Below are 144,179 nucleotides of genomic sequence, written 5' to 3'. Positions count from 1 at the left end.
AAAAGTAGCTCATCAAATCTAAGCAAGGTACACAGTCATGAATGTAAATTTCATTGGCCAACCTTAATTACACACTAAGTGATGTGCACAGAAAAAAATAATTTTTGGATTTATAAATTTTTATTTTGACCACAACCAAAAAGTACACATGATGCTTGATAAATAAAAAGCATAAAGTAGTTCCTGACAACATGTAATGCAAAAATAGTGCTCAACTAAGCTATAAAGGATACACAAACAAGAAATATCAATTTCTTAACTAACCCATGAGTACATGTACAAACTAGTACACAATTATACAAAATTAGAGATATCTCATGCACTTAATTAAGGAATGCACACTTTCTATGTTTTTCCACACTGTCAAGCATGTTCTAAGTTAAGAGAGAGACATTATAATTCATGTAATCCTAAAAAAAAAATAAAACAAAACACAAAATAAAATATTTTTGTCTTTTTGAAAATTTTCAATGTTTTTGGATTTTGTTTTTGAATAAAAATATAACCTAAGAAATAAAACAACCAAACATTGAAAGAAAACATGTCCACAAATAATTAAAAGAATTAAATCAGAGACAAGTAAACAATACTCATCTTAGCAAATCTTTTATCACCCACACAGCAGGCGTCTTTGGCTTTGTAGGTGAAAAACCTTGAGAAATAGAGTGTATTTAAGGGATTACACACTTCTTCTGAGAGAGACCTAAATCCAGCAATTTCCTTTCACAAGCCAACAAGCTTAAATTTTTCAAAAGTATATGAAACAATTTATCAAGACTTGTAGCAGGAGATATATCATCACATATTGTTTGTTTGTTTAGACCCCTAAAAACACGGATTGTTTAAATTTCAATTTATGATAGTTAGGACAAATGTGACCACATACACCACAAAAGTGACAAACAGAAACAAATTTAGGAACATCAGTATTCCTAGAGGGGTTTCTGGTAACAGGCTTTGGTTCTTGCCTCAACAAACAACAATTTGGTCTAATGTGACCAAGAACACCACAAAGGTGATAGGTAGACACAAAAACAGATTTATTTTGCAATTTAGTAGTAGGTTTAGACATAAGTTTAAATACTTCAACATCTATATTAGAATTTTAACCTTTGTCTAACTTAGCAAAATAAGCCTTTCATTTCTGATTCCTCTTAAAATGAGGAATATAAACTTTGTCATCTTTAGGCTTAAGAGGAATAGAAACAGATCTATTATCAATAACAAGTTTGGTAATAGACAAATTTTCAAGTTTGGTATTATACACCAACGCAGAGCAAGGAAAAAGAGGAAAAAGAAATGGCACCAAAAATTCTAACTAACTTCCATCACTAATAAACAGGAACTAATTACATTAGGACACATGGTCAAACTCTGTAACTTTTTTTGGTATTAGCTTCTGCCTGTGCTAATTTGGTGACTTCATTAAGCTTAACTCTGTCATTTTTCTAACATCATTAAACGACATTGTTGTTTCTTCTTTATTTCCTTTCCTTTTCTTCAAAGAATAACAATTTGATCTTTTAACAGATGGAAACTCAGTCGAGCAAGTTGTTAGCTTGGATAAAAAATTTAGTTTTTACTAAGCTGTTCTCATATCCAATCAAGCCTCTTTAGTGACTCATATTGTTGGGTTATAGATTGACCCCGATTAATTAATTCAATTGCTCAAGTTGATTAATTAAGTTAAATTACATGTAAATCTTGAAAGCACCAACAAATCACCAAATAAACTAAGTGCAGCGGAAATTAAATTGACATTGTGATTTGTTGACGAATGGGGAAAATATCTTGCAAGGAAAAAACCCCACTGGGTGAATTTCATGTCACCACTCCCAGCCCAAAAATCCACTAATCAAGAACATGCGGTTACAAGTATAAGAAATCTTACTAGTACCCTGGATTATCCCAAAATAACAACCTACAGTTGAACTTTTACTCCAATCTCTAATTGGACTTGATCTTGTAGAGACTTCTTCTTTTTCACGGTTCCCAACAACTGATTAATTGTTGTTGGATGCAAAGTTTTTCACTTCAAATCACGTTGAAGATTTAAAAGCATTTGGTTACAAAACCCTAAGCACACAAAAACATAGTAGCTTCTCACAGAGTGTATGAGTTCTCTGATTGAGTCTCTCTATCTTTGATGACTTTAAAATAAAACTTTTATAAGGTCTAGAGGTTTAGTGAAAGAAACACCAGCAATCCAAGTCATTGTAGACCGAAATTCGGATCTGAGAATTCTAAAATTGCAGAGCTCGATAGATTGAGAGGTGTCAAGCTTGTGTTGAGAATCCTCTATTAAGTCTCGATAGAGAGCTTCACTGAATTAGCTTTTTTTTTTTTCGCTTATTTCTTGGTTCAATCTTCATGTCTTCAATGATACCACTTGTAAAGTAAACGTCGCATACCTATTGATACGTTAAACCCAACTTAGATCTACCCAATTACAAGTAAAGTGCACTTTGTCAAAGGATAAGTCAATACATAGAAAATATGACCCTAACATATATTCATGATGCGTCTATAGGGCTCTAAATGCCATGGTTCATTTTAAACATATACACAAATAATTTTTTTTAAAAGAAAAAAAAATGCTAAGATATGGTGGGCCTATTTTATAAATGGGGCATGAATTTTAAGTATGTAAATCATGTGGTGATTCACGTTAGTTTCAAGTATAAATTTTATTCAAAACCCTGTTTTGAAAGAAATTGAGCTTGAGGCATTGGTGGTACACAAGGTGAGTATAGCCCACGAGTCAAAATGTAAGCGAGAAGAGTTAACTAAGATCTCGGATCTAAAACTTAAAAATAAATGGGGACACATATTCATTCAAGCTATCATTCTCTAAGACAATAACACCTCAAGTCTTATAAGCACATCTCTTGTCATTTTAGAGTTCACTCGTCAAACAAGGGAGTTACCAGGAGCGAAAGGAAGGATGGTTACTGTAAAATAGCCACGAATGAGAGGTTTGCTCAAATAGTGGGGCACCTAGGGGAATATAAGTTCTAATACTATTTGTTGGGTCCCAACCTAGTATTGTGTGAATTAAGAAAATCAACTAAAACTTTTATTTAAAACCTCTTGCTTTTCATTGCGTTCATACACACAATTGTTATTCTCACTATGCTCACACTACAGCAACACCTTTTTCTTTTCTTTTATTTTTTTTATTTTTTAACTTTGCAACATTAATCATAACCCTACAAATTCTCCTTGATTTCCACTAAGAGTCCAGTTGGTTGGGGGATGGAAAAGTGGAGTGATGAAAACTAGTGTTTTTGCTTGAGGAGAAAAATGAGAGAATGAACGACGTAGTTTATATAAATGTACTTTTTATATCCTTGCTACATAATATATAGGAAATAATTTATTTATACTTATTAAATATTATTTATTATCAATTAAAATTAATAAAATGACATCTTAAAAAATTTAACAAATTACACATATTATTTTACTTTTTTTCTTTGTAATTAAATTTATTATATTTTGTTAAATAATAATTAAATGGAATCGTACAGTAAATGCTTCCATGTTGGGGGAAAAAATCATGGACCTTTGCTAATTGAAAAGGAATAGCACAAAACATGAATATACAAGCAGTGAATGTTATTGTATGATGATAGAAATGTAACGTTAAAAAAAAAAAAAAAAAAATCCAGCAAAAGACGATAAGAAGGACAGAAGAAAACAAAACAAATCAAAGGACAGATATAGCAGTTGAAGTGTTGAACATTGTAAGTGAGGATAAAAATATAATTGTAAAGACTGAAGCAAAAGAGAACAAAATTTCTTTAATTTTCTCATTAAATGGGAAATTTGATTTTTGGGCTCTTGACCCCACCAAAATCTCACCTCTTTTCCCGCTCAACCAAACGACCAAATATACCATTTTCTCTCCCCCATTTTCCATCCCTCCAATAATCACTCCAACCAAATGCAACTTAAGTCATAATTGGATTTTGAGACAATTTCCTAACACTTAGGTCATATGGAACTTAAAAGTGCTATGATGGTTGAGTTGGATAATTAATTTAGATGAGGCCGAAGTCATAACCTTAAATCTTAAATTCTATAGGGATAGGGGTAGTAATTTGAAACTCTAAGGGCTTGGTAATTGCTTCCCTAACTTAGCAAATCCCTCCTCCTGGTACAGTAACACAAGTTGAAGCAATGGCAGCAAGAAGAGCTGTTAAGTTCACTTTAGAAGTGGGTATCAGAGAAGCAATTGTTAAGGGTGGCTCAAATATTATTTTTAAAGAGAAGCTCTAAACCATCATTTACTTTGCATGGGCATTTAATTCACAATGTAAAACTTCAAGTTTCTCATTTTTCTTATATTAATTTTTCCCATGTTCACCGTCAAGAGAACACAATAGCACATTCTCTTGTAAGAAGAACAATCACATCACTCAATTTACTTGTTTGGGTGGAAGATGTGCCACTAGATATTCTTCATATTGTTCAGGCCGATTTGGCCTCTTTGATTTAATGAAATTGATGCATTTCTTCTTTAAAAAAACTGGGGACTGGGTATGGAAAGTAATCCTTCCACATGGTACTGAAAACCCTTATTTTGAAAACTGATCTCCTAATTTGGAAGGACCATACTTGATTTGTGAAGTATATAATGGATATGCATACAGGTTGATGTATATCGATAGGAATTAACATCTTAAATCGATAAATGGAGTATATATGAAACATTACAAGCCAAGTATGAATAAAATGGATCCACAACATAAGAGATCCTTGGTAGTAAAACTTATTATACAAGCCAGCTAATATTTTAAGAATAATAGTAGTAGAGGTCTTTCAACAGTAATTAAGAAAATAGTAATAAGAGTGATGAGCTGAAATCAAAGCGTGAAAAGTTAATTATAAAATGCAGCAATCAGACCAGTCCAATCAATTGAAGGTTCTTTACGAAGTTTGTCAATTTCTTGGCTTTCTTGTTGTAAAAGCTGTTCATTCCTTTGAAAAGCACTTATCTCTGACTCAATGCTACTTTGTTGTTGAGAATACACATTTTTGCAAGGGGGCATCTGCTCAATCATCAGCTTTTCATAATCTCGAAGCCCTTTCTTCAGTGCTTCATGGTTGGTAACCATCTTTTGCATCTCATCTCGACAGGGTTGAAATGCACTCCTGTAACTCTCTAGAGTTCCAACATGTTCATTTCGTGTTTTTTCAAGTGCAGCTCTCCTTTTTTCTTTTTCAGCTGCAGCCTTTAAATTATCAACTTTACTATTGATCTGATTATTGAAGTTCTTTAAACGTTCATTCTTGTCCTGTCCAAGGATACTGGTATTGTCAACCAAGCTTTCAGCAGCATTTTTGAACTGGTATAAGAAAGCATCATCCAAAAGAGCAGCATCAATCGACGTATTGAAGAAACGTTTAATCACTGCAAGGGACTCTGTTGTGGCATTAGAAGAGGAAGAGGCAGACTTGAATACTGTTTGCATTTCCTCAAGAGATTTAGAGATATTCTCTAAGAGCTTATAAAAAACCTTAACATCATCGGAATTGTCTGCAAAAGTGTAAGAAGATCAAAGCATGAAATTCAATATACAGGGGACAACAGAAAGATCAATGAAAGATAATTCACCAAACATCCCCTAACTACCTCAGAAAAGAAGGCATAAAGAATAAACCACCTCGGACATGGCTGTAACTTCATTAGTAAATGCCATATAAGTAAATAACTCTTCCACCAAGAATCGAATTACAAAAAAGAGCGTTAGTTTGGGAATTTCTTATTTACGGTAGTTTATTTGTACATAGTTTATTATTTTGGTAATATTTATGTTAAATGTGTTACAAAAAACTTAAAGTTGAAGTAGTTTATTAAAAAAAAAAAAAAAACTAAAAGCTAGAATATTTGGAAAAAAAAAAGTCAAAAAGTAAAAAACTATTTTTTGTTTCAAAATTCCCAAACGTATACTGGTATGAAGTAATCCAATAAGAACTAAGTCAAACTATAATAAATATAGTTAAATGTTAAAATTTATCACCAAACAACTTAAGTTTTTATTTATTAGGCTGGTAACTACGGCAAGGACATAAATATCCACCCCGGAGTTCTTGAGACTTGGTATATAAAATTAACACTCGTGTTTAAAGGATACTTCCCCAAATACAATGAGCTGAATCCAACGAATGAAAATAAGCAAAACCCATAGTTGTATCAATTAAAGGAAATACTTTAAGATCACAACTATTTCGCACTTATTTTTACATCTGATGTGAATGAGTGTTAGTAGTGAAAAAAAAAATGGTGGATTTAGATAAAATTGACAAACAAGTCAGTCACAGACCGCTATATAGACTGCTATATAGGATAGTTGTAAACATGGGTGTAAAATTAGTGGTCGACCTCTTATCAATGAGTCAGGTTTGGTACATGTGGTGGAGGTTTCTGGAAGCTTGGGGAGGTGGATTTTTCTGTTGAAATAAAATTACAAAAAGAAACTTACAGAGAGAGAGAGAGATATTTAGAAAATTTCTTGTATTTTTTAAATTAAAAAAATGTAAATAAAATTTCTTGTATAAAAAATTGGGAAAAAAAGAAGTCAAAACTACCTCTTTTAATGGCAAAATGGAGCTGGACAGAAGGATCAACGTTAGTAACAATTGTGAACTAGGGACTAAATGTTTATGAGCAAAATTTGACAACTCAACAAACTGAAAAGATATCATTTGTAATTTTGTCAAATGTTTATGTTCTTGTATGGCTGTGGCAAGCCTTCCATTAATTTCCCAAATGGTAGTAAACAATAATCTGTAATATAGATGGGAAGAGACTGAGACAAAAACAAATACAGGAAAAAAAATACCCTATAATTTCCGTCTGAATAATATGATGATACTTTTCCATTCTATATGCCCACTTTAGCTCGAAGTATTCAAGAAATCACCGTTATTTTAATACTTTAATCTTTTGAAAGAGCAATTGAGAAATTAAAACAACTCCGGATATTAAAATATTTATGTATAAAAATAAAAAAATTTTAATATCGCTCACTCCTTTTTCTTTTTCTTTTTTTTGCTTTTTTTTTCTTTTCTTTTCTTATCTTTGTGGGTCAAGACCTCAATTTCGGAAATTTGAAGTTCCCTTCATACACTCTTTTGTTTTTCTTTTCCCCCCTTTTTTAAGAATCCTCTTCATACATTTTAAGCAAATGCCATCAAAGATTTTCAAAGTGGGCAATAAAAAATGACAATAGCGACGTAGTTTTAAAAATATTGAAAATGAAACAAAATAAGAAAGAAAACAACAGGATGAGAAAACATACCGGCCATGTTGCTATTGTCAGACCTGTCTTAGGAATTAGTTTCTTGAAATGCCTTCTTCTTGGATAGAAAAAATGATAATTTACATTATTTATAGAGAGAAATCAAGGGTCATGTTGCTCCACGACCGTACAATAGGACTTCAAGCATCATCGAACCCGTACGTGCGATTTGTTGAAAGGAAAGAATAATTAAGGAAAGAATAATTAGGGAATGGGGATGCAAGAGACAAGAACGATTGATGCCTATATTGTTTGGAGAGAAGAGAAGAATCGAAGGAAGGTATTTTCCTTCACTATGATAAGATTATTAAAAATAAAAATACTATTATTGTGGTTATTGTGTATTGGCTCAAGTGACCCAATTTAGTGTAAAGCTCGTCTAGAGCTAAATTTAGACCTTTAGCATCTACATATCTATAAACCCAGCATAGAGTTGATTGTAAATTAGTATTCATCACTTGCATGCCTAATCCTAGGTGATAGGCCAAAAAATATATCGACCTCTTGTGATGAATTAACCAATTAATTAACTAAGTGAATTAATTAGGTTCAATTACATGCGATGAGCATGACAGCACAAACAAATAACCAAATATTTAAATATGCAGCGGAAATTAAATGACATGGTGATTTGTTTAAGAATGGGGAAAACCTACACGGCAAAAACCCCACCAAGTAATTTTAAGGTCACCATTCTTAAGAATCTACTATTATCAAAACAAGCGGTTACAAGAATCTCAATATCTTATACCAACCTACAGTTAAACCCTTACCCTAATACCTAATTGGACTTGTTCTGTAGTGACAATATCTCCTTGTATTACACGGCTTGTAGTACATGACTAACCTAAAAGATACACGGATCCCAGTACGCGACTTTATCACTATCTTGAGAAGAATGTTGGCTGCAATATTCTTCTGTTCATCAACCGATGAAGATCTTGAAGTTGCTTAGTCACAAAACCTTACGGTGTACAAACACAGCAACTTCTTCAAGATAAGGCAAACTAGGTTTCCAGTCACACCTAAAAAATTATGCTCTTGTGCAATTGTGCTCTTAACTATGCAACCTGATACGGTCCTTAAAATAACCCTTATATATGTTTAGGGTTGTGAGAAAAGAAAGTCCAAACACATACTCACGGATTGGATGAAAAACAGTCATGAAAAACTAAGTTTCATAAACCTCGATAGATAGCCATCTATCAAAATAGCTATCAAGTCACAGGCTTCAGCAGCTTTTAAACCTCGATAGATACTAGCTGTTGAGTTTTAAAATCCACCACTTTCTCACTTGATTCTTGGACAGACTTGTATGGCGTTAACACTTGAACTTGAAACCTTGTTTCTTGAAGTATTAAACACATCCTAGATCTATTCAAATACAAGTAAAGTGCGTTTTGTCAAAAGATTAACGAATACATAAAATGTTGATATATGTTCCTAACATCCAATCACATATGTCCTAACATTAGGGTATTTAAAGGAGGTTAAATCCTAGATTAAACACACATTAGTTATGGTTAATTGACTTGTATAACAAGTAGCGTTTTTAGCTTGCATATCAAGCAGGATTGGGCTTGGCCCAGGCTATTGGGCTTAACATATCTCTAACAAGGACAAAGCCTCGTTGAAGTTGAAGGGTTGATGGGACTTCAATAGTATCATAGCACTTCACACATCAAGAAACTTCACACACACAACCGTACGAGTGATTTGTTGGAAGGAAAGAATAAAGAAGGGATCCGTATGCAAGATAAAAGAAGGATCAATGCCTATTTTAATTGGAGATAAGAGAAGAATCAAAGGATGTTATTTTCTTTTGGGGTTCACAAACAAAAATTATGATAAGGCAGAGCATTTTTAAAGTTGATAGATTAACAAATTCAAATGCTTTTATGTTATCATATATAAATATATATATATATATATATATATATATATATCTTAGGTGCACAATAGTTCTACAATAAATTTTAGATGACAAACTAACACTTATTTTAATCTAGACACACCACTAACATCACTCGTTTTACCCACCATTAATAAACTTGCAATATAGAATTTGTTGTGAAAAATATTGTGGATATAGTATTTCTCTATACATATAGATTTGTCCTCCCTTCTAATAAGAAATTATTTTTAATGACTTGTCAAAAGTTCTTCTTAACTTTAAGGGAGCCCATTTGTTAAAAAAAATAAATAAATAAGAAGAAGGAAACCTAAATGTTGTGGGCCTTCTATATAAATTAAAGATATCGAAAGTAACATACAACTGGTTTTTCAATCTTTATTTTCTTTCAAACTTCTTTTGATAAAAACGCAATATTCCTTTTTCAAGTAATGTTGAATCTATAGATAGTTTCTAATTGCGTTTTTACATTGAAAGCTCAATTAGTGTAGAAACACTGATACTTGTTTAGACTCTCAATTTTAAATTACGGCTTAGTTGCTTTTACTCTAACTTAACTTAATGCGGAACAAGAGTAAAAGATGCGCAATAAACCAAAACACTACTCTTATAGAGTAAAAGATGCGCAATAAATGTAAAGCTTGAAGAGTAGGGAAAAGAGATGTAAACACAAGATAACACTAAAACGTGTTATAGAAGAGGAAACTGAAGTACTCAACGAAAAACCTCTCCACCACCCTCCAAGCCGAAATCGATCCACTAGTGAATAAGTTGGAGTACATGAACATCAAAAAGACCCTCCAAGCCTAATCTACCCAATGTACTTGAGCCCTCCAAGCTTCAACTACCAATGGACTTCTCAGAGTCTTGTCTTCGCTAGTTATTCGGATTTCGCAATTCCGCTTGACTGCATCTGCCACTCAATGGCTTCTTCCAATGCTTCCTATAGGCACCAAAACTTCTCTCAACACTCAGAATGGATGAAGTAATTGGGCTAAGAATCTCTCAAGGATGTGTAGATGGAGAGGTAGGAGTAATGGAAACTTTAGAGAAATGATGTAGAGAATTGTTTGACTAGGGTTTGGCTAGCCAATCTCTAACTCTCAAGTGTTTGGCTAGGGTTACTCCACCTTTTCCTAGTCCAAATAGCTTTCGAAGGCCTTTTTTTTTTTTCCAGCTTTTTCTCCTTTTAGATATGGGCGATTGAAGAGTTTTTTGACATAAAAGTAAATTTGAGGAGATATATAGGATCAAGTCTACGCATGTATCAAGATCAATCAAGACTATTGGCTAGAGATTCATGACAAGCTTGAAGATCTATTTACAACAATCAAACATAAATTTCTAGATTTCATTCACACCTAACATGTGCATACATAACAAGATAAATTCGTACATATACTACGCCATTAGTACGAAGGTACTAGGCCAAATTCACATGTGATATGACACAACACAAGCAATCAAACTTTTTGAGATTTTTTACTTGTTATGATTTTTTGGATTTTTACTCACTCAAAACAAAAGCAATAAAGTAATATCAACAAACAAAACAACCTATTAAACAAAAAAAAAATTAAAAGAAACATGCTAGAGAAGAAGCATTGAGGTAAGAAGAATGCATATGGCATAATGCATGATACTATAACCCTAAGACATTGGAAGTATTAATGCATGGGCATAGTGGATGAATTATGCTTAAGTACCCTTTTTCACTCCCACCGTATGGGTGCTTTGGGTGAGATCCTTATACAGAGGGGTACGACTAACATAACTCTCAAACCTTGAGGTGAAGCTAGCTAGGCATGATGAGATGTTCTTAAGCATTTCCATGACAACTCCAATAAGTTGACCATCATTTTCTCCTTTAGCTTGCTTTCCTTTTGGCATTTTTCTTTCATTTCCTTGAGCATGCAGAGAATTAGCCCTTTTGAGAGTGTGAAGCTTGAAGCAATTTGGTCTTGTGTGCCCTCGAATGCCACAATGGTGACAAAAATGCTTCACTTGAAGTCACATTTGACTCTTAGGTAGTGACTTTCCTTTTGCCTTTAATTTTGGCTCAATGTCCTTCTTCTCGATGATAGAGATCTCAATCTTGGGCTTTTCTACATCCTTTGCGGTATGAACTTCATCTCCTTTCTTGGTTCCGCACTCGAACTTCCTTCACCGATGTAGTCTAGTCCGGTTTTGTCTGAGAAAGGCTTTTGAGACAAAAGAACATTATCAAGCTTCTTGGTTTTGATGCGCTCTACTTTAGCATAAGCTTGAATCACTTCAAGTTCGAGAAAATTGATCTTTGAGTAAGCATTCAGCAGCTCTTCTTTCAAGTCTTCAACGTCACATTTGGCATCCTTGAGTTGTGCAAGAGTGGATTTATGGTCTTCTTCAATTCTCTTCATTTTCTTGACTACAATCTTAGTAACTTTAGCATTTTTGCTACAATCCTCAAGCAATGCTTCATAAAAATCTTGAAGTTTCTTATCACCTTCATTAAGGTACATTTCCTCATCATCCAAAACTTCATCTTCTTCAACATCGGAGTGTACACTGACTTCCTCAACCAATTCACTCAATTCATCTTTGGAATCAACCGAGGTAATTGCCATAAATGCAAAGTAGTTACCATCACCATCACATCCTTCTTCACAATCTGAATTTGAGCTCTCCAAATCATTAAGGGTAGTTGTTAGCACCTTACCCTTTCCTCTCAAATAGTTTGGACACTCCTTCAAATGTCCGTGTCCATTGCATTCATAGCAAACAATCCCTTAGGGTGGTGATGACTCTTTTACATCCTTCTTATTGAAGTCTTTCTTGTCATTCTTGAAGGATAAGAATTTTCCTATGCCAAATGACTTCCTATAGGCACTACATTTTGTACCCCTTACGACTCGGACCCTCGTTCCCCAATGATGCTCGAACTCTAAGGCCCAAGGCCAGTTTAGAGCCCAATCAGATATTAAATTGACTTGAGGAGTATTAAAATGGAAAATATAACCTTTTGAAATGAACAAAAATATATTTTTGGAAATAAAATGATCAAATTAGTCATTCGCTTGCATATGTGGGTCATGGCTTGCGTACGTGAGCTAAAGCATGTGTATGCAAGCACATTCTTATGTACATAGCTCGGGTTTCAAAAGCATATGAAATGCAAGTTTTTTGCAATAATGGCTGAGGTTTGGAACAAATCCCACATCGTTTGGGAGCCGTTCCAAACCCCATTTTTTCAACTATAAAAGGCCTTACACAGTACATTTTCAAAACACACAAAAATCCCACAGTAAAAACTTAAGATTCATAGAAAATGGTGAATCAAAAGGGAGTTTTTCACAAAACACCCTCAAGTCTTTTTTTATTTGATTGAGACCTTTTATGGCCCAAATCTTCTTGAGTTTAAGATTACTAATCGCTCTTTCTTTGAATTGTGATAGATTTAACTAAGAGGAACGGTTAAAAATTAAGCCTAGGAGATTTTGCATTAAGGTAAGCTTTAAAAACCTTTTTTCTCTTTTCTTCCTTAATCTTTGTTTTAATATGCTTCTTTTGTTTAGTTTATGTTTTCTTATGTTTGTCTAGGTTATTTTTAGGTTTTCTTTATATCTTTAAGCATGATAGGGTGCTAGATTTTACGTTTTAAGTTTTTGCTCTGTTTCTGTGTTGATTAGGGTTTCGGGGTAAGCATCTGTGCACGTATAATCTAGCCTACGCACTCAAGCTACACTAATGCGTACGCAGACCTGTTCTAGCATGCATGATGTTGTTACCTAGAAAACCCTAATTTTTGTTTTTTTTTATTCTATCTTCACTTGATTGTCTGCATAGCCTCCTTTTCACATGTCTTTAAGCCACATTAAATGCTTGCTCACCTTTTTAACATGCTTGTTTATTATCACATGTCTAGATTGGAGTTTAGTCTAGAGTGTCTTGATTTTAATGCCATTTATTCATATGTTCATGCATTGATGCCATAATTGTTGTGCTGCTGAGAGGTAAGTAAAAGGGTAAGTCATGCATTAGCAATGCTCATGCATTTATGTTAGGTTTTCTTAGACGTATGGTTAGGGTTTTCTAACATGTTAACTTTTTGTGTTTGATATGTTGTGTTTGATGATATGCTTGCTGCCACGTTTTGTTTTAGATAGGGTTTTTCATATGTTAGATGTATGATTATGGTTTCTTTTGTTTAGCTCTCTTTTGTTTGGGCAAATGGATAAGTATGTTTGCTTAGGGTTAAAGATGCCATGTTGTTTGTTAGATGCCTGTTAGTATGTGTGTAGGTCTAGAATACAAGTATTTAGATAGTTTTTAATGGGGTCAAGACATAGAACACAATGATGGGAGGCCAACCTTAAGGTTGGATGATCTTGGATGCCTAACACCTTCCAAAGAGCGTACCTAACTCCAAACCCAAACTCTAGTAGTAAGATTAAAGGTCCTTCCTTGCAAGGACGCTATATTCATGGTTCCTAGACCATATAACTAGGTGGCGACTCTGATTTACCCAACCTTTCCCTTGCGCCCACACTTCCCATTGTTCTTCATCTTTAGAAATTTGCAGAAGTTCTTTGCAAGATAAGCCACCTCTTTCTCAACATCATCCTCATCTGAGGAATCACTAGTTCTCTTATTTATAAGTTTGAGAGCAAGTGATTTGCTAGACTTGTGAGAGGGCAATCCGAGCTCATAAGTTTGAATAGAACCAACAAGCTCTTAGATCCTAATCTCACACAAGTCCTTACTCTCCTCAATGGCGATGACTTTGGCTTGGAAGTTTTCGAGCAAGGATCTTAAGACTTTCCTTACAACTTTGGCATCCTCCATCTTTTCTCCAAGATTGAGCTTGGCAATGACAATCTCATTGAGTCTACCATAGAATGAGTCAAATGACTCATCTTCACTCATATACACTTCCTCAAACCAGGTAGTGAGCATTTGTAATTTGTTGTCCTTGACCTTCTTGGTTTGCTCATAGGTAGTCTCAAGAATTTTCCATGCCTCTTTAGCAGTCTTCACATTAGAGATCTTGTAAAATTCATCAGTTGAAACACCGCAAAAAATTGCATTAATAGCTTGGATATTGGCATTTGCCAAAGCAAGGGCAACCTTGTCCCACTTGGCCTTAGGTGTTGTTGGTCTCACCCAACCATTCTCAACAAAATCCCAAACAGTCTCATCAATAGCACATAGAAAAGCACGCATACATACTTCCTAAAACGCATAGTTACTCCTATCAAAGAAAGGAGGTGCATTGAGGGATTAAGATCTATCCATCTCAAATAGGGTCTAGGTGTTAACACCCCATTTTACAACCCGCATTTAACCTCGCGTGAAGGATAAAAGGGTAATTTCACCTTATAAATAGGATCTTAATTTTGGCTATTAGATCCTTAATTTCATTTCATCAAAATGATCTTGATGTTGTAACAATTAAATCAACTAGTCATAAGCCCTAATCAGACCATTAGATTGAAAGTTATCATCAAATCAAGTTTTAATGGCCGAGATGCACTATCAAGAGATTGAGTCTGACTATATGTGATTGAGTTCGACTATATGTGATTATGAACAATTCATTCCAATTGGTTATAATTATAATCAATTTGAGATTAATGACATGTCATAATTTTATTGGCTAGGACAACATTTTATGGTAATGTTGTACATACTTAATTAAAAAGATAGTCAAACATTAATTATTCAATGAGTAATTTGTACAATTATCTTTTAATTAGAATAAATTTAGAACTAATTAAGTTTGAAATGGGAGTGATTGGAACCTATTAATGTTAATTGGAAACTAATTTGTGACCTATTAATGTTAATTGTGCTGAAATTATTTTTCTATAAAATGACCTCTGCTCACCATTTCGCTGATATCTCTCAGAATATTTTGAATTTGTAAATGAGGTTAATTGTTTCAGAAACTAGACATCCGGGGCTTCAATTTTAGTACCAAAACGAGACAATTCCGATTAGATTCGAGTAAGATATGATTTTTTGAATTTGGCTCTACAGGTTGTAATAGTAGCTATAGGAAAACCGAATTATACTTGCTCCTTACTCGCACCAATCTCTACATTTAATGCACTAGATTTCCCTAAATGCTAAAATAAGGTCTAGGTTCATGATTCTTTGTTAACCCTCATTAAATAACCTCCCGTTCATATTTTCTCTACTACTACTATATAAACTCCCTTCTCCTCTATTCCAGGACACAAAAAAAAACCCCATCTCATCTCCTCTCTTGAGTTCTAGTGAAGTAGAGTAGTCTTGTCATATCTTGGTCTTCCTGCGACTCAAGGTATTGAGTGAGACTAACTCTACCTCTCCTAACTCTTCTTTTCCTCCACCCTTAGGACCTCCCCCAAGAGTCTCTTATTCTACCGTATGTATCTTGCATGAAGGAATTATCCCTTTCCCTAACTTGTTTTTTATGTTGCCATGATGAGAATTTAAGATTAAAGCATGATTGCAATTATTTAAATTTCCTTGAATATGTTTGAATGCTCTTAAATGTTCTTATGTGCTCTTTACATGTTCTTGGTTGTTCATCACATGTTCATGCATAACACTAGTTTTGCTCTTAAATCCACATCAAAAAACATGAAAAAGATGTTTGTTAAATAATTCTCTCAAATCCTGGAATCTATAATATCACCATCCACACACATTCACTAAAATTTATTTTTCGATCCAAATGAAATGCTTAATAAATTGAATTAGGGTTTATCACATGCACACACATTAAATTCAACATGCAAATTTATTGATAACATATTGGATGATATGATATGATTATTGGCCATCATAATCTAGAAGACCGGTTTTACTGAGCAATGTGGGTGCCTAACACCTTTCCACCTTGTAACTTAGCCTCCGAGCTTAGATCAAGGGTTAGTAGATCAAATGCTTATCCATGTAATTTTCAATTTCTAGATTGTAACTAAGAAACAAAACCATGTACTTTATCTTAGATTGCATCTATGACTAAAGCTATGTAATTTCTTATGATCAATGTAAATTCAATTGCAAATCGATAAAATGAGGAATTTTTCAATTTTGGTTTTCTTATTTATTCCAATAATTAAATAAGTGGTGACTCCATTGCAAAACCCTTAATCTAAAGGGAAAAATATAACCAGTCGAACCTTCATTTTCAGAGGCAATAACACAACTCCACCCATTCACGTGTTTTTGGCCTAACACCTAAAAAGGGGGCCGAGGGTGCGGTGTCTGACACTAGGATCACACAAGGATAGCAAAATCCAAAAAATGTACCTACTCTGATACTAATTGAAAGCTTATTTAGTGTAAAAACACTAATGCTATTCAAACTCCCGATTTTAAATTATGGCTTAGTTGCTGTTACTCTAACTTAACTAAATGCAAAACAAGAGTAAAAGATGTGCAATAAACCGAAACACTACTCTTATGCATAAGCAAGTACAATAAGTGATAAATGTAAAGTTTAAAGAGTAGGGAAGAAAGATGAAAACACAAGATAACATAGAGACATGTTATCGAAGAGGAAACCAAAGTACTCAGCAAAAAACCTCTCTGCAGCCCTCCAAGTTGAAATCGATCCACCTGTAAATAAGTTGGAGTACACAAATATCAAAAAGACCCTCCTAGCCTAATCTACCCAATGTACTTGAGCCCAATGGACTTCTTGGTGTCTTGTCTTCACTAGTTACCTAAATCCCTCAATTCTACCAAATTGCATCTTCCACTCAATGGCTTCTTCCAATGCTTCCTATAGGCACCAAAACTTCTCTCAACACTTAGAATGGGTGAGGTAAGTATTTAGGCTAATAACCTTTCAAGGATGTGTAGATAGAGAGGTAGGAGTAATGGAAACTTTAGAGATATGATGTAAAGGATTGTTTGGCTAGCCAATCTCTAACTCTCAAGTGTTTGGCTAGGGTTTCTCTCTCAATAGTTTCTTGAAAAGGCTCCTTGTTCTTCTTACAATTTCATGGGTAGTAAGGGTTTATATAGTGTTGGTAAAGGAAGGAGAAAAGGCACACTCAAAAGTAATCAGGCAAAGAGTTTCATGGGTCACTCGCGACTTAGCCTAAGTCACGAATAACTCGTAAAATCCAACTTGTCAAAGACCCTTCAAATTCCAGCATGTGCTTCTCACATGGCCTGTTTTGTAGGTAAGCAGTTGCGAGCCAATCGCAAGCTAGTCACGAAATCCTCATCTTCACAAGTTCTTCACCAAACTCTCACACGCAACCCTTGCATTAAATCCCACAAAAATACAGGGACATAATTGAACAGAATTACAACCAAATATGACACGAAATTAAAGCCAACATAAAACATAGTTATAAATCACAACTTTACAATCTCCCCCTTTAGATATTTTGTGACAAAACTCCCAAACTGACTCTAGAATTAAAATGTGAGTATGGGAATAGAGCCAAAACTCACTCACACCTAAATTTAAAACCTATGAAGCACTTGAACCATACATGCCTATATCCTGAAACACTTGCACATAACCAATAGCTTCATTAAATACGAGACAAATAGAATACAAGGCATGTATAAAGAGAAAGTAAAATGCAATCAAGTAAAAACAAAAGATATATGAACTTATAGCATAACTTGATCAAAAATGAATAATTATTAAGAAATGACCACAATGAACATTTAACGAGTAAATGATCATCTAGACACGTAAGCAATTAAGAGCAGTGCAAAAATTAATTGCATGTCCAACAAGCACATGATGCATTAAAGAAACTATAGCAAGAAGCAATAGATAACTACAACATCAAGAAACACATAGTATTAAAGATAAATTGAGTTTTAAACTAAAGTATTAAATGCTTTAAAATAAAGCAATGTATATGAACATATTAAAGTAAATAAATTATAAAAGTAGTAAAAATGTCTCAAAATTTTGCTTCCCCTCAAGATGTACTCCCCCTCAACTAAATACTACTCCCCCTTTTTTACCGGAATGGCCAAAGATGCTAGACCATGCTCGCCAAATCTCTAATTTGAGTGGTGAGAGCAGTGATTTGCACTTGAAGATAGGTGAACTGGCATGTGGAATAGATCGAGTGCTCATCAAAAGATCGCTACAAGTGATCTTGGTGATCAAGAAGAAGATCAAGGCGGTTGGGAGCATGTGGCTGACACCTGAGGTTGAGCCTGTGGCTACTCTTGAGACTGAAAAGGTAAGGCTTCCATATCTTTAGGTCCAAGGGCGAAGTTGTTAATTTCTTCATCAACGTTGCCACCCTCATAAGCAGTGTCCTTACCTTCTGCTTTCTCTTCTCCCTCTTCAAGGCCACAAAGATGAGCTTTGCTTCTCGTCATTGTTTAAGTAGAAATTTGGTCTTCCCTCTTCATGACTAGCAAATCAGAGGGAATCTTGACTCTCTCATGTCGCATGATAGACATGATCAATCCCAAGAAAGGTAGGGTCATCTGGGACTTCTTCTTGCTGACACACTTTGTAAGGAGATGGTAGATATGAGCACAAATGTCTATGTCCTTCTTCTGGTACAAGTCATGAAGGAATAATGCTCGTGGTTGAGAGATAGTTGTCAGATTCCTTACTAGGTAGAGGTTGAAGAGCATGATATAAGCTAGTGTTCTCATAGCAGGAGAGAAGCTGGTAGTGAGTAAGGACTGTTTCTTCCATTCTCCCCCAAGATCCAGAGCTATGGCTAATACCAATGTTGTCCTCTTGTCCTAAGGAAGAGAAGACTCTGGATCACTAGTCTAATCTGTAGGAAGTTCTAGATAGACATGGTTGAGATAGTCTCCTTCCCTCTCACCCAACAGTTGAGGTGATCTCCCTCCATAATGGCATTCGAGAAGAACTCTCAAATTAGGATATGATGCACATCCATTGAGCATGTGAAAAGAGGAGCCCAAGTACGGTCTCTGAACACATCAAGAATGAAAATGCCCTCAAGAGACCCAAAAATCCACGTCTCTCTCTACAATAATGACTACATCCTTATAATACTTTGAGAAGGCCTTAAATGCATCTCTATCTCAGAAGCGATCCTTTTCATATCGTTGACGCTTAAGAGGTTTCTTGGCAGTGGTTTTCTTACGAGGAGACATCTACAAAAGAAACAAACACAAACCATACACAAAAATTGCAATAAACTTGATTAAATACAAGTTAGTTCAAAAACAAGTAAACGACTCTTAAACTAAGTAAAAGAGCATACAATAGGACACAAAGACATGAAAACAATGCTAGAAATCTAATTAGGTAAAGAACATTACAATATGCATGACATGCCACTTGTGATAGAGTGTGTGCATCAAGCATGCATCAAGTGTGCATGACCAATGCATGAACAAGTACATATGGGGAAAAGTGTGTAAAACACACAAGCAATGATGGAAAAATTTTACAATTAAGTAAACATGGCAATCCCCAAAGTTTGGAACTCATCGGAGTCCTAACAAGTGCAAAAATGCCTAAGGAGCATTTCATCAAACACTTAGCATGCACGAACTAACCCTATATGATGAACAATGCATGGACATGATGAAATATGCCTTAAATACATATTCAAATGTCACATGGGGCCAACATAATCAACAACAAACAAAATGGACTAAGCCCAATCAACAAAATTGAGAAATTTTGCAAGAAATTAAGTTTTCCCAACCCAGCACAAAAATAAACCCCAACCCTAGGTTTTACGAAATCAAAGGAATAGATAAAGGAAATGTGTTAGAAAGTACCTTTGAGAAGTCCAAGGATCAAAATTCAAGCAAGAGTGGTTGAGTTTTGAAGAAAAATTGATTTTTATTTTTATTTTTATTTATTTTTTTATTTTTTTTTGTGGGTGGGAGTTGCAGAGTGCAAAAAGACAAGAGTTTTTTAATTTTTGAGCCCTTTAAAACTGCCTTTTTGGCATTTCGCGAGTCAGTGATTCGTGAACCAGTTGCAAGCCTACTTGTGAAATATGCAAATGCACAAGTCGTATTTTCAAAAGTCAAGTCTGAGTCATGACCCACTTGCAAGGGACCCGTGAAACTCTCTGCCTAAATTTTTAAGAAATTGAAATTTCTTAAGAATTTTGCGACTTTGGACCACTCACAAAGGTAGTTGTGAAATGGCCAAACATAAAGTTTTTCAACAAAAAGAATTTGACATTTTGAGAACTACTTTCAAGACCAAAGTGGCACAAATCACTTCCAGAAACAAATAAAATACTCAACAAAATTTTTAGGTTTAATCATCAAGTAATTGAGCATACACACATCTAAACACGTACAATCATAAAAATAAAATAGATATTCATTGAACATTAGACTTGTGTGTTGTGTGTGGGTATTAAATATGAATTATTCTATAGTCTAGCATAAAGCTTCAAAGATCAATTCAATCAAGTCATACACAAATAGTACGAAATCAAAGTGACCTATCTCACTAGTAGAAATGAACATATATGACTTCTCACCAAAGTGTTTACAATAATTGAAAGCTTTTCATTGAGCTTCCATTTTTCATACTTTTTTATCAATACAACTCAAGTCTTTGGCTTTGGCATCATACATTTTGAATACATTTTTACTCCACCTTTTCCTAATCAAACTAGGTTTTCGAAGTAAGGCTTTTTCAGCTCTTTCTCCTTTAAGAGATTAACATTTGAAAAGCTTTTTGCCATAAAAAATAAATGTGAGGAGATATATAAGATCAAGTCCATGCATGTATCAAGATCAATCAAGACTACTAGCTAGACATTCATGACAAGTTTGAAGATCTATTTACAACAATCAAACATAGATTTCTAGATTTCACTCACACTTACAATGTGCATACATAACAAGCTAAGCTCGTAAATACACTATGCCATTAATACGAGGGTACTAGGCCAAACTCAACTTGTGATATGACACAACACAAGTGATCAAACTTTTTGAATTTTTTTACTTTTATGTGTTTTTTGGATTTTTACACACGTAAAACAAAAGCATAAAAGTAAGATCAACAAAGCAACCAATTAAACAAAAAAAAAATAAATAAAAGAAACATGCTTGGAAGGAAGCATTTAAGTACGAAGAGTGCATATGACATTATGCATGATACTATGACCCTAAGACATGGGAAGTATTAATGCATGGATATAGTGGATAAATCATGCACGAGTACCCTTCTTCACCCACATTGCACGGGTGCTTTGGGTGAGATCCTTAGATGGAGGGGTACAACCAACATAACTCTCTGAAAGCAATTAGTGTGAAAACACTAATGCTTGTTTAGACCTCCAATTTTAAATTATGGCTTAATTGCTTTTACTCTAACTTATCTAAGTGTGGAACAAGAGTAAATAAAGCGCAATAAACCGGAACCGCTCTAGTGCATGAACATAAGCAATAAACAATAAATGTAATGCACAAAGAGTAAGGGAAGAAAGATGCAACCACAAGATAACACGACGATGTGTTATCGAAGAGGAAACTAAAGAACTTAGTGAAAAAGCTCTATGCAACCCTCCAAGCCTAATCTACCCAATGTATTTGAGCTCTCTAAGCTCCAGCTACCAACGGACTTCTCAGAATCTTGCCTTCACTAGTTATGCGTATCCCGAAATATCGCCCGATTGCATCCACCAAGCCTCACCGACTTCTTTTAGCAAATCTCAAATGCTTCCCAAGCTCCAAAACACTCTTTACACTCTGAATAGATGTGGATTGTGTTTAGGTACAAATCTTCTCTCAAGATATGATAATGGGAGAGGGAAGTAAAAGAGATTACAAGAATTTCTCTATTGAGGATGAGTAGCTCTCTCTCTCTCTCTAAAGGATAGGTGTGTTGTATAAACCTTTCTAGGGTTTTCTTCTGAATGGCCTCCCCTTTACTTTTGTGGGTAATAAGGGTATCTATAGTATGGGTGAAGGGTAGAAGAGTCACACTTAAAATCCTCTAGGCAGAGAGTTTCGCGGGTACCTCGTGAGATGGCCTGTCTCACGAACTACTCGCGAAGTGCAGCCTGACACTAGTCTCTTCAGCTTCTAGCATGTGTTTCTCACGTAACCTTTTCGTAGGTTCCTTTACTCACAAGCTTCTCACAAGCTAGTCATAAAACTACACTGTTCTTCATTGCATGCTAGATTCCACCAAGACTCACCGGCTTTATTTGGCAAATCCTAAATGCTTCTCCCTTTTGCCTTTGATTTTCGCTTAATGTCTTTCTTCTCAACAATAGGGATCTCAATCTTGGGCTTTTCTAAATCCTTTGTCAATACAAACTTCATTTCCCTTCTTAATTCTGCACTCGAACTTCCTTCACCAGGGTAGCCTAGTCCGGTTTTATCTGGGAAAGGCTTTTGAGATGAAAGAACACTATCAAGCTTCTTGGTTGTGATGTGCTCCACTTTAACATTGGCTTGAATCACTTCAAGTTCGAAAAACTTGATCTTTAAGTAAGTATTTAGCAACTCATCTTTCAAGTCTTCAACTTCACACTTGGCATCTTTGAGTTGTGCAAGAGTGGATTTGTGGTCTTCTTCAATTCTCTTCATATTCTTGACCGCACTCTTAGCAACTTTAGCATACTTGCCACAATCCTTAAGCAATAATTCATAAAAATCTTGAAGATTCATATCACCTTCATTGAGGTACACTTCCTCATCATCCAAAACTTCATCTTCTTCAACATCGAAGTGTACACCAAGTTCCTCAATTAATTCACTCAATTCACCTTTAGAATTAACCGAGGTAATTGCCATAAATGCCGAATAGTTTCCATCACCATTGCATCCTTCTTCCAAATCTGAATTTGAGCTCTCCGAATCACTAAGGGTAGTTATTAGCACCTTACCCTTTCCTCTCAAATAGTTTGGACACTCCTTCTTCAAATTCCCATGTCTATTGCATTCATAGCAAACAATCCCTTGGGGTGGTGATGACACTTTTACATCCTTCCTCTTGAAGTCTCTTTTGTCATTCTTGGAAGATAAGAATTTTCCTTTGCTAGAAGACCTCCCATTTTTCTTCTTCTATAGAAATTTGCGAAAGTTATTTGCAAGATAAGCCACCTCTTTCTCAACATCATCCACATAGGAATCACCAGTTCTTTCATTTATGGTTTTGAGAGCAAGTGGTTTGCTATACTTGTGAAAAGGCAATCTGAGCTTATAAGTTTGAAGAGAACCGACAAGCTCTTGGATCTTGATCTCATCTAAGTCTTTACTCTCCTCAATGGCGATGACTTTAGCTTAGAAGCTTTCAGGTAGGGATCTTAAGACTTTCCTTATGACTTTGGCATCCTCAATCTTTTTCTCCAAGATTGAGCTTGGCAATGATAATCTCATTGAGTCTCCCATAAAATGAGTCAAACGATCCATCTTCACTCATCTTCACTTCCTCAAACCGGGTTGTGAGCATTTGCAATTTGGTGTCATTAACCTTCTTAGTTCCCTAATAGGTAGTCTCGAGGATTGTCCACGCCTGTTTAGCGGTCTTCACATAAGAGATCCTTTGAAATCCATCAATAGAAACACCATAGAAAATTGCATTTATAGTTTTGCTATTGGCATTTACCAAAGCAAGGGCAGCCTTATCCCACTCGGCCTTGGGTGATGTTGGCCTCACCCAACCATTCTTAACAAAGTCCCAAACAGCCTCATCAACAACACAATGAAAAGCACACATACATACTTTCCAAAACGCATAGTTACTCCCATCAAAGAAAGGAGGTGCATTGAGAGATTGAGATCCATCCATCTTAAATGGGGTCTAGGATCACACATGGTTAACAAAATCCAAAAAGTGTACCCGATCTGATACAATTGAAAGCTCAATTAGTGTGAAAACACTAATGCTTGTTTAGACCCCCAATTTTAAATTACGGCTTAATTGCTTTTACTCTAATTTATCTAAGTGCGGAACAGAGTAAATGAAGCGCAATAAACTGAAACACCACTCTAAGCCATAAACAAGTAAAATAAGCGATAAATGAAAATTTTAAAGATTAGGGAAGAGAGATATAAATACAAGATAACACCAAGATATGTTATCGAAGAGGAAACCGAAGTACTCGGCAAAAAACCTCTCTGTGGCCCTCCTAGCCAAAATCAATCCACTAGTGAATAAGTTGGAGTGCACAAATGTCAAAAAGACCCTTCAAGCTTAATCTACCTAATGTACTTATGCCTTCCAAGCGCTTGCTACAAACAGACTTCTTGGAGTCTTGTCTTCCTTAGTTATCTAAATCTCGTAATTCCGCCTAATTGCATCTGCCACTTAATGGCTCCTTCCAATGCTTCCCAAAAGCACCAAAACTTCTCTCAACAATCAGAATGGGTGAGGTAAGTGTTTGAGCTAAAAATCTCTCAAATATGTGTACATGGAGATGTAGGAGTAAATGGAAACTCTAGAGAAATGATGTAGAGGATTATGGGTAAACAATCTCTAACTCTCAAGTATTTGGCTAGGGTTTTCTCTCTCAAAAGTTTCTTAAGAATACTCCTTGTTCTTCTTACATTTCGTGGGTAATAAGGGTTTATATAATATTGGTAAAGGAATGAGAAAAGGCACACTAAAAAATAATCAAGCAGAGAGTTTCGTGGATCACTCGCAACTTGGCCTAAGTCGCGAATGACTCGCAAAATCCAACTTGTCAAAGATACTTCAAATTCCAGCATGTGCTTCTCACGTAGCCTGTTTTGCGGGCCAACAATCGCAAGCTAGTAACAAGCTAGTCATGAAATCCTTATCTTCACAAGTTTTTCACCGAACTCTCACACACAACCTTTACATTAAATCCCACAAAAATACAAGGAAATGATTGAACAGAATTATAATCAAATTTGACACGGAATTAAAGCCAACATAAAACATAGTTGTAAATCACAACTTTACAAAGTTAAAATATGCTAATGATTATATATAGAAAATTTATGTTTATTGTTAGGGTGCTATTTTTATTGTAGTGGGCATATTCTCTGACAAAATGCCTTTTACATGTATTTGAGTAGATCTAAGTGGATTCAAGAATATTTTGAAGTACCTCAAAAGGCTTTTCAATTGCTAGTATTGAAGGTATGAAGACTGCACCAAGAAACAAGTGTGAAAAGGTTGAAAACTGATGACTCAACACCTGGCTCGATACCTGCATCTATCGAGAATTAATGAGACTCGATACCTTTCGATTTATTGAGTTTCATAGATCCAGAATTCTCAAAAATGATTTTCGACCCATGTTGACTTGGATTTTCTAAGATATATATAAGAAGTAATAACTAAATGAGTTATTATTACATAATTTTAGAACTCGATTCTAACAAAATGAATGATTATTATTATATAAAATGCATAATTGCTCATATTTGTCCTTATATATAATATCTCTAGTTAAAATTATTAATAAAAACTTTTCTAATTGTTTTTTATTTTATTTTTTATAATTCCTTATTTATTAATGAGAAGGGTGATTTGGCCTTTGGGGACATGGTATGGAAAGTTATCCTTCCCTTATTTGAAAAATGATTTCCTAATTTGGAAGGACCATACTTGATTTGTTAAGTAACCGATGGAAATGCATACAAGTTGATGCATATCGATAGGAATTAACATCTTGAATCGATAAATGGAATATTTGAAACATTACAAGCCAAGTATGAATAAAATGGATCCACAACACGAGATCCTTGATAATAAAATTTATTACACAAACTAATTAATATATTAAGACTAATAGTAGTACATGTTTTTCAATAGTAATTTTAGAATATAGTTATAACAGTGATAAGCTGAAATCAAAGCTTTGAAAATTTAGTTATAAAATGCAGCAATGAGACCACTCCAAGAAATTGAAGGTTCTCTACGAAGGCTGTCAATTTCTTGGTCTTCTTGTTGTAAAAGCTGTTCATTCACTCGTAAACTACTAATCTCTGTATCGATGCTACTCTGTTGAGAATACACTTGTTGGAAAGGGGGCATCTTCTGAATCATAATCATTTCATACTCTCGAAGATTTTTCTTCATTTCTTCATGTTTGGAAGCCATCATTTGCATCTCATCTCGACAGGGTTGAAGTGCAGTCTTGTAAGTGTCTAGAGCTTCAACATATTTGCTTCGGTTTTTAAGAAGTTCAGCTCTCTTTTTCTCTTTTTCAACCGCAGTCCTAAAACGATTAACTTCCCTATCTAGATCAACATTGAAGTTCTTTAAAAGGTCACCCTTGTTCTTTCCAAGGATACTGGTTTTGTCAAACAAGAGTGCAGCAGCTTTTCTGTACTTGGATAACCAGGCATCATTCAAAAGAACATTATCAACCGATTTATTGAAGAAAGATTTAATATCTGCAAGGGACTCTGTTGTGATATTAGAAGAGGAAGAGGTAGAGTTGATTAGTGTTTCCAGTTCATCTAGAGATTTAGATATATTCTCTAAGAGCTTATAAAAAGCCTCCAAGTTTTCTGTCAATTCAGTTTGTACTGATTTCTCTTGCTGTTCTTTGGACTCGGTACTCCAAACTTCAATTTGAATTTCTCGTTCAGTCAACGATGATTGTTTTCCCTTGCTTGAGGATTCATTTGTTTCGGGAGGAATTTGTTGTAAATGCTTAGAGGATACCACACTTGAGGACGTGGAAATTGGATTCAAAACATTAGAATCGTCCCCCTTCTCTGCAATAGTGTAAGAAGATAAAGATAGCAAAGCGTGAAATTCAATATACAGGGGACAACAGAAAGATCAATGAAAGATAATTCACCAAACATCCCATGGATACCTCAGAGAAAAAAATGCATAAAGCCTAAACTACCTCGGACATGGCTGTAACTTCATTAGTAAATGCCATATAACTCTTCCACCAAAAAATTACAAAATAAAGCTTCAGTTTACGGTAGTTTATTTGAACATAGTTTATTATTTTGATAACTTTTATGTTAAATATGTTACAAAAAGCTTAGAGCTGGAGTAGTTTATCAAAAAGAAAGACTAAGAGCTATAATATTTGGGAAATAAAGAGTTTAAAAAAAATCCCACAATTCCCAAACGAATAAAGAGTCAACTCTCGTGTTATCTGGATCATCTAAGGCTGTTGTCATTGAAGTGAGAGTCCTAAATTAAATTGAGCTATATTTATTCTCTATAAAAGGGAGGAAAGAGGTTCCAACCATTTTCTAACATGATCAGAAAAGAATTCAAAGTACTTTAGAAAAGATAGGAATTGGGATTGTGCCTCCAAGATATCAAGCTTTCATCCACATGAGTGCAAGTATATGACTATATTTTTGTAGTTCTTGGTCTCCGGGGCTAATGAATGAAAATAAGAGGAAAAATTTTACAATCACAACCAGTTTTACACTTATTTTTACAATTATCTGATGTGAATAAGTGTTAGTAGTTAAAATAAAAATAAAAATTGGTTTATGTGAAAGTGACATATATCCGATTACAATTTGCTATTTAGGATAATTGTAAATATGAGTGTAAAATTAGTTGTAGACCTCTTATCAATGAGTTAGGTTGAGTATACGTAATCTAAGTGTATATGTACGTGAAGCTCCCTTTGAAGATTTGAACCCAGCCCTTACCCCTCCATACCTCATAAATATTTATACTTATACAGTGACTACCGCACCAAGAGTTCGCGATGATACTTATAAAATAACATTAAACAAATTTAATCAACATAAAAAAAATTTCCACATCAGCATTTATATGAAATTATAATTTTTTTAAAGGAAAAAATAATAAGAATCACACCTTTTCTTTTCTTTTCTTGACAACCAAACACAATACAAACATTTAAAAAAACAATCAATACAAACATTGTTCAGTGGGTTTGTTTTTCAATTGAAATTGCTGAATTTAATTTTTATTCAAACCCAAAGTCCTCTCTCTCTTGGAAGTACAGAAAGCCAAATTGAAAGGAGTATAACCCAGAAACAGCTCCCTAAAGCTAAATCACAATGACCACAAATCAAGTAAATCTGATTAGACGTGGCCAAAAAAAAAAAATTAAACAGCAATTCCCATCGTGACCAGCGATTTGGGTTAGTTGGGGCCAATCTTTTTTTTTTTTTTTTTTTTTTTTCCATTTTCTCACGATTTCTTGGAAACCAAACGATGGGGAGAGCTTGAACGCCGCAATCTAACCATCGACGAGACCAAACCTCAGTCGCGCCTATCGATCAGCCGTCGCTTGACTCAACCACCCAACAAGGACTGCAGAAGTTGTCGCCATTGAGGAGTTTCTTCAGGTCGTCGGAGATGTACCATTGGGTTGGAATCCATTGCCACTGCTACTGTTAGGATTGGTGAAGGCAGAAGTGAATGGGTTTCATTTTGGGTTAGAGATGGGTTGCGGTTACTATTAGTGATGGGTTTTGTTTTGAATTTCAATTCACAGATCTGGACGTGATTTTCTGGGTTGTTTGTGGAGTTTTCAAGGAGGATGTTGTGTTTGGTTACCCAGAAAGTGGAAGAAAGGAAAGGAAAAAAAAATGAATTACAGATTTTTTTTTTTTTTTTTTTTTTTAGGATAAACGTTAGAAAAATGAATTAGAGATTGATTGCCATTTTCCAAAAAAGTGATCTTAAAAAAAAAAAAAAGAATTAAGTTAATTAAATTAACTCTCAAGGCTTTTTATTAAAAAGAATTGAGGAATTAATTCTGTTTTTGTTTTTTTATGTTGACGCGGCAATTTTTTTGTTAATTAAAAAAATTTATTATTTTTTATAAGACATGTAAGTGTAAAGTTTGTTAATTGTGTAGATCATTTATCAATAACAGAAATCAAATTAATTGCTATCAAAATGTAATGATTAAATTAATTGTAACTTTAAGATTTAAAGACTAAAATAATATTTTCACTCCTTTTAAATTAAAAAAATGTAAATAAATTTCTTAGAATAAAAAATTGGGAAAACAGAAGTCAAAACTACCTCTTTTAATGCAAAATAGAGCTCGACAGAAAGATCACCGTTAGTAACAATTGTGAACTTTAGGGACAAAAAATAATAATAATAAACTTATGAGACAAAAATTAGAACTCAACAAACTGAAAAGATATAATTTATAATTTTGTTAAATGTTTATGTTCTTGTATGGTTGTGACAAGCCTTCCATTAATTTCCCAAATAGTAGTAAATAATAATCTGTAACATGCATTGGAAGAGAGACAAAAACAAATACAGAAAAAATAAAACCCTTTAATTTCCATCATAATAATATGATGATACTCTTCCATTCTTTATGCCCACTTTAGCTCAACGTATTCAAGAAATCACCGTTATTTTAATACTTAAATCTTTTGAAAGATTAGTTGAGAAATTAAAACAACTATGGATATTAAAATATCTAAGTATAAAAATAACATTTTTTTTTTTTAATATAGCTCGCTTTTTTTTTTTTTTTTCTTTTCCTTGTGGGTCAAGATCTCAATATATGTCGGAAATTTGAAGTTCCCTTGATATCTTCTTTTGTTTTTGTTTTTGTTTTTGTTTTTTTTTTTTTTTTCCTTTTTTGAAAATCCTCTTCATACATTTTAAGCATATGCCATCAAAGATCTCCAAAGTGGGCAATAAAAAATGACAATAATGATGTAGTTTTAAAATTATTGAAAATGAAATAAATAAAAAAGAATACAATAGGATGAGAAAACAGTAAAACATACCGAGTTCCTTGTTGATGATAGGAGCCAGGGGCGGAGGGAAGGGGGGGCAGGTGCCCCCCCTGAACTTTGAATTTTTTTTTTTTTATTGATAATGATAATGTATTGAATTGAAATGTCTTATTTACCCCCTACACAAAAGACAAAAAAAACTTTTCTATTTATTGGGAACAAACAGCTACATGGTCCAGAACTCAACAGCCTTAACTAATAAAACTCTAAAACTACTATAAATTTAATATAAAACTACTGGTCCCACTTAGTAATGAAAAAAAAAAAAAGAAAACTACAACTAATGCTATATGCCAATACGGAAAAGGAATCACATTAGCCTAATACTAATAGAACTTTTTTGTTTTTTATTGGAGTACTAATACTAATATTAATAGAACTCTGAAAAAAAAAAAAAAAAAAGTGTATATCTAATACAGTATAAAGCACGCCTCCCATAAAAAATAAAAAAAAGTTCTTTGGATTTTTTTTTTAAAATTAAGTAAGGGGAGAATAATTAATTTTTTCATAATTTGTAATTTTGTTAATATAATAAGGGTAAATTTAATAATTCATTTGGTTCAGCACTTCTAAACTCTGCCCTCCCTCAAAATCTCTCCAATTTTGGGGAATTAAAAATGAGGGGTTAGAACTCATCCAAACCCTCCCAAATCCCTCCCCCTTCTTTCTTAAAAAATATTCAAATAAGGTAATTTAACTTAGTCTCCCTCTCTCTACTCTACTTCCTTGTACTCACCTTCCATCCAAACAAGCTATTAGAGTTTCTGTTGAGTTTTTAAAAGCATTCAATAAGAGTTTTTAAAAGCATTCAAGTCATTGAGTCACATTTAAATATTCACAAGTATATTGCATACTCTTAATATTCATATTTAAATTTTTTAAGATTAGTTTTTTACTTTCAATTTTATCTTTTAATCTTGCCCCTCCTGACCTAAATTCTTGGCTCCGCCACTGATAGGAGCATTGGTGGAGTTGCTGCTATTGTCAGACGTGTCTTAGGAATTAGTTTCTTGAAATCCTTCTTCTTTGATAGGAAAAAAATAAAAAAGGAGAAGTTGCATTATTTGTCGGGAGAAATCAATGGTCACTATGCTCCACGACAGTTCTATAGCACTTTAAGCATCATGAACCCGTACATGCGAATTTGCGATTTGTTGAAAGGAAAGAACAATTAAGGAACAGGGATGCAAGAGACAAGAATGATTGATGCCTATTTTGTTTGGAGAGAAAGAGGAGAATTGAAGGAACGTATTGTCTTTACATAAGACTTTAGATATAATATTATTGTGGTTAGAAATAGCAACAAGGCAGGTATGGGGCGGTTTCCTATTTCCCACTTCACTTCATTTTCAAGGCGGGTTTTTTGCCCTGCCTTGCTCTAGCGGGTGCCGCGGGTGCCCATGGTTACCCATCCTGCTACAGCCAAATTTTTTATATAATAATTTATTAAAAGTTTATTTTGAATGCATTCAATTAAAATTCACAAAATATTTAAAAAAAAAAAAAAAACAAGTTCTAACATTACAAAAACTTTCAATACAACAATTCAAATAATAAGAAGTACAAAAACAATTCAAAAATAGCAATACAACAATTAAAAAATATACAAAACGTAAATATTTAAACATAAAAGTATAAATTCAATAATACAATATAATAAAATATCATAAATTTAAAGTTAAAAGTCTAAAAACACATATGTATGTCTTATAAAAAAACTTATAAAAATGTTTTTTAATTATTTAAATATAAATGGGACAGGTGCGGGACAAGGGCGGAGGAAAATCTTAATCCCCATCCTCACCCTATTTGTTAGACGAGGCAAGTAAAACCTTAGGGCAGGTGGGACAGATACCCACAAATGCAGATTTAAATTGCCATCCATAATTGCGGTTGTTGCATATTGTACGTGCAAATTAGATTTGAACTTATTTATGAGAGTGAAATAGGTTATATCCTAGACTAAACACATTTATTATAGTTAAGTGACTTGTAATACAAGTACTATTCTTAGCTTGCATATGAAGTAGGACTGTCTTAGCCTAGTCTATTGAACTTAACATATCTCTAACAAAGACAAAGCCTCGTTGAAGTTGATAGGACTTCAATTGTACCATAGCACTTTATACACCAATAAACTTAACACACGGAACCGTACTCGTGATTATTTGGAAGAAAAGGACAAAAAAGGAATCCATATGAAGGATAGAAGAAGAATCAATGCCTATTTTAATTAGGGATAGGAGAAGAATCAATGGACGTTATTTTCTTTTGGGGTTCACAAAAAACAATTATGATAAGATGGAGTTTCATTAAGAAAATAGTCTAGTAAAGGGGACCAATGGGTAAAAATTTATATATAATTAAGGAAGAGGTTTTTATTTTTTTATTTTTCAAAACCCAAGAAGGCCATGGCCCACCTCTACCCCCCCCCCCCCCCTCTTCTTCCTTCACCAATGTATAAAATATATATATATATATATATAAATATATATATATATATATATAAATATATATATATATATAATTTATTTAAATTCAGGCAAAAACAAACTACCGAAGCCTTTTTCTCTTTTTTTTTTTTTTTTTAAAAAAAAAAAAAAACCATTCGTACAACTTGATCAAATGCTAGTTAATATTAGTAGTTTTTAGTGGACTACAATGAGAATGGTTTTTCTTAATTCATGGTTATGAAATGCCTTTTTTATTTTCATTTTTCTTTGAGTAACTGGTTTTTCCCATATAACACGTAAACTTCAGATGATTTAAATGCTGGACAATTTTAGGATGTAGCAATCAAGCATGGGAAGTGAAGGTATGCCAAGTTTTCATTTAATTTTTCAAGATTATATCTGCATATCTTTCCTTTTTGTCCTTTTTTTCGAACAAAATTCTATTTTTAATTCATTTGTAAATTTGATTATTAGTCTTATTGTTAATTCTATTACCATTTTTTTAATTACATATTTTTCCATTCTAAAGTTGAGAGATCATTTCAAGGGATTACATTCAAGTTAACCTTGTTCCCAATATATATGAACACCTTAGATTCTAGCCGAAGTGAGTTTCTAATGAGTTTTATTATTTTCTCTATTTTTATATTTTTTCTAATGATTTGATTTACTCGAATATGAATATCATCGTTTCTTATATAAAATAAAAGAATATAAATGTTGATTTAAGTTCAAATCAAACTGAAATATAATAATTTGGTATATGGGTTTCTATAATTACTTAGTTATTTAGAGTCCAAATCTTTTGTCATATCTTTCTGCTCCATTGTATGTCCACCATTAAAAAAATTGCCATATGGACGCCTATTTAATTTAGATCTAATTTTTATATTTTTATTGATTCAATTTCCCAAAATAAATAAAAAATAGAAAAATCCAAACAATCCCCACTAGCCACCAGTGTTGGTCCTCCACCACAACCACCAACCTTTGTTAGTGCCATGGGAAATTTTTGACGCCATCAACGGCCAACCACCAACTTCGGCCAGCCAGCCACCACCGCCAATCATCATTTACCAAAAAAAAAAATAAAATGGGTTAGTTCCAATAAACTATCCTGAGGTTTGGACTAATACCAACTAGGTTCAAAACTTTCTAAAAATGACCAATTTGGTCCCTCCAATTTAACCCTAAACGTCATTTATCCCGTTACTTTATTCTCACCTTCTCTTCTCTCTCCTCTTTCTCATCTCAAAAGTTAGACCCTTCTCTACTTCCTCTCTCAGACCTTTTTGGCTCTCTCCTCTCACACTCCCTCTCTCATGGCTGAAACTCATTCTTTGCCACTACCATCTTGCACTCACTATTTGAATTAGTGCAATGGAGATAGTTGGTGTTCCACAGCCATGGAAGAGAACTTTTCTTTTGTTTTTGGGTTTAGGTCTCCATTTGTATTTGGGTTTGTGTGCTAAACATCAAGGGAACATTTGACAAAGACCCACCAGCTCCACCACCACCACTAGTGGTTGCCGATCTTTCTCCTCTTTCTTTGTTCTATTATGTTTTTTTTCTCTCTCTTTTGTTTTGGTTCTTGTTGGTTTGGGTCTTTGTCAGTTTAAGGATTGAGTTTTCTTATGGTCATAATGATCTTGTGATTTTTTATTTGGGTTTGAAAGGTGGGTTTAGGTATGGTCATTTGCAAATCTCCAGGTACTTTTTTATTTAAAGTTTGTCTCAAAATAGGTCTAATATGGTGTTTTTATTGGTGTCTGCATATGAATCCATGTGTATGTTTGGTAATCTGGGAATTTTGGGGTTTTAGGTTTTAGAATTTGTATGGCTATGTGTGTAAGTTTTTGTTTTATGACATGTGCAGCTGTGTAGTGTGATTTGTGCACAAAATGCATGCTCATATTAGTGTAATCACAGTGAATAGAATTCAAAGAAAATATGAGAGTGGAAAAAGAGAAGGTTCTAGGATGAGAAAGAGTAGAGAGAAGAGAAGGTAGTAATGGAATAAACAGCGTTCAGGGCCTAAATTGGGTTTAGGGATGAATTTGGTCATTTTTTAAAGGTATTAACCCAAACCTCAGGGTAGTTTCTCAAGATAGTTTACTGGAATTTATTCAAATAAAAAATAAAAAGGACCCACAATATCACCCCCTACTGCTCAACATGGTAGTTTCTCAGGATAGTTTGCTGAAATTTTTCCAAATAAAAAATAAAAAGAACCCACAATGTCGCCCTTGCTGCTCATGGGTTTGAAGAAGAAAGGCACTGTTGACGACTAAATTTCTTAGTTCGAAATAAATCAAACAAGTAAAATAGTTTCACAAATACGAATTTGTATTGATAAATGTGTGGTACAATTCTCTGTAATTACAAAAGAGTGATCCTCTGATTCGATCTCCTTGAAAGATTTATTGATTGGAATTGTGGTAATGTGATTTTGATTCGAACATAAGATATTCTTCAATTTAGCTGAGGAATGGATCGAAGATCTTTGAAATGGAATTACAATGAATCTCTGGCTATGAGCTTGTTAGAAATTCTTTGTTCTTCGTGTTCTTCGTGTGTTCTTCGTGTTTGAAGGTTTGTGGTGGAAATTCTTCGGTGCTTTAGAGGCTTGAATCCGTAGAGCTTCACCAATTTGTGGTTTGTTAAGGCTTCTGGAGGCTTTTGAGCTTGATTCCAGTAAACTTTGAGATCTGAACGAGTAGTTTGGATGATTTTGCTTCGAATGTTGTTTGTATTCGAGGTTGAAATTCTTGAAATTCTTGAAGGCTTTGGGGTTTGATTCCGGCAGAGCTTCTGGGTTTCTGAACTCAAGATATCTTCTTCCTTTTCTCTCTGTTTTGTGTTCTCCTAAATGTCTTAGGAAGGCTTCTATTTATAGGAGTTTAGGGGTGGGTGAGCGACACGTGGCGGAGTCTGATTGGTGACACTTGTCACAGCTTGATTGGTCCGCTTATGTCATCGCTTACACGTGCTGGATTGCTTGTGTCATCGCTTACACGTGCAGGGCTGCTTGTGTCATCGCTTACACGTGCAGGGCTGCTTGTGTCATCGCTTACGCATGCTGATGCAGTTTCATGCCTTTATTTCAATGACACTTGGCAAATTTCTATTGGAATCTGAATAGTGATGGCAAAACCTAGCAGCAGTACGTGACGCTTTGTAATTGGTTGTATTTTGTGGACTTGGTAGTATGATGTGTCAACTTGTGATAGGTTGGGAATTTTCCCTCTCTACAAATGCCCCCTCGAGACTCGTTCATGCACACAGTTTTGGAGTGTGGTGAATGAATGAGTCTTGAAAGAAAATGGGTTTTTTTATACTTGACTCTTCTAGTGAAATAGTTGAAGGTGGTGGAGCTTTTAACAGGATGAAGTAATTGTAGAAGAGTAGACCCACCCATATGAAAGGCTTTGATGAGATCGAGAAGGGGTCTGCCAGTATTTGAATGTGCTCGTGTGACCGAGCTTTCTCAGTAGAGGTTAAGTCAAAGTAATTTCAGAAAAATATTTTGGATCGTTGGTGGCGATCACAGGGTGTTGAAGATGGAGAAGAGGTGAGAATGTTGGCTGGGTATAGCATGCAGAGCTCTAGAGCTAGCCTCTTATTTTTAAGGACTTCTGGTGAAGTTATATCTGAAGGGTATACTTCAGATTACAGAGAGAACATTTGGGACTATGGTTGAATGTGCTTGTGTTATCGCATCACTCTGGTTAAGTTGAGGTAATTTCAGAAGGGATTCTGGGCATGTTGTTGTTGATGGTGAAAAAGATGGTAATGAAGCAAAGTGAATGGGTGAGGCATACGACACCATGGCCCTGACCCTGCATGTTGGGGTGTCTCTGGCGTAGACGTCTCTGGGAAGTACACCTTCAGATGTGGGACTGGCTGCATGCTGAATGAAGTCCGACTGCAAGTCATTGAATGCGCATGTGTGACTGGACCATACTGACGGACATTAAGTTGAAGTAATTTCAGAAGCATATTTTCTGAAATTCTTCAAGCTGATCTTAAGTTGGAGTAATTCCAGAAAGTGTGCTTTGTGGTACCAGCAATGATGACCTTTGGACCCCATGCTGGTGGAAACATGGAATGAGGCTTTGGTGACCATTCACCGACACCAAAGGCTAATTTCTGATGAGCTGGTACCTTGGAGGCCATAACAAGTGTTGGATGGGAGACAATTTGTAGGATACCCCAACACTTTTTACCATCTTCACCTAATGCAACTTTGTTGGGAAAGCACAACAAATGAAAGATGGAGCCAACTTGTGATCCTGGTTTTAGAAACCAGCCAAGCTGCTGTTTGTTCCGAACCACTGCTTCTAATAGGAGACCAAACAGTTGAAGAGAGACTACGGAAGCCCTGTTTTTAGGAACAGGTGTCTCTGCTGGACTTGGATTTCCTGGCCAACCAATTCCACGGAAGCATAGAAGGTCGATGCAGACCTTGTTATGAGTAACTTTATGAACAAATGTGGTCATTATGTGAGGAAACAAAATTTGTTTGAATCCTAAAACAGTGATGATGTTGTGAGAAGGGTTACTACTGAACCATGAAGGGGTTGATTTCAAACTGATTATGAAGCGATCTTGGTTGCTAGGTATTGAGCATGACGAGGCCATAGTGAGAACTGGCTGTGAGAAGGAGGATTTGAAAATTTGAAAGAAGCAAATCTTCATTTCATGACTCAGTGTATGTGTTTTTTTTTTCTTGATGGATTTTGCAGATCCGGCCCTTCTATTTATAGCGAGGAGATGAAGAATGGTAGCTGGGTAGTTAAGAATGGCGGATGAGACTATTTGGTGGGAATGGTGGATAAGAATGGTAGGCGCCGAATGGGAACGTTAGGTTGGAGACTGGTAGGCACCGACGAAAATAATAAGCTGAAGTAGTGACCCAATGTAATTTCAATTTTGAGACATACTTGTGAGAGTTCGTTTGTTTTTTAAAGGGGAGCCTTGATCAAGTTTGGAGGATAATTTTGAGGGAATCCAGACCGAATGGATGGATCTCAAATTATGATCTTGAGAGCTTAAATTTTGGACATCGCTAGTACTTTGGAGAAGCGGGTGTAGTTTCTAAGTCTAAAACAAATACCTAGATTTCAAAATCAAAATCTTTGCGAAAACCTGATAGGACAAGTTTTGCTTGAACGTCTTGATCTTCGGTCAAAGTTTACATCAAAGCCAATAGTTGTAGAATCACACTATTTTGAGCAATTTTGGATTCTCAAATGAATAAATAGTCTCCAAAATTGGAAAGTACATGAAAAATTGAGCAAGACAGGTCAATCTTAAAAATTTTGACTATTGGTCAAAATTTATGCAAAAGTCAATTTTTTAGAAATTGGACTGTTGTGCAATTTTCGAGTCTCGGTTGAAGAAACAGACCCCAAAATTGGAAAGTACGCGAAAAATTGAGTGGGACAGGTCCGTTTTGAAAATTTTGATTTTTTGGTCAAAGTCAAAGTTAAAGTCTTAATTTGCCAAAGTTTTGTTTTTTTTTTTTTTTTTTTTTTTTCAGGCGGTCCGGATCCGGGTCGGATTTCTGGGTCGAACCGGGCCGAGGAGGATGACGTCATCCGTGACGTCATCAACCTGGAACGCGTGTGACGCGTGGCGCGTGTGACGCGTGGAGCGTGTGACGCGTGTTGCGTGTGGCGCGTGTGGGAAGATTGCCGGCGCGTGGGAGCGCGTGGACTCATCTAGCAGCGCGTGGGGGCGCGTGCAACTGAAGCTGGGATTGCCAGACCTTCTGGCGGCGCGTGGCTCATCGTTTGGGCTTGAAAATTTCACATCTTGTAGTTATAAGGCCGTAGAAGACTGCTATACGGTCGGTTTTGTGAAATTGTGCACAGATTTGTACAGTTTTGATGGACTAAACCAGTGGTCATCGCGAGCTTGTGGCGGCGCGTGGTGGCGCGTGGTTGATCGTTTGGACCTAAAAATTTCAAGTTTTGTAGATCGAAGGCCGATAGCTCTAATGGTGGTATCAGTTTTGTGAAATAAGTTCTGGATTTTCACAAATTTGGATGAGAAAGTCGTGGGTCTTTGTTGGACTTATGGCTTTTTTTGGTCTAATTTTGTGGTGGCCGCCCTAACAGGATGCAGAAATTCTGGTGGCCGCCTTGACAGGATGCAGAAATTCTGGTGGCCGCTGAATGTTGATTCTTTGGGTCATCTTTGTCAGAGAATTTTGAAAATTTGGAAGAGAAGCAAACATTGTTGGACTTCTCCTTATTTGTTTGAAGTCCTCCGAAGATTGCATGCATTGTTGGACTTCTCTGATTTTAAGTGCATTTGAGTTTGCAAAATCTAACTTTGAGTTCCAATTGTTTTCACATTTTTGAAATGTGAATGTAAGTTTTTTTTTATTTATTGGTCGGTTGGGTTTGCTGACTTTCTTCATTTTTTTTTGTCTGCTAGTTTAGCAGAAATTCTATATATAAGATGTGAGATTGGCTTCGTTCATTTGGGCATTCTTAGCCTTCAGTCTTCTTCTCCAGCTTTTAAGAATTTTTTTTTCCTTTTTTCTTTTTTCCTTTGTTTAGACATGCAATGAGATTTTCTTCTGACATTTTTTTTTTGTTGTTGCTTGTTTTTGTTTTGCAGCTCAGTTTCCTTGATCTTTGGGTTTTGACATCAAACTTCACGCTGACGTTCTCATAGAAGTGTTTGCCTTTATTTGGTGACTTTGTATTTCATTGATAGTAACGTTGCAAGAACGTATGCCTTCATGTTGTTACATTCTTTTCTTGCATCAACAATCTTTTAGTGATATTCGTCTTTGCAACGAAGTTTCCATAAGGATATTCAGCAGGCAATAATGCTATCGCCCATGAAGCTACGTCAACACTTCATTTGTACAGAAGCCATGCCAACATTCATCTTTGCCATGAAGCTACATCAACACTTCATTCGCATCGAAGTTGGGCCAACATTTATCTTTGCCATGAAGCTACGTCAACACTTCATTTGCATCGAAGCTGGGCCAACATTTATCTACATTGAAGTCGTGCCAACATCCATCTTTGTCATGCAATCGTGTCAACACTCCATTTGCACAAAAGCCATGCCAACATTCATCTTTGCCATGAAGCTACGTCAACACTTCATTCACATCGAAGTTGCACTAATATTGAAGCTTGAAGTTTCAAGAAGCTCCCATCAAGACTTTGAGGATGCAAAGAGATGCCAATAAAACCTTGAAGATGTGAGAAGAATGCCGCCATGATTTTGACATTGCATGAACATGCCCTTAGAGAAGAGATGATGCAACATCAACTTCAGATGTTGGGGAAGGTGACGTTGTCCAGATTTTAGAGACATGATGTGAAACAACACCACTCAGAAGGGAGATGATGTGGTTCAAATTTCAGAGTTGTGAAGTGGCACAACCTAGAAGAGAGACAATATAGCCTAGACTTGAAAGGTACAAAAAAAATGCCCCCAAGAGATAAGTGATGCAAAGTATACTTCAGAGACATGGGAATATGTCCACAAAAAATGAGCAATGCCATGCAGACTCCATTCCTTGCAACAGAGGTTGAAGATTTTATTTTACTCCACAACCGAGAATCAACTTATCATTATTTCAAGGAAAGCTAAGTAACACCAATTCTTTGCAGCTATCACTTTCTACCATAATGATCTTTGAACATCATATAGTGAGCAATTGATTGATCTTAAGCGACGCCTTTCCAATCAAAGGGTTTTTGAAAGCATGTTGACGACCTTTGGACAAACTCTTCAAGCTAGACTGGCAGCCCTTCTTCTTTTTATGTGACTGAACTTAGTGAAAAGTACTAAGCTGCCTACGTACCCCGGAGAGGGATCAAGTCATTACATAGTTCAACGAAAATTTTTTTTTTTGATGATTTTTTTTTCATGGTTTTGATGATTTTTTTTTCTTTGTTTTTCTTTTGTTTTTTTTTTTTTTGTTTTTTTTTGTTTCTTGTTTTTTTTTTGTTTCTTGTTTTTTTTTTTTGTTTCTTGTTTTTTTTGTTTCTTTTTACAAAAAGGGAGGGCTCACGTGTGTAATCCTCGCCCTACACCCCACGGCATTTCATGGGTACCAATTGCGCAATAGTGGGTATCACCTCTAATCGAACCCGAGACCTTGGCCTCAAGGGCGACATGGGCATCCAATCACTACGCCACACTCACAAATGGTGACATAGAGTGGGATTAATTTCTCCTTATTTGTGCACTTTCAAAGGTAATGGGAAAACATCATGTACCCTTGTAGTGCTACAGTGGGTAGTTTAAGCTCTTACCGAGGAGCAATTCTTGATTTTCAAGCATAGAAGCGTTTGAGGAACTTCCCATTGATGGGGCCGATCCTTACACCCTCCTGATCAATCAACTTGTAAGCTCCATTAGTGTAGACTTCTTATACAACATAAGGTCCATCCCATTTTGAGGTGAACTTACCGCCTGTACGATGAGTCATGATGATAGATCTTCGAACAGCGAGGACTAAGTCACCAACTTGGAATGATCGTGGTTTAACTCTTTTATTGAATGCGCTTGACAAACGAGCTTGATAGCACTCAAGGCGTTGTTGGGCCTCGAGCCTTTTCACATCCAGTGCTTCCAACTCTTGTAACCTAAGCTTGGCATTTTCCTCTTTAGTTAACCCTTCTTGAATGGCGATCCGTAGTGATGGGATCTGGCGTTCTAAGGGAAGGATAGCTTCTACTCCATAAACGAGAGAATACGGGGTCGCTTGAGTAGGCGTTCGAAATGTTGTTCGATATGCCCATAATGCTTCTCCTATTCTTTCATGCCAGTCTCGCTTAGTTTTGGATACCACTTTCTTTAACAAACTGCCAAGAGTTTTGTTAAAGGCTTCGGCTAATCCATTCGCTGGAGCATTGTACATAGAAGAATTATACTGTTTGAATGCAAATTTCTCGCACAGCTCTGTCATCAACCTATTCTGAAATGGTTTGCCATTATTGGTTATGATATATCGAGGGACACCATACCGATAGATCAAGTGAGTTCAGATAAAATTGACCACCGTCTCTTTCTTTACTTCCCTAAGAGGCACAGCTTCTGCCCATTTTGAGAAGTAATCAGTTGCAGCCAAGATGTACAAATGGCCACCAGATGATTTTGGTAATGGTCCTATTGCGTCAAGCCCCCATGCATCAAAAGGCCAAGAAGCTACAGTTGGGTGTAGAGGTTCTGGTGGCTGATGGATGAAGTTTGCATGATATTGACAAGCTTCGCACTTCTTAGCATACTCCATGGAATCTTGCACCATCGTAGGCCAATAGTAACCCATTCGCTTGATCCTGTAGTGTAACTTAGGACCTGATTGGTGTGCACCGCATATTCCGGAATGAGCTTCTTCTAAGGCTTGTTTAGCCTCTTCCTCTCCTAAGCAACGGAGAAACAAACCATCAAATGAACGTCGGAAGAGAGTTTCTTTATAATAGATGAATCGAGCAGCCCTTCGCCGAACTTCGGTCTTGTGGCGTACATCATCTGGGAGTCTTCCATGTTGAAGGTACTCAATGATTATTTGTCGCCAATCTTCCTTTTCGACAAGGCATACAGAAATGACGTTGGCTTGCTTTTCTTCTTTTTCTTCTTCAACCACGGAAGGCACCACCCACCTTTGGGAAACAGCAACTTTGGCTGTCTCTTCTTGGGATAATGCTAAGGTGGTAGCCAAATTAGCTAAAGCATCAGCCTGTCTATTCTCCTTCCTCGGTATATGCTCCAATGTAATTGCCTCAAAATTTGTGAGCAACTTCTTCGCATATTTGCAATAAGGGACAAGGTCCTCTTTCTTGACATCATATGGCTCCAAGATTTGGTTGATAATTAATTTGGAATCCCCAAAGATCTCGAGTTGCGATATGCCGATTTCAATGGGCATTTGTAGACCAATGATCAATGCTTGATATTCGGCTACATTGTTAGAGCAAAGTTTGCTTAATGAGAACGAATATAGAAGTATTTGTCATTTTGGAGAAACAAACACTACCCCTGCCCCCGCTCCTTCTTGACGTGCAGCCCCATCGAAAAACATCATCCATGGTGGCATTACTTCAATGTAAAACACATCTTCGTCTAGGAAATCATCAGAGAACTCCCAATCAGATGGAACTGGGTGATCAGCTAATAAATCTGCCAATACTTGTCCTTTGATAGCTTTTTGCGGAACATATGCAAGGTCATATTGTTGCAGCAAGACTGCCCATCGAGCTATGCGACCCGAAACCACTGGCCTGGAGAGGACATATTTAATCGGGTCCACCTTTGCTATCAAACGGACCGTATGTGCTTGCATGTAGTGCTCCAGTTTGTCTATGGCAAAGAAAAGAGTGAGGCACATCTTTTCAATAGGAGAATAATTTAATTCAGCTCCATTGAGAGTCCGACTCAAATAATAAAGGGCTCTTTCTTTCCCTTCTTTATTTTCTTGTGCCATAAGAGCACCCAGAGACCTTTCTTGTGCCGCGATGTACAACACCAAAGGCTTTCCCGGGATAGGAGCACCTAAAACTGGAGGATTAAGCAAGTATCTTTTGATGCGCGCGAAAGCATTACTACAAGCCTCATCCCATTGAAAGTGTGCATCCTTCTTCATTAATCTATTGAAAGGTTGACATCGACCTGCCAGGTTTGAAATGAATCGTCGTATGTAAGCTAGTTTTCCTTGCAAGCCTCTAAGTTCTCGGAGGTTCTTAGGCTCTGGCATTTTCTGGATAGCTTCAATTTTGGACTGGTCAATTTCAATACCGCGGTGTCTCACAATGAAACCAAGAAATTTCCCGGATGTTACGCCGAAAGCGCATTTGCGAGGGTTCATTTTAAGCTGATACTTTCTTAAGCGGTTGAACATGGATCGCAAATCTACCAGATGGTCTTCCCTCCTTTTTGTTTTAACCACCAGATCATCGACATAACACTCCACGTACTTATGAAGTACATTATCAAAGATCTTTCGCATGGCTCGTTGATAAGTGGCACCAGCGTTCTTTAATCCAAAAGGCATCACTTTGTAACAGTAAATACCTTTAGGGATACGAAAAGCTGTGAACTCTTCATCCTTAAGATTCATTCGAATTTGGTTGTAACCAGAAGAGCCATCCATGAAAGATAAGGCTTCATGACCAGTAGTGGCGTCAACCATGATCTCAGTGATAGGCAACGGAAAACCATCCTTGGGACATGCATTGTTCAGATCACGGAAGTCAACGCACACCCGGATTTGTCCATTCTTCTTTTTGACAGGGACGATATTAGCGATCCACTCCGGATACTGTACTTCACGGATGAAGCCTGCATCAATTAGCTTGTTGACCTCAGTTTCTATTTGAGGGATCAGCTCCGGCCGAAAGCGTCTTTGAGCTTGTTTTACTGGGTGCACGCCCTTCTTTACTGCCAAATGGTGTAAAGCAATACTTGGATTGAGCCCAGGCATTTCTTTGTAAGTCCAAGCAAACACATCTTTATATTCTACCAGGAGCTGGAGGTATCCTTCTTCTTCTGCAGGAGTGAGAAGGGCACTGATGAAAGTTGGTCGAGGTTCTTCAGTAGTTCCTAAATTGATCTCTTTAAGTTCATCAACTGTAGCCTGTACCCCATCTTCCAAGGCTAGGGGAGCTTCATCGACCTCATTCTTTGCGGCTTCATCATCTGACAATGTATCTTCTTCTACTGTAATGTGAAACGAGGATGATACTTCTTCATTTTGCTCATTGTGGACGAGTGATTGACTTGTGTGTACAATCGTTCGCCTTTTGACTTTGAGAGCTCCTTCAGTGCTGATATCCAAGATAAAGTTACACTTCATGCGTGAAGGAATACTACTACGTATCTCATTATTAGCTTTCTCCTCCTTTTGGTCCTCAAAGTTTATTGAGCTTTGAGAACAAGTATCAATGGGCCTTTTTGTTGCCCCCAATCGATTAAAGACTGATCCACACGAAAAAGTGTCCCGACTTTGCGTTAAACAAGCCGTATCCAACCTGTCGAACACTGTAATTCGTGACGATGAAGCCTTAATGCGATCGAAAACTGAGATGCGTGATGAAGAGTGATCTTTTCTTTGATTCAAACTTTCATCAACCTCTACTGTTATGTATTGGGAACTTGAAGCATTGCTTCTTTTATTGATCCATATTTGAGCCGGTGGTTCTGGAGTATAACCTATTCTGATCTTTGGGATAGGAATTTCATGCCCCTCAAGTCGCATTTTCCCTTGCGTTTTACTAAGGCCGTGCATCTTTTCTCCGGTGGCTTCTGGAATTAGTTTCCCTAGGCCGCTTTGTTTTGAGAAATCATAGCCTGCTTTGGCTAATAGCCTATATGCCTTCGGGTCAAACCATTCTTTCGTCTGTTTACTTGGTAGAATACCATGCTCTGTCAGACTTTGTGAAGACCTCACGAATCCATTTAGTGGCTTTGAGGGCAAAGGATTTGTGGATGAAGTTAAAGGCATTACATGATTTTCTTTCAATATGGCTACATCCTTCATCGTGTGCTTTGTAGGAGGTCTTTGCATGTCCATTGTAGATTGAAGGCATTCCGTGAATGGTGATTTTCCGTTTTTGCGGCGTGACAATGGTACATAACGGAGGAATGGAGGGTTATTGTAAGTCGTAGAACTTTCACCTGCTCTCTCTGAATTGCTAGTAGACTCACTAGACTGGTTATTCCCATATCGTGGATCTTCCTTTGGGGAAGGAATATCCTTTCTAGTGATGAATTTAACATGCTTCTTTTCACCCTGCTTGCTTTTCATGGACGAGACTTCAATTGGGAGAACTTCATTAGGAATATCATCTTCTACATAAAACTTCGCGTCAGCAAAGTGAGCTTCAGTTTCAGAAAAAGGCTTCAAGTCGGCATCTACTTTCTTTATTCCACTTTGAAGATACTTGAAACATTGGTGCAAAGTTGACGGCACTATTCCGTTCCCATGGATCCATGGACGTCCTAACAACATGTTGTAGGTTGTCTTGGCATCAATGACATGGAACAAAACATTGCTTGTCAATTCTCCAATAATTAACTCCAAGTGTATCATGCCGATGGCGCATTGTCCTCCTTGGTTAAAACCTTGTATGACCAAGCGACTGTGTGATAATTCCTCCATAGCAAGACCAAGTCGTCTCATTGTCATTTTTGGTAGTATATTAATAGCTGAACCTCCATCAATGAGAATGCGATCAAATTTTTGTTCACGAACATAACCAGAGACATAAAGTCGACGATTGTGAGGCTTAGGGCCTAACAATAGATCCTCGTCAGTGAAAGTCAAGTCTGGAGAGCACGCGAAACATTCCTGTGTTTGTTGAAGCGTATTGGTACAAGGAGTGTAAATCTTTGGCTCTTTAAGAGCTTGGATGATCCCTTCTTTTGGTGAGGTGGAGGATTACGAGGGTTCAACTTTATCAACCTGAGATTTGAGTTGTTCTAAAGACAACAAAGTCTCATTCGAACTACCATGGTCAACACCTTTTGTTTTTCATCAACTTCACAACGAGAGATTGTGTGAACAGCCTTCGCTGATTTGTTTTGAAAGAATTTTATGGGGAAAAATTCTTCCAATGTGACAAGACTTCGAAATTTTTGGGTTTGTGCCGAATCATCACACATTTCGGTTCTTAGTCTTTCTTTCCTTTTATCATTCTTTCTTCTTGATTGCGGCTGAATTTGGTTTTGTGCTCTTCTGGATTCTTGGGTGATCAAATGAAGAGGGAATACTCGTCTCTTTTTCCATCTCTTACGAGTAACCAACGTCCAACCCTCTTCCTCGTCCATTGTTGACTTTTTATCATCATTTGAGTTAAAATCAGATGCTTTTGTGAGAGCTAAACTTGAACAGGTTCCAAAGAGCCAAATCGGATGAACGTGGTATTCGCCCTCTGCTTAGTAGTCGGAGACTTGCAACTAGGCGACCCGTTAGCAAATGTTACAAGGTTTGACTGAGCAACATCGTTAACATCTAAGTCGATTTTCCTTTCCTTGGCTAGCTTCATGATGAGTTCTTTAAGAACAAAGCATTTTTGGATCGGATGACTTATGATGCGATGATACTTACAATAGTTCGGGTCGTCAACCTTTCCTATTTCTTCCGGTCGTTTGCATTCTGGCAATTCAATTAATTTCAAGTTGAACAGTTGTTCTAGCATTTCGGGTATATCAGTGTCAAGGAAAGGATACACCTTTTGTTCCCATTCCTTGAGTGATGAGCGACGCGTCTCACGTCGTTGGCCTCCCTCAGGCCTCTTCTCATTAGCCTTTACATTTCCCGTTGAAATTTTGACTGGGGCAGAGTTGACATTCATGGAGTGTCTGACATTACTTTTCGTATTCCTGTCATTTTTCCTTATTTCTCGCATTTCTTTCTTTTCTTCAGGTACGGGAGGTTTCATATTTTCATGGCAAGAGATACTCAATTCCATGTCATGCGCACGAGTTGCCAATTCTTCGAATGTTCGAGGTTTTACCCCTTGTAGGATGTACAGAAGTCCCCAATGCATGCCTTGGATGCACATTTCTACAGTAGATATTTCAGACAGTCTATCCTTACAATCTAAACTCAAAGAACGCCACCGACTGATGTAGTCAACAACGGGTTCGTCTTTAAACTGCTTAGTATTGGTAAGCTCCATCCTGCTTAGTATTGGTAAGCTCCATCATGCTTACCGTGCGGCGCGTGCTGTAAAACCGGTTAAGGAACTCCCTTTCCAACTAATCCCAACTATCAATCGACTCAGGTTCCAAGTCTGTATACCAATCAAAGGCATTCCCTTTCAATGAACGAACAAACTGCTTTACAAAGAGGCCTCCTTGAGTCCCTGCGTTCTCACAGGTTTCTACAAAGTGAGCAATGTGTTGCTTAGGGTTTCCCTTGCCATCGAATTGCAAGAACTTGGGGGGTTGATACCCATTTGGCATTCTCATATTGTCAATGCGCTTCGTATAAGGTTTTGAATACATGAGAGAATGTGTGGAAGAACCTCCATATTGTGCTCGTATGGTGTTCGTTATCATGTCCTGCAGTTGTTGTACAGATATCGAGGCCATTGAGGTGGAATGTCCTTGTTGAGAAGCGCCTTCACCTCCTTTTCCCTTATCACCCCTAGCGTTTTCTCCCTTCAAGGTAAAGCCAGGAGGGTGCTCAAGGTCTGGGTTTGATTCACCCGAATCTTGGACTTCCAGTTTGTTCATCAGGGTTGCAATTTGGACATCCTTATCTTCAAGTGCTTTTGTGAGAAGGGTGACCCTTTGTTCCATTTCAGCCATCTTTTCTTCCATAGTAAAGGTGTTGGTCATCATCACTGGCATGACCTCTAGATATGATGGAGAAAATGATGAGACAGGATGAGTCAAAGGCATTTTATTCCTTAGGCTTTTCATCACGGGTGAAGAGTTGATAGAAAAGGTCTTTGTTGGGGATGATTCATCATCGATCTCAAAATCTTTCGAGACAAATGAATCCTTAGCGGTAGCTTTCCTTTTTGCAAGAAAGTCTAGAGAGATGATATTATGAAGCTTGCTTTCTTTGGTTGATTGGGGTTGCGGTTGATCAAGAGTTTTGGATCGGCTACGAGTGATTGGGCCGACATAATCATCCGCAACGGAAGCATCCATCACCGATTTTTTAGCATTCTTGTTGGAAGCCATCGAAGCTAGCAGCAGATTAAATTTTTTTTCTTTTGAAGGAGAAAAAGATGAGAGGCAGAGATGTCCCACCGGGCGTGCCAGAATTTGTTGACGACTAAATTTCTTAGTTCGAAATAAATCAAACAAGTGAAATAGTTTCACAAATACGAATTTGTATTGATAAATGTGTGGTACAATTCTCTGTAATTACAAAAGAGTGATCCTCTGATTCGATCTCCTTGAAAGATTTATTGATTGGAATTGTGGTAATGTGATTTTGATTCGAACATAAGATATTCTTCAATTTAGCTGAGGAATGGATCGAAGATTTTTGAAACGGAATTACAATGAATCTCTGGCTATGAGCTTGTTAGAAATTCTTTGTTCTTCGTGTTCTTCGTGTGTTCTTCGTGTTTGAAGGTTTGTGGTGGAAATTCTTCGGTGCTTTAGAGGCTTGAATCCGTAGAGCTTCACCAATTTGTGGTTTGTTGAGGTTTCTGGAGGCTTTTGAGCTTGATTCTAGTGAACTTTGAGATCTGAACGAGTAGTTTGGATGATTTTGCTTCGAATGTTGTTTGTATTCGAGGTTGAAGTTCTTGAAATTCTTGAAGGCTTTAGGGTTTGATTCCGGCAGAGCTTCTGGGTTTCTGAACTCAAGATATCTTCTTCCTTTTCTCTATGTTTTGTGTTCTCCTAAATGTCTTAGGAAGGCTTCTATTTATAGGAGTTTAGGGGTGGGTGAGCGACACGTGGCGGAGTCTGATTGGTGACACTTGTCACAGCTTGATTGGTCCACTTATGTCATCGCTTACACGTGCTGGATTGCTTGTGTCATCGCTTACACGTGCAGGGCTGCTTGTGTCATCGCTTACACATGCTGATGCAGTTTCATGCCTTTATTTCAATGACACTTGGCAAATTTCTATTGGAATATGAATAGTGATGGCAAAACCTAGCAGCAGTACGTGGCGCTTTGTAATTTGTTGTATTTTGTGGACTTGGTAGTATGATGTGTCAGCTTGTGATAGGTCGGGAATTTTCCCTCTCTACAAGCACTTATGGGTACCCATGAACAAGACACCACAAGACCAATGCTAGTCATGGATTTGAAGACAAGGAGCTGGTGGTGGCTGGCCCTTATATTGTCGGATATCTCTTCCTAGTGACACTAGCGAAGATTAGTGGTGGTGGGTGGTCGGAGTGTGTTGGTTTCTTTTTATTTGTATTTTATTGGCAACCAATGACAAGAGGTAATGGGTGGCTGGCTGGCCAAAGGTGGTGCTTGGTTGTTAATGGCGCTAGAAATCTCCTCCTAGTGGCACCAATGAAGGGTGGTGGCGGTGGCTCGTGGGGATGGTTTGGTTTTTTTTTTTTATTATTTAATTTAAGAAACTAAGTCAATAAAAATATGAAAATTAGATTTGAGTCCATCTGACAATTTTTTGTTGGTGAAATTTAGAATGAAGCAAGAAAGATGTAATAGAAGATCTAAACTTGATTATTTATTGCCCGAAAAATAGTCATATGTGATCATTTATTAGTGGTAATTCATGGCCCAAAAATATTCATCTATACTAATAATCATTCACAATATTTTTACAACAAATTCTAAGTAATAGGTTGTTACTAATTGTTATTGTTGGAGCAAAAAAGTAATTTTAGTGTTAGGTTCAAATTTAAACCAATAACAACTAGTCATTTATGATTTGTTTTGAAAATGTTGTGAATGTAGCACCTCTTTTTAAAAACAGAGTCATAAATGTTAAATAACAAATTTCATTTTGAATTAAAAAGAAAGTTTCTAAAATTTAACATTTTTTCCTTTTTTTAGAGAGTTTCAACCTATGATGTCTCTTTATTATTAGACCAAGACACCAATCAATTTTTGGTGTAAGCGGAGATTAAACCCAGATCTCTTATACAACCATCAGAGACTTTACCAGTAGAGCTAACTAGAATCCACACATTTTTTTTTCTTTTTAAGTTCAAAAAAGAAATTATCATTATTGCTTATCTCTAAAGTTTATATTATATTTTTTATTTGTTTGAAAAATTAAATTATAATAAGTTAATAATTTTCTAACAATTTATACGTGGTTATTATAGAAATATTTGGTAGAGTAGTTTAAGTAATGTAATTTAGATATTTTAAAAAGTACATGAAAAAATTTGTAAATGTATAAAATACTCCAAAGCGTGCTTGAAATGCCCTACCAAACGGGCTGTACAAATCGCTCTTTCTCGGCCATTTTATATATCAAACCCAACTTTCACGGTCCTCATAGTCGCATTCTCTCACTCACACCAGTAATAAACCATGGTTTCTCCTACTCCATTATTAACTCTCTCTTCTCTTCTATTAGTCCTGCTTCTTTGTACTGCTGGAGTAAACTCATCCTCCACCCCACCAACCAAGATTGGCAATGGCTACCGTCTGATCTCCATTAAGGGGACCCCTGATGGAGGCCTTGTGGGCCACCTCGTAGTCAATCAGAAAAACAATATCTACGGCCCTGATATCCCTACCTTGCAGCTCTCTGTCAAGTAATATTATCCCCCTATACTCTTTACCACCACCACAACATACTACATTGTCGTTATATTATGTTAAATCTTACACTTTTTTTTATTATCTACAGGCATGAGACGCATGATCGATTGAGGGTCCACATCACTGATGCAGAGAAGCAGAGATGGGAGGTACCGTACAATCTGTTAAGACCTATTCCTTCAAGGAAGGAATGTATCTTATCATCTTGCTGAATTCTCAAAACCATTTCCTTATCTTGTAAAGGTGGATGCACTGAACTACTGCTAGCCATATTCTCAACTTCTTCTTCCATGGGATCTTCTTGATTCATGAAGAAAGTCATAGCCACCTCTAGCCTATGCATCCTTGGGAATGTTCGTTTCCCACCTTTGATAACCAAGTCACCTTTGGCTACCCTTTCATGGAAAATATTCCTTAAGGCATAACAGTCCATGGTATGATGATCACACCTTCTGTGGTACCTACAGTAAAGTGGACCCCGCTTTTCTTCATCTTTGGGCTCACACTTGCGCTCAAGCAACACCACCACGCCATACTTTAACCAGGTTTCTAGGATGCTGTATAATTCTTCAATTGAAATAGTAAAAGGAGGAGGATTACTTCCTCTCTCCTACTTTTTACCCTTGGATGCCTTTTTGGACTCTTCCACCACAACAACTTCTACTTTCGCCTTCTATCCACCAAGGCTGCCTAGGTGCATTCGTAGTCTGTGAAGTCGAGCCCTTTGAATGCTTCCTTACATACATAATCGCCCTTCTCTTCTTGATGCTTCTACAACCCTTTTAAAGCTGGAGATTTGTAGATTCTTAAGATAGGGACGATATTCATATGACATAACAAAGATGCAAACATCTGTCAACCTTTCCTCCTCCATAGGGTCATAACATAGCAAAAGAGGTCTCTGAACCTACGAATGTACTCTAACAGTCCTTTAGACACCCTTTGCTTTTCTTGTTGTAGATTTGACAATGTGAGCTTCTTTTCCAAAGCAAAGAACTTTTTCATGACCTGTGTTGCCATATTGTTCCAACTCATAACTAACCCTAGTGCAAGACTAGTGTACCAAGTAAAGGCACGGCCTTTTAAATACTTGGAAAACTCCTTGAGCCTTAGCTCATGATCATGGGAATGAGCCCTTAATGCATCTACATACTACTTGATGTGCTCCTTAGCGTTCCTTGTCATGCTATCATACATAGGAAAGATATAGGATAAGGCCTACTAGCCACCTCCTTGGGATAGGGAGACCTGATATCAATATAGACAATACTTTCTTGGCTTCGAATAATATCCTCCCTAGTCAAATAGGGAGATTCCTAAGGACCTTCATCTTGTAGAGGTGCCCTATGGTCTAAGTTTAGATTCTAATTCTGAGGTGGAACAAGATTCGACCTTTTGAATCCCTGTGAGGCCCTTTACCACTTTGTGGGACCTGAGGTATGAACGTCCCCTAGCGCAGAGACTAGAATTCTGCCCACATAGTAGCCTGAGAATGCTGGAGGTCCTCAATAGTTGCCACAATATTTCTATTTTTTGGCTGACCAACTTCATCAGAAGACTCCATGCCTTCGGTATGCATGGATATATGATCTGCACTTGGCTCCACTTGCTGGTTTTCATTCGAATTAGCTGGTGCTCCTATGCCTTTCTTCCTTAAAGGCATAAAGAGGATGAAAATAGTTGAAAATATGCGAATAAATAGAAAACCAACTCAAAAAGAAAATAACTAGAGATTTCCCCAATGCAATCACCAAAAATGTACATGCAAGTTAGATTTGAACTTATATGAGAGATTAAATAAGCTATCTAACAGTACATCTTGATGAAAAAGCTCATAAGTGACAAAAATGCAATCTTCGACATCATAATATCTAGAGAAAAAGAAAGTGTTTACAAGAATGTAAAGTAGGCAATGGATGTACGTGGAAAACCCTAACGAAGGGATGAAAAACCACAGTTTGAGCAAGACAGAATCACTCTTGCTCTGTTTAGCTTATATTACGTGGGGAATAAGGGTATCTCTTGTACAATAAGGATGTTTTTTCTCAGAAGAGAGACTTTGTTTCCTACCTTACTTCCTTATCAACTTTCTACTCTTTTCTCAAAAGATCTACTTAGGTTCTTGCCCTAATAGTCTAGTAGCATGTTCCTCTTATAGTCTGAGGAATATGGCTGAGTACAAAGATAGGTGTCAAGTCATCGTTTCCTTATTTTGAACCTTACTACAACTAAGGTACTATTTGGTGGCTAGAGGATAGAGAACGCCAATATCAGGACTGTGGCATGTGGAACAACTCTTAAGCAAGGAGAGGGACATTAAAGGTGCTGAGGATGATACACGTGTCTCCAAAGTGGTCCAACATTCACTCAACCAATAAGGGGTGTTTCCATAGTATCTGAGCTTAAGAGGTCACTATCTCCCTTTTTGTGAGTGCTTAAGTACCCACGCCAGATTCATATCTTACTTCTTTTTCAAGGTAGTCACACCATTGGCATGAGCTAAGGATAATATCTTGCAGCCAACGTTTCCTCTCCCTTGCTCATAGTCGCTCCACGTGTAAGGTACAGATCCAGCCACATCAACATTCTTCCATGCCTTGATTGGTGTATTGTACAATGTGTATAATATTTTTCATTGTAAAAAAAAATAAAAAAAAGGTTGAAATCTAGATGAGTCTCAAATGGTTTAAGCAACCATTTTCTTGTCTTTTTTAGTTTTAGAGGGTTGTTTAGGCTGCCAACAGATTGACAACCAAATAATAATAATAAATAAATAAAATAAAAATAACTATGTTTAATAATTTAAGTTAACACCAATAGAACCACTACAATTGACCATTTCCGTGTGGAAACACGAGTTACATATTAGAATATATTAATAGCCAAATCTGAAAGAAAATTTGATTAAATTCTAAATTGGAGTCTAATTTTACGCTATGTGTTTAATCTAATTTTAAATTTGTGCATCAAGTTTATTAATAGGTGCAAAAATCAAAGAGTCTAAATTCAATAAAATTCAAAACTTAATTTTAATTGGAGTTTAATTTTACACCATGTGTCCCATCTAATTTTAAATTTTTGTGACAAGTAAATTATTGAGTGCAAAAATCAAAAAATCTAGATTCAAGTAAATTCTAAACTATTATTATTATTATTATATATTTTACATATTTTAGAAATTCATGGCTTAAAAAATGTGTGAGTTGCAATTCTTACACGAAGTTTAATTTGAACACACACACACACAAACACACACACACACACACATATATATATATATATATATATATATATATATATATATATATATGTTTTTGTAATTATTTTTAAATTTACTCGGGCGTATGCACGAGGTCATACATCAGTTAAAATATAAAATGGAGGCATGCTATTGAGATTGATAGGGTTATCTATTTTTATATAAAACTAGATGGCTTAGTAAAATTTAGAACAGTGCAATGAAACATAAAGCTCTTTTGTGAATGATAACTACGTGAAAAGTCTAAACTCTTTAAGTTCGAAATTTTTTATTAAAAAAAAAAAATAATGCTATTTTTTAATTCCAAATATTATCACTTTTTTTCAGATATGGATTTTTAAATCACTGAAATAACTGAAGATTGAAAATTGTCTGTATGATGTTTTATAGATTTATTATGGTTTAAATTGTTAAATAATCCCACTATAATATATGGAGATATAGACATATCATAGTTTATACCCCTGTTATATATACTATGATCCCTAACCCCTGAACAAGCTTGATGACTTTAATTAAATTTTTCTTTAATGAATAAAGATAAAATAATATATATATATATATATATATATATATATAAATATACACATAAAATTTATGTACTTTATAACACAGACGTGAATAAAAAATATATAGTTTTTGGAAAGATATAAACACAAAAATGACCTTCATTTTTTGTGATAAATAGAAGCATATATTTCTTACTTTATACTTAAAACTCTATCATATAATTCCTATTAGAGATGGCAAAGATACTTAACGGATTAAATTATGCCAACAGTTTACATAAATTAGTAAGAACACTAAGGCCATATATATTAATCTTAATGAGATAATGTCCGGTCATAGTTTGGATATAAATATGTAAGGGTACAAAATCTGGCGACCCAAGTCCACTTAGAATAGTAAAATGGGTATTACCTGATTAGGCTCAAACCAATAAATATTTGTAAAGAAAGTAGGATGAAACAAGTTGGGCTTCGCTTGAGGATATAAATAAAGAAGGAATAAGTAAAAATCAAAGACTAAGTATATTAATAGTTCTTCACAAGCTTGCCCGAGGATAGTCTTCTAGTGCAAGCGTGTACACTGTTCTCTCTCTTTTCTCTCAGTCAATGTTTTAGCTCTAATCTTTTTCCCATAATTTTTCTAGATCCCCTTTCTCTAGAAGTTATTTTCCTTTATATACTCTCAAGCTCCTTGCATCCTAGCCCTCCACCTGCAATCCTCTAAACTCTCATTAGGGCATTTGTCCCATTAGACTTCTGGTGAAGGTGGTAGGAGCTGCTTAGCTGTGGATTTGCTGTTCAGGTCATTTTCTCATCAATTCAGCTGATAAAGCTGTTGCCAGTCATTTAATGCGGAGGTAATAGGTGAAACTTCACAAGGAACTTCTCAAAAATATATTGTTTCTCCCATGAAACGCCCCTCTCACCTCTCATACATACAGAAGATGTTCTATCTCTTCCCATCCTCTTCTCGGGCAATCTCATTCCTTAGGTTACAAGTGCTTCTATATGAGAAACGACTGAAGGCTACAGTCGTGCTATCCTTCCTTAGTCCTCGAGCACTCACAAAAAATATATAAAGACACAATAATGCTATAAGAAAACAAGAATAAGTAAAACGAATAGGAAGAGACTTTTTTTTTTTTTTTGAGAATCGGAAGAGACTTTTACAAGAGCCAAGAAGTCAAGAACCAAGAGTGCAATTGAGAAAGCCAACTTCAAGGAATATTTCTCCATGTCTTTTGGCTTTGTGTTTATTGTTGGTGCGATTGTTTTATGTTGCTTTCTTTTGCACCTTTACTGCTTGAGCCCTTCCACGTATATATAAGTGAAGCTTTTGGCGAAATTTACTGCACGTTTCGGTACTTAATTAATAAATGTGTAGGATCATAAATTTTAATTTTGGATACTGTAATAAATGTGTTCGATCATAAATTGTAATATTAAAATAATATTTTTTGCAAATTAATTAATAATATAGTTAGACGATTTTCTTTTCCAATAATTCGTAAATTAGATGAAAAATTAATTTTTAAAGGTTGTTATTACATTTCTATGTGTACTGCAGTACTACTTCACTAATTGTGTTTCTAAATGGAAACCTTTTAGTCTCGGTTAGAATTTTCCATATAATAGTTTGGTAAATTAGGGAAGCTAATCCCTTTGAATTCGATATGTGTAAGGAAATCAAATTAGCTTTGATTGGTGGGGTTAGTTGCATGTTTCCTAATTCAAATTTAATACAGATTTTAGTGTATTAAACTTGGGTCATCAATGCCAAGAAATTTCTTTTTAAGGTGTAAATTCAAATTTGAATTGAAACAAAAAATATATAGGATTCTCGAAAAAAAAATGAAAAAAATATATGGAAAGCATAAAAGATGTTTGGGTCTTAAATTATGACATTTGATCAAGGTTTAGAATTGAAAAACGAAATAAGAGGGAAATGTATAATATGATTTTTTTTTTTTTTAATAAAAGGAAAATATCATGTTCCTTGTTTATAATTTCTAGCTAGGAGAGAACAAAATGATTTTATTGAGATATATATATACCATGAATAAGAGCAGTCAACTCACAAGTGCAATCAGTCTTCATCGGGATAATCTTTTTTGATTGCTTCAGTATATTGCCGCAACCTCATTGAGGAGCTCACAACATAAAATTCGTTTTCATTGCCGTACAGTGCTTGGCATGACTTTACCCCCCCCCCCCCCCCCCCTCCCTGGTCTTTTTTAACATATTCGTAAAAAATCAAAATAAAATTAAAAAAAAATAGAAGAAAAAATTAAATTAAATTCCAGGTTGGGCAGGTTGGGTGAGATCCAAAACCAACCCAAAAGGCCTGAGCTTTGAACCAGAACCCAAACCTGACCCGAACATTCTATGTTAACAATAATTATAGAATACATCGACTTATTATAAAAATAAATAAATATGGTTTGCTTTGGTTTTTTTTTTTTTTTTTTTGAAGTAATCCGTAAAAGAAAAATATAGGGCATGGACAATTGGACATATCCTTGAAATTTTTATTTTTTCCAACCTCTATTTATGAATAGATTTAAGCCCCACCCAAAACTATAGAAAAATTATTAGGTACTCTCAGAATACTATAGATGCTTACTCCCTAATCTTACATAAATGGTGGGTCCTACTAATTAAATTTATGGTGAGACCCACCATTTATATGAGAGGAGAGAACACGCATTTATGATATTTTGAGAGCACACAGTAATTTCCCAAACAATATATATAGACATAAAGTAAACCGAACAATATATTCTAAAAGTAAGTACAATGGAATATTGGATTTAAAAATTTATTAAATAGTGTAATATTGTAAAAGAATTATAGTAGAGACCAATTGAAGTCTAACCTATACATTCACACTCAATAGGGACTAGATAGATAATGCTTCTTTTTTCTTTTTCTTTTTTTCCCCTTAATACTGTAGATAGAGTGTATTAAATTAATCATTCATAATATATAAATACAGTATGCGCTTCTAAAATAACCATGGTAAATTTTGAAGTATCTTAACATTGACATCTTTACAAATGCGACAATCATACTTCTCTAGTCTTCCCAAGTGCAATTCCGAGATAAATATCGAGAACTACTTTGCAGTAGACATAACCATAATTTCTGCTTCTACAATCACGGTATCTTCAACAAGAAACCCCTTGGATCCATCTTCAAGATCTTTTCGAAGCAAAAGTTGCGAAAAACCCCGGTCGATAAATGAGGCAGAGAACCAGTGTTTAACTGTAAGAAATTTGTTAAAAAAAGCTTAAACTTGGGGAAAGCAAATAAAAGAGAACATAAAGCATATATGGTACTCACGCAGTGACAACTCCCCCCCCTCTCCCCAAGAGAAAGAAGAAGAAGATAACAATATAAAAATAATTCATTTACTTTTTTCTTCTGCATGTTTATTGTTAATTTGGTCCCTTATCCGCAGCTTGAATTCTGCAAAAATTTTGAGGTCTGGTGTAACACAATCAATTGAGCAGAGGAAGATGGAAATGGCTTTGTTTGCTCCGTCTTGAATTCCCTTGGGATAAACCAGTAATTTCCTAGATTCAATCAAAAGAGTTAGAAATAATATTTGATAAATTTAGCAATGGTAGCTTTCGTTTTTATGACAATAAAAGTGCAGTAAGTTTTCAGGTAGTATTGGTAAAGTTTCTTATCGTTGAATAAGAAATTAAGAGCTCAAACCCTCGTACACCAAATTGATGTCTTAATCTGATGATTAAGAGTAATTATCGGGAATGAATACTATGGTATAAAAATATAAAATAAATAAACAATACCATTTTGAATCTCCAACAATGTATATGCGAGAAGAAATGGGTGCTTTATCTTGCTGTGTAGAAAAGTTTTCAATCTTCCAAGTTATAATTCGGTTAGAAGGTTCTTTTATCATGAACAGAGAGTCTCGTTTGGCACTACGTTCATGAACAAAAACCTCAGTACCAAATACGCAACAATCGTTGACAAGGTATCCATTAGGAAGAAAGTTGAAAGAATCAAGAGGGAGAAATTTGTCAAAGCCCCATTCCATCTTAATGTCATGGAATCTTCTAATTGTCCCTTCAGCATCTACAAGATATATAGCAAACTATAAGCCTATTAATAAGCAAAACAAATTTCCCATCAATTTTCCCAATTGTTGTGGTGTCCTTTTGTGATTGATGTACAAAAATGTGCTGTTAATGGTGGTACATGTGTAAGTGATGTTATATAAATCACAATTTATCACTTCAACAAATTATGAACGAAAATGATCACGAATACCCTAAGAGCATTAATTTAGGAACTATTTTTAAAATCATTTAATGATAAAATGATCAAGTAATTAATTTTTTCTGACAATTTTTTATATTTCCCATTAAAGTGGTGTTAAAAAAATTTTATTTATTAACAATTGCCCTAAAAACACTCGTTAACATGACACAATTATGAAACTGGTTATAAAATTTATTATAACTGTAAAATTGTTTATAGGTTTTTGTTAATGGGTGTATTTGCGCATAGGTTAAGGAGAGAATTAATGGCCCCATTGCATTGGAAAGCAAAAAAATCAAATATACAAATGCTTCTTTAGCTAACTAATGCATGTGACTCTTCAAAAACAATTGATCAATTATAATAAAAAAACTTATAATACCTTGACCTTGAGGGCTGAAGAATTCATTAACATGACTCTTGTTTATCTTGAAAATAAAATTATAAAAGTAGTAATATTGTTATGAGCAAGTTATGTGTGTGTATACATATATATAAATCATGAACGACCAAACCTTGAACGGTCAAGAACTTGTCCCGTATCTGATCAAACACGAACAATTTGAAGGTGGCATAAACCTCCCAACCAAGAGAATACTTTTCTGCATCAACTACTGACAAATAAAGGGAGATGTGATCAGTCCCATTCATTTTCTTGTTTCCTTTTGGATAGAGAGACAACCTCCTGCAAAAGAAGGTTGGGTAGACGATGATGAGGCACACATTTGTATTTTAAATTTTTAATTGAACAAAAAATATTGAGAGTAAGCATTAGAGCCCACCATTTGTGCCCCCCAGCTTCAAAAACACCAGACTCGTATTTTTCCACCCCAGTCTCGCACAATAAAGAGTATGATTGTATTTTAAGTAAGAAATGAGTTGGACGAAAATGTCTTGCTGTTCTTGTGATTGCTGCAAAACATTAGGAATATTTAGATACAATTTAGAAAATATTGGGGAACAAAGTATCAAAAGAAAAAAATTTATATATACAGGTGAAAAAGAAAGATCGAATGTTTAGTACTTTAGAATTATTAACAAAATATAACAAAAGTAGTGACTTCTAGTTAGTTTAACTGGTAAAATCTTTTGTTGTATCAGCCATAGATTGAAGTTGACAATACTTTTTAAAGAGGTTGACATCTATATTACGATTGAAACATTTTATTTTAGGTATTTATTAACCTTTTTATTCTATTGCATGGAGGGATGCCATACGTGTGGGTTATTTGCCATTAATTTTTTTTTTTCTCTTTTTGAATTAACTTAATTTTTGAGAGGGGGTTAAGTGTAACTTTTGGAAATCTAAACTTTTAATTTTAGTTATATATTCTTTAAAAAAAAATATAGCTATTTTTTTTTGCTAATAGATAAGGGGAAAAATCAAGGGTCTGGGGCATGGTCTAAGTATGGTTTCGTTGGCTCTCTTACTTCAATTCCCTCCCCCCTCCCAAAAAAAAAAAAAAAAAAAGCCATGAAAGCACAATGAATCCATCCAAATATGGTGATAAAACTAAAACTTTTCCCTATCACACTAGTGCACTAAACTTTTCCAGAGACCTGTTTTAATCTGTTTAACAACTTTCCACTAGTTAAATTACCAATTGTTTCAAAAGCTTAAACTATCAGGAAATGGTGAATTTAATCATTTAACCATAAGTTTAACACTCCCCCTCACTTGTGGGCCTAAACTTCCCCTTAATAAGTGGGGGCCCAACAAGTGGGAATTTAACATTTTTAAATGGGAGGTAGAATAAAACCAGGGATCTCTTACTCTGATACCAAGCTAAATTACCGATTGTCTCAAAAGCTTAAACCATTAGAAAATGGTAAATTGAATCACTTAACCATAAGTCTAACACCACTAATAAACCCATCTTAACTTATACAAGTTTAGAGAAAATAATTTTAAAAAGTTAATGATATTGAGGGTTTAAGATATAGAAACACAGACACTTCATTTGAGGTGTTGTACTCATGTCGCATTGGTGTTGTACCTGTGTTATACCTGATGTGTCATGTTATAATTTTTCAAAAGTTATTCGTATTATTGCGTCATACTTGTATCTGTACCCGTGTCTATGTCTGTGTTCATGCTTCCTAATAATTAAGATTGTTACAAATTAAAGGATATAGTTTCTTTTGTTTCAAATTAAATTCTGGACTTTATTTATATCAATTTGATTTTTGGGATGATTTGGGGTTTAAATTGATACCATTTTAAAAGTATAAGATTTGCATTTTATCTAATGAAATTAGTGTTTAATTTCTAACAATCTTAAACTTCAAGTCCAAAAGTTTTGAAATTATAAAGTTTAATTTGAAATCACCCCTAAAAAATAGGATATAATTAAAATGTTATTTGTCTAGAATTCTATTTCAAATTATTGTTTTCAAAAGGAAGTTTCGATTAAAAAAATATTATGTTAAAGAATAGCTGTGATGAGGCTTCCCTTAAAAAAAAAAATGTTTATGTTAATGTATAAGTGTATAACAGGTTTGGTACTATATGAATATATTCTTTCACTGTGATGTCTGCTGCAAAAGATTCAAGAAATAAGAGTTATATATTCTATTTGATTATTCTCTTAGAAGAGGAGTTAGGAAAAAAAAAAAAAAAAAATCCCTACGAACTATGCCTTTGTTTTATGGGTTTGGGATGAGTTTTGGAATTTTGGACTATTTTTCTTACGTTCGGACCTATGCTGTCAAAAGTTCCAAGCTGAAGTAGGCTAGAAAAGGAAAAAAATTTTAGTTTTGATAGAAACCCTTCAAACTTTTCTTATATGTTTTTATTAAATGTAAATTTTGAAAATCTAACCGTTAAATTGCATATTTTTATTATATCATTCATACTTATAAAATTTCAAAAAAATCAATAATTAATAATTTTGTCAACAATCAAATGCTTAAATTTCAAGTTTTTGTGGTATAAAACTATGCATAAAAAATAATATATGATTTGAAAATTTGATATGCATACTAAAAACATAAATAAAATACATTCTAAAGGTTAAATTTTTAAAATCCACATTTAATAAATAAAAAATAAGAGAAATTTGAAGGGCCTTTCTTCAAACTAGTTGAATATGGCTAGAAAGTAAAGGATATTAGAATACATATATCTATTTTTATGAACATTGAAATAGAATAAATAAGATACAAAATATCAGTGTCAAAGAACCTTCAAGAACCAAGAGCCAAGAGGGAAAAAGAACACACCGAATTCGCCGCTGGACTTGGGTTTCATGACTTCAGATTTTGGTTTGTCTAAATCCTCTTTATTCAAAACCATTGGTAGATTGCGTTATTTATAGAGGGGCATCAATATGCCAAAGCACTTTACACACGTAACCGTACGTGTGATTGTTTGGAAGGAAAGAATAGAGAAGGGATCAAGATGCAGGGAAAAAAGAAAGAAAGAAAGAAAGAAAGAAAGGATTTATGCTTATTTTGATGGGAGAGAAAGGATTGGATTTTCTTTAAGGATACATAAAAGAAACTATGATAAAACTTAGTATAGTCCTTGTTAGAATAATTACTGTTCGTTAATTCTCGTGTCAAATTTTCAATCGTAAATTTCCATGTATTCGAAATTCCTTTCGATTGTAATTACATTGAGTCAAAAAGGATCAAGTTAGATGAAGAGTACAACCTGCAAACAACGGGAATTTTGCTATCAGGAGAGCTTAATAGACTTTTAAATTTTGTTATCACAGAACCTTTTGATGGTGTTAAAAAGCAAACTCTCTAAATAGAATGGGATTCTTCTTATTAAATTTAAAGAAAAATGAGAGAGTACAAAAATAAATATCTCCCACTCCGCTATACATACACCAACGTAGAGCATGGCAAAAGAGGAAACAGAAATGGCACCAAAAATTCTAATAACTTCTATCACTAATAAACCCGAACCAATTACTTCAGGATACGTGGTCAAACACTTTAACTATTTCTAGTATTAGCTTCTGCACGTGCTGATCTTGTGACTTCGTTAAGTTTAACTCTGTCGTTTGCCCATTATCATTAAACAACATTGCCGTTTCTTCTTTATTTCCTTTCCTTTTCCTTCAAAGCATCACGATTTGATCTCTTAACACTCCCCCTCAAGTCCTGAACCTCAGGTTCTGAGACTTGCAATGATAAACGAGAACTTGAGGGCTTTAAAGGCTTTGGAACAAAAATATCTATTAAACCCAATTTCCCTACTAATCTTGTAAAAGCTGGAACTCCCAAAGCTTTGGTGAAAATATCTGTAACTTGTGAATTGCTAGCAACATGAAAGGTCTTGATATCACCCTCTAAAATTTTATCTTTCACTAGATGGCAATCCACCTCAACGTGCTTAGTTCTTTGTGAAAGACAGGGTTTGTTGCAATGTGTAGAGCAGTCTGGTTGTCACAAAAGAGTATTGTCACGCCCCAAACTCAAAGAGGTTCAAAGCATGAGAAATACATCCCAAAGGTACTTGTAGATTTTTCCTTTTTGGAAAACCAAACTATGGGAGATCTTTATTTTCCTTTCATTTCCACAGTATAAGAATATATAACCATAAATCTCCACATTACAAGTCAGAGCTCTATAACACATTTATGAACAATAACTAAAAATCATGTACTTCCACATAATACATGAATATATATTACAAAACTCTTGGATTACACAAAGTCACAATCTTATCAAGAATAAGAAATCTTAATATCGAGTCTAGGCCTACCACGCCTAAGGCTAACAAACCTCAAGTGACCAACCTTTAATAGAATTAATTAATGTCTCGGTGAACATAGCAAATTCAAATCACCAACCATTTACAGCAAAAGTCTCCAAATTTAACATCCCACTTCAATCATCACCAATGAAATAAGCTTCATATCCAAGGTATGGCTAATTACTCTGAAAAACTGTTAGAGGGTGGGATGAGCTAAAGCCCAGTAAGTAGCATAATTAATGGGGGTGGGGAAGATACAAGTTTCATCTTCAATAATAATAATATGACAAGAATGATTAAATAATGAAACACAAAGTTTCTCAAAGAAAATACCTTGAAACTATATACTATAATCTGTGAGCGCTAACAATATAATTTCCAAAACCATAAAATCTAACATACGGCAGTTTATCACAAATATACTGCACTACCACATAGATCGGTCAGGGGATCCACCCATTCACAACTGACATGATATTGTCCTCTCTGGTATGCAGACTCTTGGCCCCATGGACAGCAGCCTCACCCATACTCTCAAGGTTTTTCTCTCTCCCCATGAGCAGCAGAGAGAGCGCGTCAAATAGGACCTCTTTTGCATGTGGTTTTTTGGCCCCATGAACAGTGGCCTCACCCACACACAATCAAGGAACCTCTTCCCCCCATGGACAGCAGGGAAGAACGCGTCATCCAAGGTGAAAGGGCACTGACCTAGATTTGATTCCATTGTCACAAAAACTACGAAAAACAAATTGGGTGATCACCGGGAAATCACACATGGCATGGTGTTAAAACTACATGATGCTCACAAGTTACATTACTTTGAAACACATAGTTTATATCCAAGTAGTTTCAGAAAAATCTTAAATAATCTACTTCCACAAAGTTTGTAAGGTTTTCAACTTCATTCTTGCCAAAAAGATTTTCTATCAATTTCTCAAGTACTAAGACAAGATAAGCATCTTTAAATTTTCTAATATACCATAAAATCCGTGATTTCCTTATCAAAGATTAAATAAAAGATGCTCATTTTTCCATATCAACAATTCATGCCTTTCCCCAGATGCAATACCAAATATGATGCATTTTTATATATAATAATATGTAATAGGGTCACAACACAACAATTCTAAGAAAACATATATCCATATATAATTTTTTCAAAATGTGTTTGCCCCAAAAACATCATTTATGAAATATGGTTATTTTCCAAAAATCCCATTAAAAAGCTACTTACCTCGCAACCACAAAAGCCTAACTCTCCATGCTCCAAGGAGATTAGCTAGAACCTAAACAATATCAAGTAAACCTATCACAATAAGTATAGAGCTTAAAATTGTATCTAGCCACAATTTAGGAATTGCTAAATAAACACTTAATTTGGAAAGCCTAGTGTTTAACCTCATCAATAATACTATATACCACTTCCAAAGTTTCTCAAAAAATTGATTCACAAGGCATTAACTCCAATTTATAAAGTGAACCAATTTAATATCATCTCCAATATTATGACTAGCTTCCATAAATTTCATACTACATCATTAAGAGACCCATGAAAGCAAAAATCACAATATCCTCCAAGACAAGAAATATAAAACTTCAACTAACTCCAAACAAACCCAATGGCAATGGAAAAATTAAATTTACTAACCATCACACATTATAACTTAAAACCCCTAAATTTTTCCACTATACATAAACCTCAAGTAGCCATTTTTAGCACAAAATATATACTCACTCATCAAATAATTCCACCAATACAAAACCCATAGATAAAAACACATAAATATCACTTCTAATGCTCATAAATCACATGGGTATCATTATTAAAGCCTAGATAAAAATAACCTCAAGCAAAAATGTAAAACCCACCAAAAAGATTAGAAATTTTTACCTCAAATAAAAGATGTAAAGGTGCTTAGAGGTTCTCAAAAATTTTCTGGTGATCTTGCCGGAAAAATGATGGTGGAGATGTGGATTTGGAGTGGGTACCGTGGGAGAGGATGAGGGAATATGAGAGAAATGTTTGTGTTGTGTTGAGAGAATATGAAAAAAAGAAAGAAAAGAAATGGAGTAAGTGAGCCGGCCAAAGAGAGTAGAGATATTTGTGAGATGAGTGGTGGGGGTTAAATGGGGTAGGTGGGCACATGTGGTCCAAATAAAGTCTGACCACTTCTTTTTTTTCTTTTTCTTTTTTTTCTTTTTTTTTTGTGATTGGGACGTTACAAGTATAGTAGTTTTAGGATGATCAATCTTCAAATCTTTGATCAATTGCAGTACCCAAGTTATTTAACATGCCACAGTAGCCATTGCCCTGTATTCTGCCTTAGATGATGATCTAGACACTACTCCTTGCTTATTTGATCTACATGACACCAAAGAATCACCCAAAAACACATTATAATCTGTCAATGTTCTTCTTGTTAGTTTATTTAGACCCCTAAAAACTTAGATTGTTTAACCTAATTAATTAACCAAATTGTTACTTAGGTTTATTATGCAGATCTAGGTTAAACACAAACAATTATCACATATAGCAGAATAATAAAAAAGACATGCGATATGATGACCTAGGAAAACCAACGAAACCGTCCAGTTTTAAGGTAAAAAACCTGGGGAGAATTTAACCTAAACAACCCTCAATGCAACAAATTCACTATATAGAAAGGAAGTTTTACTGTAGATTTTTTCCTAAATCTAAAGCTACCTTTTGTAGTATTTACTCGTATAACCACACGCAGCTTCGAATTTACAAACTCTTCTATCTAAATTTGTTGAACACAAACACCCACATTTGTGACTTTGAGATCCCACTCAAAGCTTTAGATCATCATCAATAGTTGATCTTGTAGCAGCAATTTTAGATCTACCGGTTCTAATGGTATGAGAATGATTTTTGATAGTGCCTTTTAATGGAAAATGTACATTTTTAGATCTATGTAAACTAGATTGTTTAACCTAATTAATTAACCAAGTAATTACTTAGGTTTATTATTCAGATCTAGGTTAAAACAAAACAATCATATCACGCAAAATAGCAAAAAATAAATAACATAATGATATGATCACCTAGGAAAACCAAATCGGTAAAAAACCTAGAGATGATGTAACCTAACTATCCTCAAGATAAAAAGAAAATCCACTATAGAGAATCGAAGTTTACAATAAGACTTTGAACACTAACATCCTATTGCTACCACATGTAGAACTTACTGACATGACTACATGCAAGCTCCGAAACCATGGACTCATTCTCTATTAGGCCTTTGCAACACAAACACCCACACTTGTGACTTTGAGACTCCACTCAAAGGTTTTGGATCTCTTTAGATGTTGATCTTGTATGCAAAAACTTCTACAACACTAGATCTTGAGATTCTTCAAGGAACAACACCGATAGAAGACTTTAGAGAGCTTTTGGGTACAAAACCCTAGATCTACAAAAAAGAGGCACAAGATGCACTTTAATCTCTCTAAAAAAACTCTAAAAAACCTCTCTAGGGTTAGCTTATGATGTCCTTTAAATACTGGAAAAAACGGATCACGATTTGGGTTTCAAACGGATAAGTTATGGCCTTTTTACGTCTGCTGATTTTTGCTGATATACAACTTTCAATCGATCGAATCTAATTTTTGATCAATCGAGCCTTACAGAAATTGAATAGTCACTACAACAAAATGTATTTTCAGTGACGAAAAAAATCATCACTAAAAGTCCAGTTTTTCGTCACTAAGAACCTTTAGTGACGAAACTCATTTCGTTGCTAAAACCTTGTCACTAAAAGACCTGGTGATGAAAAATTTCATCACTAAAAGTCCGATTTGATTTAAAAAAAAAACAAAAACTTTTAGAGACGAAAACGTTTCGTCGTTAAATGTTTTCCTCACTAAAAGCACATTTCAGTGACGAAAATATTTCGTCATTAAAAACACTTTAGTTTATTAAATCATATTTAGTGACGAATAATTTCGTCACTAAAACTATTTTCAGGCACATATAGTGACGAAAAAGTTCGTCACTAAAACTATTTTTATGAAAATCCAAGCAAATATAGTGACGAAAATTTTCGTCACTAAAACCATTTCTTACAAAATTTTTCTACATTTAGTTACGAGATATTTCATCACTAAAACAATTTTTTATTGCTATATTTGTGATGAAAAAATTCGTCGCTAAAACTTATTTTCTGTTTTTATTTTTTTCATGGTTTTGATATTAACTTGTAACCTGTTATTACATTACTAAAACCTCACATTTGAATAATACATTTATTTCAACAATATATTTATAAAAAAAAGATCCATACATTCAACAAGTAAAAAATAAAACAAGTATCTAATTCAAACTCCTTCCATACAATGATTGTTTGCAACATATACAATAACTCAAGATGTTTTATAACAATACAAAAAGTATAGCGTAATATAATTAGAACTAACGGAAGATATCCTCATATGTCTTCAAGTAATGCCAAAAGTTAATCTCCTAAAAGCCACCAATAAGAAATCTGCACAAATATAAAAACAATACTACATTAAAATCGTAAAGTAAAAACATTAATTATGTTATAAGAAACATTTCTAACAATGCATTAAGAGTAGTCACACCATGTAATGTGGGTCAATTGCTAAAAGAAAATACTAACCAAAAAATGTTTTAACTTAAGGTTGAACCACCCCCATAGGTAAGAGCATCATCATAACCATTCCTCCTTAAAAAGTTAAGAATATTCTTTTGGACCTCTTCTTGCTTAGCTCGCTCCTCTTGGTCCCTAGCTCTTGCCTCTTTGAGCTCAATGATCTCATTTTCTAATCGTTGAATATACTCCACCGAGGAATTAGATGAGGCGGTGGTTACTAGAGAAGAGGAAGGTCTCATGCCAAGTCCTTTTACAATACCAGACTTCTTCTTAAAAACCAAGTTTGAGATCTCCTCTTGTGTAAGGGGAATTGCATTAGAATCTTGACAATGATCCTCTTGCAGTTTGAGAATATTTTCCTATCATTTGAAAAAGAGAAAGAAACAAACAATCACAACATTAATAATACATATGTTATAGCTTTACAAACATGATAGGGATGAAATGATAGGGATGGAATGATACACATACATATGTCGCTTCATCCTCATGGTGTATCCACATATTTGTATTTGGATTGAAATAAACATCTTTGAAGATTTTTGCCAATTCAGGAACTTGACCGTCATTATTATTTGTCTGATTAATTAACATTCAAGTGTTAGATAGATATACTTTATGAATCACAACATGTAATATACTAAGGTTTAAGAATAATGACAAAACACGCACCTCCTCGTCAACCCTAATAGCAAGTGCCTTTGTCCTGCATCTATGTATGCCTGAAGTTTTATTCCTATTTTCAGAGTTCTTTCTTGATTTTTTCTAATAAACAACATTCATGATATTTATTAGATTATGAATAAAATAGTATACATTTACTTCATCTAAGTATTAATCTAATCAGTTTACAACATAATATAATAAACATTGGATAATAATAATATATGCATAAATAATTTACCAGCCAATCCTCATTGGTCCATCTCCCATCAATGAGTTCAGTCCACAGCTCAAGTTTGGCATTCTTTGGCGGGTGGCTTCTTGCATAGTCAGCACCATGAGATTGTACGAGCTTTTTATAAGCTTGATGCAACTTGTGAGAGCTGGAACTCAATAATCTTCCACATTTTGTATTTAATATTTTCAATACCAAGTTGGAATCCCCTAAGATTCAGAACTTCACTTTCTATTAGTTTTCCACATTTTTCTTGACAACCAAACAGAGCCATAACAAAAATTTGAAGTTCCCAGTGTAATTATGTCCCATACAATTACCAAGTCAATGTTACAACTTACAAGGCCAAGTAAATATATTGGCTCCGAATCCCACGCACTTTTTCCAAACAATACCAAACTACGAATCAGGGTTTTTACTTACTTTCATGACAAAAATAAGTTCCCAAATTACAACAGGGAAATTGAGGCCAATAAGCTTGGCAAATCAACAAGGCTTAGTTCAATAACACGTTTTCTTCCCTTTGAATTATGTGTATCAGAGCTAATATGATTCAGAACTATGCTTTCTTTTTTACCACATTTTCCCTTCAACCAAATAATACAAAAGCAAGAATCCGAAATCCAAAAAAATTAACAAAAGTACCCCAAGGAACTCGAAAGGAAAAAAAAAAACCTGCTGAATGAGTCGAAGGGACAGCTCCTCCTTGTCTACAAGAAAAAAAATAAAACAAAATAATTTTTCAATCATTCAGCAGTTATAAAAGAACTTTAAAAAAACAAAAATGAAAATGAAAAAGTGGCATTAAAAAAAAAAAAAACACTAACAAGAGAGAATATTCAAAATATTTGGACTTTGATTCTGAGCTTTTTTGTGTTTTCACATCAACTAAAATACAATACATGCTGTTATAAATTTATAGAAATTGAAGAAATGAAAAAAATACCGTTTGGGGGTGGGAGGCGAAGAGTCACCGGTTGGGTGGAAGGCGAAGGGTCGCCGATGGTGCGACTGACTGAAGCGTCGTCGAAAGCGTGAGGATGGATCGGCGATGGTTTGGTAAGGATGGATCCGAGACGGTGAGGCTAGGTTTGGCGACGGTATGGCTAGGTTTGGCGAAGTAGATCGGGAGGTTTGGTGAAGTGGATCGGCGACGGTGAGGCTGCATTTGGCGACGGTTTGGCGAAGTGGATCTACGACAGTGAGGCTGGGTTTGGCGATGGTGAGGCCGGGTTTGGCGACGGTGACAGTGAGGTTTGACGATGGTTTGGCGACAGTGACGGTGAGGTTTGGTGAAGGAAACAGAGGCGCAGCTAGGTTTGGCGACAGTTTGGTGAAGGAGGTGCAACTGGGTTTTTTGTGAGAGAATGAGAATCGGGTGAGTGGAGTGGAGTGAAGTGAAACTAAACAAAAAGGGCTGAATCTAATTTTTAGTCTAAAACTTATAGTGACGACTTATGTTTTGTCACTATTAGATACCTTTAGTGACGAAAATTAGCTTCGTCACTGATAATGATACCATTTTTATGATTTTTTTTTTAGTGACGATTTATTTTCGTCACTATTTGTGACATTCAGTGACAAAATTGGTTTTGTCACTAATAGTATTATTATTAGCACCTTCAATGACAAACTTTTTCGTCTTAAAAAACTTAAACTTTTAGTGACGAATTATTTCGTCGCTAAAGACGAATTTAGTTTGGCGCCTAGATTTTCGTTTGGCGCCTTTAGTTCAACCCAACATATAGTGATGAAATCTATTTTTCGTCACTAAATGTTACTATTTTTTTTATAAATAGTGACGAAATATAAATTTCGTCACTAAATGGTACTTTTTAGTGAGGAAAACATTTTCCTCACTAAAATTCGTCGCTGAAAATACATTTTGTTGTAGTGAGTAATTTCCTGCAATTACTCGATTCTAAACTTAATTTAAACCAAACTTTGAGCAAGTCTAAACCTAGACTAAATGTTTTGATCATGGTTTGTCAACAAATACAAATTGAAGTTCTAATACATTAGTTCTTAAAGTCTTAGAACCGAACAGAAAAGGCACAACACCTTTTAGATCTCAAAAGAGAAACTTCAAAGTCTCTTCAAAACGTGCCTTAGAGTTTCCTCTAAATAGGCTGATGGGCTGAAATTAAAATCTGCAGAAACGCAGTTCGATCGATCGAACTATCTTCTCAATCAGTCAAGCTTGGCAAGTTTTGTTTCCTTGAACCTGTAGCTTGTATGTTCTTGAAACTTGTATCAACTTGATTATTGTCTAATACATTCTATAGATTCTAAGATCTATATCTAGATAAGTTTGTATTCATGGTTTGCCAATTGTTCTAAAATTTTAGAACCTAACAAACTCCCATTTTGGCAATCCATGACAAAACTTACATAAATAATGAAGTGCTCAAATACACGAATAACCCAATTACAACAAAATGCCCAAATACATAACAAATTTCAATCTAAGACTTCAAACCTACAAGTTGCTAGATGAGGCAAAAGACCTTGATCGAAATGTACCTGTCTTTCCTGAAATACTCAAAAGAGCACATCAATGCATGTGTGGAAATAAAGATAGATAAATAACAAATATGCAACAAAAGTCAAGAGAAAATAGAGAATCAAGGAAACACAAAAGAATTAAGCTCTATAGAAAATAGAGTCAACTCCCCCTATGAAGAGCAATAACTCTCCTTATGAACAACACAGGTTTGAAAACCAGCTTTCTCCCCCTATATAAATAGGAAAAACAAAACAAATTTTGAGAAAAATAGCTTTGGGAAAAATGTAGGAGGTGGGGAAAAATAAAGAAGCACAAACCAAACTTTAAAAAAAAAAAAAAAAAAAGTAAGGATGCACATAAATACAAATATTCTCTCTTTCAATATATGCAAACTTGATACTATGTGACCCATAAACAAATGCATGCAAACACTTCAGGCACAATCAGTAAGACTATACATGATACAATATAGATCTCAATGATATAAAAATTCCACATGCAATGTGTTTTCATGTATCAAGGTAATTTGAATTCAAATCATCCTCAAAAGTAGAGAAAATATTTGTACATTTATTATCCACCATAACTCTCAAAAATATATTTCCAATTTTTAGCAATTCACACATCAAGAAAAATAGCATATACTGAAATGTACAGAACTCAAAACTTAATCAATTAATTTTTAAATCAAGTTGAGTACCCAATTTAGCAAAGTGTATGCATGTTGCGTGTGAAACCAATTTATGAGAGATATGACTACAAAAATGCAACATAGATAAAGGAAACAATGTAATGCATGTCCTAATCTATATGTGCAATGCATGTGAATGCCATCACAAATGATGCATGAAAACACTAATCAGTAAAGAAACTAAAAACTAAAATTATTCCAATTTTGATCGGTCGAACATCGTTCGAACATCAATCAAGTCAGGCAGAGAGTTTTGAACACAAAAGCTCATAGTTTTGATCAGTCGAGGGAAAACTTCAATCGGTCAAAGCAGTGAAAAAATTTAAAACTTAAAAATTTTGAAATTTAATGTAGAAAAACAACTTAAAAAGCAGTTTTTAAGATTCAATGTATATAAACATGATCAAGAAAAGTTTTAAAAACATAATACCACTCAGATGGAAATATCAATCCAATTAAGAAGTTAAAATCACAAAATTTAAACTTCTAAAACATAAAATTTTCATTTTTCTTCAAAATTCCCAACCAAAACAAAAATTTTCATTTACATATCAATTTATATGCAATTAAAAATAGCTAGATTAGACAACATACACAATCTTATATACTGTATTTAGCATCGATTTGCGTGTAGTGTGCAACTAGTAAGTGTTCTTAGTATAGAAAAGGTGAATCGTAGATAATAATCAAACAAATTTTCTACATCATCAATCACATTGGTTTGAAAGTGACTATCGCCTAAAGAGTTAAATCATATAACTCCCATATCTCCTAGAAAACAAGCTTGCAATCATGTAAAAATAACACCTCATTTTATCTTGCTATGCAAGTGCTACACCTTACCGAGCATAGCTTTTATGATTTGCACACAAATGTCATGATTAATGAGTAACAGTGGTAAGATGGTTACTTATGCCTTTCTCCTAGGATTTTCTAGTCCTTACAATCAAAAGAGTATGACATCAAAATCAAGATCGTTTGTTTAAAGACTATAAACAACTCACACAATTAAGCACTAAATAGCACAAACTAGCAAAGTGCAAAAAGTAGCTCATCAAATCTAAGCAAGGTACACAATCATGAATGCAAATTTCATTGGCCAACCTTAATTACACACTAAGTGATGTGCACAGAAAAAAATAATTTTTGGATTTATAAATTTTTATTTTGACCACAACCAAAAAGTACACCTGATGCTTAATAAATAAAAGGCAAAAGCAATTTCTGACAACATGTAATGCAAAAATAGTGCTCAACTAAGCTATAAAGGATACACAAACAAGAAATGTCAATTTCTTAACTAACCCATGAGTACATGTACAAACTAGTACATAATCATACAAAATTAGAGATATCTCATGCACTTAATTAAGGAATGCACACTTTCTATGTTTTTCCACACTGTCAAGCATGTTCTAAGTTAAGAGAGAGACATTATAATTCATGTAATCCTCAAAAAAAATAAAACAAAACACAAAATAAAATATTTGTCTTTTTGAAAATTTTCAATGTTTTTGGATTTTGTTTTTGAATAAAAATATAACCTAAGAAATAAAACAACCAAAAATTGAAAGAAAACATGTCCACAAATAATTGAAAGAATTAAATCAGAGACAAGTAAACAACACTCAACTTAGCAAATCTTTTATCACCCATACAGCACGTGTCTTTGGCTTTGTAGGTGAAAAACCTTGAGAAATACAGTGTATTTAAGGGATTACACACTTCTTCTAAGAGAGACCTAAATCCAGTAATTTCCTTTCACAAGCCAACAAGCTTAAATTTTTCAAAGTATATGAAACAATTTATCAGGACTTGTAGCAAGAGATATATCATCACATATTGTTTGTTTGTTTAGACCCCTAAAGACACGGATTGTTTAAGTTTCAATTTATGATAGTTAGGACAAATGTGACCACATACACCACAAAAGTGACAAATATGAACAAATTTAGGAACATCAGTATTCCTAGAGGGGTTTCTGGTCATAGGCTTTGGTTCTTGCCTCAACAAGCAACAATTTGGTCTAATGTGACCAAGAACACCACAAAGGTGATAGGTAGATACAAAAACAGATTTATTTTGCAATTTAGTAGTAGGTTTAGACATAGGTTTAGAAACTTCAGCATCTACATCAGAATTTTTACCTTTGTCTAACTTAGCAAAATAAGCCTTTCGTTTCTAATTCGTCTTAAAATGAGAATATAAACTTTGTCATCTTTAGGCTTAAGAGGAATAGAAATAGATCTATTATCAATAACAAGTTTGGTATTAGACAAATTTTCAAGTTTGGTATTATACACCAACGCAGAGCAAGGAAAAAGAGGAAAAAGAAATGGTGCCAAAAATTCTAACTAACTTCCATCACTAATAAAAAGGAACTAATTACATTAGGACACGTGGTCAAACTCTGTAACATTTTTTGGTATTAGCTTCTACACGTGCTAATTTGGCGACTTCATTAAGCTTAACTCTGTCATTTGCCTAACATCATTAAACGACATTGTTGTTTCTTCTTTATTTCCTTTCCTTTTCTTCAAAGAATAACAATTTGATCTTTTAACAGACGGAAACTCAATCGAGCGAGTTGTTAGCTTGGATAAAAAATTTAGTTTTTACTAAGCTGTTCTCATATCCAATCAAGCCTCTTTAGTGACTCATATTGTTGGGTTATAGATTGACCCCGATTAATTAATTCAATTGCTCAAGTTGAGTAATTAAGTTAAATTACATGTAAATCATGGAGGCACCAACAAATCACTAAATAAACTAAGTGCAGTGGAAATTAAATTGACACTGTGATTTGTTGACGAACGGGGAAAATATCTTGCAAGGAAAAAACCCCACTGGGTGAATTTCATGTCACTACTCCCAGCCCAAAAATCCACTAATCAAGAACATGCGGTTACAAGTATAAGGAATCTTACCACTACCCTGGATTATCCCAAAATAACAACTTACAGTTGAACTTTTACTCCAATCTCTAATTGGACTTGATCTTGTAGAGACTTCTTCCTTTGCATGGTTCCCAATACGTGATTAAATCTCAACAACTGATTAATTGTTGTTGGATGCAAAGTTCTTCACTCCAAAGCACGTTGAAGATCTAAAAGCATTTGGTTACAAAACCCTAAACACACAAAAACGCAGTAGCTACTTACAGAGTGTATGAGTTCTTTGATTGAGTCTCTGTTTCTTTGATGACTTTAAAATAAAACTTTTATAAGGTCTAGAGGTTTAGTGAAAGAAACACCAGCAATCCAAGTCATTGTAGGCCGAAATTCAGATCTAAGAATTCTGAAATTGCAGAGCTCAATAGATTGAGAGGTGTCAAGCTTGTGTCGAGAATCCTCTATTAAGTCTCGATAGAGAGCTTCACTGAATTAGCTTTTTTTTCCGCTTATTTCTTGGCTCTTCAATGACACCACTTGTAAAGTAAACTTCGCATACCTATTGATACATTAAACCCAACTTAGATCTACCCAATTACAAGTAAAGTGCACTTTGTCAAAAGATAAGTCAATACATAGAAAATATGACCCTAACATATATTCATGATGCGTCTATAGGGCTCTAAATGCCATGGTTCATTTTAAACATATACACAAATAATTTTTTTTTTAAAGAAAAAAAATGCTAAGATATGGTGGGCTTATTTTATAAATGGGGCATGAATTTTAAGTATGTAAATCATGTGGTGATTCACGTAAGTTTCAAGTACAAATTTTATTCAAAACCCTCTTTTGAAAGAAATTGAGCTTGAGGCATTGGTGGTACACAAGGTGAGTATAGCCCATGAGTCAAAATGTAAGCGAGAAGAGTTAACTAAGATCTCGGATCTAAAACTTAAAAATAAATGGGGACACATATTCATTCAAGCTATCATTCTCTAAGACAATAACACCTCAAGTCTTATAAGCACATCTCTTGTCATTTTAGAGCTCACTCGTCAAACAAGGGAGTTACCAGGAGCGAAAGGAAGGATGGTTACTGTAAAATAGCCACGAATGAGAGGTTTGCTCAAATAGTGGGGCACTTAGGGGAATTTAAGTTCTAATACCACTTGTTGGGTCCCAACCTAGTATTGTGTGAATTAAGAAAATCAACTAAAACTTTTATTAAAAACCTCTTGCTTTTCATTGCGTTCATACACACAATTGTTATTCTCACTATGCTCACACTACAGCAACACCTTTTTCTTTTCTTTTTTCTTTTTTTCACTTTGCAACATTAATCAAAACCCTACAAATTCTCCTTGATTTCCACACTAAGAGTCCAGTTGGTTGGGGGATGGAAAAGTGGAAGAATATAAAATATTTTAGTTTCCCTTATTTGAGTTTGGTTGGAAGGTGGAAAAGTGGAGTGATGAAAACTAGTGTATTTGCTTGAGGAGAAAAGTGAGAGAATGGACGATGTAATTTATATAAATGTACTTTTTATATCCTTACTACATAATATATAGGAAATAATTTATTTATACTTATTAAATATTACTTATTATCAATTAAAATTAATAAAATGACATCTTAAAAAAATTAACACGTTACACATATTATTTTACTTTTTTTTTCTTTGTAATTAAATTTATTATATTTTGTTAAATAAAAATTAAATGGAATCGTACAGTAAATGCTTCCATGTTGGGGGGAAAAATCATGGACCTTTGCTAATTGAAAAGGAATAGCACAAAACATGAATATACAAGCAGTGAATGTTATTGCATGATGATAAAAATGTAACGTTAAAAAATTTATAAAAAATAAAAATCCAGCAAAAGACGATAAGAAGGACAGAAGAAAACAAAACAAATCAAAGGACAGATGTAGCAGTTGAAGTGTTGAACATTGTAAGTGAGGACAAAAATATAATTGTAAAGACTAAAGCAAAAGAGACCAAAATTTCTTTAATTTTCTCATCAAATGGGAAATTTGATTTTTGGGCTCTTGACCCCACCAAAATCTCACCTCATTTCCCGCTCAACCAAACGGCCAAATATACCATTTTCTCTCCCCCATTTTCCATCCCTCCAATAATCACTCCAACCCAATGCAACTTAAGTCACAATTGAATTTTGAGACAATTTCCTAACACTTAGGTCATATGGATTTTAAAAGTGCTATGATGGTTGAATTGGATAATTAATTTAGATGAGGCCGAAGTCATAACCTTAAATCTTAAATTCTATTGGGATAGGGGTAGTAATTTGGAACTCTAAGGGCTTGGTAATTGCTTCCCTAACTTAGCAAATCCCTCCTCCTGGTACAGTAACACAAGTTGAAGCAATGGCAGCAAGAAGAGCTGTTAAGTTCACTTTCGAAGTGGGTATCAGGGAAGCAATTGTTAAGGGTGACTCAAATATTATTTTTAAAGAGAAGCTCTAAACCATCATTTACTTTGCATGGGCATTTAATTCACGATGTAAAACTTCAAGTTTCTCATTTTTCTTATATTAATTTTTCCCATGTTCACCATCAAGAGAACACAATAGCACATTCTCTTGTAAGAAGAACAATCACATCGCCCAATTTACTTGTTTGGGTGGAAGAGATGCCACTAGATATTCTTCATATGGTTCAGGCCGATTTGACCTCTTTGATTTAATGAAATTGATGTATTTCTTCTTTAAAAAAACAGGGGACTTGGTATGGAAAGTAATCCTTCCACACGGTACTGAAAACCCTTATTTTGAAAAATGATCTCCTAATTTGGAAGGACCATACTTGATTTGTGAAGTATCTAATGGATATGCATACAGGTTGATGTATATCGATAGGAACTAACATCTTAAATCGATAAATGGAGTATATATGAAACATTACAAGCCAAGTATGAATAAAATGGATCCACAACATAAGAGATCCTTGGTGGTAAAACTTATTATACAAGCCAGCTAATATTTTAAGAATAATAGTAGTTGAGGTCTTTCAACAGTAATTAAGAAAATAGTAATAAGAGTGATGAGCTGAAATCAAAGCGTGAAAAGTTAATTATAAAATGCAGCAATCAGACCACTCCAATCAAATGAAGGTTCTTTACGAAGTTTGTCAATTTCTTGGCTTTCTTCTTGTAAAAGCTGTTCATTCTTTTGAAAAGCACTTATCTCTGACTCAATGCTACTTTGTTGTTGAGAATACTTATTTTTGCAAGGGGGCATCTGCTCAATCATCTGCTTTTCATAATCTCGAAGCCCTTTCTTCAGTGCTTCATGGTTGGTAACCATCTTTTGCATCTCATCTCGACAGGGTTGAAATGCACTCCTGTAACTCTAGAGTTCCAACATGTTGATTTCATGTTTTTTCAAGTGCAGTTCTCTTTTGTTCTTTTTCAGCTGCAATCCTTAAATTAGTAACTTTACTATTGATCTGATTATTGAAGTTCTTTAAACGTTCATTCTTGCCCTGTTCAAGGGTACTGGTTTTGTCAATCAAACTTTCAGCAGCATTTTTGAACTGGGATAAGAAAGCATCATCCAAAAGAGCAGCATCAATCGACGTATTGAAGAAACGTTTAATAACTGCAAGGGACTTTGTTGTGGCATTAGAAGAGGAAGAGGCAGACTTGAATACTTCTTCCATTTTATCAAGAGATTTAGAGATATTCTCTAAGAGCTTATAAAAAACCATAACATCATCGGAATTGTCTGCAAAAGTGTAAGAAGATCAAAGCATGAAATTCAATATACAGTTGACAACAGAAAGATCAATGAAAGATAATTCACCAAACATCCCCTAACTACCTCAGAAAAGAAGGCATAAAGAATAAACTACCTCGGACATGGCTTTAACTTCATTAATAAATGCCATATAAGTAAATAACTCTTCCACCAAGAATCGAATTACAAAAAAGAGCGTTAGTTTGGGAATTTCTTATTTACGGTAGTTTATTTGTACATAGTTTATTATTTTGGTAATATTTATGTTAAATGTGTTACAAAAAATTTAAAGTTGAAGTAGTTTATTAAAAAAAAAAAAAAAAAACTAAAAGCTAGAATATTTGGGGAAAAAAAAAGTCAAAAAGTAAAAAACTATTTTTTGTTTCAAAATTCCCAAACGTATACTGGTACGAAGTAATCCAATAAGAACTAAGTCAAACTATCATAAATATAGTTAAATGTTAAAATTTATCACCAAACAACTTAAGTTTTTATTTATTAGGCTGGTAACTACGGCAAGGACATAAATCTCCACCCCGGAGTTCTTGAGACTTGGTAGTTGGTATATAAAATTAACACTCGTGTTTAAAGGATACTTCCCCAAATACAATGAGCTGAATCCAACGAATGAAAATAAGCAAATAGTGGTATCAATTAAAGGAAAAACTTTAAGATCACAACTATTTCGCACTTATTTTTACATCTAATGTGAATGAGTGTTAGTAGTGAAAAAAAAATATTGGTGGATTTAGATAAAATTGACAAACAAATCAATCACAGACTGCTATATAGGATAGTTGTAAACATGGGTGTAAAATTAGTGGTCAACATCTTATCGATGAGTCAGGTTTGGTACATGTGGTGGAGGTTTCTGGAAGCTTGGGGAGGTGGATTTTTCTGTTGAAATAAAATTACAAAAAGAAACTTACAGAGAGAGAGAGAGAGAGAGAGAGAGAGATATTTAGAAAATTTCTTGTATTTTTTAAATTTAAAAAATGTAATTAAAATTTCTTGTATAAAAAATTGGGAAAAAAAGAAGTCAAAACTACCTCTTTTAATGGCAAAATAGAGCTGGACAGAAGGATCGATCAACGTTAGTAACAATTGTGAACTAGGGACTAAAGTTACATAAACAAAACTTATGAGTCAAATTTGACAACTCAACAAAATGAAAAGATATCATTTGTAATTTTGTCAAATGTTTATGCTCTTGTATGGCTGTGGCAAGCCTTCCATTAATTTCCCAAATGGTAGTAAACAATAATCTGTAATATAGATCATAGATGGGAAGAGACTGAGACAAAAACAAATACAGGAAAAAAAATACCCTATAATTCCGTCTGAATAATATGATGATACTTTTCCATTCTATATGCCCACTTTAGCTCGAAGTATTCAAGAAATCACCGTTATTTTAATACTTTAATCTTTTGAAAGAGTAATTGAGAAATTAAAACAACTCCGGATATTAAAATATTTATGTATAAAAATAACATTTTTTAATATCGCTCACTCCTTTTTCTTTTTCTCTTTCTTTTTTTTCTTTTTTTTCTTTTCTTATCTTTGTGGCTCAAGACCTCAATTTCGGAAATTTGAAGTTCCCTTCATACACTCTTTTGTTCTTTTTTTTCCCCCCTTTTTTAAGAATCCTCTTCATACATTTTAAGCAAATGCCATCAAAGATTTCCAAAGTGGGCAATAAAAAATGACAATAACGATGTAGTTTTAAAAATATTGAAAATGAAACAAAATAAGAAAGAAAACAACAGGATGAGAAAACATACCGGCCATGTTGCTATTGTCAGACCTGTCTTAGGAATTAGTTTCTTGAAATGCCTTCTTCTTGGATAGAAAAAAAATGATAATTTACATTATTTATAGAGAGAAATCAAGGGTCATGTTGCTCCACGACCGTACAATAGGACTTCAAGCATCATGGAACCCGTACGTGCGATTTGTTGAAAGGAAAGAATAATTAAGGAAAGAATAATTAAGGAATGGGGATGCAAGAGACAAGAACGATTGATGCCTATTTTGTTTGGAGAGAAGAGAAGAATCGAAGGAAGGCATTTTCCTTCACTATGATAAGATTATTAAAAATAATATTATTGTGGTTATTGTGTATTGGCTCAAGTGACCCAATTTAGTGTAAAGCTCGTCTAGAGCTAAATTTAGACCTATAGCATCTACATCTCTATAAACCCAGCATAGAGTTGATTGTAAAGTAGTATTCATCACTTGCATGCCTAATCCTAGGTGATAGGCCAAAAAATGTATCGACCTTTTGTGATGAATTAATCAATTAATTAACCAAGTGAATTAATTAGGTTCAATTACATACGATGAGCGTGACAGCACAAACAAATAACCAAATATCTAAATATGCAGCGGAAATTAAATGACATGATGATTTGTTTACAAATGGGAAAAACCTACACGGCAAAAACCCCACCAGGTGATTTTAAGGTCACCATTCCTAAGAATCTACTATTATCAAAACACGCGGTTACAAGTAAAGGAATCTCAGTATCTTATACCAACCTACAGTTGAACCCTTACCCTAATACCTAATTGGACTTGTTCTGTAGTGACAATATCTCCTTGTATTACACGACTCCCAGTACGTGACTAACCCAAAAGATGCACGGATTTCAGTACGCGACTTTATCACCATCTTGAGAAGAATGTTGGCTGCAATGTTCTTCTGTTCATCAACCAATGAAGATCACGAAGTTGCTTGGTCATAAAACCCTACGGTGTACAAACACAGCAGCTTCTTCAAGATAAGGCAAACTAGGTTTCCAGTCACACCTGAGGAATTATGCTCTTGTGCAATTGTGCTCTTGACTGTGCAACCTGATACGACTCTTAAAATAACCCTTATATATGTTTAGTTGTGAGAAAAGAAAATCCAAACACATACTCACGGATTGGATGAAAAACAGTCATGAAAAACTGAGTTTCATAAACCTCGATAGATAGCCATCTATCGAAATAGCTATCGAGCTACAGGCTTCAGCAGCTTTTAAATCTTGATAGATACTAGCTGTCGAGTTTTAAAATCCACCACTTTCTCACTTGATTCTTGGACAGACTTGCATGGCGTTAATACTTAAACTTAAAACCTTGTTTCTTGAAGTATTAAACACATCCTAGATCTATCCAAATACAAGTAAGGTGTGTTTTATCAAAGAATTAGCCAATACATAAAATGTTGACATATGTTCCTAACATCCAATCACATATGTTCTAACATTAGAGTATTTAAAGGAGGTTAAATCCTAGATTAAACACACATTAGTTATGGTTAATTGACTTGTATAACAAGTAGCATTTTTAGCTTGCATATCAAGTAGGATTGGGTTTGGCCCAGACTATTGGGCTTAACACATCTCTAACAAGGACAAAGCCTCGTTGAAGTTGATGGGTTGATGGGACTTCAATAGTATCATAGCATTTCACACATCAAGAAACTTCACACACACAACCGCACGAGTGATTTGTTGGAAGGAAAGAATAAAGAAGGGATCAGTTTGCAAGATAAAAGAAGGATCAATGCCTATTTTAATTGGAGATAAGAGAAGAATCAAAGGATGTTATTTTCTTTTGGGGTTCACAAACAAAAATTATGATAAGACAGAGCATTATTAAAGTTGATAGATTAACAAATTTAAATGCTTTTATGTTATCATATATATATATATATCTTAGGTGCACAATAGTTCTACAATAAATTTTAGGTGACAAACTAACACTTATTTTAATCTAGACACACCATTAACATCACTTTTTTTACCCACTATTAATAAACTTGCAATCTAGAATTTGTTGTGAAAAATATTGTGGACATAGCATTTCTCTATACGTATAGATTTTTCCTCCCTTCTAATAAGAAATTATTTTAAATGACTTGTCAAAAGTTCTTCTTAACTTTAAGGGAGCCCATTTGTTAAAAAATAAATAAATAAATAAGAAGAAGGAAACCTAAATGTTGTGGGCCTTCTATATAAATTAAAATATCGAAAGTAACATACAACTGGTTTTTCAATCTTTATTTTCTTTCAAATTTCTTTCGATAAAAAGGCAATATTCCTTTTTCAAGTACTGTTGAATCTATAGATAGTTTCTAATTGCGTTTTTACATTGAAAGCTCAATTAGTGTAGAAACACTAATACTTGTTTAGACCCCCAATTTTAAATTACGGCTTAGTTGCTTTTACTCTAACTTAACTAAGTGCGGAACAAGAGTAAAAGATGCGCAATAAACCGAAACGCTACTCTTATGCATAAGCAAGTACAATAAGCGATAAATGTAAAGCTTGAAGAGTAGGGAAGAGACATGCAAACACAAGATAACACTGAAACGTGTTATAGAAGAGGAAACCGAATTACTCAACGAAAAACCTCTCCGCCACCTTCCAAGCCGAAATCGATCCACTAGTGAATAAGTTGGAGTACACGAATATCAAAAAAACCCTCCAAGCCTAATCTACCCAATGTACTTGAGCCCTCCAAGCTTCAACTACCAACGGACTTCTCGGAGTCTTGTCTTCGCTAGTTATTCAGATTCTGCAATTCCACTTGATTGCATCTGCCACTCAATGGCTTCTTCCAATACTTCCTATAGGCACCAAAACTTCTCTCAACACTCAGAATGGGTGAAGTAATTGGGCTAAGAATCTCTCAAGGATGTGTAGATGGAGAAGTAGGAGTAATGGAAACTTTAGAGAAATGATGTAGAGAATTGTTTGGCTAGGGTTTGGCTAGCCAATCTCTAACTCTCAAGTGTTTGGCTAGGGTTGCTCCACCTTTTCCTAGTCTAAATAGCTTTCGAAGGCTTTTTTTTTCAACTTTTTCTCCTTCTAGATATGGACGATAGAAGAGTTTTTTGACATAAAAGTAAATTTGAGGAGATATATAGGATCAAGTCTACGCATGTATCAAGATCAATCAAGACTATTGGCTAGACATTCATGACAAGCTTGAAGATCTATTTACAACAATCAAACATAAATTTCTAGATTTCATTCACACTTAACATGTGCATACATAACAAGATAAATTCATAAATATACTACGCCATTAGTACGAAGGTACTAGGCCAAATTCACATGTGATATGACACAATACAAGCAATCAAACTTTTTGAGATTTTTTACTTGTTATGATTTTTTGGATTTTTACTCACTCAAAACAAAAGCAATAAAGTAATATCAAAAAACAAAACAACCTATTAAACAAAAACAGAAGATTTAAAAGAAACATGCTAGAGAAGAAGCATTGAAGTAAGAAGAGTGCATCTGGCATAATGCATGATACTATGACCCTAAGACATTGGAAGTATTAATGCATGGGCATAGTGATGAATTATGCATGAGTACCCTTTTTCACCCCCACCATATGGGTGCTTTGGGTGAGATCCTTATACAGAGGGGTACGACCAACATAACTTTCAAACCGTGAGGTGAAGCTAGCTAGGCATGATGAGATGTTCTTAAGCATTTCCATGACATCTCTAATGAGTTGATCACCATTTTCTACCTTAGCTTGCTTTCCTCTTGGCATTCTTCATTCATTTCCTTAAGCAAGCAGAGAATTAGCCCTTTTGAGAGCGTGAAGCTTAAAGCAAGTTGGTCTTGTGTGCCCACGAATACCACAATGATGACAGAAATGCTTCACTTGAGGTCCCATTTAACTCTTAGGTAGTAACTTTCCTTTTGCCTTTAATTTTGGCTCAATGTCCTTCTCAATGATAGAGATCTCAATCTTGGGCTTTTCTACATCCTTTGCGGTATGAACTTCATCTCCTTTCTTGGTTCCGCACTCAAACTTCCTTCACCAGTGTAGTCTAGTCCGGTTTTGTCTAAGAAAGGCTTTTGAGACAAAAGAACATTATCAAGCTTCTTGGTTTTGATGCGCTCCACTTTAGCATAAGCTTGAATCACTTCAAGTTCGAGAAAATTGATCTTTGAGTAAACATTCAGCAGCTCTTCTATCAAGTCTTCAGCGTCACATTTGGCATCCTTGAGTTGTGCAAGAGTGGATTTATGGTCTTTTTCAATTCTCTTCATTTTCTTGACTACAATCTTAGCAACTTTAGCATTTTTGCTACAATCCTCAAGCAATGCTTCATAAAAATCTTGAAGTTTCTTATCACCTTCATTAAGGTACATTTCCTCATCATCCAAAACTTCATCTTCTTCAACATCGGAGTGTACACTGACTTCCTCAACCAATTCACTCAATTCATCTTTGGAATCAACCGAGGTAATTACCATAAATGCAAAGTAGTTACCATCACCATTACATCCTTCTTCATAATCTGAATTTGAGCTCTCCAAATCATTAAGGGTAGTTGTTAGCACCTTACCCTTTCCTCTCAAATAGTTCGAACACTCCTTCAAATGTCCGTGTCCATTGCATTCATAGCAAACAAGCCCTTGGGGTGGTGATGACTCTTTTACATCCTTCTTATTGAAGTCTTTCTTGTCATTCTTGAAGGATAAGAATTTTCCTATGCCAAATGACTTCCTATAGACACTGCATTTTGTACCCTTTACGACTCGGGCCCCCGTTTCCCAATGATGCTCGAACTCTAAGGCCCAAGGCCAGTTTAGAGCTTAATCAGATATTAAATTGACTTGAGGAGTATTAAAATGGAAAATATAACCTCTTGAAATAAACAAAAATATATTTTTGGAAATAAAATGATCAAAGTAGCCATTCACCTGCGTACGGGGGTCATGGCTCGTGTACGTGAGCTAAAGCATGTGTATGTAGGTACATTCTTACGTACACAGCTAGGGTTTCAAAAATATATGAAATGCAAGTTTTTTGCAATAATGGCTAAGGTTTGGAACAAATCCCACATCATTTGGGAGCCGTTCCAAACCCCATTTTTTTCAATTATAAAAGGCCTTACATGGTACATTTTCAAAACACACAAAAATCCCACAGTAAAAACCTAAGATTCACAAGAAAATAGTGAATCAAAAGGGAGTTTTTCACAAAACACCCTCAAGTCTCTTTTTATTTGATTGAGACCTTTTATGGCCCAAATCTTCTTGAGTTTAAGATTACTAATCACTCTTTCTTTGAATTGTGATAGATTTAACTAAGACGAACGGTTAAAAATTAAGCCTAGGAGATTTTGCTTTAAGGTAAGCTTTAAAACCCTTTTTCTCTTTTCTGCCTTAATCTCTGTTTTAATATGCTTCTTTTTGTTTAGTTTATGTTTTCTTATGTTTTTCTAGGTTATTTTTAGGTTTTCTTTATATCTTTAAGCATGATAGGGTGCTAGATTTTACGTTTTAAGTTTTTGCTCTGTTTCTGTGTTGATTAGGGTTTCGGGGTAAGCATCTGTGCACGCATAATCTAGCCTGCGCACACAGGCTGAACTCATGTGTAAGCATGCGTGATGTTGTTACCTAGAAAACCCTAATTTTTGTTTGTTTTGATTCTATCTTCACTTGTTTGTCTGCATAGCCTCCTTTTCACATGTTTTTAAGCCACATTAAATGCTTGCTCACCTTTTTAACATGCTTGTTTGTTATCACATGTCTAAATTAGAGTCTAGTCTAAAGTTTCTTCGTTTTAATGCCATTTATTCATATGTTCATGCATTGATGCCATAAGTATTATGCTGCTAAGAGGTAAGTAAAAGGGTAAGTCATGCATTAGCAAATGCTCATGCATTTATGTTAGGTTTTCTTAGATGTATGGTTAGGATTTTCTAACATGTTAACTTTTTGTGTTTGATGATATGCTTGCTGCCACGTTTTTTTTTAGATAGGGTTTTTCATATGTTAGATGTATGATTATGGATTCTTTTGTTTAGCTCTCTTTTGTTTGGGCAAATGGATAAGTATGTTTGCTTAGGGTTAAAGATGCCATGTTATTTGTTAGATGCATGTTAGTATGTGTGTAGGTCTAGAATACAAGTATTTAGATAGTTTTTAATGGGGTTAAGACATAGAACACAATGATGGGAGGCCAACCTTAGGGTTGGACGATCTTGGATGCCTAACACCTTCCAAAGAGCGTACCTAAACTCCAAACCCAAAATCTAGTAGTAAGATTAAAGGTCCTTCCTTGCAAGGACGCTATATTCATGGTTCCTAGACCATATAACTAGGTGGCGACTCTAATTTACCCAACCTTTCCCTTGCGCCCACACTTCCCATTATTCTTCATCTTTAGAAATTTGCAGAAGTTCTTTGCAAGATAAGTCACCTTTTTCTCAACATCATCATCATCTGAGAAATCACTAGTTCTCTTATTTATAAGTTTGAGAGCAAGTGATTTGCTAGACTTGTGAGAGAGCAAGCCGAGCTCATAAGTTATAAGAGAACCGACAAGCTATTAGACCCTAATCTCACACAAGTCTTTACTCTCCTCAAAGGCGGTGACTTTGGCTCGGAAGCTTTTGGGCAAGGATCTTAAGACTTTCCTTACAACTTTGGCATCCTCAATCTTTTCTCCAAGATTGAGCTTGGCAATGACAATCTCATTGAGTCTACCATAGAATGAGTCAAATGACTCATCTTCACTCATCTACACTTCCTTAAACCGGGTAGTGAGCATTTGTGATTTGTTGTCCTTGACCTTCTTGGTTCGTTCATAGGTAGTCTCAAGAATTTTCCACTCCTCTTTAGCAGTCTTCACATGAGAGATCTTTTGAAATTCATCAATTGAAACACCATAGAAAATTGCATTAATAGCTTTGATATTGGCATTTGCCAAAGCAAGGGCAGCCTTGTCCCACTTGGCCTTAGGTGTTGTTGGTCTCACCTAACCATTCTCAACAGAATCACAAACAGTCTCATCAATAGCACATAGAAAAGCACGCATACATACTTCCCAAAACACATAGTTGCTCCCATAAAAGAAATGAGGTGCATTAAGGGATTGAGATCTTTCCATCTCAAATAGGGTCTAAGTGTTGACACCCCATTTTGCAACCTGCATTTAACCTCGCATGGATGGTAAAAGGGTAATTTCATCTTATAAATAGGATCTTAATTTTTGCCATTAGATCCTTAATTTCATTTCATCACAATGATCTTGATGTTGTAACGATCAAATCGACTAGTCATAAGCCCTAGTCGAACCAACAGATTGAAAGTTATCGTCAAATCAAGTTTTAATGGCCGAGATGCACTATCAAGAGATTGAGTCCGACTATATGTGATTGAGTCCGGCTATATGTGATTATGAACAATTGATTCCAATTGGTTATAATTATAATCAATTTGAGATTAATGATGTGTCATAATTTTATTGGCTAGGACAACATTTTATGGTAATGTTGCACACACTTAATTAAAAAGATAGTCAAACATTAATTATTTAATGAGTAATTTGTAGAATTATCTTTTAATTAGAATAAATTTGGAACTAATTAAGTCTGAAATGGGAGTGATTATAACCTATTAATCTTAATTGGAAACTAATTTGGGACCTATTAATATTAATTGTGCTGAAATTATTTTTCTAAAAAATGAACTCTACTCACCATTTCGCTGATATCTCTCAGAATATTTTGAATCTATAAATGAGGTTAATTTTCTAAAACATTATACATCTGGGGCTTCAATTTGAGTACCAGAACGAGACAATTCTGATTAGATTCGAGTAAGATATGATTTTTTGAATTTGGCTCTACAAGTTGTAACAGTAGCTACGAGAAAACCGAATTATGATTGCTTCTCACTCCCACCAATCTCTACATTTAATGCACCAGATTTCCCTAAATGCTAAAGGTATAGGTTCATGATTCTTTGTCAACTCTCATTAAATGACCTCCCGTTCATATTTTCTCCACCACTACTATATAAACCCCCCTTCTCCTCTATTCCAGAACACAAAAAAAAAACCCCATCTCTTCTGGTCTTCCTGCGACTCAAGGTATTGAGTGAGATTCACTCTCCCTCTCCTAACTCTTCTTTTCCTCCACCCTTAGGACCTCCACCAAGAGTCTCATCTTCTACTGTATGTATCTTGCATGAAGGAATTATCCATTTCCCTAACTTGTTTTTTGTGTTACCATGATGAGAATTTAAGATTAAAGCATGATTGCAATTATTTAAATTCTCTTGAATATGTTTGAATGTTCTTAAATGTTCTTATGTGTTCTTTACATGTTCTTGATTGTTCATCACATGTTCATGCATAACACTAGTTTTACTCTTAAATCCACATCAAAAAACATGAAAAAGATGTTTGTTTAATAATTCTTTCAAATCCTAGAATCTATAATATCACCATCCACACACATTCACTAGAATTTATTTTTCGATCAAAATGAAATGCTTAATAAATTGAATTAGGGTTTATCACATGCACACACATTAAATTCAACATGCAAATTGATTGATAACATATTGGATGATGTGATATGATTGTTGGCCACCATAATCTAGAAGACCGGTTTTACTGAGCAATGTGGGTGCCTAACACCTTCCCACCTTGTAACATAGCCTCCGAGCTTAGATCAAGGGTTAGTAGATCAAATGCTTATCCACGTAATTTTCAATTTCTAGATTGTAACTAGGAAACAAAGCCATGTACTTTATCTTAGATTGCATCTATGACTAAAGCCATGTAATTTCTTATGATCAATGTAAATTCAATTGCAAATCGATAAAATGAGGAATTTTTCAATTTTGGTTTTCTTATTTATTCCAATAATTAAATAAGTGGCGACTCCATTGCAAAATCCTTAATCTAAAGGGAAAAATATAACCAGTCAAACCTTTATTTTAAGAGGCAATAACACGACTCCACCCATTCACGTGGTTTTGGCCCAACACCTAAAAAAGGGGCCGGGGGTGCGGTGTCTCACACTAGGATCACACAAGGATAGCAAAATCCAAAAAATGTACCCACTCTGATACCAATTGAAAGCTTATTTAGTGTAGAAACACTAATGCTAGTTTAAACCCCCCAATTTTAAATTATGGCTTAATTGCTGTTACTCTAACTTAACTAAATGCAGAACAAGAGTAAAAGATGCGCAATAAACCGAAACACTAAACTTATGCATAAGCAAGTACAATAAGTGATAAATGTAAAGTTTAAAGAGTAGGGAAGAGAGATGAAAACACAAGATAACAAAAAGACGTGTTATTGAAGAGGGAACCAAAGTACTCGGCAAAAAACATCTCTGCAGCCCTCCAAGCTAAAATCGATCCACTAGTAAAAAAGTTGGAGTACACAAATATTAAAAGACCCTCCAAGCTTAATCTACCCAATGTACTTGAACCCTCCAAGCTCTAGCTACCAATGGACTTCTTAGAGTCTTGTCTTCACTAGTTATCAAAATCCCACAATTCAGCCCAATTGCATCTGCCACTCAATGGCTTCTTCCAATACTTCTCATAGGCACCAAAACTTCTCTCAACACTCAGAATGGGTGAGGTAAGTGTTTAGGCTAATAACCTCTCAAGGATGTGTAGATAGAGAGGTAGGAGTAATGGAAACTTTAGAGAAATGATGTAAAGGATTGTTTGGCTAGGGTTTGGCTAGCCAATCTCTAACTCTCAAGTGTTTGGCTAGGGTTTCTCTCTCAATAGTTTCTTGAAAAGGCTCCTTGTTCTTCTTACAATTTCATGGGTAGTAAGGGTTTATATAGTGTTGGTAAAGGAAGGAGAAAAGGCACACTCAAAAGTAATCAGGCAGAGAGTTTCATGGGTCACTCGCGACTTAGCCTAAGTCACGAATGACTCGTAAAATCCAACCTGTCAAAGACTCTTCAAATTCCAGCATGTACTTCTCATGTGGCCTGTTTCGTAGGTAAGTAGTCGCGAGCCAATCGCGAGCTAGTCGCGAAATCCTCATCTTCACAAGTTCTTCACCAAACTCTCACACACAACCCTTGCATTAAATCCCACAAAAAAACAGGAACATGATTGAACAGAATTACAATCAAATTTGACACAGAATTAAAGCCAACGGAAAACATAGTTGTAAATCACAACTTTACAATCTCCCCCTTTGGATATTTTGTGACAAAACTCCTAAACTGACTCTAGAATTAAAATGTGAGTATGGGAATAGAAACAAAACTCACTCACACCTAAATCTAAAACCTGTGAAGCACTTGAACCATATATGCCCGTATCCTGCAACACTTGCACATAACAAATAGCTTCATTAAATACGAGACAAGTAGAATACAAGGCATGTATAAAGAGAAAGTAAAATGCAATCAAGTAAAAACAAAAGATATATGAACTTATAGCATAACTTGATAAAAAATGAACAATTATTAAGAAATGACCACAATGAACATTTAACGAGTAAATGATCATCTAGACACGTAAGCAATTAAGAGCAGTGCAAAAATTAATTGCATGTCCAACAAGCACATGATGCATTAAAGAAACTATAGCAAGAAGCAATAGATAACTAAAGCATCAAGATACACATAGTACTAAAGATAAATTGAGTTTTAAACTAAAGTACTAAATGCTTTAAAATAAAGCAATGTAAATGAACATATTAAAGTAAATAAACTATAAAAGCAGTAAAAAGGTCTCAAAATTTTGCTTCCCCTCAAGATATACTCCCCCTCAACTAAATACTACTCCCCTTTTTTTACCGGAATGGCCAAAGGTGCTAGACCATGCTCGCCAAATCTCTAATTTGAGTGGTGAGAGCAGTGATTTGCTCTTGAAGATAGGTGAACTGGCATGTGGAATAGATCGAGTGCTCATCAAAAGATCGCTACAAGTGATCTTGGTGATCAAGAAGAAGATCAAGGCGGTCGGGAGCATATGGCTGACACCTGAGGTTGAGCTTGTGGCTACTCTTGAGGCTGAGAAGGTAAGGCTTTCATATCTTCAGGTCCAAGGGTGAAGTTGTCAATGTCTTCATCAATGTTGCTACCCTCATGAGCAGTGTCCTCACCTTCTGCTCTCTCTTCTCCCTCTTCAAGGCCACGAAGATGAGCTTTTCTCCTCTTCATCGTTTAAGTAGAAATTTGGTCTTCCCTCTTCATGACTAGCAAATCGGAGGGAATCTTGACCCTCTCATGTCGCATGATAGACATTATCAATCCCAAGAAAGGTAGAGTCATCTGGGACTTCTTCTTACTGACACACTCTGCAAGGAGATGGTAGATATGAGCACAAATGTCTATGTCCTTCTTCTAGTACAAGTTATGAAGGAATAATGCTCGTGGTTGAGAGATAGTTGTCAGATTCCTTACTAGGTAGAGGTTGAAGAGCATGATATAAGCTAGTGTTCTCATAGTAGGAGAGAAGCTGGTAGTGAGTAAGGACTGTTTCTTCCATTCTCCCCCAAGATCCAGAGCTATGGCTAATACCAATGTTGTCCTCTTGTCCTAAGGAAGAGAAGACTCTGGATCACTAGTCTAATCTGTAGGAAGTTTTGGATAGAGATGGCTAAGATAGTGAACTCCCTCCCTCTCACCCAACAATTGAAGTGATCTCCCTCCATAATGGCATTCGAGAAGAACTCTCAAATTAGGATATGATGCACATCCATTGAGCTTGTGAAAAGAGGAGCCCAAGTGCGGTCTCTAAACACATCAAGAATGAAAATGCCCTCAAGAGACCCAAAAATCCACATCTTTCTCTACAATAATGACTACATCCTTATAATACTTTGAGAAGGCCTTAAATGCATCTGTATCTCGGAAGCGATCCTCTTCATATCGTTGATGCTTAAGAGGTTTCTTGGTAGTGGTTTTCTTGTGAGGAGACATCTACAAAAGAAACAAACACAAACCATACACAGTAATTGCAATAAACTTGATTAAATACAAGTTAGTTCAAAAACAAGTAAAAAACTCTTAAACTAAGTAAAAGAGCATACAATAGGACACAAAGACATGAAAACAATGCTAGAAATCTAATTAGGCAAAGAACATTACAATATGCATGACATGCCACTTGTGATAGAGTGTGTGCATCAAGTGTGCATGTACAATGCATGACCAATGCATGAACAAGTACTTATGGGGAAAAGTGTGTAAAACACACAATCAATGATGGAAACATGTTACAATTAAGTAAACATGGCAATCCCTAAAGTTTGGAACTCATCGGAGTCCTAACAAGTCCAAAAATGCCTAAGGAGCATTTCATCAAACACTTAGCATGCACGAACTAACCCTATATGATGAACAATGCATGGACATGATGAAATATGCCTTAAATACATATTTAAATGTCACATGGGGCCAACATAATCAACAACAAACAAAATGGACTAAGCCCAATCAACAAAATTGAGAAATTTTGCAAGAAATTAAGTTTTCCCAACCCTGCACAAAACTAAACCCCAACCCTAGGTTTTATGAAATCAAAGGAATAGATAAAAGAAATGTGTTAGAAAGTACCTTCGAGAAGTCCAAGGATCAAAATTCAAGCAAGAGTGGTTGAGTTTTGAAGAAAAATTGATTTTTTTTTTTTTTTTTTTTGTGGGTGGGAGTTGCAGAGTGCAAAAAGACAAGAGTTTTTGAAATTTTGAATTTTTGAGCCCTTTAAAACTGCCTTTTCTGCATTTTGCGAGTCAGTGATTCGCGAACCAGTTGCGAGCCTACTCATGAAATATGCAAATGCACAGGACATATTTTCACAGGTCAAGTCTGAGTCACGAACCACTTGCAAGGGACTCGTGAAACTCTCTACCTAAATTTTTAAGAAATTGAAATTCTTAAGAATTTTGCAACTTTGGACCACTCACAAATGCAGTCGTGAAATGGCCAAACATAAATTTTTCAACACAAAGAATTTGACATTTTGAGAACTACTTTCAAGACCAAAGTGGCAAAAATAACTTCCAGAAACAAATAAAATACTCAAAAATCTTTTTGGTTTGATCATCAAGCAATTAAGCATACACACATCACATTTAAACATGTACAATCACACAAATGAAATAGATATTCATTGAACATTAGACTTGTGTATTGTGTGTGGGTATCAAGTATGAATTAGTCTATAATCTAGCATGAAGCTTCAAAGATCAATTCAATCAAGTCATACACAAATAATACGAAGTCAAGTGACCTATCTCACTAGTAGAAATGAACATATATGACTCCTCGCCAAAGTGTTTACAATAATTGAAAGCTTTTCATTTAGCTTCCATTTTTCATACTTTTTGATCAAAACAATTCAATTTTTGAGCAAAGATGCCATGAAATGTTTGATATTTCTTTGAAGAATAAGTCTTTGGCTTTGGCATCATACATTTTGAATACATTTTTGCTCCACCTTTTTCTAGTCAAACTAGGTTTTCGAAGTAAGGTTTTTTCAGCTCTTTCTCCTTTAAGAGATTGATGTTTGAAAAACTTTTTGCCATAAAAAATAAATATGAGGAGATATATAAGATCAAGTCCATGCATGTATCAAGATCAATCAAGACTATTGGCTAGACATTCATGACAAGTTTGAAGATCTATTTACAACAATCAAACATAGATTTCTAGATTTCACTCACACTTACAATGTGCATACATAACAAGCTAAGCTCGTAAATACACTATGCCATTAATACGAGGGTACTAGGCCAAACTCAACTTGTGATATGACACAACACAAGTGATCAAACTTTTTGAATTTTTTTTACTTTTTATGTGTTTTTTGGATTTTTACACACGCAAAACAAAAGCATAAAAGTAAGATTAACAAAGCAACCAATTAAACAAAAAAATAAATAAAAGAAACATGCTTGGAAGGAAACATTTAAGTACGAAGAGTGCATATGACATTATGCATGATACTATGACCCTAAGACATGGGAAGTATTAATGCATGGATATAGTGGATAAATCATGCACGAGTACCCTTCTTCACCCACACTGCATGGGGGCTTTGGGTGAGATCCTTAGATGGAGGGGTACGACCAACATAACTCTCTGAAAGCTCAATTAGTGTGAAAACACTAATGCTTGTTTAGACCTCTAATTTTAAATTACGGCTTAATTGCTTTTACTCTAACTTATCTAAGTGCGGAACAATAGTAAATAAAGCGCAATAAACTGGAACTGCTCTAGTGCATGAACATAAGCAATAAACAATAAATGTAAGGCATAAAGAGTAAGGGAAGAGAGATGCAACCACAAGATAACACGACGATGTGTTATGGAAGAGGAAACTAAAGAACTCAATGAAAAAGCTCTCTGCAACCCTCCAAGCCTAATCTACCCAATATACTTGAGCCCTCTAAACTTCAGCTACCAACGGACTTCTTACGGTCTTGCCTTCACTAGTTATGCGTATCCCGCAATACCGCCCGATTATATCCATCAAACCTCACCGACTTCTTTTGGAAAATCTCAAATGCTTCCCAAGCTCCAAAACACACTTTACACTCTGAATAGATGTGGGTTGTGTTTAGGTACAAATCTTCTCTCAAGGTATGACAATGGGAGAGGGAAGTAGAAGAGATTACAAGGATTTCTCTATTGAGGATGAATAGCTCTCTCTTTCTCTAAAAGATAGGTGTGTTGTAGAAACCTCTCTAGGGTTTTCTTTTGAATGGCCTTCCCTTTACTTTTGTGGGTAATAAGGGTATATATAGTATGGGTGAAGGGTATAAGAGTCACACTTAAAATCCTCTAGGCAGAGAGTTTCACGGGTACCTCGTGAGATGGCCTGTCTCACGAACTACTAGCGAAATGCAGCCTGACACTAGTCTCTTCAGCTTTTAGCATGTGTTTCTCACATGACCTTTTCGTAGGTTCCTTTACTCACAAACTTCTCACGAGCTAGTAATGAAACTGCACTAATCTTCATTGCATGCTTGATTCCACCGAGACTTACCGGCTTTTGGCAAATCCCAAATGCTTCTCCCTTTTGCCTTTGATTTTGGCTCAATGTCCTTCTTCTCAACGATAGGGATCTCAATCTTGGGCTTTTCTAAATCCTTCGTCAATACGAACTTCATTTCCCTTCTTAGTTCTGCACTCGAACTTCCTTCACTAGTGTACCCTAGTCCAGTTTTATCTGGGAATGACTTTTGAGATGAAAGAACACTATCAAGCTTCTTGGTTGTGATGCGCTCCACTTTAACATTGGCTTGAATCACTTCAAGTTCGAAAAACTTGATCTTTGAGTAAGTATTTAGCAGCTCATCTTTCAAGTCTTCAACTTCACACTTGGCATCTTTGAGTTGTGCAAGAGTGGATTTGTGGTCTTCTTCAATTCTCTTCATATTCTTGACTGCACTCTTAGCAACTTTAGCATACTTGCCACAATCCTCAAGCAATACTTCATAAACATCTTGAAGATTCCTATCACCTTCATTGAGGTACACTTCCTCATCATCCAAAACTTCATCTTCTTCAACATCGGAGTGTACACCAAGTTCCTCAACTAATTCACTCAATTCACCTTTAGAATTAATCGAGATAATTGCCATAACCGCCGAATTGTTACCATCACCATTGCATCCTTCTTCCAAATCTGAATTTGAGCTCTCCGAATCACTAAGGGTAGTTATTAGCACCTTACCCTTTCCTCTCAAATAGCTCGAACACTCCTTCTTCAAATTCCCATGTCTATTGCATTCATAGTAAACAATCCCTTGGGATGGTGATGACACTTTTACATCCTTCTTCTTGAAGTCTCTTTTGTCATTCTTGGAAGATAAGAATTTTCCTTTGCTAGAAGACTTTCCATTTTTCTTCTTCTATAGAAATTTGCGAAAGTTATTTGCAAGATAAGCCACCTCTTTCTCAACATCATCCTTATAGGAATCACCAGTTCTTTCATTTATGGTTTTGAGAGCAAGTGATTTGCTAGACTTGTCAAAGGGCAATCCGATCTTATAAGTTTGAAGAGAACTGACAAGCTCTTAGATTTTGATCTCATCCAAGTCTTTGCTCTCCTCAATGGCGATGACTTTGGCTCGGAAGCTTTCAGGTAGGGATCTTAAGACTTTCCTTATAACTTTGGCAATGAGAATTTTCCTTTGCCAAAAGACTTCCCATTTTCTCCAAGATTGAGCTTGGCAATGATAATCTCATTGAGTCTCCCATAAAATGAGTCAAATGATCCATCTTCACTCATCTTCACTTCTTCAAACCGGGTTGTGAGCATTTGCAATTTGGTGTCCATGACCTTCTTAGTTCCCTCGACCTTCTTAGTTCCCTCATAGGTATTCTCGAGGATTGTCCACGCCTATTTAGCAGTCTTCACATGAGAGATCCTGTGAAATTCATCAATAGAAACACCATAGAAAATTGCATTTATAGTTTTGCTATTGGCATTTACCAAAGCAAGGGCTGCCTTATCCCCCTCGGCCTTGGATGATGTTGGCCTCACCAAACCATTCTCAACGAAGTCCCAAACGGCCTCATCAACAGCACAAAGAAAAGCACACATACGTACTTTCCAAAACGCATAGTTACTCCATCAAAGAAAGGAGGTGCATTGAGAGATTGAGATCCATCCATCTTAAAAGGGGTCTAGGATCACACAAGGTTAACGAAATCCAAAAAGTGTACCCGATCTGATACCATTGAAAACACAATTATTGTGAAAACACTTATGCTTATTTAGACCCCCAATTTTAAATCACGGCTTAATTGGTTTTACTCTAATTTATCTAAGTGCGGAACAAAATAAATGAAGCGCAATAAACTGAAACACCACTCTAAGCCATAAACAAGTAAAATAAGCAATAAATGAAAATTTTAAAGATTAGGGAAGAGATATACAAACACAAGATAACATCGAGACGTGTTATCGAAGAGGAAACCGAAGTACTCGGCAAAAAACCTCTTTCTGGCCCTCCTAGCCAAAATCGATTCACTAGTGAATAAGTTGGAGTGCACAAATGTCAAAAAGACCTTTCAAGCTTAATCTACCCAATATACTTAAGCCTTCCAAGCGCTTGCTACAAACAGACTTCTTGGAGTCTTGTCTTCATTAGTTATCCAGATCCTATAATTCCGCTCGATTGCATCTGCCACTCAATGGCTCCTTCCAATGCTTCCCATAGGCACCAAAACTTCTCTCAACACTCAGAATGGGTGAGGTAAGTGTTTGAACTAAAAATCTCTCAAAGATGTGTACATGGAGATGTAGGAGTAAATGGAAACTCTAGAGAAATGATGTAGAGGATTGTGGGTAAACAATCTCTAACTTTCAAGTATTTGGCTAGGGTTTTCTCTCTCAAAAGTTTCTTGAGAATACTCCTTGTTCTTCTTACATTTCGTGGGTAATAAGGGTTTATATAGTGTTGGTAAAGGAATGAGAAAAGGCACACTCAAAAGTAATCAGGTAGAGAGTTTCGTGGATCACTCGCAACTTGGCCTGAGTCGCGAATGACTCACAAAATCCAACCTGTCAAAGACACTTCAAATTCTAGCATGTGCTTCTCACGTAGCCTGTTTTGCGGGTCAGCAGTCGCGAGCCAATAACAAGCTAGTCATGAAATCCTCATCTTCACAAGTTTTTCACCGAACTCTCACACACAACCCTTACATTAAATTCCACAAAAATACAAGGAAATGATTGAACAGAATTATAATCAAATTTGACATGGAATTAAAGCCAACATAAAATATAGTTGTAAATCACAACTTTACAAAGTTATAATATGCTAATGATTATATATAGTAATTTATGTTTATTGTTAGGGTGCTATGTTTATTGTAGTGGGCATATTCTCTAACAAAATGCCTTTTACATGTATTTGAGTAATCTAAGTGGATTCAAGAATATTTTGAAGTACCTTAAAAGGCTTTTCAATGGCTAGTATTGAAGGTATGAAGACTACACCAAGAAACAAGTGTGAAAAGGTTGAAAACTGATGACTCAACACCTGGCTCGATAGCTACATCTATTGAGAATTAATGAGACTCGATACCTTTCGATTTATTGAGTTTCATAGATCCAGAATTCTCAAAAATGATTTTCGACCCATGATGACTTGGATTTTCTAAGGTTTCATTCTCTAACCTACTAGATGACATAAAAACTTTATTTTACAGTCGTTGTCTTACGCAAAAAATCTACATACTTCTTGTGATGTTACTGTGTTCTTATGCACCTTAGAGTTTTGTAACTAAGTTGCTTTCCCTTCTACTAGTGTGTAGTGAAGAACTTTGCATTCAACAACAAGATTCAAGTTGTTAGGAGTAAGTCACAAATTCGAGATTTGTGCAATTAAAGAAGTCTCTACAAGAACAAGTTTAATTGGTGATTAGCGTAAGGATTTTACTGTAGTTAGGTACTTTGGGATTAGCCAGGATGGTAAGATTTCTTGTACTTTTAATCACTTAATTTTTATTAGTGAATTCTTAGGAGTGATAACTTAAAATTTACCCAATAAGGTTTTTGCCTTGCGAAGGTTTTTCCCATTAGTCAACAAATTACTGTGTCAAATTTAATTTTCGCTGCACTCTAGATTATGATTGCAATTTGTTGGTGCCTACACAATATTGCATGTAATTTGATCTAATTAATCAACTTGATTAATTGAATTAATTAACTAGGGTCAATCTATAACCCAACATTTATATTTAATTATATCAAATATATAATATACTTATATTTATTTGAGATTGTGGAGAAACATGAACCTAATGAATTATAATTGTTGGGGGAACCACAATTTGACTCCCTACAACCACTCTAAAAATAGGCCCGCGTGATGTGATGTCGAATGCCATAAAAGATTTAAGAGTGTCTTCCTCATCACCAATTGGTTTTGAGGTGGAATGGCACAACTCACGGTCCAAAAATAATGTACCTCATTAAATTTTTAAATGAACTAGTATCGAGGTGGATATTTCAAATCTTGTTATAGATTACAAAAAAATTAAGTATAATCTAAACTATAGTTTACAAGTACATTGCACTTCAAACAATAATTAAATTTTTAGTTAATTAATTTGGTTGTTATAGTACAGTTATAATTTCCTTTCAATATGTTTTTTTTTTAATTATCCCCAAGTTAAAATTCTAGGTTCGACACTGATGTTTAGCATATTACAAATCTTATTATAGAACTCTTACAGACTAATGTGTCTAGCCACTTTTAAATACTATATATATATATATATATATATATATATATATATATATATATATATATATTGTAGGGTCGTTAGGCTCGGGAATATGTGTAGGATGGCCCAAGAGTATATTTTGGGCCAAAGGCCCAATCTGAGGACGCCGAATGGTCCGAGAATGGATGAAAGTCGACTCAGAAAGCAATACTAAATAATAAAGAGGTAACTCCTGAATAAGTATGTCCAAAGGGACAGTCTGAGGATGATTATGTCCTCGGCTACGTAAAGTTGAGATAAGTGAAGACTTGGTTAACATTCATAGGATATGTTCTAGAAAAATCCTGTAGGTAAGGGTAAAAATGGTAGAGGAGGAAGATAAGAAGAAGGGCGGTGGAATATTTAAGATAAAGTTGTTACCACCGCCTCCGCATTGAATGCTCTATAACTGCTACTCTAGCCGCATTAGTTAGGAAGTGAAACCTGAACGTCAGTGTGGAACTTTGCTCCTATCTCCAAAGATTTCAGGGGAGGTGGATGGGACAAGTATCTAAACCAGCAATCTAACCCTGACGTGGAGGATGAAGAGGAAAGGAAGGGGGGAGTATAAAAGAAAGAAGGGACCTTAGGCAAAGGGGATCGAAAAAGGGAGAGAAAATACACTGTAAACCTCACTATCTATAATTGTAATCTATCTCGGGAAGGAGTAATATAAGTCATCCTCGGCTTGTGTCTGAGGAGAAGATTTCTTTCATGTTCATATAAACAGCTCCTTACGTGTACCATTGTGATCAAAGCCCATCATTTTTTTCTTATCCAAACCTCATCATAACCTAGATTCAAAGCCCATTCTCTACAAATTTTATTGTAAAAAGGCCTTTCAGGTCCATCCCCTGCTGACTGTGTGTTCAGGCTCAAATTGTGTCCACACACACACACACACACACAAGGGTTGGGTTCAAGTTACACCTAGTGTAACCCTAAGCAACATTACACCACCCAATAACTTGTTATAGAATTCATATTTTGAAAATTCCACCGTTGAATTAAATGTTGTATATGTTCCTAACATTCATGCCAATTTTTATGTCAATTGGATTTTATTTACCGTTTAATCCATAAACTCATCTTTTATACATTATTTTAAACTACAAAAACTTGAATTTAAACAATTGATTGATAACATGACTATTAATCTTTGATTATCTTGAAATTTTGCAAGTATTAAGAATATATGAAAATAATATAATCTAACGATGGATTTATTAATATTCACATCCAATTAAAAAATATTGAGCAGTGTAACATTGCTTAAAGTTACACCAGGTATAAATTGAACTTAACCTCTATTTTATATTTATATATATATATATATATATATATATATATATATATATATCTACTTTTAATATTACATTAACATATTCATTATTACATTATTTTGTACGTTTTTTATAATAAAATTTGTGAAAATTTTAGCATTTTGTTTAGGTCATTCACATATTAAATATCCCATCTATGGTAGGATAAATCTCAATCCATTTATTTGAACTGAAAATGTTTTCTCCCAAATAAGTTGTTTCTGGTGATTAGCTGTGAACTTAAAAATGAGCCAAAATTTTTTTTTTTCTAGTGTTTGACTTGAACAAAATATTTTTAATATTCCTTATAATTCCAAATAATTACATAAAAAAAAAAATCAATCAAAAAGTAAACGCTATATAGAAAAGAATTCTATATTTGTTAGGCCATTTGGATGCCTCAAATGAAGAAAAAAATATTGAAATTTGAAATATAAACAAAAAACCAAATGTGAAAAAAGAGTTATTTAAAACAAAAAATTTCGGGTAAACTATATATTTGCTTCTTATATTTTACACCGTATTTTAATTTGATCCATAACCTTTTGATTGAGTTAATTGGTCTCTAACCTTTTAGTCCTATGTTAATTTAGTTTCTGTCATTATCTCTTATATGGAAATTGTTGGCATTGCAAACAGTCAAAATAAAAAAAAAGTTTATTATCACATTGACTACTACTTGAACTAACATGTCAGCATAATCTTAAGTATTATTATAAAAATAAAAATAAAAGGTAAGTGGCTAATTTTTGAGATCAAAATCCCTAACCCACGAATACTTCATGTTTTTTCTTTTTTTAAACCCAAATCAAATCTTTTTTGTTTGATAAGAAAGTTTCTTGATTTCATTAAACAAGGCAAACCCAAATTAAATCTAATTTATGTATCTCCCTAAAATCCGAAATCCCTATCTTGCTAAAACCCAAAATCTCCAACGGTGAGGACGGCAGCACCTTCGCCCTTCCAGCAGTGCCTTCTCCCTTCCGGTAGTGCCTTTCTCGCTTCCAGTGGCACCAAGCCTTCTCCTCGCCATTCAAATTCTATCAACACACAATGACATAAACCCACCTACTATTCTTACTCCTTTGCAATGATGGCGAGCCAATGAATAGTGGCCTTGGCAAAGACTTTCTTCTTTGTACTTAAAAAGTGCAGCACCTGCACTCCAAGCTAAAAAAAAAAAAAGCATGTCTCCCCTGCACAGAATACTCAAAAGACCAAAACTTTATCATGAAATTAAAGAAGAGTCCTTGAGTTTTAAAGAAGCTTAAATAACAATAAGAATGGAAGAAAGATCGATATGAGTTTCAATGTAAATAGCTTACTCATATATGTAGATGTATAATGTACTCTCCAAGCAAAAAAGTTTTGGTTTCATAGAAAGCATTAGACAAGTAGGTGGGTAGTCACCGGAGAGCAAAAGGTTGAAAGGATGCCGACGGTGAAAACTGGGTGGAGATTTTATGGTGTTTTAATTTAGTTTTAAGTATTTTTAAAATCTTAAAGAATAATCAACTTAAAATCTAACTTTGTTATTATCTTATGTGTATTTTAGTATTTTAAAAAGCTGATGTGTATCCTGCTATATTAATTGCTTTTAAAATAGTTTGTGCAATTGCTCTTTTTTTTTTTTTACTGTTTGCCACGTCAGCAATTCTTATCCAAGAAATAACAGTAAAGACTAAATTGACGCAACGCTAAAAGCTCTAAAAAATTATGAACAAAATTGACACAATTGAAAGGATAGAACCCAAATATGTAGTTTACCCTAAAATTTCATTTTAAAAATCTTAACAACTAATCAATAGCTAGTTAATGGCAATCAACAGTCAATCTATGGAGAGAGGTAGGGGCTGAAGAGAGAGAGGCTATCAATGAGAGAAATTTAATCGATTTTTTGTGGTAGCCTCACTACAAAAAACGGGGTCTATAGCCGCGTTTCAAAAACACGACTATAGACCCTAAAAACGCGACTATAGGCTATAGCCGCGTTTTCTAGAGCCGTGTTTACAACCCAGGCCTAAGTGGCGCAGCAACAACCCCTGTGGGTCTGTAGCCGCGTTTTTATAACCGCGACTAAAGGTTAGGCCTAAAGCCGCGTTTTTAACCACGGCTATAGGCATCGGGTCTATAGCTGCGTTTTTTAAAAACGCGGCTACAGACCCACTTTGAGCTGCGTTTATAACCGCGGCTATAGGTTTTATTAAAAAAAAAAAATTCTGGGCTTTTTTTTCCCCAAAAAATTCAAAATTAAGGTTTTTTAAAAAACAGAAAAACAAATTCTGGGTTTTTTTTCCCCCAAAAAATTCAAAATTCAAACGAAAAAAAAAAATCAAAATTAAACACAAACCCAAAAAATTTAAAATCAAACACAACATATTCACAATACAAACACACCCAAAAAATTCAAAATCAAACACAACATACTATCAATACAAATACAACATGCTCCAAAATATAACAATACAAACCCATGAATCTCCTCTCATTCAAAAAAACCAACCCAAATTTAACACTAAATTCATTCAAAGAACACAAAAGCACAAGCTCAGAAACACAAGAACAAGCTCAAGAACACAAACCCATTTAAACATAAACACAATATCAGCAACAAAATAGCAAAAATAACCTCTAGCAAAAGTATAATACCCACAAAAAGATTAGAAAATTTTTACCTTGAATAGTAGAGATAAGTGAACCTTTAGTTTTTCTTATGGTGGTGTGGAGTGTACCAGTGGGACACTGAGGGAGAGGAGTGTGTGCGTTGTGTTGAAAGGAAAAAAAAGAAGGAAATAAAGAAATAAAGAAAATAAGAAGTAGCAGCAAAGAAACAAAGAAAAAAAAATGTTGTGCTGGAGTGAAGAAGGAAAAAAGAAAAAGGAAAAAAAAAAAGAAAAAGAAAGAAGACCTTGGCACGATTTGCAGAGAAGAAATTAAGAGAGAAACCCATGAACTCTTGAGCAAAGAAACCCAGGAAAGAAAGCGTACAGAAGAAGGACCAAAGAAAGAAAAGATAAGAGTAGGGGTAGGTGGGAAAGTGGGGTTCTTTTTTTTTTTTTTTTATTGGTGTTACCTATAGCCGCGTTTTTTAAAACGCGGCTATAGGCTCTCCCTTATATAAAAAAATAAATTATTCGGATGCACAGACCATCTTATTAAAATATATATATTATTTGGCTAGACCTATAGCCGCGTTTTAGAAAACGCGGCTATAGACCATCCCTCATATAAAAAAATAAATTATTCGGATGCATAGGCCATCTTTTTAAAATATATATATTATTTGGCTAGACCCATAGCCGCGTTTTCAAAAACGCGGCTATAGGTCCTCTATAGAGGAATTTAAAAAAAAAAAAAATGCACAGGCCATCTTTTAAAAAAAAAAAAATGATTTGGCTGGACCTATAGCCGCGTTTTCAAAAACGCAGCTACAGGCCAGACTCAAAAACGCAGCTCAAGACACCTAAAAACGTGGCTTTAGATATAACCTAGGGCCGCATTTTAAAAAATGCGGCTTAGACCTAACCTATGGCCGCGTTTTTTAAAACGCGGCTACAGCCCCGCTTTTATAAAAAAAGTATTTTGGTCGACTGTACATGCTAGCCTGTTAAAAAATATTATTTGGTTGGACCTATAGCCGCGTTTTTTGAAAACGCGGCTATAGGCCTGATATAAAACGCAGCTCAAGTCATTTACAAACGCGGCTATAGTTTTGGTCTATAGCCGCGTTTCCTAGAAATGCGGCTATAGGTCAGGTATAGCCGCGTTTTTTTATAAACGCGGCTATAGCGCGTGTTTTTTGTAGTGCCTATTAAGTATACAATTAGTGAAAGAAGGCACGGCTTTTGTCATGAATTTATAGACACACACGCATATATATATATATAAGAAGTAATAACTAAATGAGTTATTATTACATAATTTTAGAACTCGATTCTAACAAAATGAATGATTATTATTATATAAAATGCATAATTTCTCATATTTGTCCTCCTATATAATATCTCTAGTAAAAATTATTAATAAAAACTTTTCTAATTGTTTTTTTTTTATAATTCCTTATTTATTAATGAGAAGGGTGATTTGGCCCATTTGGGGACATGGTATGGAAAGTTATCCTTCCCTTATTTTGAAAAATGATTTCCTAATATGGAAGGACCATACTTGATTTGTTAAGTAACTGATGGAAATGCATACAAGTTGATGCATATCGATAGGAATTAACATCTTGAATCGATAAATGGAAAATATTTTAAACATTACAAGCCAAGTATGAATAAAATGGATCCACAACACGAGATCCTTGATAATAAAATTTATTACACAAACTAATTAATATATTAAGACTAATAGTAGTACATGTTTTTCAATAGTAATTTAGAAAATAGTTATAACAGTGATAAGCTGAAATCAAAGCTTTGAAAAGTTAGTTATAAAATGCAGCAATGAGACCACTCCAAGAAATTGAAGGTTCTCTACGAAGGCTGTCAATTTCTTGGTCTTCTTGTTGTAAAAGCTGTTCATTCACTCGTAAACTACTAATCTCTGTATCGATGCTACTCTGTTGAGAATACACTCGTTGGAAAGGGTGCATCTTCTGAATCATAATCATTTCATACTCTCGAAGATTTTTCTTCATTTCTTCGTGTTTGGAAGCCATCATTTGCATCTCATCTCGACAGGGTTGAAGTGCAGTCTTGTAAGTGTTTAGAGCTTCAACATATTTGCTTCGGTTTTTAAGAAGTTCAGCTCTCTTTTTCTCTTTTTCAACCGCAGTCCTAAAACGATTAACTTCCCTATCGAGATCAACATTGAAGTTCTTTAAAAGGTCACCCTTGTTCTTTCCAAGGATACTGGTTTTGTCAAACAAGAGTGCAGCAGCTTTTCTGAACTTGAATAACCAGGCATCATTCAAAAGAACATTATCAACCGATTTATTGAAGAAAGCTTTAATATCTGCAAGGGACTCTGTTGTGGCAATAGAAGAGGAAGCGGTAGAGTTGATTAGTGTTTCCAGTTCATCTAGAGATTTAGATATATTCTCTAAGAGCTTATAAAAAGCCTCCCAAGTTTTCTGTCAATTCAGTTTGTACTGATTTCTCTTGCTGTTCTTTGGACTCGGTACTCCAAACTTCAATTTGAATTTCTCGTTCAGTCAACGATGATTGTTTTCCCTTGCTTGAGGATTCATTTGTTTCGGGAGGAATTTGTTGTAAATGCTTAGAGGATAACACACTTGAGGACGTGGAAATTGGATTCAAAACGTTGGAATCGTCCCCCTTCTCTGCAATAGTGTAAGAAGATAAAGATAGCAAAGCGTGAAATTCAATATACAGGGGACAACAGAAAGATCAATGAAAGATAATTCACCAAACATCCCATGGATACCTCAGAGAAAAAAATGCATAAAGCCTAAACTACCTCGGACATGGCTGTAACTTCATTAGTAAATGCCATATAACTCTTCCACCAAAAAATTACAAAATAAAGCTTCAGTTTACGGTAGTTTATTTGAACATAGTTTATTATTTTGATAACTTTTATGTTAAATATGTTACAAAAAGCTTAGAGCTGGAGTAGTTTATCAAAAAGAAAGACTAAGAGCTATAATATTTGGGAAATAAAGAGTTAAAAAAAAATCCCACAATTCCCAAACTAATGGAGTCAACTCTCGTGTTATCTGGATCATCTAAGGCTGTTGTCATTGAAGTGAGAGTCCTAAATTAAATTGAGCTATATTTATTCTCTATAAAAGGGAGGAAAGAGGTTCCAACCATTTTCTAACATGATTAGAAAAGAATTCAAAGTACTTTAGAAAAGATAGGAATTGGGATTGTGCCTCCAAGATATCAAGCTTTCATCCACATATGAGTGCAAGTACATGACTATATTTTTGTAGTTCTTGGTCTCTGGGGCTAATGAATGAAAAGAAGAGGAAAAATTTTACAATCACAACCAGTTTTACACTTATTTTTACAATTATCTGAGGTGAATAAGTGTTAGTAGTTAAAATAAAAATAAAAATTGGTTTATGTGAAAGTGACAGGTATCCAATTACAATTTGCTATTTAGGATAACTGTAAACATGGGTGTAAAATTAGTTGTGGACCTCTTATCAATGAGTTAGGTTGAGTATACGTGATCTAAGTGTATATGTATGCGAAACTCCCTCTTAAAGACTTGAACCCGACTCTTCCCTCCATACCCTATAAGCATTTATACTTATGCAGTGATTACCGCACCAAGAGTTCGCGATGGTGCTTATAAAATAACATTAAACAAATTTAATCAACATAAAAAAATTTCCACATCAGCATTTATATGAAATTATAATTTTTTTAAAGGAAAAAATAATAAGAATCACAACTTCTTTTCTTTTCTTTTCTTGGCAACCAAACACAATACAAACATTTAAAAAAAAATCAATACAAACATTGTTCGGTGGGTTTGTTTTTCAATTGAAATTGCTGAATTTAATTTTTATTCAAACCCAAAGTCCTCTCTCTCTTGGTAGTACAGAAAGCCAAACTGAAAGGAGTATAACCCAGAAACAGCTCCCTAAAGCTAAATCACAATGACCACAAATTAAGTAAATATCCAGATTAGAAGTGGCCAAAAAAAAAAAATTAAACAGCAATTCCCATCGTGACCAGCGATTTGGGTTAGTTGGGGCCAATCTTTTTTTTTTCCATTTTCTCACGATTTCTCGGAAACCAAACGATGGGGAGAGCTTGAACGCCGCAATCTAACCATCGGCGAGACCAAACCTCAGTCGCGCCGATCGATCAGCGGTCGCTTGACTCAACCACCCAACAAGGACTGCAGAAGTTGTCGCCATTGAGGAGTTTCTTCAGGTCGTCGGAGATGTACCATTGGGTTGGAGTCCATTGCCACTGCTACTGTTAGGATTGGTGAAGGCAAAAGTGAATGGGTTTCATTTTGGGTTAGAGATGGGTTGTGGCTACTATTAGTGATGGGTTTTGTTTTGAATTTCAATTCACAGATCTGGACGTGATTTTCTGGGTTGTTTGTGGAGTTTTCAAGGAGGATGTTGTGTTTGGTTACCCAGAAAGTGGAAGAAAGAAAAGGAAAAAAAATGAATTACAGATTTTTTTTTTTTAGGATAAACGTTAGAAAAATGAATTAGAGATTGATTGCCATTTGCCAAGAAAGTGATCTTAAAAAAAGAAAAAAAAAGAATTAAGTTAATTAAATTAACTCTCAAGGCTTTTTATTAAAAAGAATTGAGGAATTAATTCTGTTTTTGTTTTTTTATATTGACGCGGCAATTTTTTATGTTAATTAAAAAAATTTATCATATTTTATAAGACTTGTAGGTGTGAAGTTTGTTAATTGTGTAGATCATTTACCAATAAGAGAAATTAAATTAATTGCTATTAAAATGTAATGATTAAATTAACAGTAGCTTTAAGATTTACAGGCCAAAATAATATTTTTACTCTTTTTAAATTAAAAAAAGGTAAATAAATTTCTTAGAATAAAAATTGGGAAAAAAGAAGTCAAAACTACCTCTTTTAATGGCAAAATAGAGCTCGACAGAAAGATCACCGTTAGTAACAATTGTGAACTTTAGGGACAAAAAATAATAATAAACTTATGAGACAAAAATTAGAACTCAACAAACTGAAAAGATATAATTTATAATTTTGTTAAATGTTTATGTTCTTGTATGGTTGTGACAAGCCTTCCATTAATTTCCCAAATAGTAGTAAATAATAATCTGTAACATGCATTGGAAGAGAGACAAAAACAAATACAGAAAAAATAAAACCCTTTAATTTCCATCATAATAATATGATGATACTCTTCCATTCTTTATGCCCATTTTAGCACAACGTATTCAAGAAATCACCGTTATTTTAATACTTAAATCTTTTGAAAGAGTAGTTGAGAAATTAAAACAACTATGGATATTAAAATATTTAAGTATAAAAATAACATTTTTTTTTTTTAATATAGCTCGCTTTTTTCTTTCTTTTCCTTGTGGGTCAAGATCTCAATATATTTCGGAAATTTGAAGTTCCCTTGATATCTTCTTTTGTTTTTGCTTTTGTTTTTTTTTTTTTTTTTCCTTTTTTGAAAATCCTCTTCATACATTTTAAGCATATGCCATCAAAGATTTCCAAAGTGGGCAATAAAAAATGACAATAATGATGTAGTTTTAAAATTATTGAAAATGAAATAAATCAAAAAGAAAACAACAGGATGAGAAAACAGTAAAACATACCGAGTTCCTTGTTGATGATAGGAGCATTGGTGGAGTTGCTGCTATTGTCAGACATGTCTTAGGAATTAGTTTCTTGAAATCCTTCTTCTTTGATAGGAAAAAATAAAAAAGGAGAATTTGCATTATTTGTCGGGAGAAATCAATGGTCACTGTGCTCCACGACAGTTCTATAGCACTTTAAGCATCATGAACCCGTACATGCGAATTTGCGATTTGTTGAAAGCAAAGAACAATTAAGGAACAGGGATGCAAGAGACAAGAATGATTGATGCCTATTTTGTTTGGAGAGAAAGAGGAGACTTGAAGGAACGTATTTTTCTTTCCATAAGGCTATTTTAGAAATAATTTTATTGTGGTTAGGAATAGCAACAAGGCAGGTATGGGGCGGTTTCCTATTTCCCACCCCACTTCATCTTGAAGGCGAATGTTTTGCCCTGCCTTACTCTAGCAAGTGCCGTGGGTGCCCATGGGTACCCATCCTGCTACAGCCAAATTTTTTATATAATAATTTATTAAAATTTTATTTTGAATGCATTAAATTAAAATTCACAAAATATTTATAATAAAAAAAAAAACAAGTTCTAACATTACAAAAACTTTCTCAAAGCATAACAATACGACAATTCAAATAATAAGAAGTACAAAAACAATTCAAAAATAACAATACAACAATTAAAAAATATACAAAACGTAAATATTTAAACATAAAAGTATAAATTCAATAATACAATATAATAAAATATCATAAATTTAAAGTTAGAAGTCTAAAAACACATATGTATATCTTATAAAAAAAAACTTATAACAATGTTTTTTAATTATTTAAATATAAATGGGATAGGTGCGGGACAAGGGCGGGGGAAAATCTTAACCCCCATCCTCACCCTATTTGTTAGACGAGGCGAGTAAAAGCTTAGGGCAGGTGGGACAGATACCCACAAATGCAGGTTTAAATTGCCATCCATAATTGCGGTTGTTGCATATTGTACATGCAAGTTAGATTTGAGATTATTTATGAGAGTGAAATAAGTTATCTAACAGTACATTTACATGAAAAAGTTTAATAAAATGCAAGCTTTGACATGACACTCAAGAAAATAAAGAATGTGATGAAAAAGACGCACATTTAGAGAAGAAGAAGAAGCTAACTATCAAAACAACACAAGATGTATGTTGAAAACCCTAGAGAAGGGATACAAAACCACGATTTGAGCAAGAACACAACATTCTTGCTCAGCTTAGCTTGTATTATGTATCAGAAAGAGATTAATTTACAATAAAGTTGTCATTTTCTTCCTACCAACTCTCATGCATTAGTGGTGTTATATACACGTATTGGCTCAAGTGGCCCAGTTTAGTATAAAGCTCGTCTAGGGCTAACTCTAGACCTTTAGCATCTGCATTTGTATAAACCGAACATAGGGTTGATTGTAAAGTAGTATTCTTCACTTGCAAGCCCAATCCTAGGGTTTTTAAAGGAGGTTAAATCCTAGGCTAAACACATATTTATTATAGTTAATTGACTTGTAATACAAGTACTATTCTTAGCTTGCATATGAAGTAGGACTGTCTTGGCCTAGTCTATTGAACTTAACATATCTCTAACAAAGACAAAGCCTCGTTGAAGTTGATAGGACTTCAATTGTACCATAGCACTTTATACACCAATAAACTTAACACACAGAACCGTACTCGTGATTATTTGGAAGAAACGGATAAAAAAAGGGATCCATATGAAGGAAAAAGAAGAATCAATGCCTATTTTAATTAGGGATAGGAGAAGAATCAATGGACGTCATTTTCTTTTGGGGTTCACAAAAAACAATTATGATAAGGATAACATAGTCTATATATGTGTGTGTATATATATATATATATATATATATATAGAGCGGCAAAACTAGATTATTTTCTTAAAGGGTACCAATGGGTAAAAATTTATATATAATTAAGGAGGAGGTTTTTTTTTTTTTTTTCTTCAAAACCCAAGAAGGCCATGGCCCACCTCTACCCCCACCCCCCTCTTCCTTCACCAATGTATGGATATATATATATATATTATTTAAATTTAGGCAAAAACAAACTACCGTAACCTTTTTCTCTTTTTTCTTTAAAAAAAAAAAAAAAACCATTCGTACAACTTGATCAAATGCTAGTTAATATTAGTAGTTTTTAGTGGACTACAATGAGAATGGTTTTTCTTAATTCATGGTTATGAAATGCCTTTGTTATTTTCATTTTTCTTTGAGTAACTGGTTTTTCCCATATAACACGTAAACTTCAGATGATTTAAATGCTGGACAATTTTAGGATGTAGCAATCAAGCATGGGAAGTGAAGGTATGCCAAGTTTTCATTTAATTTTTCAAGATTATATCTGCATATCTTTCCTTTTTGTCCTTTCTTTCGAACAAAATTCTATTTTTATTTCATTTGTAAATTTGATTATTAATCTTATTGTTAATTCTATTACCATTTTTTTAATTACATATTTTTCCATTCTAAAGTTGAGAGATCATTTCAAGGGGTTACATTCAAGTTAACCTTGTTCCCAATATATATGAACACCTCAGATTCTAGCCGAAGTGAGTTTCTAATGAGTTTTATTATTTTCTCTATTTTTATATTTTTTCTAATGATTTGATTTACTCAAATATGAATATCATAGTTTCTTATATAAAATAAAAGAATATAAATGTTGATTTAAGTTCAAATCAAACTGAAATATAATATTTGGTATATGAGTTTTTATAATTACTTAGTTATTCAGAGTCCAAATCTTTTATTATATCTTTCTGCTTCATTGTATGTCCACTAATAAAAAAAATTGCCACATAGACGCCTATTTAATTTTCCCACACATTTTTTTTCCTTTTTAAGTTCAAAAAAGAAATTATCATTATTGCTTATATCTAAAGTTTATCTTTTTTATTTGTTTGAAAAATTAAATTATAATAAGTTAATAATTTTTTAATAATTTATACGTGGTCATTATGAAAATATTTAATAGAGTAGTTTAAGTAATGTATTTTAGATATTTTTGAAAGTGCGTGAAAAAAATGTGTAAGTGTTTAAAATACTCAAAAGCGTGCTTGAAATCCTCTACCAAACGGGCTGTACAAATCGCTCGTTCTCGGCCATTATATATATCAAACCCAACTTTCACGGTCCTCATAGTCACATTCTCTCACTCACACCAGTAATAAACCATGGTTTCTCCTACTCCATTATTAACTCTCTCTTCTCTTCTATTTGCCCTGCTTCTAAGTACTGCTGGAGTAAACTCCTCCTCCACCCCACCAACCAAGATTGGCAATGGCTACCGTCTGATCTCCATTGAGGGGACCCCTGATGGAGGCCTTGTGGGCCACCTCGTAGTCAATCAGAAAAACAATATCTACGGCCCTGATATCCCTACCTTGCAGCTCTCTGTCAAGTAATGTTATACCCCTATACTCTTTACCACCACTACAACATACTACATTGTCGTTATATTATGTTAAATCTTACACTTTTTTTTATTATCTACAGGCATGAGACGCATGATCGATTGAGAGTCCACATCACTGATGCAGAGAAGCAGAGATGGGAGGTACCGTACAATCTGTTGCCTAGAGAACAACCCCCAGCGTTAAAACAAACGATTGGGAGGTCAAGAAAGAGCCCAATAACAGTGTCCGAGACTGAGTACTCAGGCTCTGAGCTCATTTTCAGTTACACCGCAGACCCATTTGGGTTTGCTGTGAAGAGAAAATCAAATGGGCAAACGCTTTTCAATTCAAGCTCAGATGAATCAGACCCATTTGGTAGTTTGGTGTTTAAGGACCAGTACCTTGAGATTTCCACTAAGTTACCTAATGATGCGTCACTGTATGGGTTGGGTGAGAACACACAGCCACATGGGATCAAACTGTATCCAAATGATCCGTACACTCTGTATACCACTGATATATCAGCTATCAATGTTAACACTGATTTATATGGGTCCCACCCGGTGTACATGGATCTTAGGAACGTGGATGGAAAGCCTTATGCACACTCGGTTTTGTTGCTAAACAGCAATGGAATGGATGTGTTTTACAGAGGGACTTCTTTGACGTACAAGGTTATTGGTGGTGTCTTTGATTTTTACTTCTTTGCTGGGCCTACACCTTTGGGCGTGATTGATCAGTACACTTCCTTTGTTGGCAGACCGGCTCCAATGCCTTATTGGTCTCTGGGTATGGCTCACTTTTCATCCTTATCCATTACTTTCTTTTTACTGCATAAGCTTATTATTATTTTATGGAAACTGCATAATAATATTTTATTACTGAATGTGACATATTGGTTTTTTTTTTTTTTTTTTTTTATGCCATATAGTTAATAGTTTAATTTCTGCGAGAATTTACTAAAAATAGGCTACTTTAATTTCAGTCAGAATGACCTGGAATTTCATCTTAGGTGGAAAATGGAGGTTTCTCATTCTGGTTTACATTACCAAAATGGTATTTTTTGGCCGTTCCAGCACGGAATTAAAAAAACTATTCCTACAGATTAAATGAGGATTCATAAGAACATTGCAAATGTTATAATTCATTAAGAAGGCTATGTAATTATTAAAAGAACATTGACTTTTCAACCATTATATAGTGAAATGAAAGAAGTCTCCTCTATTTATTTTTTTATTTTATGGGGAGACTATGAACTATATTCATAATAAAAAGCTAAAATTACATTCTAGTAAAGAGCTTGTTAAATGGAACAAAAGATTCTCTTCGATCCAAGTGGAGAAATTATCATTGTCTAAAGCCTGTTTTGCTAATAAGTGAGTAGAGCTATTGCCTTGTATGCAAATTTTTAATATATATATGAAATTCGGAGGAATAATTTATTCTTGAATCAGTACTAGGTTGTAGTAAACTGTGTCATTTATAAATTACTGTCATGTATAATCATGCAACAGAATAAAATATCATATTGGCAAACCTGTGAGTACTAAGTGCTGATTGGTGTTGGTCATTTGGCTGTATGCACCGTCACTAGACGCATATGATACAGTAGGAATAGGATGCTTTGTTCTCTTCTAATTGTTTACTCAATCATTCTCATAAACAACTTTTAGTTTCAAAAGATCCTGCATTGTTTGATAGGATATTAGGAATATTTCACATTGAACATCACAAAAAATTAACCTGTTTTGGCATAATGGTTTTTGTTTTTTTTAATAAAAGCAAGAATGTAGACCTAAAAGTTCTTGGTTTTATCCCAAGAAAAAAATTTTAATCTTTATCTTTCATACTTTATGGTCTATATTAAAGATAAGGCCACATGTAAAGTTGGAAGCTCTAGTTTTTCTTAAACATTTAAATATTTTTCTGCATTCTGCCCAAACTTCTCAAAGCCAAAAATCTTGGGTCTTTTTTTCACACTTTTGTACAGAGTAGCTGATAGGGCCCCATTTGATGCTCATTCTAGGCAGCCATTTCCATCAGCATTCATCTATCTGGGGCCAATACTCTCCATACACCACTTCATTGTCCTTTGAGTGTGAGTGGAGACTGCCTTGGGTTGTGGGGATTGGGGAATGTGTATGGTGTAATTGTTGTCTCCTTGCATTAGAGCTACTTCATGTCGGTGTGAGAAATAATTGGACTTCGAGAAAAGTTCACTCAAAGTGAATTACTTTTTATTTATTTATTTATTTATGTGGGGCTTAAGATCTCTCCGTTCGAAATGAATATATTTTATGAGATAAATTAAATATTTTAAATTTAAAAATGTATCTAGTACTACATCATTTAAATTTTTAAATGACATGATACCGGTATAATTTAAATTTTTAAATGACATGATACCGGTATAATATCATATCCAGAAAATAAAACCTTGATTGTGAAATGGACTCTCTCTGTTTCAAGTGGAACCAAGAGAATCCTGTTCCAACTTCCCAACAATAAGGAATGAAAAACCTTTGATTTGAATTGACCTGCCACTTAGCTACAAAGCCCTTGTCGCCTTATGCTTATTACGTCTTTGGGTTAGAAACTTTGAAAGAGTAAAAGCAACAACACAATTCTTGTAAAGTAGTTTACTTGATCATCTTGATATGTTACCTGCTAATAAGTAAGGTGGAATATGACCTTTTTCTTAGGCTTCTTAACCTATTCTCTCTTAAAAGTAGCCAGCTAAAATTCTGGACTTCCAAGCAATGGCAATTCTTGTTATAAAAGTATCATAACACCTCCAATTGCTCTAAACTGCCAGAACTCTGCATTGCAAGTTCCTCTTCCAACTGTTTCAATTAATCAAAGGGTTTAATGATGTATACTTAATTCAAGCTTATCATAAGAAATTAAGAAAGTGTGATTCTTTTTTTAATTTCTTGCCTATATTTGATGCTACAGGATTCCACCAATGCAGATGGGGTTACCATAATTTATCTGTAGTTGAAGACGTTGTTGCGAACTACCAAAAGGCTCAAATTCCACTTGATGTGATTTGGAATGACGATGATCATATGGATGGACACAAGGACTTCACTCTCAACCCCATCAACTACCCTCATCCGAAGCTTTTGGCATTCCTTGACAAAATACACAGCATTGGTATGAAATACATTGTCCTTATTGATCCTGGAATTGCTGTTAATTCCAGTTATGGCGTATATCAAAGGGGAATTTCCAATGACGTATTCATTAAGTACGAGGATGAACCCTACTTAGCTCAAGTTTGGCCAGGGGCTGTATACTTCCCTGACTTCCTAAACCCAAAAACTGTATCATGGTGGGGTGATGAAATCCGCCGCTTTCACGAGCTTGTACCTGTTGATGGCTTATGGATTGACATGAATGAAGCTTCAAATTTCTGTTCTGGGAAGTGTACAATCCCAAAGGGCAAGCAGTGTCCCACTGGGACAGGACCTGGCTGGGATTGTTGCTTGGACTGCAAGAACATTACAAAGACAAGATGGGATGCTCCTCCTTACAAGATAAATGCTTCAGGTTTGCAGAAACCAGTAGGGTTTAAAACCATAGCAACTAGTGCAGTTCACTACAATGGCATTTTGGAGTATGATGCTCACAGTCTCTATGGTTTCTCTCAATCCATTGCAACTCACAAAGCCCTTCAAGGACTCGAAGGCAAGCGTCCATTTATATTATCTCGCTCCACTTATGTTGGTTCAGGCCAATATGCTGCCCATTGGACTGGAGATAACCAAGGCACTTGGGAGAATTTGAGGTACTCAATTTCCACAATGCTCAATTTTGGTATATTTGGGGTGCCAATGGTTGGTTCAGATATATGTGGGTTTTATCCACAACCAACAGAAGAGCTTTGCAATCGTTGGATTGAAGTTGGTGCTTTCTACCCCTTCTCAAGGGATCATGCAAACTACTACTCCCCAAGACAGGAGCTTTATCAATGGGAATCAGTAGCTGAGTCTGCCAGAAATGCTTTGGGTATGAGGTATAAGCTCCTGCCTTACCTGTACACCTTGAACTACGAGGCTCATATTAGCGGAGCCCCAATTGCCAGGCCACTTTTCTTCTCATTCCCAACTTACACTGAGGTTTATGGGCTGAGCACCCAATTCTTGCTAGGGAGCAGTCTCATGGTATCTCCAGTTCTTGAGCAAGGGAAATCAGAGGTTACAGCTCTGTTTCCCCCGGGTTCTTGGTACAGTTTGTTTGATATTACGCAGACTATCACATCAAAAAGCGGGCTCAACGTTACCCTTGATGCGCCTTTGCATGTCGTTAATGTGCATTTGTATCAAAATACCATTTTACCAATGCAGCAGGGTGGAATGATTTCAAAGGAAGCTAGAAAGACACCTTTCAACCTCATAGTGACCTTCCCAGCAGGAGTGTCTGATGGGGAAGCCAAAGGGAACCTTTTCATTGATGATGATGAGTTGCCAGAAATGAAACTTGGAAATGGTTATTCCACATATATTGATTTTTATGCAACAGTTACTAAGGGAACTGTGAAGGTGTGGTCAGAAGTCCAGGAGGGCAAGTTTGCTTTTGATCAAGGTTTGCACATTGAGAAGATTTCAGTGTTGGGATTGGATGGAAGTGGACAAGCATCTGCACTTGAGGTTGATGGAAAACCGGTGACGGGTGATTCGAACATAAAGTTAAGCACAACCAAGCAAAATGTGTTGGAAGATGGGGGAGATAAGGTGAATATAGTGATGGTAGAGATTAAGGCTTTGTCATTAGATGTGGGAAAGAACTTTGCCATTACCTGGAAATGGGGACCAAAGGTTGGGGATAAGAGGATTATGTAGGATTTTTTGTTATTCTCTTTATCTTGTTTTTTATGCTTTTTCATTATCTTAAAATGTAGCTACTATTCACCCAAATTTAAACTTTCAAATTATGTCTTTCTTAATATTCTTAAACGGTGGTCACTTCTCTCTCACATGCAAAAAATAAAAATAAAAATAATTTTTTCAAAAAAAAAGGGGAGAAACTAAACACATTGGTTTGTTCTTTAATGGTATTTCCATTTGATGTTTCATTTTGGGGAAGTAAAAACAGTTTTTTTTTTTGCTTGAATAAATTGTACCAGAAATCAAGCTGTTGGTTGATTTTCCTCTTAGATCCAACTATCTGAGGCCCATTTTTGTCATAATTTAGTCCATGGTCAAGCCCAGGTCTGTGATTCCTAACTGATGGTACATTTTTTTTTTTTGGGAGTGATAGATTGGTACTTGTGTTCATTGAAAAATAATGTATGAGGATTGTTTTTTGATCCAAATAGCGAATATGATTATATGAAATCATGCACGCACAACCTTCTCTCACAATAATTATCTTCATATGGGTTATATTCATCATTTTCATAGTATGTGAGCCCCACAGTATATGAAGCACACATTTTGAAAAGAAAAATGCATATATGTGATACGTGAAATACATTTTCTTTCTATAATTATTGGCAAATTAAAAATATATTTATAAAAATTATAGAAGTCATAATTTGTACCCACATATATTATATTGGTTCTAATAATATTTAAGAAATATTTTCCAACACTACTTCAGATATGCAAATTAAATGTATTTCATTTGTGTTAGAATCTCATTCACTCTTCTTGTGTTTTTATTGTGTTTTTGTTTTTTGTTTTTGTTTTTTTTGTTTTTTTTTAAGACATCTTATTTAGCACATCAATATAAGTTATTGGCCTTAAAAATTTCATGCGACATCACAACTTGCTATCTTTTAGCCTCTTACAAGCAACGAACAAGGCTGCAATAATTATTCACAGAACTAAATACAATTTATTAGGGAGACTAAATTGGGAACCAAATTAATCTTTTTCTAGTTACTTGAGAATCAAATTAAATAATTTATCTCTTTCTTTTTATTTTTTCTTATTTTAACTTTTGTCTTTATAAGTCAATATCTCCGTATAAGTCCAAAACATCTCTATGTATGAGACCAATTTAAAATGTAGTGACCTAATAGCATGTATAAACAAAGAACTTTTCGACCGTTGGAGTAATTGGATCTTGTTACTGTTGTATACCCATCATAGCATCTTGGGAAATCCAATGATGTGGATGGGGCTGCTAAAGTTTTGTCAATTTGCCCATATTTTCTGCCGTGATACATTTGATTAGAGTCAGTCCACATCGGAGGGCCTATTCAATATGTTTGGATCTCTATAGCACTATATTGGGCTAAGGCTTTATAGAAAATTGGTTCATCCCCATTAGTTTTTTAGGCTGGTCCATCCATAAAACACTACAAAGTCAGAGCCTTGCATTATCAGTGATTCTGTGGTATAAAAGTTATGAGCTGAACTAAGTTTAATAAACTTTTGTAACTTTGTGTATGACTAGCATCAGCTTATTCAGTTTTTTAGCTGTTTGATTTTTGTTAAAAAGTATGTTAAAATATAAATGTACTTTGAGAAAGTAAGAAAAGATTAGATTTAGAGGTTTTAAAAAAACAGGTTATCAAACAAGCCGGACACAAACCGAAACTTAATGCCTTGGATTGGTAACATTTATTTGTTAGTTTTTTGAAAATGAAATTGATTGAAAAAGCTATATGTGAAGTTTAAAAAAGGGTTTGGTTAACGGGTTCTTGGAAGTAGTAGTTAAGATTTTTTTTTTTTTTTTTTTTTTTTGAGAATCTAGTTAAGATTAAGTTGTTTATTATAATTTATCAACTTTTTGGATGTAATCGCACTTTAATCGATTATAGAAGTATTTATTTATTTATTGTTTTTATTCCATCTCAATTCAATGGGACCCACTCAATTCCTTCTTAGCATAGGCTCAATAATTCCCGTTAACAAAAGCTTTGAAAAAGTTGCATTTTGAAAATTTGTGATTTGAGAACTTGTCACCAGGCAAGTAGTCAACCGAGAGAGAGAGAGAGAGAGAGAGAGAGAGAGAGAGAGAGAGAGAGAGAGAGAGAGAGAGAGAGAGAGAGAGAGAGAGCATCTTTGTTAGTGACACCAAAATGTAATGATCAAAATGGTATTTTCACCAATTCTCTTTTTGATAAATTATGAAAAGAATAATACATAACAATGTGTAGAGAAAAAAAAAATATTTTATCAATATTTTTTATAACAATGATATATTATTAATTAGAATAGTGATAGTGATGGATTCTTATGAAAACGAAGCCAATTGGAAAATTATTAGATACTCTCGAAATACTATAAATGCATACTTTCTCCTCTCACATGAATGGTAGGTCTCACCATGAATTTAATTACTGAGACCCACCATTCATGTGAGAGGAGAAAGTACACATTTATGATACTCTGAAAATACACAATAATTTTCCAAGCCAATTACACCTCGGACTTGAATTGATAACTCTAAATTTTGTCATTTTTCTTTAGAATAAGTGTATGGCAGTCAATGTAATGACTATATATTGAACGGTGACCCTCGCAAAATCTAAAGAAAATTTGCCTCCACACGTGCTACTATAATGACAAGCTTGATTCGCGGCCGCCGTGTACTTTCTATACTGGTTAGATATAATATTATACCATCGAATCCAAGAAAAACCCATTACAAATTAAAATTTTCTAAACCTATGTGAACGGATATAAAATATTAAAATTTTTTACTAGTTAATATACATATCCGTTCAGATAGAATAATGACTCACCTGACCTAATTAAAGTATCGTCCTAGGGATAGCAATAGCATTAGTTTAATATTAATATTTTGGCAAACTTAATGACTCACCTGAGATTACATAAAATATTAAAAAAAAAAGAACATTATATGACTTGTTGAAATTAGGAAAAAGGAAATTAGAATACGATTCCCACCACTGTCCCCCCATCCCTTGTTCTATTCATTACATCACCATGCACATGCCTCTGCTGTTGAAACTTGAAACCGGGACTACTTTCACCTTCCTATATTTCTTAGCCTGCCTAACTTCAACTCATTACTACATCCTCTCCTCTCTTCTCTTTTCTTTTCTTTTCTTTTCTTTTTATCCTCTAAATTTTAGTTAGGTCATAGGTGGGATCATGGGCGGCGCTATTCAAAATATTTATTTTGTTTTGACCCTCTAAAGTAAAAATTGGAACATTTTGACCCTAATTTTTTTAATCACAACTAAAATAACCTTAAATATAATCCACTTACTAATATTTTGGCATTTAGAAAAAAAAAGAAAAGAAAAAAAAAGAGTCCAACAACAAGCTAATTTAATCTAAAACCTTGAAAATAAAAATTAGTTACTGAATCTGAAGTGCTTTTCATTTGTTATTTGTTGAGTAGGGATTAGGGGAGTGGGATAGGCCAAGAGTGATTGAATGAAGAAAAAAAGCAAATGTTAACACAACAAAATTTATCTAACTTTTTGTTTAAAGTATAAAATAAGTAAGAAATCATATGAAACCCACAAATAGTAGAAAAAAAGATGAAGTAATAAGTTGACTTATAATCAAGCCCCAAACACGCTTAATATAGTTAAAAAGAACAATAGTTGTCAAAGTTGAGTTCAGGGGTAGCTCTATCCTTTGTTTAGGGGTTCAAATGAACCTTCTGACTTCAAAAAACAAATTATATATATTTATAATATTTTTTTGTTAATTTAATACTTTAATCTATTCTTAAAAATATTTTTGTACATCCTAACTTAAATTTTATACCCTTACTAAAAGTATTTCCAACTTTAAGAGTACGGGTAAGTGTTTATAAATTGTAAATGTCATTATTTATTATAAATTTATATTATGTGTGTGAGTATGTCTAATATTAATTATGTGCATTACTTTTTGTTATAATGTTAATTGTGTAAATAATGATGTGTGTGGATATTTGTGTGTACATTATAAATATAATATAATTTAATAATTAAGAAATAGAGAGAGTTTATTACATGTGTGTGTATTGTTGTCATGTTATAATAACTTTTTGTTTTAAAGTCAAAAAAATACAAGAAGAAATATTGTAAAGTTAGTGATTGTTCAAGCATTTAATTAGTTAAGTAGACACGTGGTGTATTATTTTATATATGAATGAGTGTGGTTGTGTGCGTCAATAATTAATATAGAGCCAATAAGTTAAGTTTATTCATTTAGTTTAAAATATTTTTATAAAAACAATGACAAATTAATAGATAATAACAACTACATAAAAATAAAAATGTTAGACAAACTTAACAAAATAAAATGGTCATAGCTATCCACATTGACAATAAATACTCATAATGAACTATCATGTAACAATTCAAAATTTGAAAACTTGTAGAAGAAAATTGTAATTCTTTTTTTTTTTTTGGTCGATAACTTGATATATTCAAGTTCTCTTTTTATTATTATTTTTTTTTTAATTTAAGTTTCTTAATGACCCTCCTAAAAAAAAAATTTCCTGGAGCCGCCGCTAGGTGGGATCAGGGAAAAAAAATATAAGTATATTAATAGGTACTAATTTTAGTAATTTTAATCAATAAAATTATATTTTGCCTCATCAATTCTTTTAAGAGTAATGTTAGAGTCACACAATTTTTTACAATATTTCTACAAAATATTAAGGTAGCAAATTTTTGTTAGTTCACACACATACATCACTTTTTACTTATCAATAACCTCTCATCACATTAGCGATTTGTAAAAATTTTGTAGTTTTAGCATTTTCCACCTTTTAAAGGCCATAAAATTTAATAGATTAAATCTAAAACAAAATATACAAGTCCAAAAAAATTAGCCTAACAAAAAAAATTACCAATAATAAAGCTAAAAAAAATTAAGCTCAAGCAATCTATATTACCCAAAACAGACAACTTGGTCGTTTAAAATTTTTTTTTTTTTTAAATCCTTAGTGATAAAGTAGTAAAGTCAAAGGCCGGAGCTGCTGCACACAGCTAACAACAGAATTGCCCCCCAACTCTAAGTTCTGACTTCATCCTTTGGTGGAATTTGAGAAGAGAGTTACTTGTGGGGTTGTGGCCATAATCCAATTTGACCTAGTAAATCTCTATTACAAGAAGAAAAAAATAGAGAAAATACATAAAAGAAAACCAAGCAACAGATTAAAAGTAAATCTCTGTTAGATAACAAAATTTGATACTCCCTAATTCTATTGCTAGAGTGGAAGCTTTAGTAGCAGTGTGGTCCTTTGACTTAGGGTCTGTTTGGATAGAACTTATTATTGAAAACTGAAAACACTGTAGCAAAATATTTTTTAAATGTATGAATAGTACGGTGGGACCCATTTTTAATGAAAAGGTTGCTAAATATTGAAAATTGTGGGTCCCGTAAACAGTGCACAAATGCACTGTTCACAATAAAAAGTCAACAAGTGCAGCTTTGAAAAAAAAAAAAAATGTAAAATGCGCTGCTTGAAAACGCAGACGCGAAAACTCTCTATTCAAACACATTCTTAGCATCTGAAATTGGTATTCCCTCAGCTGTTCTAGAAGGTGACTTGGAGACCACCATTAACTCCTTGAATGATGCAGATGATTCTTTAGCCATTTACAAAGTTTGAATTTAGAAGCAAAGTCAATTGCAGAATCTTTTCACCATATTAGCTTTTCTCACACGTTGGGAAGGCTTTGTAGTTCATAATCTTGCTAGACGCGCTATACATGTCATAGGTTTTTTTTTTTTTTTTGGATTGAGGATGTTCCACCACACCTCAATATTGTATTCTTAGTCGATTTGGCGTCTATAACATCCTTCTCAAAAAAAAAAACTAACAAAATAAATAAATAAATCAGATATCTTATATGATATTTACCTTCAAAAACACGGAAGAAAGAAGAGGTATATATTTTATGAAGATCGCAAGGTCATGAGACCATACGATATCAGACAAAATCACACTTTGGATCTTCTTATATTTGTAGTTTCTTGTTTCTGTCTGTACTTAAACATAGCTTTCATTGCCCAATGTCAATGCATTATGGGACCATGTTCCATGTTTCTTGATATCTGGATTTTTTGAACACAGACTCTTGTTTCCGAGTATCCTTGCTGTTTTTTCTATAAGCAATCACTCAAGACGGATTGAATGGTATCTTATGTTGCGGCATCATTAGAGATATGGAATCAAAATCATTTTCTACTTCTGGAAAGTACTCAAATATGATTTCAATAACCAAAGATGAATTGCATATACAGTTTGGATTTATTAATGAGTTCTAGTCAACTCAATTAATAAAGTTCCTTGTTATCGGATAAGAGATCTGTTATATGAATCTTGCCTATATAAAAAAAATACCAATTAGTGTCAGATAATTAGAGCAATCATACGGAGTGGATATCAATCATGCCAAAAGTTGAACTTTTATTCTATCTATAAAATTTTAAAGAATATATATGGATATGTTGTCTTGAAAAAAAATATCATATATTATACAATAAAGATTGCATTTATAAATTGTAATTGCATTTAACTTGTTGTGTGTAGTATAACTAGTCCTACCATCTCTTAAAAGTTACAATAACTTTTGAGTGTAGTTTATAGTGTGTCTTTATAGTGTGTCCTTATGTGTACAATCCTTTTGGCCTTTTATATTTTTTTTTAAGTGGACTTTGGCCTTTTATTTAACACATTTAAAAGACCATGGTACATTGTGCTTTTGCGCTTTTAATGACCTGTTATAATTACTAGTGATTTACTCGAAATGAATATATCCTAAAACAATTCACAAATTTTATAAAGAGTTACCATGATTTATGTTAAATTATTTACTCATTTAAAATAATATTTTTTTAAAATAAAATAAAAACTAGGTGTTATACTGTATGCTTTTGTCAAATAACTTAAAATGGTTTTTATTATATATTTTTTTGCCTATTTTATTATTCAATTTCCATGAAATTAATGAATTATTTTCTTTTAAAAATAACACCCTTGGACTTTAACTTGAGTGTAAATTTAGATCTTTCCTTTTATTAGAATTCTGTTAGTGTTTAAATAAATAAATAAATACAAGAATTTTGATAGTGATTTCAGTTTAGATTTATAAATTTAATCATGTGATGTGTACATGGTTCTACCACATCATCTAATTTTTAAAATGATATTATTACTTGTGGACATCACGAGATTAAATTCCTTGTATTTTAGTGAAAAAAATTTAAATAAAGATTTGATTGATTACAATACTAAAATTCATTGAGTTGGTTGTTCAAATCTAAAATCAAGTACTAAATTGACATTCAAGCCAAAATTCGATGATGATATTTATAAAACTCATTATAAAATATTACTAGAAATTTGATTTGTCACAAACCTTATGTTGAGGGAATTAATTGTTTAAAGGGGAAAAAATATTTTATCTCCTCTATGTTGGGGATAGTTCACAATTCCCTCTATGATTGAAAAATGAGCAAATACCTGAATATGTTATTTTTTTAGTTAAATCCAATGGAATCACGATGATTACAAATGCAATATTCCAACAAAACAACAATGCAATCGTAAAAATAAAAAATGCTTATTTCATTGGATTTAACTAAGAAAGTAACAAATTGAATGTATTTGCTTATTTTCCAAATATATAGGAGGAAATTGGTTGGTTTAAAAAAATAAGGCAAGAATTGTGAACTACCTCAAACATAGAGTAGGAAGTGTTTTTTCCTCTATTTAAATTTAAAATTTTATTGGTGGAATAAAACCCTACATCAAAGTGCAAGGGTGAAATTTATAAAAAAAAAAACCCCAATAATTAATAGCTCAACTAGTTTGACATGTCAGGTGTGTCCCAAGGTCGACCCTAGGCCTAAGGCCCCTTGACATAAAAAGGCCCCCAAATACAGGGCGGGAAGTTTTTTTTTTTTTTTTTTTTAAATTAAAGAAAAAGTGTGAGTTAGGTGTACATTTTATGTCAATCTTAAAAGGGCCTAAAATATAGTTAGAGTTATGTTAGTATATTACAAGTTTTATTACATAGGTCATACAAATTGATATGTCACCAATGAAGTAATTTAATACTTATTTATTATTTTGTTGAAGTGCCACCTCATTATCACATCGATTTGTAAGCTTTTTCTAGTAAAATTTGTAATAATATTAGCATTTTCTCCACAAAAAGAAAAATGAATTAATAAAAATACAACACAATCACCATTAAGTGTATGAAAAATGCTAAAGCTAATGCAAATTTGAGGAAATTTTTTTTTACAAACTGATATGACAAGAATATGATCAGTGTTACTTAAATAATATAATAAAATGAATGTTTGAGTAACTTTTCTTTTATTGGTGATATGCCAATTTGTAAAACTTATATAGTAATTATCATTAGCTCACTTTTGGCAAATTAGTCATATTAATAAGTAAGAATTAATAATGGATTTGAAATTAAATATAAATATAAATAAATAAATATTATTTAAGTGATATTTAGATGTAACAAGATCCCTATAAAATTCTCGCCTCAAACAATCTTGGGCTGGCCTTGGTGTGTCCAACAATTTTATCTACACTTTAAAATTCCCCCCTCCAAACTATCAAAAAAAAAAAATATATATATATATATATATATATAAACTATTATATGTGCTCTTTTAAAAGAGAAGGAATTTATAAAAGCCTAACTATTAATTATAATAGTTATTATTTAAAGAGGGGAAAATGATCATAGCTGTTTTTAATTAAAAAATTATAAAACCCATATATTTTAAGTAATTTAAAATTTAAAATAGATGTTCTTAAGAAGAAATATCCCATTTGTGCCTTACAATCCCTCCCTTAAAATTGGGGATAAAAAAAATAGCTCATATAAATTATTTACTAGTTTCACATGCATCTTCATTATTTGTGTCATCCTTGATATTATTTAAATTGATTTTTGATTTTTTTTTAAAGTAATAAAAAAATATCATAATTTTTACTTACATGCAATTTATATTGTCACTCATTATCAAAATATTATGTTTAAATGGCAATGGAAAAATAGATCTAGCAAAATTGAACCTGTTGATTCACCCCAAAAAATGATATGGATAATAAGAGTAGCAAATTATTTTAGTTTGACCAATTTTTGGCAAGCACTCAATTTTGATCCGACTCAACCGGGCTAGACTCACACTTGATTTTGATCCAACTCAACTGGGCTAGATTCAGACTTAGATTGGAATGACCCGTTTTCCAAGTCTTTGTTAAAATATTTTAGTTTTTTTTTATTGATCTATTTTCAATGTATAGTCAGTATGCAGAATTTTCTATATGGTAGATAAAAATATTAATGATATTACTCATAAACTTGATGGATAATTCTCATTTGCAAATATTTACCACATTGGTTCTACTATAATGATTGAGTGATTTTTTTTTTAAACTCTTCATTATAATTTTTCTTACCTTTTATTTATTTATTTATTTACTTTTGTGGGTAGGGGGGATCCGAGAGTATCACCTTTATTGGGCCAAGCCCGAGGAGTATGCAAGCTTGATTGATAGTTTCTTGACCTGTATATTCCGAGATGACTTAGGAGAGGAGTTCGGTGGACAAATTTGGATAGCTTGAGGAAGGCCATCGGACATGAACTACCCGAAGAGGTTGAGATGAAGTCCACACTAGGCTGGAAAGCGAGAAATCGAGAGAAGCAATAGTAACAAGTGTGGATTGGGGGGGGGGGGGGAGCTTCCCAGGGAAGCATCCATCACCACTGCATTGAATACATTGCAACAACAATTTCAGCCACATTAATGGTTGAATGACACCTAAATAGTGCCAAGACAACTTGTAGTTCACTCAGCACATCTTCCAAAGGTGGAATGAGACAAGTGTTAGGTTCTAAAGATTTAGGTTTTTTAGAATCATATTTTTGTTGTGTTGGCAATTTGAGAACAAAATATGTTTAGTCTAAGTGTTAGGCAATGCTTAAAAGTGTAGGTTTCAAGTTTCAAGTCTAGCTGACTATAGAAAAAAAAGGAAGTGAGGTTCTGCCTTCCTCAACCAATTAAAAATCGTAGGTCCAAATTTTCTGTAGAATTTTTAAACAAGCCCAAGCCTGCAAAAACGTTTAGGGTTTCACTTAAACTTCTCCACATATAAAAGGGAAACCCTAGCCATGTTTTGAAGACTTTTGGAGAAGACTTATGTGGTACTCTTTGTGAAATCTGAGAGGTTTTGTACCTTTTAACTACACAAGAATCTAACGGAGCAAGAACTACAATCAAGCGTTGATAGAACATAGTTACTACATCTAGATCATTACTGATGGTGATTTGAAACCTGTAAGTGGGATCTCAAAGTCACAAGCAAGGCGGCTTGTGTTGGTCTAAAGTCCATGGATTTGGAGTTTGCACGTGGTTGTGTCAGTAAGTTACTACATAAGATAGCAATAGATTTAGGGTTAAATCTAATTGTAAAAAATTCAATTCTCTTATGATGGATTTACTTTACCTTGAGGATAGCTAGGTCAAAGTCTCCCTAAGTTTTTACCTTGAAACGGTTCATTTTATTGGTTTTCCTAGGTCATGATATCGTGGCATTGTTTATTTTTCGCTGTTTTGCATGATATGATTTATTTGTGTTTAACATAGATATGAATAATTAATTTAAGTAATCACTTAGTTAATATATTTGGATAAACAATCTGGTTTAAGGGGTCCAAACGTACAAACAAGTGGTATTAAGGCGGGTTAGTTCTCATTTATAGGTTTCTTAACCTAGAGTTGATCCTTGACCCCTGCTGTTATGGAACATTATCACTCTCTTGTGATCCCTCCACACTTTGATGGGAATAAATATGCTTATTGGAAGGTTAGGATGAAAGCCTTCTTGAAATTTATTGATGAGAGAGTGTGACTATCTGTTGAAAACGGTTGGGAGAGACCAACCACTGCTATTGGTGAACGGACTACTGCCCAAAATGAAGCAGCAAACTTTAACAGTAAGGCTATGAATGCTATATTCAACGTTGTTTCCATGGAAGAATTTAAAAGGATCTCAAATGTTGAGGTTGCTCACACTGCTTGGAACATCTTACAAACTGTACATGAGGGCACTAAGGCAGTAAAAATCAATAAATTATAGCAGTTGACTTCTAGATTTGAAAGCATTAGAATGTTTGATGATGAATCTTTTGATGAATTTTATGCTAAGTTGAATGATATTGTCAATTCTGCTTTTAATTTAGGTGAAGTTTATGATCAATAAAATTTGTTAAGAAAATTCTTAGATCATTAACTAAGGATTTTAGACCTAAAGTGACTGCTATAACTAAAAGTAAAGATGTTGACTCTATCCCTGCAGATGAACTTTGTAGGATCTCTTCAATCCTATGAATCTGACTCACCAAAATCTAATAAATCCAAATCTATGGCCTTAAAATATGTTGATGATGTTGATGGTTATGAATTTGATGATAAACTCTTATCTATTGACATTGCTTATCTTACTAAGAACTTTAGAAATTTTCTGAGAAATAATAATAGGAGGGCAAAAAATAAAAACAATGTTGATACTTAGAATGTGAAGAAGAATGACATTACCAAAGATAACCATTCTGAAAAATCAAAAGATAAAATAGGTCAATCTTCCAATAGTTCTTTAGGAGAACATTGTTATGGTTGTCAAGCTTATGGTCATCTAAAATCTAAATGTCCAACTTTCTTGAGATCCAAAGGTAAAGCTATGGCTGTTACTCTAAGTGATGATGAAGTTTCTAATCATGAGTCTGAAAATGATCAAGAAGGAAACTTCATGGTTTTCACTGCTATTGCTATAGTAAGTGAAATTGAGACTGCTAATGAGAACCCTTCTAATGAGGAACTCTTTGAGAATGTTGATTTGCAAGAAGCTTATAACAAGTTATGCAAGATTGCAACCAAAGATGCTATGAGTGTTGAGTTAAGGTTGAAAAAGATAAACACTCTTGAACAAGAAAAGAAGAATTTGCTGCTAAAGCTGTTTAATGCTAATGAACTCTTGAACTTTGTTAAGATTGAGAACATGACTTTGCTTGAAAAGGTTCAAAATTTAGAATTAGAATTATCTGTTGCTAGAGAACAAATAAATAGGACTTCTACTTCTAAACTAGATGAGATGTTACATTTTTAAAAGCCTGTTTCTGATAAGACAAGTTTAGGGCTTGTTAAGAGTGGATCTACTTCTGTTGTGAATCCTCCTAAGTTTGTACCTGAATCTTCCATTTTTGTTTTTCATCCATTTGTATCTGAAGTTAAGGTATATAAAGAAGTAGTTCCAGTTTCTAGAAGAACTAGGATAGATCTGAGTAAGTCTAAAACTAAGAATCCTAATCAATCCAGAAGCAAGAAAAACCACAAACTTTAGTGGTTTTGTCACTTTTGTGGTAGAGCTAGGCATACGAGGCCAAATTGCTTTAAGTTGCAAGCTTCTAAACAAAATGTGCCTGTGCCAAAAGCACAAGATCTTGTGACACTTATTCATGAGCTGGTAAAGGTTCTTGACCGTTATACCAATATTAGAGCTGAAATTAGGGCCAGTTCAAATGGAAATCCCAACTCCAAGTTTGCATCTAAAAGAGTTTGGATGCAAAACACTCAGCCTTAGTGAGTTTGTCTGACATGGTCCTTGTATTAATTCTTTCTATCTCTTGTAACCAAAATTGTTTTTCTTTATGTTTGCATTTGCATAACATTCATACATTGCATTCTAGGGTTTTTTTTGGTTGTTTTTCAGATTTTTTTTTAAATATAAAAAAATAGAAAAAAAGTTTTGTACCTTCTAACTACACAAGAATTTACCATAGCAAGAACTACAATCAAGCATTGGTAGGACTTAGTTGCTACATCAAGATCAATACTGATGGTGATCTGAAACCTTTGAGTGGGATCTCAAAGTCACAAGCAAGATAGCTTGTGTTGGTGTAGATCCAAGAAGAGAAGGATATGATTTCTTTGTGTTTAACCTATATTTGAATAATCATTAATCACTTGGTTGATATATTAGGTAAAACAATTTGGTTTAAGGGGTCTAAACGTACAAACAACAAGTATCCAATGTCAAGATGAAAAGAAGATCTAAAGTGTAGTAGGGCTCCTTAATTGCCCGAGGAAATATTAATATAACTATTTATGCTTACTTTAACTTGTTAAGACTATATTTTTCTCTCTATACATGTTTCGTGACTTTGGCCCGTTAGATAAGAAGCTCAAGTGTTGGTTTGCATTCCCATCTCTACAAATTAATTGTAGTGGACCTCGATCTAAGCCCAATCATTGGGCCTCGATTTTTTGCCCCATGCAATTTTTATTTAAATATCATGTTATAGTTTATTCTTAGGCTCTTTATAATTAATTATGTTTGTGGGTGATTTAACTTTAGTTCAAATTTCATGTATGATAGTTGTACATATTTTCTTTTATTTTCTTGTGAAATTATTGGACTAGTGAAATACTAAAAGTGAATATCAATAAACTTAAGTGGTTTATGTATTATTTATTATTGTGTATTTAATTTATTCAGAAAAAAGGCAAAAAGAATATGTTAGAAATGTATGTCGAAAATTTTAAATTATTTAATGTAAAAATTAATGCCAATATTCAGTTGAACAACCCATCATAGATAAGAATAAACACCCATTTGTGCTAAAAGCGTAGTAAAATATTTTTTTGGGGTCAATATATGGAAACAAATTTCATAAGATATGAATAGCAAAAAAAAAAAAAAACATTTTATAAGATATGAAGTGACATATTATACTTATTTCAATTTCACTTTCATGTGAAACACTATGATATCACTTGTATTGTGCATCAATCATAACTTGTTTGGTGAAATTGGTCATGTTTTTTGTTACCTAATTGGATCATATCAAATGTCCTCTGGTAAGAGCCATATGGTTTCAAAGCAAGTGGGGTTAAGGTTTGATGGGCTAAGATTTTTCTCCTCTTCCCATTTATTCAATTTTTGTTATTCCCTCCTGATGTTAAATTGCGTCAAGATAACAAGAAGATTTCCTTTTATTTGGGGTGGTGGTTTGTGATGTTCTTTGGAGGACTAGAAATCAAGTTCAATTTGAGGGTCTGTCTCCAAGTTTGGATAGGCTTTTACAAAACAATCTCCAGCTTGATTGCCAAGGACTGGAGAGGGGAGGAGGTATTTGCTTCCTGTAAAAGAGAGAACACAACCTTCCCTCTCCAAGCAAAGGTAAAAGCAATCAAATGGACTCTTTGGTTGGCCTTAGATTTTAGATGCTGAAGCAATTTGTATTGAAATTGATTCTAAAATTTGTGTTGATGCCTTATCCTTCCCTGTTATGGAAATTCCATAGAGAATCACTTGCATCTACTCGGATATTTTGGCTTTGAAGTCTCAAATCCCAAATTGTTGTATCTTCTGGGTGGCTAGAGGTGCCAATGGGGTTGCCCATGCCTTAGCCAATTGATCCTCTAGGAACAACATGTTTGGGTCTTTTGATGTAGGTTTTGGCCCTCCTTATTTTGTTTCTGTTATTAACGATGGGATTTGTAGTTCCCCTTTGTAATCTTTTATTCTTTTGTTATAAATAAGATTTGCAACTCATCAAAAAAAAAAAATCTAACCTCCCCCATCAAACCCAATAGTCAGGACTCGTGAAACAGATGGAAACAGAAAACCATAGAACGTTGGATTTGAGCCACGAGAATGAAGGTTTGGACTTCCAACGTCCAACATTCCTAACTCATCTCTCTAAAATAGGATAAATAAAAAAACCAATTTAGCGGATAAACCTAAAAAATGCTATAATTAGTTTCCTTATCATTTCTTAAAATATCATTTTGTTACCGTGCTTTGACTGCTTTCTTATATATAGACCTATAGAGAACATTGTTGATTTCCCAAACGCTTGGGTAGTAAAAAAAAAGGAGAAGATATGAAATTTTAGGCAGACGATCTGAATGCTCTCACCTTATGTCTAGAAGTTCATCCCCTACATAGTAATATGTCGGTGCCATTCAATCTGTTTATCACAGTGATTAGAAGATAAAAAGTGTCACTCACACCTAGTATTATCATAGAAATCTAAGTTTCAATGTCTGCCTTTACCAAAAATTGATTAGTGTCATCATCAGGACAAGATCAGACGTCATAGATTGAAACTATCTTTAATAAAAAAAATTCTTTTCCAACCATTAAAGGCTTGTTTGGTAGGTCATTTTAAACACACTTTTGAGCATTTTAAACACATTTACACATATTTTCATACGCTTTTTTACCCACAGCTATATGAAAAATAGCCAAACAATATTACTCAAATTCATCTGCCATACATCGCCTAAATATTTTCTTTTAACTTGTACCTTGTTGTAGCACAATACATACACGTTTGGGCCCATTGCCACACCGCATGTTACCTCTTTTTACTTTGATTAATTGTGCATGACTCTTGTCTAATTCAATTTTCTATAATTCCATCCCATTTCCGCAAAATTTCCAGTTCCACGGTCACATTCAAAGCTTCCAAGGAAGACCTCTCTATCTTTCAATGCAAAGCAAAGTTCTTCATTTGATTTTCAAACTCGATCTGATTTTTTTCCCAAATCATGAGATTTTCTTCTTCCTCAGATCTAAAGGTTTTTGTCTTGTCAGTCAGACAAAGGAGACCCCACTGACCATCATCATCAATTACCACACACCGTGTTTCATCTACCACACACGTGTATCCAAAGGCTCTTTAGTTAGTCCTTCACAAATCGCAACTATCTCTTGGCCTTAAATATCAAAACCCAACCTTTGACAGTTCTTCAGTGTCACGCTCGCTCTCACTCTCACTCACAGTACTAATATAAGCCATGGTCTCTCCCACTCCTCCTCCATTATTAACTCTCTCTTCTCTTCTTCTACTAGTCTTGCTACTATGTAGTAGTTCTGTAGTAAACTCATCCTCCAAGTCCAACCCACCAACCAAGATTGGCGAAGGCTACCGTCTCATCTCCATTGAGGAGAGCCCTGATGGAGGCCTTGTGGGCCACCTCGTTGTCATCAAGAAAAACAATGTCTACGGCCCTGATATTCCTCACTTGCAGCTCTTTGTCAAGTATGTTATCCCCTACTACTCTTCCTCTGGTTCTCTTGTTTTTGAAAATGCACCTCTCACTCTCAGCTGTTTGATGTTTCTTGAATTTTGTACAGGCATGAGACGCAGGATCGATTGAGGGTCCACATCACTGATGCACAGAAGCAGAGGTGGGAGGTACCGTACAGTCTATTGCCAAGGGAGCAACCACCGCCATTAAAGCAGACGATTGGGAGGTCAAGGAAGAGCCCAATAACAGTGTCTGAGTACTCAGGCTCTGAGCTCATTTTCAGCTACACTTCAGACCCATTTGGGTTCGCTGTGAAGAGAAAATCAAATGGGCAAACCCTCTTCAATTCAAGCTCAGATAAATCAGACCCATTTGGCAATTTGGTGTTTAAGGACCAGTACCTCGAGATTTCCACTAAGTTACCGAAAGATGCTTCACTGTACGGCTTGGGAGAGAACACACAGCCACATGGGATCAAACTGTATCCAAACGATCCATACACTCTGTATACCACTGATATATCGGCTATCAATCTTAATGCTGATCTATATGGATCCCACCCGGTGTACATGGATCTTAGGAATGTCGGTGGGAAGCCTTATGCACACTCGGTTTTGTTGCTAAACAGCAATGGGATGGATGTGTTTTACAGAGGGACTTCATTGACATACAAGGTTATTGGTGGTGTCTTTGATTTTTACTTCTTTGCTGGCCCTACACCTCTAGGTGTGGTTGATCAGTACACTTCTTTTATAGGCAGACCAGCTCCAATGCCTTACTGGTCCCTCGGTATGATTCACTCTCTCACCCATTACTTTCCTCTTCCTTTAATTTACTGCATTCATAATTTTATTGGTGAATAATGTCACAGGCTTGTACCTTGTTTTAATTCACTAATTAATTTGTGTGTTAGGAAATGAATGTGTTGGAAATTGACAGGTTTAAGTAACACATATATAGATAACCGGAGAAGCCGGTTAATGGGATTTTGTTTTTGGCATGTATCATGTGTAATAAGGAATGGAATAGTTTGGTCAAAAGACTGAAAAAAAAAAATGATGGAACTTTTTTTTTTTTTTTAAAGCAAAAAAATGATGGAACTGGCAGGTTTAGAAATTAGTATAAAAATTGGGAGGAAAAGTTTTCACCACCTCAAAAGTAGTACTTTTTGGAGGATTGATTTATTCTCTAATCAGTACTATGTTCTAGTAAACTCTGGGTCATTTTGTAAGCTATGTCATTTATAATCTTGCTACAGACAAATATAATATCATATTGGCAAACCCATTTGTAAGATACGTAAGGAATAAGAACCACCTATTGATTTGTTTTGTTGGTAAATGCTGATTAGTGGATGATTAAAGCCGTAGGATTGGGATGCTTTGTTATTTTCTAATTGAGGTTGGTGGGTTGGTCCCCCCTTGTTTAGTTTACTATATTGTTATCTTGTTCTCTTCTAATTATTTACTTGGTCATGCTCAGAAACAACCTCTTAGGTCTACAAGATCTTACAACGCTTTGTTTGAATATTTGACATTGAACCCAACAAAAATTAACTTTTTTTTAGAAGAATCACAAAAATTAACCTGTTTAGGCAACGTGTTTTTCTTTTTATGAAACCAAGATGTTGTAGACCAAAAAGGCAAAAAGGTCTTCTTGATTTTATCCAAGGGAAAAAAAAACGGGTTTATCTTTTTATCTTTCATATTTTAAGGTCCGTGTTACTGATAAGGCCACGCATAAAGTTGGAACCTCTAGTTTTCTCACGTATTGTAATATTTTTCTTGCATTTTGCACCGACTCTTCAAAGCCAAAAATTTTGACCTTTTTTCACACTTGTGTACAAAGTAGCTGGTGGACCCCAGAAAGCACATGATTATTAATCTTTTCATACAATGTTTTTCCTTTTAAAATTATCTTCGCTACACCTACATGAGGTGGAAATTGAATCATCATCATCATCATTGTCCAACTTCTATCAGAAAATGTTGTGATGCTTGTGTGGTAAGGGCCCATTTGATTCTAATTCTAGGCAGCCGTTTCCAACAGCATTCCTCTATCTGGGCCAATACTCTCCATCTACCACTTCCATGTCTTGTGAAGGGAGACTGCCTTAGGTTGTGGGGAATGTGTACCCGTGTAATTGGTGTCCCCTTGCATTACAGCTACTCTCATGTCGGTGTGAGAAATAATTGGTGGGCTTAAGACAAAATGACTTATGAATTAACCTCTTCTTTCTTGTGTGGCTTAGGATTCTCTCAAGCAACTTGAAATGAATTCATTTTTAGGTTAGATAAGATATGGGCAAAGACTGGGTCCTGTGTTCTTGTGCACTGGACTTGTCATGATTATAACATTTGTACACTTTTGGTCGCATATCATTATCTTGAGGGGTCCATTAAATATGACAAATCTAAAAGTGTATCTAGTGTTACATTATTTATAAAATAAAACCTTATGTGAAATGAACCCTAGTTTTGAATTGACATGCCATTGGGCTACAAAGCCCTTGACAACTTAAGCTTATTACCTTTTTAGGTTAGAAACTTAGAAAGTATATTGCCTTTTTAGGCTAGAAACTTAGAAAGTACTAATGATAATTCTTCCATTGTATGATGCCTTAAAGTGATTCTTGTAAATCTCTGTGATTACTTGGACTTTTCTTGGGGTTCAGAACAGTTGGAAGTTGGAATTGGCACATGGGTGCCAATGCGTTGTTAGCTTGTAAGAGGTTACCGGTATGCCAATAAATGGGCCAATTCATCTATCGCATATATTGGTTACATCTTCCATTCTAAATTATCTTTGAGAAGGCATATCTGTGCATGTTAACGTTTCTTTTAGATGACTTTCATCTCATCTTGCATACTTTACACTTGAACATGTTAATGTTTCTGTATTTAGTAGACAATGTTATAAGTTCATTTCTCTAAGTTAATATCTTGACATGTAAGAATCAGTTGGAAAATGTAGATCAGTGGCAGAGCAAGAATGACACTCCAGGGGGCCATATGTGCAACATATTTCAATTAAAACTAGTTCAAGGGAAAAGATTAAATAAATTCATAATTATAAAAATTTAATTGTTCAGTAAAAATATTTAGTACATCTAATATCTATTTACCTTTTCATGCTAATAAAGTTTGATTGAATTTTGGTACTATCTACAATTTTGCTTAGGGTGTATCATGACTTTAGCTAATTACACTCAATATACCCACAATTAGAAAAATGAATAAAACTAAATGTAAAGTTATGACTAACCTAATTTTGTGTTACTCTTTGTTCATTTCCAAATTGTTAGGCTTCTTTTTCTTTAGCCTTTTGAAATCTCAACAATATAATGGCCTCTTTACTTATACAAATAGATTTATTTAAAGAATAAAAGCAACAACGCAATTGATAAAAAGTAGTTTACTTGATCATCTTGATATATGACCTGCTAATAAGGTGGAATAGGAATTAATTCTTAGGCTTCTTAACCTATTCTCTCTTATAATCTAGCTGGCTAAAATTCTGAATTTCCAAGCAAGAGCAATTCTTGTTATAAAAGTACCATCACACCTCAAGTTGTTCTAAACAGCCAGACCTCTGCATCATGAACTATGCATTGCCTGTTCCTCTTCCAACTGTTTTAATTAATCAAAGGGTCTAATGATGCATATGTAATTCAGCCAAAGCAGCTACAGTAATAAATTAAGAAAGTATGATTCATTTTATTAATTGCTCATATTTGATGCTACAGGATTCCACCAGTGCAGATGGGGTTACCATAACCTATCTGTAGTTGAAGATGTTGTTGAGAACTACCAAAAGGCTAAAATCCCACTTGATGTGATTTGGAATGATGATGATCACACGGATGGGAAAAAGGACTTCACCCTCAACCCCACCAATTACCCTCGTCCAAAGCTTTTGGCATTCTTAGACAAAATACATAGCATTGGTATGAAATATGTTGTCATTATTGATCCTGGAATTGCTGTTAACACCAGTTACGGAGTATATCAAAGGGGCATTGCCGATGATGTTTTCATCAAGTACGAGGGTGAACCCTACTTAGCTCAAGTTTGGCCAGGGGCTGTGAACTTCCCTGACTTCCTAAACCCAAAAACTGTGTCATGGTGGGGTGATGAAATCCGCCGCTTTCACGAGCTTGTCCCTGTTGATGGTTTATGGATTGACATGAACGAAGCTTCAAATTTCTGTTCTGGGAAGTGCAAAATCCCAAAGGGTAAGCAGTGTCCCACTGGGACAGGACCTGGCTGGGTATGCTGCTTGGACTGCAAGAACATTACCAAGACAAGATGGGATGATCCTCCTTACAAGATAAATGCTTCAGGTTTGCAGGCACCAATAGGGTTCAAAACAATAGCGACTAGTGCAGTTCACTACAATGGCGTTTTGGAGTATGATGCTCACAGTCTCTATGGTTTCTCTCAATCCATTGCAACTCACAAAGGCCTTCAAGGGCTTGAGGGTAAGCGTCCATTTATATTATCTCGCTCGACTTATGTTGGTTCCGGCCACTATGCTGCCCATTGGACTGGAGATAACCAAGGCACTTGGGAGAATTTGAGGTACTCAATTTCCACAATGCTCAATTTTGGTATATTTGGGGTGCCAATGGTTGGATCAGATATATGTGGGTTTTATCCACAACCAACAGAAGAGCTTTGCAATCGTTGGATTGAAGTTGGTGCTTTCTACCCGTTCTCAAGGGATCATGCAAACTACTACTCCCCAAGACAGGAGCTTTATCAATGGAAATCAGTAGCTGAGTCTGCCAGAAATGCTTTGGGTATGAGGTATAAGCTCCTGCCTTATCTGTACACCTTGAACTACGAGGCTCATATTAGCGGAGCACCAATTGCCAGGCCACTTTTCTTCTCATTCCCAACTTACGCTGAGGTTTATGGGCTGAGCACCCAATTCTTGCTAGGGAGCAGTCTCATGGTATCTCCAGTTCTTGAGCAGGGGAAATCAGAGGTTACAGCTCTGTTTCCCCCGGGTTCTTGGTACAGTTTATTTGATATGACGCAGACTATCACATCAAAAGGCGGGATCAATGTTACCCTTGATGCGCCTTTGCATGTCGTAAATGTGCATTTGTATCAAAATACCATTTTACCAATGCAGCAGGGTGGAATGATTTCAAAAGAAGCTAGAAAGACACCTTTCAGCCTCATAGTGACCTTCCCAGCAGGGGTGCCTGATGGGGAAGCAAAAGGGAACCTTTTCATTGATGATGATGAGTTGCCAGAAATGAAACTTGGAAATGGGTATTCCACATATATTGATTTTTATGCAACAATTAATAAGGGAACTGTGAAGGTGTGGTCAGAAGTCCAGGAGGGCAAGTTTGCTTTAGCTCAGGGTTTGTACATTGAGAAGGTTACAGTGTTGGGATTGGATGGAAGTGGTCAGGCATCTGCACTTGAGGTTGACGGAAAACCGGTGATGGGTGCTTCGAACATAGAGTTAAGCACAACCAAGCAAAATGTGTTGGAGGAACAGGAAGATGGTGGAAATAAGGTGAAGACATTGATGGTAGAGATCAAGGGTTTGTCATTTGCAGTAGGAAAGAACTTTGCCATTACCTGGAATATGGGGATCAAAAGTTGAGGACTAAGAGGATAGGAGGTCCTTAATTGCCTCTGTTTCCAACTACTTTTTTATTATTTTCCGTTATTCTCTTTGTTGTTGTTGATGCTTTTTTATATCTAAAATGGATTTTGGTTAGTAAGCCTAATGAAACTGATGGGCAGTTTTTCCTATATATATAGATTTCTGAATGTTGTTCGCTGCAGAAGTGATTAAATTTTGAAAACATTTTACTCATTGTGGACCTTGAATTTACTGGATGAGTTCTCAATGCTTTGGGAAAGATAGTCCTTACTGAAAAGATTATGGTGTGCACTAGGTCTACTGTGATTGCCTCAGTTGGGTAAACTGGCCATTGCAAATTATTTTCCTTAGGGTCCGAGCTGTAGTAGTATACATCTCATATTTGCCTTAGGACCAGAGCTGTAACAGGATCCTGTTGCTGCTTTGCAGTACTAGAAGCAGGTACCAGCAGGTTTTTTTTTTTTTTTTTAAATTATTATTTTTTACAATTTATTTATTTTTTATGCTATCTCAGTGATGGTAGATATATTTGAAGGTTTATTGCTGATATATAGTGGCTAATTAATTTTTAAAACCATTACAAAGCTGATCATTGTATGTAAAGTGGTAATCAATGGCTGAGATTCTTTTGAGTCCCTAGACTTTGGAAAACTTGAATATAATTTGAATTTAATTTGTTGACTCTGCATATAAGATCCGTGTGAGTCATGGTTTCAGAATTTTTTCATGATATATACATTACATTTGGGACCCAGGACATCCATTGCTTTTCCCCAATCATCACTTTGACACAACTCTTCTAGCACCTTTCATGAATTAAAATTTTGCTTTTGTTTGTCCATGTAATGATGTCAGCAATAGCCACTTAGCCTTGATTGCCTCAGTTATTTATGTATGAAATCTATCAGTGACCTACCAATAGGCTCAAAGTAAGTGTTGAGGCATCCTCATTTTCAGCTAACCAACGAGGAGCTATAAAACGAAAGATATTTGCCACTTTTAGAGTACTGCAGACAAGCCAGTCATGCATGGAGTACCATTTATTTGATGTGACATCCTCATTCTGGCCTTTTTGTTTTAAAGAAACAAATTTATAATTTTCTTTTTCGCTATAATACTAGGTTTTGTGGATAGGGTTGTGATAATGGGCACTTTTACTGTGCCCGTTAACACATAGTTTTATGTCAGTATTTTTGTCAACCTTATAAGTTGTGGAGTCAGCTTTATACCGTGTCTTTTTTTTTGTTTATTTAATTTTTGTATTAAGTGGAACCCATAGAGCAGTTCTCTTTATTGAATACCTAATGCAAGATAAATGAATTTCATTAGTTAAAACTATTTGATCTGTACATTTTTAGACCCCTTAAACACAACCAGATTAACCTAGTTAATTAGCCAAGTTAATTAGCCAAGTGATTACTTAGTCAAATTAAACAGATATAGGTTAACACAAATATATCATATCATAGTAAAGTGCGGAAAATAAAGAATACAACAATATGATAACTTAGGAAAACCAAACTAATAAAAAACCTGGGGAGGATTTAACCTAGCTATCCTCAAGGTAAAACAAATCCACTATGAAAGAACTGAAGTTTACACAATAGCGACTTAGACCATTAACATCCTATTGCTATCTCGAGTAAGAAATTTACTACCACGACCACATGACAGCTCCGAGTCCTCATACTACTTTCTTGGATTCCTAGCAAGTACAAGCACTCTCGCTTGTATATCTTTAAGCTCTTGAATTTACAACTGAATTGATCACCAAGCTCTTGACATTAATCTAGATCTTGATAACCCTAAGTGTATGTGAAGGCAAACACCTCTAGATCTCACAAAAGATTCACACACACAATATAAAGAGCCACCTCAAAACGTGGCTAGGGTTTTCCCTTTTATACTTAAGACAAAACATAAAACCCTACACGTTAAATGGGTTTGGGCTGAGTTGGAAAATTTTGCAAAAAAAAAATAATCTGCACGAGTTTCGATCGATCGAGTCTAATTTTCGATTGATCGAACTAGAAAAATTTACATAGTAAATCTTGCAGTACACTCGATTCCAACTTTACACTTAAACATACTTTGAGTAAGTCTAAAACAAGACTAAACGTTTTGATCATGGTTTGCCAACATTGCAAAATGAAATTCTAATACATTTAAATCTAAAGTTTTAGAACCCAAAATGATCAATAAACAAACTTAAAAGGAAAAAACTTTGGCAAACTTCATGTCAATTAGATTATAATTTTATATAGTGTAAAAGTAGCATCTCTATGTTGTAGACTTAAATTTTGCTTGGCACCATATTTTCTCTACATGCTCAGCACCTTATGTTGTAGACCTGAAAATCTTGGCTTTTGAGCAAGAAGTTTTTGAACTGTTATGTTAATTGGCATATTACTGATTTCTAATACAGTTTCTACACTTTTAGATGGATAGTCAAGCTAGTCATTTGCCAAAGTTGGAATGTTCAAGGACAAGGTGGATGCCATCCATCGACAAGATATTTGTGGACTTGGTTGTTAAGCATATACATGTGAAAGAGAAAATTACTTTTAGTTGTTATAAAGTATTAGTTGTTGGAAAAATGTAGCTATAGTGGTATAGATTCTAATATGATATTATAGCTAGTTTTCTTATATCTAATGTCATCAGCGCATTGGTTGGCTTCACGGTATGTGCATTATTCATTTGTTGGGTATAGTTTTTAATAGATTCTTGCAGTCGAATAACAAGAGTTTCATTAATAAGTTGATAGAGTTATTTTTCATGAGCATCACAATACTTAAGGCATCCATTTTAGCAATTAAATTATTCAATCCAAGCTCTTTAGAAAGAATTAAACCATCCCTTAAGGCCCACAGCTCTGGCGCCATAAAGCTGTTGGTGTTGTTGAGAGCTCTAGCATATCCTCTTATCCTCCTCCCCCTGCCTTCCGAAGGTTCTTTAAGGCCGAATCATCTATGTTTAACTTCACCCATCCCTCTGGTGGGTTTTCCCAAGATACCGGGACAATAGTTTTGGAGCAATGGATCTTTGCCTTCACACCAATGGAGAAGTACCCTGCATTGCTTTTAATGCAACTCTTGAAAAACTTTTGATCGACAACTCCTGTTCTGAAAACAAAGTTGTTTCGGTGCAGCCATAAGTGCCAAACTCCCATTGGGAATAGAATCTTCCATGGTATGCCCTGAAAATTTGAATTAACTCTAGCTTTGCAGTTGGTCTTGAGCCAATCCCCAACCGTTTGGTTAAAAGGATCCCTTAGGCAGTAAGGAAATCTTAGATTTTGTTGAGCTATCTTGTAGCCCCTGAGGAGGTGATGAATGGACTCATTATTTTTGTGACACATAGTACATATTGGATTGAGATTTAATTGACGGAGCTAGGACTTGGAGTTAGGGGGGCGACTTTGCTGCTAGTTGTGTGCGGTGGCTCCGACCCTTGAGTCTATTTTTTTACTACTAAGGATTTTTGTTAAAATTTTTTTAAATGGCCAAGTAGTTTGTTCTGGGTAAAATATATTGATTGGACTTAATTCTTTTAGTTTTATTATATTGGTAATTTTTGTTGTTGAGCTAATTTTTTTGAGTTTTTATATTTTGTTTTAGATTTAATCTATTAATTTTTTATGTCCTTTAAAAGGTGAAAAATGCTAAAACTACAAAATTTTTACAAATTGCTAATATGATAAGTGATTATTGATATATAAAAAGTTATGCAAGTGTACGAACTAATAAGAATTTGCTACCTTAATAGTTTGTATAAATATTGTAAAAACGTTTTTGGCTATAAGATTACTCTCAAAAGAATTAATGGCATTATTAAGAGGGCAAAGTGTAATTTTATTGAACAAAATTGTTAAACTTAGTACCTATTAATATAATAATATTTTTATAAAAAAAATTAGGGGGGCCATTGCCCCCTCTAGTCCAATAACAGCTCCGCCCATGGATTTAAACCTCTTGAACTCAGAACTTCCCTAGTAGGTATGCTGTTGTGCATGCACAGCCAGAGAAAGAATTGGACACGAGGAGGGACTTTAGTCTTCTATACCCATGTTTAAGGGGTTTGAACCCCTTGCAGAAGATAAGTTGACTTTAGGGAGAAAAAGCCATCTTTAGAGTATGCCCAATTAAAAGAATCCTCAGAGCCTTGATCATAAGATAAGAGAGTAGCTTTAATAGCATTGAGAATATGATCCGGCAATACAAAGGAGATGTTATGGGGATCTAGGATCTAAGCTTCACAAATTTCAAACTCGGATGCTAGATCAGGTAATCTATCTAAACAGAGAGAACTATTAAGGGTTGAGGGGGCCCATGCCCCCCCCCCCCCCCCCCCTACACATAATTTTAAAAAAATAGCAATAGTAATAGTAAATATATATATATATATATATATATATATATATATATATAATATGAATATTTTAACAATTGAATCCGAAATAATTATTTTTGCCCCCCTCCTCCCAGGAAGTTACAAATTGTCCCATGAAAATGATAAAACTCAATAGGCAAACACCCATACTACAATATCTGCAGTGTTTCTGTGTTACTGTGTTGGCGGTTTCTCATTCATTCTTCACATACCCAAGCTATTTTGTTATGAGTGCTTAGATTAGCTATTTGAATTTGTAAATGAGATATGACTATTTTTGTTGAATAGAAAGAGAGATGGATACAAATTACAGACCGAAGTTATGTACTTGTAGTAAGTGAGAGCAAGGTGCATGTGTTGGCCATTAATTAGTGTGTGGGATGGGGTGGCAGGGGTGTGTTACTATTAATTTTTAACTTAAATTATTTAAATCTCTTATTTTTTTCCCCCTTAAACTTAAAAGT

The 144,179-nt window shown here is 34.6% G+C and overlaps 5 protein-coding genes and 1 long non-coding RNA gene across 7 annotated transcripts; 2 read left to right on the top strand and 4 right to left on the bottom strand.

Moving 5' to 3' along the window:
• Positions 1-4,662: 4,662 nt before the first annotated feature.
• On the bottom strand, positions 4,663-7,363 carry LOC142614540 (uncharacterized). Its single transcript, XM_075787076.1, has 2 exons — positions 7,308-7,363; positions 4,663-5,542 (listed from the first exon to the last, which is right to left on the bottom strand). Exons 1-2 carry the CDS (start codon positions 7,312-7,314, stop codon positions 4,884-4,886), a joined length of 666 nt encoding a protein of 221 aa, XP_075643191.1. The 5' UTR covers positions 7,315-7,363; the 3' UTR covers positions 4,663-4,883.
• An 18,452-nt stretch (positions 7,364-25,815) lies between these two features.
• Positions 25,816-109,535, bottom strand: LOC142617771 (uncharacterized). Of its 2 annotated transcripts, none has more exons than XM_075790727.1 (2): positions 109,263-109,535; positions 25,816-26,847 (listed from the first exon to the last, which is right to left on the bottom strand). In XM_075790727.1, exons 1-2 carry the CDS (start codon positions 109,315-109,317, stop codon positions 25,991-25,993), a joined length of 912 nt encoding a protein of 303 aa, XP_075646842.1. In that variant the 5' UTR covers positions 109,318-109,535; the 3' UTR covers positions 25,816-25,990. The 2 variants fall into 2 exon arrangements, 1 of the variants encoding a protein (XP_075646842.1); XR_012841041.1 differs by lacking the exon at positions 25,816-26,847 and adding an exon at positions 106,014-106,298.
• On the bottom strand, positions 57,143-61,846 carry LOC142618010 (MATH domain and coiled-coil domain-containing protein At3g58370-like). The gene is made up of 6 exons (XM_075790987.1): positions 61,792-61,846; positions 59,352-59,481; positions 59,085-59,254; positions 58,095-58,383; positions 57,694-57,854; positions 57,143-57,543 (listed from the first exon to the last, which is right to left on the bottom strand). The coding sequence occupies exons 1-6, from the start codon at positions 61,817-61,819 to the stop codon at positions 57,395-57,397; spliced, it is 927 nt and encodes a 308-aa protein (XP_075647102.1). The 5' UTR covers positions 61,820-61,846; the 3' UTR covers positions 57,143-57,394.
• LOC142617558 (uncharacterized) lies at positions 63,539-65,349 on the bottom strand. Its single transcript, XR_012840992.1, has 3 exons — positions 65,169-65,349; positions 64,512-64,563; positions 63,539-64,012 (listed from the first exon to the last, which is right to left on the bottom strand). It is a non-coding gene; the product is annotated as an uncharacterized LOC142617558 (long non-coding RNA).
• A 2,855-nt stretch (positions 109,536-112,390) lies between the features above and the next one.
• On the top strand, positions 112,391-117,650 carry LOC142617411 (alpha-xylosidase 1-like). The gene is made up of 3 exons (XM_075790274.1): positions 112,391-112,697; positions 112,793-113,481; positions 115,648-117,650. Exons 1-3 carry the CDS (start codon positions 112,471-112,473, stop codon positions 117,534-117,536), a joined length of 2,805 nt encoding a protein of 934 aa, XP_075646389.1. The 5' UTR covers positions 112,391-112,470; the 3' UTR covers positions 117,537-117,650.
• A 15,745-nt stretch (positions 117,651-133,395) lies between these two features.
• On the top strand, positions 133,396-139,500 carry LOC142617410 (alpha-xylosidase 1-like). Its single transcript, XM_075790273.1, has 3 exons — positions 133,396-133,706; positions 133,802-134,484; positions 137,441-139,500. Exons 1-3 carry the CDS (start codon positions 133,462-133,464, stop codon positions 139,318-139,320), a joined length of 2,808 nt encoding a protein of 935 aa, XP_075646388.1. The 5' UTR covers positions 133,396-133,461; the 3' UTR covers positions 139,321-139,500.
• The last annotated feature ends 4,679 nt before the right edge of the window (positions 139,501-144,179 follow it).

The sequence above is a fragment of the Castanea sativa genome, chromosome 11 (assembly GCF_040712315.1).
Source record: "Castanea sativa cultivar Marrone di Chiusa Pesio chromosome 11, ASM4071231v1".
NCBI lineage: Eukaryota > Viridiplantae > Streptophyta > Magnoliopsida > Fagales > Fagaceae > Castanea > Castanea sativa.
Note: the sequence above shows the minus strand (reverse complement) of the source record. Positions and strands in the feature narration are given on the sequence as shown.

What these genes read in the sequence shown, in the direction of transcription:
- LOC142618010 (XM_075790987.1), bottom strand. Translation starts at nt 61,819, where the DNA reads ATGAAACCCAAGTCCAGCGGCGAATTCG. An exon ending in CAAGTCCAGCGGCGAATTCG is followed by an intron (nt 59,482 to 61,791) that starts GTGTGTTCTTTT and finishes AATGTTTTGCAG; the next exon opens with CAATCACAAGAACAGCAAGA. An exon ending in ATTGTTGGAGATTCAAAATG is followed by an intron (nt 57,855 to 58,094) that starts GTATTGTTTATT and finishes GATTGAATCTAG; the next exon opens with GAAATTACTGGTTTATCCCA.
- LOC142617771 (XM_075790727.1), bottom strand. Translation starts at nt 109,317, where the DNA reads ATGTCTGACAATAGCAGCAACTCCACCAATGCTCCTATCATCAACAAG. An exon ending in TATCATCAACAAGGAACTCG is followed by an intron (nt 26,848 to 109,262) that starts GTATGTTTTACT and finishes ACACTATTGCAG; the next exon opens with AGAAGGGGGACGATTCTAAT.
- LOC142617411 (XM_075790274.1), top strand. Translation starts at nt 112,471, where the DNA reads ATGGTTTCTCCTACTCCATTATTAACTCTCTCTTCTCTTCTATTTGCC. An exon ending in ACCTTGCAGCTCTCTGTCAA is followed by an intron (nt 112,698 to 112,792) that starts GTAATGTTATAC and finishes TATTATCTACAG; the next exon opens with GCATGAGACGCATGATCGAT. An exon ending in AATGCCTTATTGGTCTCTGG is followed by an intron (nt 113,482 to 115,647) that starts GTATGGCTCACT and finishes TTGATGCTACAG; the next exon opens with GATTCCACCAATGCAGATGG.
- LOC142617410 (XM_075790273.1), top strand. Translation starts at nt 133,462, where the DNA reads ATGGTCTCTCCCACTCCTCCTCCATTATTAACTCTCTCTTCTCTTCTT. An exon ending in CACTTGCAGCTCTTTGTCAA is followed by an intron (nt 133,707 to 133,801) that starts GTATGTTATCCC and finishes AATTTTGTACAG; the next exon opens with GCATGAGACGCAGGATCGAT. An exon ending in AATGCCTTACTGGTCCCTCG is followed by an intron (nt 134,485 to 137,440) that starts GTATGATTCACT and finishes TTGATGCTACAG; the next exon opens with GATTCCACCAGTGCAGATGG.